The sequence below is a fragment of the Mauremys mutica genome, chromosome 2 (assembly GCF_020497125.1).
Source record: "Mauremys mutica isolate MM-2020 ecotype Southern chromosome 2, ASM2049712v1, whole genome shotgun sequence".
Lineage (NCBI taxonomy): Eukaryota > Metazoa > Chordata > Testudines > Geoemydidae > Mauremys > Mauremys mutica.
The window spans coordinates 40,533,390-40,648,913 of record NC_059073.1 but is presented as its reverse complement, the minus strand read 5'-3'; the positions used below and the strand labels follow the sequence as shown (position 1 = coordinate 40,648,913).

The window sequence follows — 115,524 nt, the reverse complement described above, 5'->3', positions numbered from 1 at the left end:
ACCACCTGTAAACATATCTGATCACTACCTCTAAAATGCTTTATTGTGCTTAATTTTTACTATTAACCTTAGCAGTTAATGTTAATTTTAAACATATAACAGGGCAAACAACAGTATTAATCCCTCTACATGTTAGGCCTGTAGATGCATTTGTCTGCAAACTATGCTTTCTAGACTTATTTTAAAGTATCTTATTTAATTTCTGGATAAATTACTGCCATCATTTGCACTTCTATAATGCCTTATGACCAATGATCTCAAAGCATCATTGACATTAACTAATTCACATACTGCACCACTGTAAGGTAAGCACTATTCCCAATTCGTATGTGGGGAAACAGCCAGAGAGAGGTTAACTGACTTGCCCCAGTACCAAACTTCAGTCAATAGCAGAGCCAGGAACAGTACCTAGATCTGAGTACCAGTACTTTAAGAACCAGACCATGCTCCCTCCCTCATATGCGCATCCCATGACAAAGCACCACAGAGTGCCAGATTACTTATAGTGCATCAGCTAGAAAATGTACGATACTGGACTACTGTATACTGCCCAGAAGCAGTAGACTCTAGAAAGTGAGACAACAATTGACTCTGTCCCACAAAACGCCACCATAAGCCACTGAAAGCCTCCAGAATCACAGAATGCCTTTCTGGTATGACACTGGGCAAATTGCGTCACCTCTGTGCCTGTGTTTCCCCTCCCACTTTTCCCTCTGTGTTGTCTATTTAGATTGGAAGCACTTCAAAGCAGGTACAGACTCTCACCGGGTATCTGTACAGCACTTAGCACAATGGGGCCCCAATATCAGCCAGATCCTCTTGGCACTACTGTAATACCAGTAAATAATAAATCTTAGTGACATATATAAAATCCAGAATGGACTTATGAAATGTCCAGATCCCTGGAACAACAGGTTCAAGTACAGCAGGTTATACTTAGCTCTCCATCCTTGCAAGGGCAAAGGTTGAGTTCCATGCAGTTTGCTGTGATGATGGTGGTGGTGGGGGGGGTCTGTTCTTTTGAATGGACCCCAGAAACTGAAGTCCTGCATGGCATGTGGACATAGTAAAGATACAACTGCCCTCTTCACTGAAGGGGTTTGCTCTCATGCACTTAGGCAAAACTTCTCCTCCCCACTCTCTGCACCCAGTGCTGTCCTGGCTGATTCCCTCTACCCCACAGATGGCTAAATTTCAGTGGTGTTCAGTATATACTGATGTTCAAGGAGTGCTTTGGATTCCTTTGGGATGGAAATGGCTATATTCAGCACTAGAGAAATAAACAACTGACCAAAACAACACCAGTAAGAGGGAAAAAAACACGGAAGCCCAAAAAATAATCATTCTCCAGCACTATATATGTTAAAGCTAGATTTTTCTCAAGTGGGAGGCCTCCAACCCTGCACCATCGCAAAACCCTCATGCCTCAACCCTTAAGAATGGAGAAACATCCTCTTTTTTAATACACATTGTTTCAGTGTGGTTAGTGCAAAATGGCAAAGAAATTAACACTGAATCACTAAAATGAAATAAAATATTTAGTTCTGTTCTAAAACAGTAATAAAATAAACTTGTCTACTTATACATCTTTATTTATGGCATTCATCCACATTCAAAATACATTTACAAATTATACAGAGAGTGCATAATGCAAAATTTCATTATTTAATATAAGACAGGGTGTTCTTAACAGAAATAGACATATATAAACTACATTTACTTGTACAGGTAATAGCTTATGTTTCTCTATTCATAAACAGATAAACGACAAATTAAACTGTTTGGAAGAGAAGCTCATTTTGTTGGTTTTTGGAGGCTTCCCTCTTTGCTACATTTGTACCATCTGGGAGAATTGCTTCTAAGAATTCTTCAGAAACAATTTAGAATGAACGCTTCAGTGAAGCCTGTCCCAACATCACAAAGACAAGATGCCTCCTCAGTCAATGACCACAAACTAGAGACAACAAATATATATTAACACAATAATAAGATGTATGTATATCCACCATCATTTACCATAATTTCTAACTTTGCAAGTGTTCAGTTTATTTTGCAATGATTTAGGATCATTTTAGTAAAACAAATCCTTTTGCTGTTTTAACAACGTTTGCTGAATTCACTTAGGTTGGGATTGTGAAAGCTACCTAAGGGAGTTAGGCACCTAACTGCCATGGAAATTGAGTGGAAGTTGGGCACCTTTGACAATCACAACCTTACTGCATATTTACCCAGTCTCCATAAAAGAGTATTAAATCATCAACGAACAAAGACCTCACATTGGGCCAGATTTCAATTTACATAATCTTCCCAAATATGAAGACACTCACTGCAACATTGCATTATGTTAACTCAGAAAGTGCCCCATCAGCTTTTGAGTGTCATTTGAAAACAGTTGAAACTGATAGCAATATTACCAAAAATATATCCCAATTAAACCCTTGCACAAAACTGCAAATGAAATGAACATATTGTTTACTGTAATTACTGTGAAAAACACTCAGTTATCCTGCATGACACGTTTCACAGCAACACAGAACAAAATGTTTAAATCGCTTTTCATCTACGTTACAAAGAAAATGTTTCCTTAAAGGTATTTCAAATGAAAAAGTTGCATTTTGAAGTCAAATGCTTAAAGATGTTTGCATCCAAAAGCACTACAGACAATTTCACTTCAAAGTATTTATTCTAACACAAATTTTAGTAACACCACACTAACTGGAAAAAAAACCCATGTTATATTAAGCTAATACATAAATACAAGACTGATCCAAGGATGTCAAAGGAAGTTTAACAAAGTTATAAAATTTGAAATGTTTCTCATTCTTTAAATGTATATGTAGTTTATAACCATACACATGAACATGGACTAAGAAAACTGCACATTTACAGTACTGTATGATGTAAATATCAGAATAGATTAAAATTATTCCAATTTAATCTAGGTATTTTTTTATAAGAATACTCCTCCTCAAAAGCTGAAGCATAGGAAAAGTAGTTTCTTTTTTTCCCCTTTTTTTAAAATGGAAAACAAGATGATTTGGTCCTGTACCAGGACACATTTTTACATACTCAAGGATTTGCTATTTATTTATGAAGGGCCTTTTATAATCACCACATTTGATCAATAAAGACTGCTATCTATAAGTTTTGATTAGAAGTCAAGACATGTCAGAGGTAGCCTAGGAAAGCTTTAGAATTTGGTGTTGTTAGCGGAAATTAATGCAGCTCTCTTCCAAAAGGGTTAGCAGTACATATAAAAGGCAAACAATATATACAGCTGCACCAAGAATTATAAGAAGCTCAGAACAACGATTAGAACTCAGGAAAAGAACGTTGTGCCTCTTTTAATTTGCTTTAATGCACCAATTCAGGCTGATTTTCCACAAAAGGAAGCACCCCACTAACGTAGTATGCGATTCCGAGGGAGAGAAGGGCAATGACAATGATCAGGAGTAGCACCCTCCAGAAGCCAAGGTCCTCCACAAACTCTTGCCATGTTGTGCGGAAGCTGGAAAGAACCCCTTCACCTTGCTGCAGGTTCGGATTAAGGAGGGAATGGCTTTCCATTGCACTGTGAAGGATTAAAGTTATAAACACACCTAGTAAAAGAATGCATCCTTAAGTATAAGAGTAAACCTGCTAATACAACTAAAATATTCAAAATTAAACATTTTCAGATTTACAGTACTTACTCATGATCTCAAGACAGCATATAAGAAAAGGACCCTCCCCTGACCCTACCAAATCAATGTACAGTAGTTGACAAGCAACCCTTTGAGACTTTACAATCTATCTTTTCAAAGAATCTTTAATTTGGGTACAGAGAAGTGTTTAAAAAAAATAAGCAAATGTATTTCCTTGGCTGATGTATGAAGGAACCAGGGCTTTGGAGCTGTGCTCCGGCTCTGCTCCAGCTCCAGGCAAAAACCTGCAGCCCCACTGCTCCAGAGCTGCTCCGCGCTCCAGCTCTGGGCTCCGTTCCAAAGCCCTGGAAGGAACCACACAAACAGCAAAAGAACTGACTAAAAGTCTTGATCACACACTTATGCATGTCTGTAATTTTACTCATTTGAGTAGTTCCACGACTTCCCAGATGAGCAAAGTTCCGTATGAGCATAAGCATTTGCAGAATCAGGTTCTTACTGTGTATCGAGAGAAATAGTGAAACTAACTATGTAGACAGTGATGTTAAGGCATAAAATATACAGAGTAAAAACAGATTCCCCCTCCCCCAATATCTCTTCAATTACAGTAATCGTAGGCGTATCCTGTAATAATAAATAGGAACAAAATATTTCAGATAAAAGTAAATTGGGAGTTAACACTATCCGTTTAAATGCTCTTGCTTCTGATATGACTAAAGATGCCAGTAACACATGGTGGGAGGGATAGCTCAGTGGTTTGAGCATTGGCCTACTAAACCCAGAGTTGTGAGTTCAATCCTTTAGGAGGCCACTTAGGGATCTGGGGCAAAAATTGGTCCTGCTAGTGAAGGCAGGGGGCTGGACTCAATGACCTTTCAAGGTCCCTTCCAGCTCTAGGAGATTGGTATATCTCTAATTATTACCTTTATTACATGCCTAGAAGGAAGATTCATTTGTAAACCTTTCTTCTAAAAATACACTCCTGATTAACATTAATGTTATTCATGTGACATTTTTCCTCATTATGAAGTACAACTACTGAATAATAATTAGACAAAACTCCAGTAATTTACTGAACTATTAGTGTCATGTGCAGAAATTTTCAGGCATTTCCAGTAAAGTGCCTTGTCTTTTTTGGTTTTTAAATATTTACTTGGCTGCGACGCTATGGTGGTTTGCCCAAAACTACAGGAGTTAGGAAATGATAAGCAGGGAAGATGACTAACAAAGTGAGAGGGTTTATTAAAAGATCTCTGTTGGCATAGAATAGATCTGCTCACTAATTAAGCACCAACTAGTCAATACATAATCACTCCAGGGGTTAAATAAAGGTATGCTGCAATCTTAAAAAAGTGGTCATACGTTCACTGTTAAGAAAACCACCACAACAAAACCAAAGGTCCTCACTCATCTCAAAGATGACCCCTGTGGCATTTTCTATTGCAACCAAATTAAAAGCAACATTAATAAAGCAGCAATTGCCTCTATAAAACTATTCTGGAAAAATCTGTAAGTGACAAATCCTTAAATGATCATTTTGCTTCTAACAATGTTGCTTCCTGATATAGTGACAGGTCACTAGGTCTATGCATACAAGTAAATTCTCTATGTGAAAACAGAGAGGGAGTGTTCTGCCCAGACACAGCACAATAATGATACCACACGGGGGTGGAGGGGAGAGGGGGGAGGAAAAGAGAAGAAATCGGATTTGGGAATCTAGTTTTGTTTTGTGCTTTGCTCGTGAGTCAGAAGCAAGTGAGTGTAATGAGGAGGCGGCAGCATTAAACTCAGCCAGGAAGGGAGTGAACACTTTTGCACTGATCTCTTGAAACTTCTCCTGTCAGTTCAAAAGTGAAGTTCAGGGTCTCCAGAGGGAACAGCAATTATCCTCACTTGGCTTCATGCAAAGTGGTAATGAGGGAGGGGAGAAACAAGTAGGGATTCTATTCCGAGAGTCTCTAGAATCAGGAAATAATACCAAGAGGTAGGAGTGAAACTAGAGGTCTGAAAAGCCAACCCCCAAATAGTGCTCTTACAAGGACACAAACTATTTAATTACAAAGCACATGTGCATTCATTGGCTTCTAATGCTGTCTGGATCTATTTTTATTATACAAAGTTATCTTACAAAAGGAGATACTTCAGATATTTTAAACTAGCTCACAAACAAACTGGGAGTAAACTGTAAGTCTGTAATTCCAAAAGACAAGTTATAGGTTTCCCTGCCAAATCAAACAAGAGAACATTAATGATAGTTACAAAAGGGAAAGGAAGTTACAGGTTTTAAAGGGACATTATCAGTTCAAATTCACAGCTAAATCCAAGCCCCATTAAAGTCAATGGTAAAACTCCCATAGGAAACATAGGACTTGCCACAGTGGATCAGATATGTGATCTGTCTAGTCCAGTGTCCTGTCTCTAACAGCAGCCAGCACTAGATGCTTCAGAGGAAGCTGCAAGGAACCCCAGAGCAGGCAGATGTGAGATAATCTTTCCTCCACATTAGGTCTCTCTCTAATTGTTGGAGATTAGTTTAACCCCTGATCCACAAGATTAACATTTCTTCCAAAATTTTTAGCAGTAATTGTTCTAACTCTGGATATTCATCTTATCCATATAAATGCCCAATCCCTTTTGGAATCTTGTAAAATTTTAATGATATAAAATGTAAAGTGAGTAGGCTTGTTTTTAACATATGGGGTAACATATGTTTGGGCTCAGGCTGGAGCTCAGACTCTGAGACCCTGTGAGGGAAAAAGTCCCAAAGCTCAGGCTCCAGTCCAAATGTCTACACTGCAGTTAAACAGCCTCTTAGCCCCAGCCCCGGGAGCCCGAGTCAGCTGGCATGGGCCAGTTGCAGGTGTCTAATTGCAGTGTAGACATACCCTTCCTTTCTAGAGCATAACACCGCAGGATATTCAGGGACTTGCTTATAACCAGTTTCTAGTGAATTTCATTTTCAGATTATCTTGCACCAGTAAAATGATACAATATTTGGGTTTTAAACCCTGTAGTGGAATACTTAGCTGTTATAAAAACGTCTTTCATTAGAAATTTAAAAAAACAACAACAAAAAACAAAAACAACACTTTTCTATTGAACTTAGTTTTTATAAATCTTTTGTTCCATTTTGAGGAACAAACATGTCAACTCATGTCTCTAGCAGAAAACAATATGGATTTACCAACAAAGATATACTTTACACACATGCTTTTATTTTTTTCTAGTAAACATCTGTCTTGTAATACCTTTCACTTTCTGCAGTCTGCATGGTTTCCATCTTAGAGGGAGCTCCTCTGTTAAATCCTTTCACCTCCTGCTCCTCCAAAGACTCCAGCAATCGAATTACTTCCTTATTTACTCCTCTTCGTTTTGCCAGAACAAGCGGTGTTGCACCTTGGTGATTGCTAAATAGTCCCCCCAAGAAAGTGGATGAGGGAAGATAAACTATAAAATGAGAATTCTAAGATAGGATGGATCTGCATAAGTATGCAATGTAAAATGTACTGACCAATAAATATTTAGGACCAGCCTCTAGCTACACAAAATAGCAAACTATTCTTAGTTATAAAAAGTCCAAGAATAAAACGCAACTGTATGAAAAATTCAGTAGTTTATTTTTAAAGCACACAACCCTACAATATTTTACTCTTGGTATAAAGTCAAAAAACATAGTACAATGGGGTCTTATCCTGATTGTAGCCTTTGGATGCTCCCGCAACAAAAATGAAGAAACTAACAACATATTTATAATCGGTGTATAAGGCTTTGTATGATTACTGTTCGAAGTCTAAGTTTCTTCATAGCTCCTTACTGTATAAGAGTCCCAGACTATTAAGCAATAAACGAAACACAGGATGGGTAAATCCTCCTACCGCTACCTTTGAAAAAACCAAACCACTTAGGAGTACATTTGTTACCTTCATATTAGAGGCTGCCAGCAAACAGGTGTTTGAGATAAAGGGAGGAAGGGAAAAACCACATAATGACCCTGGGCAGGCCAATAATTAATACTGCTGATATGAGGAGATCATGGGCAGCTCCAATAATCAAAGATGACCAGAAGGCCCAAGGGCCTAAACTTATTGCCTTATTTTCCTCTGCTGGGATGCATGTGCAGAAAGTTCTAAGAACAAGGTGACCTAATTGTACTCAATAAAATAGCTAGTTATTTGGTATTCTGAGTGCTTGTGTCTGGACACTAGCATCTGACAGCTGCTGGGAGCTAGGAAGAAAGAATATACAATATTTAAAAGAAGGATTGGCTTTGAGGAAGGGAGAGCATTGAAAGGCAGCACGGTCTCCCAAAGAGTACAGGAGAACTGATACACATTTACTGTATTTTCTCTATTTGTTACAGTAGTCAATTAAAGCATTAAGACTGTGGTACAGAAAATTCTAAAAAAAACCCCTGTCATTCTAAATTATTCTGTGATGCCATCCACCCCCTCTTGGCTGTCTGGCCAAACCAGGACAGCAGAGCCATCAGCTAGTGAGAGAGAGTGGCTATGCCAGCCCAGCCCCACAGCTCCTGCTTCTATTGCCTTTCATGATGTTCACGATCAGTTAGGAGTGGGCCCATGCATTTGATTTTCTTTTTTTTCATAACTGGCATTTAAAAAAATTGAATTTCACTGAATTTACCATTAAAGCATTTGTATCAGGCAACATATTTGTATCAGGCACAAAATACTTCTGAGAGAGAGACTAATATACTATAAAGTGGTAAAAAAAGAGACAAACTTACCAAATATCAATTTTGAGTCCATTAGAGACTAGGAACTGGATGGTATCCACGTGCCCACACAGGTGAAGGGCTGTATTACCTTGGTAATCAGTGGCCAGTAGATCAGCACCAAATTTGTGCAACAGCTGACAGATGTCTACGTTTCCTCTGGCTGCTGCAAGGTGGAGACCAGTTCGGCCACGACTGTCACGAATATTTGGGTCAAAGCCACTCTCCAGCAGCCGCTTGGAATAGTTAAAATCCCCATCAATGCACGCCTGCAACAGGGGCACATTTGTCTGGGAAGAATCATTTACAAAAACATAGGACATTGTTCCACTTCTGTCTGAAGTTTGTGGCAAACCTGCAGTTAAAAATAAGAGGATATGATGAAGTGAAGTAAATAAATACAGTGCAAACACCTCATAAATGCTTTCTCAAATAAAAATGCAAAGTAGTTTATGAATATAGTTCTGAAATCATTGTATATTACATATTATTTTAATATGCTGCAGTCTTTTCTGATACATAGAGAACACTGTTAATCCTGTTCACACCTGCTGGAACAGAAATGGATAGCCTTGTTACTTCAGAGGATTGCGTTAAAACACCACCATGAATGCAAGACACTAGGTAAACCCCACAGAGGGAGAGATCACACTCTGTAGATTTTATATTAAAAAGAAAACTTTGATAGAATTTGCTCACAGGCTGGACCTATTTAGAAAGAGGGGAGCGGGGAGAAGAGTCATATTTTATAACTCAGATTAAAGGACTGAACAAACGCACTGGGCTCTCAAAGTAATCAGAGTTTTTACGTACTATAAATAAAGTCACTAATGGGATTTCCTCTCTCATTTATCTGTTCCTTATTTACATCTGAACTTCAATACACAGTAGTGACAGCTGCTGAAAAATTCATTGTTACTATGAGCATTATCTCCTTCGCTCTCTGCGTAAAATTACAATTTTCAACCACCTCTGCCAAACATTTTTATACAGCACCATAGGTGGGCATAGCGTTTCACAAGCAACTATAAAGATAAGGTCCCTGCCTAGAGGAAGTTAACTTAAGACAAGTTAACTAGAACTGTTGTGGGTGCAATTTCCACACCAGGACCCCCATCCAGCAAAGCAAGGGAATAGTCCCAAAGGTTTTAAAGATAAACATGTACTTTGTTGTTTTGGCCTAAAAGTGCAAGGTAGAAATTGGTTGCACCACAGATTTCTTGCTAATTATTATTTGATTAAATATGATTCAACTGACTAACTAGAGATAATAGGTATTGTGAAAGAAGTGAGTTTTTTAAAGACAGATTTGGATGGGGAGAGATTGAATAAGTAAGGTTGTTCCATGCATAAGGGACAGTGAGGAAGGGGCATGAAGACAAAAATGAGAGAGGAGGAAGAGAATGGTTACTCAGGAGGATTCACTGGTGCAGAGTGCATGAGGGGGGAAGATAAGAAGTTATGGTGGCTGGGAGGGACTATACAGGGCCTTGCACGAGAGGACCAGGTGGCTGAACTTGATGGGGAAGACAATGAGGGGAGGGATAGCTCAGTGGTTTGAGCATTGGCCTGCTAAACCCAGGGTTGTGAGCTCAATCCTTGAGGGGGCCACTTAGGGATCTGGGGCAAAAGTTGGTCCTGCTAGTGAAGGCAGGGGGCTGGACTTGATGACCTTTCAAGGTCCCTTCCAGTTCTAGGAGACTGGTATATCTCCAATTATTTATTTATTATGAGTAGCCAGTGAAGAGCTTTGAACTTAGGAGGGACATAGTCCAGGTGGTGGGCAGGGAAAATGATTTTACCAGATGAATTCTGAATAGACTGGAGTGAGGAAAGAATCACGAAGTCAGACAGGAGGCAGTTAAAATAACAGGGCTGAAAGAGGACCTAGACTTGGATTAGAATTTTTTTGGTGGGAATGGGGAAGAAATTATGAATCCTGGATACTTAATACTCCACGCTCATGACAATTCTCTAGCAGATTATAACCAGGATTCTGATTAGCTAGCTGAATCTTTTTGATAGGATACTTAAGTACTTTAATTCTCTTGCCTATATAAGGCATCCTCCAATCCTAGTGCACTCATTTGGCTGGAAGAATGGAAATATGGCCAGCAGCCAAAGAATTAGATTTAAGACTTCCCTTGCTTTTGGGGAGTTTACACTGTTCATGCTTTATAACTCTTCCCTAGTGTTTCAGATTAATCATTTTCCAATACCTACCCTACAGACACCTTGGTTTTGAATGCTGTTCTGATTAAGAGACTATAATATTTTAGTCTATTCATATTATTTACACCTCACAAGTTGGCATTTCTCATTTGGACAAATTCTGCTATCAGAATGTATGTATCAACACTATTTAATTTGTCAGGGCAAGAGACAAAGCTGACTTTTCTTATCTCAGATTTGGAAGAGGAAGAGATGGGGAATAACTTTCTGGCCCTGAATAGCTACATAAAGAATGACTTAATAATTCAGCACCTATGCAGAATACATTCTTTTTAGTCTGCAAGTAAAATTATGTAGGGGATAATTTACTGCTTACTTGAAAGCATTCTCTTCCACAATCATCTCCAACAGCAGAAAGCCATAAGATAGTTCATACAATATTGTTTCCCTTTAGGGCACTAACTACTTCCATTTTATCCAAATATGGACAGAGCAACTGAAAGAACACAGAATCTATCTCGGGCGGGCAAACTTTTTGGCCTGAGGGCCACACTGGGTTTCCAAAATTGTATGGAGGGCCGGTTAGGGGAGGCTGTGCCTCCACAAACAACCAGGCGTGGCCCGGCCCCTGCGCCCTATCGAACCCCCCCCCACTTCTCACCCCCTGATGCCCCCCCGGGACTCTTGCCCCATCCGCCACTCCCTGTCCTCTGACCACCTTGAAACCCCCCACCCCTGACTGCCCCCTGCCGCCCCATCCAACCCCTCCTCTCATTCCTGACTGCCCCCCCTGGACCCCTACCCCCACTCAACACCCGTTCCCCGCCCTCTGACTGCCCTGACCCCATCCACACCCCCGCCCCCTGACCACCACCCCAAACTCCCCTGCCCTCTATCCAACCTCCCCTGCTCCCTGCCCTCTTACCGCACTGCCTGGAGCACCGGTGGCTGGCGGCGCTACAGCCGCACCACCCAGAGCACCAGGACAGGCAGCCGTGCCACCTGGCTGGAGCAAGCCATGCCACCGTGCAGAACAGAGCACCGGGTCAGGCTGGCTCTGCAGCTGCGCGGCCCAGCAAGAGCTCGCTGCCCAGAGCATTGCGCCAGCGGCGCAGTGAGCGGAGGCTGTGGGGGAGGGGCAAAGCAGGGGAGAGGTTGGGATCTAGCCTCACAGGCCAGGAGCTCAGAGGCCAGGCAGGAGGGTCCCATGGGCCCATAGCTTGCCCACCTCTGATCTATCCAGTACTTTCAACCGAAATGCTACAAGAATTCTGGTGGGTTGCAAGGCTAGGGCTCCACAGCAACAGGGTGGATTAAAAAAAAAAAAATCAATGATTTTTTTTATTTAAAATCGGATTTTATTTATTTATATTGGATTTTTTTGATAAAATGCTTTTTGAGGAAAAAACTATCTAAAGATAGTTTTAATTACGATACATTATAGCTCAACGATATCTCATCATGGAATAGGGATTATAAATTCTAATTCTACAGCATGAGACAATATATTCATGTAATGTTTAAGAAAAGTTTTGTAAATGAGTTCCAATAGTTCATGGATTTTTCAGACTGTGGATTTGCATCTCCAGAGATAACATGCTTGTTAACAGGAAAAAATGATTTTAAATAAATAAAATAAATAAATAAAAAGTGAGAAATAACAGACCTCAACCCTATTGTTCCTCTGCAAATTTGTGTACACAGAGTCAATCCCTTACCTCTCTCTAAAAGTGCAAAGTTTCAAAATATTTAATGAACAGAAGATTCTCAGGGGCAGAATAGATCTGGACAAGGAGAAGAAGTCTGGAGATAAATGTGAGAAGGGAGGGACAGGCAGTAGAAACAAAAGTGAAACCGAGCAGCATATTCCAGAAGTCTTGAGGTCTTTCTGAGTGTAGCCTTCATTGATTTGAGATCTACCATACCATTCTCTCACTAGAAGGGAAAACCTATAATGGCAGCAGGCTGTAAAAGAGACCAGTTTGGGAATAAGAACCATTCAAGAAATATATGTTTTCTGATGATGTTTTAAAGAAAGTCACAATAGTGAACTGGTGGAAGTCACGTAAGCACTTGGATTCAGAGACTGTTGAAGTGATAATCTCACTTCTAACAGCAGTAGCTCCTTCTGCTGGTGTAGAAAGAATATTTTCTTCCTTTGGACTAATTCATTCCAAATTGAGAAATCGTTTGGGACCTGAAAAAGCAGGAAAGCTTGTTTTTCTTTTCCAGATTATGAACAAACAGGAAAATGAAGGTGAAGACGACCGAGGTAGCTGCAGAAGTTTCTCATGTTGACCTGGCTGACGTAGTCAATTTAATGCATTTGTTTTTTAAAATTCATTTAACTATTTTAGTTAAAAAAAATTAACAAAACCAAACCTGAATTTTAAAAATCAGGAATGTTTAACTAAATTCAAAAATTCATATGCTTGTTTTGTTAAAATATTATATGTTTGCTGTTGAAGAAAAAAATCCAGAATATATAACCTTGTTGTTTTAGTTAAATAAAACAATTTAAATGTCTGTCTGGTGATGTTCTCCTCCTAATACATCATGGCAAGAAAATCCTCCAAATATTAATGATTAATCTGTTGAATTGGAGACAGTTCTTAGATGGGGTAAGATCTGGGTTACTATAGAGAATTCTTTCCTGGGTGTCTGGCTGGTGAATCTTGCCCACATGCTCAGGGTTTAGCTGATCGCCATATTTGGGGTCGGGAAGGAATTTTCCTCCAGGGCAGATCGACAGAAGCCCTGGGGGGGTGGGGGGGGGTTCGCCTTCCTCTGCAGCGTGGGGCCTGGGGCACGGGTCACTTACTGGAAGATTATCTGCACCCTGAAGTCTTTAAACCATGATTTGAGGACTTCAATGGCTCAGACACAGGTTTGATACAGGAGTGGGTGGGTGAGATTCTGTGGCCTGCATTGCGCAGGAGGTCAGATTAGATGATCGTAATGGTCCCTTCTGACCTTAAAGTCTATGATTCTATGATTCTTTGCCAATGACTTCATAAATATCTGCTTCAATTACCTTTGGTAAATGAAATAACCAAACAATCATTCATTTTCTGATATAGTTGTAAAACTAATCTGAAAAGTTTTCAAAATAAATCACTTTAAAAATGTATAGTGTGTACCTTCTAAAAAAGAAACCTACATCTATCTCTGAGTTGTGAAGAATATGTATTAAGGTTATAACAACCAACAAGAATGCACTTTTATGTAGAAATCCATGATTACATCATGTCTTCCTGACTAGTGATTTAAATCACGATTTAAATCAATTTGATTTAAATTGAATTGACCCCGTACAGCAATCTAAATTTTCTTGCCTATTTCCCTTCCAAAATTGAAGTGGCACAACTGTATCTTCTTCAAACCTAACCTTCCCCACAAGCTGACAGGCCCAATCTCCAAAAGATGCGATTTTTACATTAGCTCTCTGTACGAGATATACCTTAAAACATTTTAAAATCTTCAAGTAGCACAAACATACCAACAGTATAAAAGCTCACTTGTTCTTAAGAAAATAAGATTTTGCCTTCAGATGTTGCAGGACACTGGTGGGATCCTTAAGCTTGTTTAATAAAATGTCTTGTAGTGTAACAGCGCAAATCTGTAACAAATAGACTATTCCATTAGAAGAACAGTACAGAAATTCCTGAAAAAGAATTGTGTGTTCTGTTAAATGTGTATTTGTTTGTACATCTGGTAAATCCTCCTAGAGGTCTCCAGGTACTTCACATGCAAATCTTAATGAAACAACCAAATAACCAGAAAAAACTCACTGGACTAAGTATGCCAAGGTGGTTGTGGTGTGTAGGTGTGTGAAGAAGCAGCTGTTTATCATGGAGCACGATAGGAAGTATTCTGGTTTAGAACTAATACTAACTAGAACCTGCAGAAAGAGAGACACTGAAAGGCAGAGGAATTAGGATAAACCCTTAGTGCTCCACATTAAGTAAATAAAAACAAGCAAAAATAAAACCCACTTGCCATTGTTTGAGGATTAGGGACCATGCAACTGACATACTCCAGCCCACAAAACATATTTCCAGTATTCCAACATGCAGGCTACCAACCTCTGCCAGTGGTTTTACCTTAGTCACAAACTAGTAACAAAAGCAGAACAGTCTCTCTCAAAATTTCCAGTCCCCTAATGTCAGAAATGTTAAACAAAAAATACACTAATGTCTTGAACTGCATCTGGTTTAGTGACGTTTTCTGCCACCAAAATACAGCACAGTTATGATGGTTTATTTGTTCAGATACCTTTGATAACTTTGGATATATAAACTGTGGATTTAGTGCTCTGATCAGAAGTTGCAACCTTATGCAGGACATATGCCAAAAGGGTTATTTCTGCTACGACCAGTACTTGTTAAAAGGATTAGAAGAAATATTGAGGTACTCACCAATCTCCTTAAATGGTTTCAGAAAGGTGAATTTGATGGCAGCTCTAAATATAAACAAAACACAGCGTCATCTACCAGTCACCACAAATGTATGAGACAAACTAAAAAGAAAGGTAAGTACTATAGTGTTGAGCAGCAAACATACTGTAAAACAAGCATTCTGATATCTGTGAGAATTACTATTGTTGCACCTGGAACGAACACATGTAATTTGATTCAGTGAATTACTCGTTCCAAAAATGTGGCACTATTTATTGAAAAATGTATCATCTAATAGACAAGCAGTATACTTGTATAACAAAAGTACGGTTCTTGACATTTTGTTGCAGTAATATGAAATAACTATTTTTAAATAATCAATTAAAGATATCATTTCAAGTGAGAAAAGGTGTTAAGGGGACGTCAATTTATTCTAAGTTTATGCAATACATACAGATTGAACACAGTAGTGTGATCACAGAGTGTATTTGTACTATTAATGGGAATTATGCAATAAATTGCTTCTTCAGTGCCACAGGAGACTTAGTGCAGTGGGAATATCAATGTAACTATTCTGTTTTCAAGAGGAATCATAGGGGGAAATGATTAGATGTTCGTAAAAGTTATTTACATTTATTTATTAGAAGCCTGACGTCTGTAATTTTGCTTGTAATTCTGCTAATAAGTCAAGCTTTTTTCCTCTTAATTTTTTTGTGCCCATTTAGACAATACACTGCAGAAGCAGGGGAGGAATTCTCTTTAACAAGTAAAATCACACTACAAGCCACAATTTATCAAATCTTAAACAGCTTGTAAGTTTGGAATTTACCAACTCTGAGTCATTTTATTTTGCAGCAAGTGGATGTTTTCCTCTTTATATTTCTCAATATGTAACAATCAGAGCAGCTAAGTAAAACAGCTACCACTCAATACCATGAAGACACAAAGATATGGCTGGATCATTGATGAGACAGGATTACTCATGGGGACAGGTTCTCCCTCTCTCTCATATGCATCACGAAGATATTAGTTATGATCAGGGATCCTAGAAATCCATTTGCCACAGAAAAATGCAGAATTTGCATTTTTCGAGAATCTTTAGTTTTTACATTTTGTGAAAAAATAAAAACATATATTAACTATATTTTACTGAAAGTACCAGTGTCAGTTATTTAATGCGCACAACCTTCCCTTCTTGTTGTTGATTTTTGAATGCACTTTAAATTTTCATACAGTAGAACCCCGTTTATCCAAGCCTCCATTGTCCGGCTCTACCTGTTAACTGAACCACCAGCCGCCCGGGTCTGACAGCGGCAGGGCTCGGGTGATCAGCTCCAGGCAGCTGGTGGTTTGGTTAACATGGAGAGCTGGATAATGGAGGCTTGGATAAATGGTGTTCTAATGAATACCAATAAAACATTGTGTTCAACAGATAGCTATAAATACTGTGGCTAGGGAAACTAAAGTTCAGCATCCATTCTAATTGTGGAAAAACACAGATTTTTATGGTTTTTTAAAATCAGAGAATGTTGGGTTTTTTAATCACAAAAAACTAGGATCCCTAGTTATGATTGGCCAAAACCCTTTAGTCACCCAGTCAGTACCACCCATAATGTATCAGTAAAAAAACAACAACAACAAAAAACAAGGAACACTCATGCCATCTCTCAGAAAATGAATGAGAGTAACCATTACTACCTTTGCCCTATTTTAAAAAAAAAATCGATCAATAGGATGCAATGACATGTTACCAGTAAATGAGACTTCCCAACATTAATGACTATTTCTGACTCCCAGAGCCAAAATGCCCGTGAGTTACCACTGGTGATATTCTGACTAGCAGCAACGAGATATTTAGGATATGTCAACAAGTCAATGCACTGTGATGGAGAATATGAAGAGGTTAATGTAAGAGGTACACAGTTTACACATAAGCTCTACATTCATCAAATCCTTAATTGCATATAATCTTCCACTCTTTTGTCATACACTTTTAGAGTATTTAATTGACACTGGCTTGCATAGCCTCTCCTTTTTTTAAGGTAACAAAGCATCCATCTTAAGCAGTTTGCCCACATCCTCTGAAAGTGAGGTTTCCTGTTCAACTGGGATTGCACGTAAAAATACAGCGAGACAAGAATAAGCCCTATTTACATGTGCATGCAAGATAAAAACAAAACTAAAATGATGTAATTTTATTCATGAGAGAAAAACACACTCTCCAAGTACTTGTATGACTCCTCCTCCATCACTGCTATATATGAGTACCTCTCAAGAATTTAAAAATAGAAACAAATAGCTCCCTCTCCCCATTCCTTCCTAGCATGTAGGAGAAATTACTCGGTTAATTTACAGGATGTGTTTGTGTGTGGATTTCTTTGGTATGTGGAAATTGAGGGAAAGTTAAGTTGAATAAATAAGTTTTGCATTTAGTTCTGAAAATGATAAGGTCTATAGTCATTTTTGCTTAGGGAGAGAATTCCATAGTTTACATTCAGCTCCTTTGAAAGAGCTGTATCCTGCACTCACTTTCCCCCTCCCCCACTGGATTACAGTTTCACTGTTCCAGTGAAAGGGAGCTGTTGTGGAAGGCAACCTCTCAGGTAGCCAGAAGCAATCCCACGGAGGGCTCTGAAGACCTCTCAAATAGAGAGTTCACAATATACAGATCTCAGAGTAGCAGCCGTGTTAGTCTGTATCCGCAAAAAGAACAGGAGTACTTGTGGCACCTTAGAGACTATAAACAAATTTATACAGATCTACTAACCTACAGCACTTGGCATTTTCCCCTCCTCCTGCCTTTAGCTATTTTCCCCAAGCGTTTTGCTTTCCATGGTGTTGGCACATTGTATACAGGGGGCATAGAGATAACAATTTTTAATGGCCTGCTATCATTTTGTGTTTTCTCAGATGGGATGTATGAGTTGGTGAAGTGCAAAAGCAGCGCTACCTGTCATTTGCTGCACACTAAGGAGACTCAAGTGTTGAATCCTTTCCACTAACTGGGACCTGAAAATCCAGTTTTAGATCTGGAATCTTCCAGTCAGCAAGATACCAGTGTTGGAGGTAATAATTCCCATTTTCCTTCAACAATATTAAACAGGGGTGTGCGAGATTTATAGCTATACTATCCTGACGTTAATAATAACCATACCCTGAGAAAAACTTTGGCATATAATATTACCCAGCTCTCATATACACGGTGACCAGATAGCAACTGTGAAAAAACGGGATGGGGGTGGGGGGTAATAGGCACCTAAATAAGAAAAAGTCCCCAAAAACAGGACTGTTTTTAAAGCGACAGTCCCATCTGGTCACCCTACTCATAAAGCACTTTTCATCTATAGATTGCAAAGTGCTTTACAAAGGAGGCAAGTATAATTACCTCGTGTGGGTAAACAGAGGAACAGCAAGTGGATGTGTCTTAGCTAAGCTCACTCAGCATGTCAGTTAGTGGCAGAGCCAGGGACAGAACCAGATTTCTTATTTCTATCCGCTGCTCTATCCACTAGACAACACTGCCTCCCAGTACAGTATCATGAATGTGCTGTACCCCCACCCCAAAACGAAATTTTTAGATCTTGCTCTCTTGCAGAAAAGAATGTTACTTTACACCACAGCTTTACTGATGAGGGGATTCACAAACATTTCCCCTACCAACCACATATATGCAAATTAGTTGCACCAAAGTATTTTTACAGATAGAATTTGTTTCAGAATATTTCACTATTTAATAGATGCCTTAAAAAACCCTTTCTGAACCTGGCCCATTTTTATACTTTGGACAGGGAGCGTGCAGTGAGGAGCATAATTTACAGTGATGTTGAATGTGCCTATTCTAATTACTTGCAGACTTAATTCACTGCAATTGTCTCACCCAAAGTGGACACAATACCTGAAGGAAACTGAATATATATATTTAATCTCAATATGGAAGTTAAACAATATTTGCTGGCTAATGCCATAAGTTCTAATACTTCTGTCTTTATGGGAAGTTACTGAATCACACTCTTCATAAGTATAAATATCTTCCTGCTCAGAAACCTTCAAGCACATTCTCTTTCCACTGGTATACCGCAGGAATGCTAAACATGAAGGACTTCCAGTAGTTAGTTCAAGGTCAGTGCAACATTTTTTGTTTAAAAGCTACTGATGATTATTTTTAGCTCTTGATGATATATTTCAGTTTGAATTTGCTGCAGCTCCTAAAAGATTCTTATGCAATAGGAGACAAGTGCCAGTGAGCAACTGTCCGTCAGAAATCAATTCTTTAATAAGTGAATTATTCTCAAATTGCTGTTTGTATGTGGATGAATGGTGCCACCATGCGACCTGCTGAATTCACATTTGGCTGCAGCCAACAGCATATAACCCCTCACTATTTCTTATTGCTTGTTTCTGTGGCTGCTGTTTTCTTGAAAGAAAACTTGCAAGTAAGAGTTTAAATTATTAGGGGGACAAAAGGGGATCCTGAAATCCAAAATAACTTGAAAAAGCTAGAGATAAGTTTTGCAGCACAGTTACAAAACTCTGTCCCATCTAACTGTTAACCACTAAAAATAGAGTGTATGGTCCATGAACTTTGGTCCTAAAACATCTCTCATCACTTATGCTAAAGATGGTTATCCTGTCTGGTCTTTGATCCCTATTCTACTGATATTAGAGGCTTGGACTTGGGCCATGGGTCTCGAGATAAGATCGCTTTCCTTCAAACCACCAAGATTACTTCTGCCTGTTTACAGAAGAACAGTTCACATTCTGTCAACAGCTTCAATACCTCGAGGTTACTAAAATGGAGAGACTTACTGCCTTTCAGAGACATAGAATTGAATGTCATGGGTATGTCTGGCATAGTGTTGTTCAGCAAATTAAGATACACACATTACAAACCAGTCAGCCACATGAACTTTATATTACTATACTGCCTTTTTCTTCCCTTTTTTGTCTATCACTTGACATAATCTAGGGTTACGCCTTGCCTTGCACCTCTCTTTGAACATTTGTGCTTACGTTTTTCTAGGTTAAATCTCCTGCCCATACATTTAACCTCCGTGGGCTCCTTCATAAGGTTTCAGTAGGGTAACCATACGTTCTGTTTTGGTCAGGACAGTCCCTTTTTTAACCCCTGTCCTGGCTGTCCTGACTTTTTCAGAAAAAATGGGACAAATTCACACTTTTGTCAAAAAAAAGGGGATGCAGAGGAATATGTGGAGGAGTCGGGGGGGGGGGGGCAGAGATGCCAGGCCCATGCAGGGGGGGGCAGGGCTCAGTGAGCAGGCAGGGCTTGGGCGAGCAGTGATGCCAGCCCCATCCAGGGAGTTAGAAGCAGGGCTCGTGTGAGCCGCTCAGGCCAACCCCGCACGGGGAGGGCACAGATGAGTGGCTTGGGCTAGCTTCGTGCAGGGTCCCATTTTCTTTCTTTGGGAAATATGGTCACACATGGTTTCAGTGTTCCCACTGGCACTGACAACATTCAGTCCCATATAATGGCTAACAGAGAGAGTCAGGTCAGCTTCGAGGAACTCTAGGTTAGCAGAGCCGTCTTAATTTTGTGCACTATACGTCTACAGTGTATGCTATTCAGTAAAAACTTGTAAAATATTAAAAACACATTGCTATGCTTGTTCACAATCGGTCCTTATCGCTAATATGCTTATTTGCCAATACTGAAGATCGTGAAATTGACACCATCAGATTTATGGCTCTTACTATGCAACAGGACAGGCACACACATGATCTTTATTAGACTTCTGACAGTGGAATCCGTTTATCATAGCTAAATACGTGATGTATTGAAATAGAACATCTGTTAAGAGGTGGGTAAGTCTCTGTCAGTAAAATGTTATTTAAAATACTTTCAGCGCATCATGTTATGCAAGGACAGGACACATCATGTGGCATGAAACGATGCAATGGCACAACATTTTTAGGCTACATTTCTAACGAGTACATACCGATGCTAAGCACTGATCCTTCCTTGTGTCAAAATTTTAAAAATAGTAGCTAAACTCATAAAGCAATAATCTGGTATTTAAATTCCTTTTTCCTGATGTCAGTAATGATGGATGTTGAAGAAATATAAATGTCTTCTTCATTCAGTATTATTTTTGGTGTTTTTGTATTTTTCTAGAAAAATCAGTAAAGAAAAAAATTAAAAGCTAAAACAAAAAAAAAACAATTCCTGTTCTTCAGGCTAGAGGGACTCACCCATAACCTGTTCAACAGGATTATAAATACAGCTATTTGCCCAAGTTTCCCATCTTAACTGCTTCCAAACGAAAACACCCATCCAAGAAGTTGCTATGGAACACAAAACAAAAACAAAAGTTTCCAGTCATCAGGTTACAGCAGGAGCACTCTATATACACAGACCTTAACTACACTGTTCACTGTGTACTTTAATTTCTGCTAACTAAACTGCCTCCTCAAAAGCTGTGCAAACCATGGATCCCAAAATTTGAGACAATTGTTTCAATTACTTTTGTTTTCATCATTGAGTGGCTGTTGCCCTCAGTTCTCCTACCACCAGGATCATTCCTGCCTCTTCTGCCTAACACAGTGCTTGTATACACAGGGAAACTGACCAACACAGACACTGCTTTAGCAATGTCATTATAACTCCCCCCTGTGGACATTAGGCTAGAATAATTACTTGCTACAGCTAGGCTTGTCTTTTCCCCCATGTAAACAAGTAAACAGTTCCTACTGGAGTCTGCCAACATTGCTTCTAGAAGGATTAAGTTGTGGGGGAGGGAGAGTGAATCAGCAGATAGGAAGGATCAGGAGACACCTGAGCATACTTCCAGACTTGCTGGCCCAGGAATGAGAGGACTGAGTTGAAGGTCCACATCTCTGATGCCCACATAGTAGAGCACTGCATCACTTCTAGACTATTGTGCTATCCCATGCCTTTTTAAAATAAACTTAATTATTCTAAAGTTTAAATAAAACTGTAGGCAATTCATTTTTGTTTCCTTGTATTTATAGTTTATAACTCAGGAAAAGTGCCAAGCTGACTGAATTAAAACTAAAATCTACTTGTCCTAAAAACAGAAACAAGGCCAACTGCAGTAACAACTTCCCCACCCAACAGTGTGCCTCAACTCTGAGTCAGGAGAAACAACCTGCAGGGATGAACAGACATTCAATCCTTAAAAAGCGACAAAGAGTCCTTAGCTGCTCTGCTGAGATTGCCAGTTACACGCACTTATACACCATAGTATCAGTCACAACAAGTGTGCCAATTAGTAGGAGTTGTCATGATGGTTTTTTTGATGAGATACCCAGAACTCAAAAAGTTTACCAGACATCTAAGAGCCAAAGGTAAATCAAAAAGACAAAGGGGTGGCCTTACTAATAAAGTCAAAGGGCGGGGCTCTGGAAAGAAGCTCCAGATGCTAGTGAGGGTGCGGAGATTTCTAACAAGGTGTTCCATCTTTTATAATCACCTGCTGACTAGGAGGTATCGGATCAATCTGAAGCTCCACCCTCTATATGCTGGAAGTTTGAAGGAATTTTGTCTCCTTCCCCGAAGAACCTCTGGATCTATCAGAAGGATCTCGGCTACTCAACCCTTTCCCTAGTTTTTTTGAGGCAGGAGAAATAGGAATTTGACATGATTCTTGAGAGTTAACACTGCTGTTTACAAGATTTTGAATAGTAACAATGAAACTGACCAGAGTCTTTTAATTCTACTCTGCTGCTTGGTAAATTTGTGAAAATTCAGGAAAACAACACTGTGCATCAATCAACTTATATTCAATTCACAATTGGATGGTTATGTTCACAATTTATTTTTTTTAAATAAAGCTTAAATTCTGGAAAAACTGATACCTTTGGGCCCCACACTCACCAGCAAAAATGTCCCACTTGCCAGTGGATTGTGAATGCCCTGACTTTCAAATTTCTGTATTCATGATGGATTTTTTAAACACAAATGACACGATTGCATCCTAAGTCGCATCTATTACAAAGCTAAATAAAAATGTAAACAATTATTTTAACGTCAGAGCCTTTCTGGAATGGCCTCACCATTCTTTACTAAACTGAAATCATACTTTCTTCCATGGGAGTAAGAATATTTAATAAAAGAATTCAATTATACTTAAAAGTGAGCTGCAAGTTGTTTAATCAAAACTCACTCAACCAGTAATGAGCCCAATGGCCACATAATAGGGGCACTTACCATATTATTTTAAAGTTAACATTTTTCTCTCTAAAAAGTAAATTCTCCTGTGCATTCATTTGGCTAGCAGTTTTCATTATTTAGTCTTGTTTTTTTTCTATCTAGTTATTCAACACATTCAGTAAGTTACATAAAAAAAAATCAAAGGTTCAGAAAGGACAGCAAATCCTGGCAAAACAAAAACACTAATCAAACTGCAGTATCTGCAGATGTTCAGTGTCTGCTGCTATCAAAGCACTTCTGCCACAATACCAAAAAGGTCAGGCAATTAATGATGGTGAGACCAACAGGCAAATGGGGATAACATATTTTACCCGATCTTAAAAATAACTTTAAAAGCTAGCATTTGTAAAAAATGTATATATTTGATTGTGTCCTTCTCCCACCACATTTCATATGCAAACTGTCTTCTTAGGCCAGACCCTGCCAACAATTACACACGTTTAACTGTACACATGACTAGCCCTACTGACATAAAAACGTAAAGTTAAGCACTTACATAAATATATGCAGGATTGGGGTCTCGGACTGTAAGATTTTCAGGAGAGGAACTGACAAATAGCAGTTGCATCAGAAAAATGAAGCTTTAATTAGAGAGCACAAACTGTAATTTTCACATTTTGCAAAACTAAAGCCTTTCTTCAAATATCTTTTTTCTTTCAATTCCATTATAGCATTACTTGGTCTTTTTTTATGTAGATGTTTAATATCAAGTGACTCTTCTCCAAAGCTAATTATTATTTAGAAAACACTTTGTTTTTACAGTGAAGGCTAGTGCCCAAAAGAATGAACAGCCATACCCAGATTTCCTAAAAATGCCTTGAGAGGCAATTCACAACACCACGAGAAAGAGCAATCAGAAACTCTACAAAAAAAAAAAAAGGGTCACAGCACTTACAGCTATTGTGACCACATACAGTCACATTGCAATGTCATTAAGAATGTCGGTTGCTGCAATTTTTCCTTCAGGTTCTTTATTATACTTTTTAGAGCCTTCCCATAGTATCTCTTTTCCTTCCCGTTGTGTTAGCCTCTTTTCTGTCTTTCAGGCTAAAGAGCAGTCCTCATAGTAAGCATCACTTATAAACTTTTATTTGATCCTTCTTAGTGCTGCTGAACAAAAATATTAGACTTTCTCACAACTTGTTTTGATCTATCACTAGTCCCTCATAATCCACAAAAGATTTTAGAAAATGTTGGAAGACAAGCTGCCAAAATATTCTAGTGAATAAAAATAGCATTAAATGGTAGGAAAACAACCCAAAACAAAATACAGCCATGTTGTTTATTTTGGTATTAAAATAGTTAAAAGGTGGAAGGCAGCTTTCAAGGGAAGAAATGGAAAAAAAGACACTACAGTGAACTTCCACTGAGAGAGATTTCGGGCTTTTCTACATGGGGAAATTATTCCAGAATAAGACCGGGCGTGCATTTAAACCACAATAGCTATTCTGGAATAACTCTCCGTATGAACATTCTTATTCTGGAGTAAGTATCCATACAGGGTCCTATTGCAGAATAACTTATTCTGGCCCACTTTCCTGTACAGACAACTCCTTCATGATGTGAGGACAGTGCTCAAAGCTATTAAAATCAGTGGGGCAGAATCTCCATTGCTCTTGAGCTACAATTGCCAGAAGGTAGCTCTAAATTACGCTCAAATGCAACAGTCCTCTAGGAGCTGCTCCACAGCCAAGAACAGCCTTATAGTGTACTCTGGCCCCATCTGCTGCACCCCCTGGGGGCTGTGAGGAGGGAGCAGCATAGCTCTATTCTGGCAGTCCTGTGGCACCGAAGAAAAAACCTTATACCAGGAGTATTCTCTGGTGGCTGGGGCTGCCCTTTATGTTGCTCTGGCAGTGTAAAAGGGCTGCAGAATACAACAGAATTTAGCCCACTGAATTTACAAGTAAAAGACTTCTTCAGTCATCCAATTATTCCTCTGCCAGTGCAGGACTGTTCCCTACTGTATGTATTAGATTAAAAACGATTTTAAAATCTATGCCTGTATAGCTAGCTAATATCATTTTAGGCTATTACAAAAATTAAAATTTAAACCTTTCACCATTGGTGTGGTTGGTTTTCTCCCCAATACACCTCTCTCTTCAACTCACAAAGTGAGCATCCAGTCAGTGTCACTTTTTGATGCTCATGCCCTAGCACGATTCTGTAATATTTGAGTTGCAAACGCTGCACTACTTTCATAGCTTATTAAAAATATAGAACATACAGCCGTTTAATAAAACTTAAGAACACAAGATGGCCCTATTGGGTCAGACCAAAGGTCCATCTAGCCCAGTATCCTGTCTTCCGACAGTGGCCAATGCCAGGTGCCCCAGAGAGAATGAACGTAACAGGTAATCATCAAGTGATCTATCCCCTGTTACTCATTCCCAGCTTCTGGCAAACAGAGGCTAGGGACACCATTCCAAACTTACTGGTTTGTAATTTAAAAACAACAAAGCACAGAACTAAAACTATATTAGGTTTGGTCTACATCACAGATTTATGTCAGTATAAATACATCACTCAGGGGTGTGGAAAATCCGCATCTGCAGATATCTGCAGACCATCTTTGCTGATTGGATGTGGATACAAATTCTTTATCTGTGCAGGGCTCTAGTTATACCAACCGACCTCCTGGTGGAGACAGCCCTATGTCGATGGGAGGTCTCCTGTTGACATAGTTACTGCCACTTGAGGTGGAATACCTATGCCCACAGGGATGTAAGTAGCATCTTCATTAAGTGCTACTGCTGCGCTGCTACAGTGCTGTATGTGTAGACAAGCCCTTAGTATGTAGCACAAGTGAATCCCAATCTCGACTGGGGCTTCTGGGTGCTACCACAGTACAAATCATAAATGGCAGTACCTTTTAAAATGAGATGTCTACCATTTCTTTTCAAAGACTATTTCAGTCTAACAGATTATCTCACTGTTCGAAAGTTTTTCCTCATAGACCACATTTTCTTAATTCTACCCCATTATTCTTAGTTACAAATTGGCGGAACAAAAAGGGAACTCCTCTGCCTCCTTAGTGTTTTTTACACGGTTAATGTTCTTGTACATGTTTACATCTCTCACACTCCTTTTAGGTATTTAGTCAAGCTGTACATATTTATAAATTTGCTCCTCTTTCTTTGTAAATCAAAGTTGGACTGTAAGGTGGAGAATTTTTTTTCTCACTTTCCTTCTCTTACTTCTAGTCAGGGCCGGCTCTAGTTTTTTTGCCACCCCAAGCAAAAGAAAAAAAAAACCTGCCCCGTGGCCGGAACAGCAAAGGGGGAGGGGGGAGAGGCGGGAAACCAACCTGCCTCCCAGTTGGAGCAGCAAAGGGGCGGGGGGGGGCGGGAAACCAACCTGCCACCCGGTTGGAGCAGCAAAGGGGCGGGGGGGGGCAGGAAACCAACCTGCCGCCCGGCTGGAGCAGCAAAGGGGCGGGAAACCAACCTGCTGCCCGGCTGGAGCAGCAAAAGGGGGGGGCGTGAAACCAACCTGCTGCCCGGCTGGAGCAGCAAACGGCGGGGGGGTGGGGGGCGTGAAACCAACCTGCCGGCCGGAGCAGCAAACGGCGGGGGGGTGGGGGGCGTGAAACCAACCTACCTGCCGGCTGGAGCAGCAAACGGGGGGTGGGGGGGGAGGAATTCCAGGAAACCTGCCAGCCGGTCTGAGCAACGAAGGGGGGGAGGGGCGTGAAACAAACCGCCCGGCCGGCCGGAGCGGCAACAGGAAGAAAAAACAAAAAACCAAAAAGAAAAAAAAAATACCTGCAGGGCGACGGGAGCGCGGGTGCAGGGGGACTCCCAGCCCTGTAGACCCCGGGCAGCAGAGTGAGGGGGAGAGAGAGAAGGGCGCGGCCAGGGCTTCCTTAAGCGAGGCGCTTGCCATGCGGCCCCTCCTGCCGCGCCACCTGCTGGGAGGGCTCTGCGCCGCTCTGGGGGGCAGGCAGGGAGGGACGCGGGCTGCCGTGCTGGGCTTGCTGCAGAACTGGCACCGCTCCCAGCAGCTCCCCTCCTCTGCGCCGCCACCCCCTACAGGGCGGCAGGAGCAGCAAACCAAAAGAAAAAATCCTGCAGAGGCGGCGAAAGCGGTGAAGTGCAAAAAAAAAAAAAGGTTTGGGCGGACTGCCGCCCCTTGGAATCTGCCGCCCCAAGCACCAGCTTGCTCGGCTGCTGCCTGGAGCCGGCCCTGCTTCTAGTTTTCCCATCCCTTCATCATTTCAAAAGGCCCCTCCTGTGACTTCATAGTGACATTTCAAGTATTTGTAGACAGTTATATCACCCAGGCTGTGCAGAGTTAGCTATTTTTAGTCTTCTCACATCTTCATGACAATTTTGTGGATAGAGTCCAATTTATCAGGGAGGTGCTAAAAACTAGAGTCAGTTATACCCCTGTGTACGTGGCTCAATACAGCATTAATTCTGTGCCACCACATCACATTGGGAACCTACCTAGTTGCCTAGCCAATATCACAGCTGTTTTTCCACATTACTCGGAATGCACAACCCTCCTCCCCTGGACCTGGGATTAGGTCGGACTACGCTGTTTATACACTGTCGCTTGTCCTGGGCCAGGGCGGGCACGGGGCTTTCCACAAGCCATCGCTTAGCCAGGCTTTGCCACAAGGCCATTACCAGCCAAAGGGCAGGCACAACCCGAGCCCTGAACGCAGGCGGGTTTCTGGCCGGCCTCTCCTGTAACTCCGCTAGCCTGGCCCTGGCCCTGGCTGGGAATCGCTCAGAGCCCCGCTCCGCGGGCCTGTGCTACGCAGCGGGCGAGGCCCGGCATCCAGGACAGGCCCTGCCGTCTCCCGCCGCTGGGGTGGGGGTGGGGGTGGGGGTGGGGGTGGCAGCTCCCGCAGCAGCGGGCGGCGCCAGGGCCCAGTCTCGGCGCGCCGGGGTCGGGCTGCCCGCCCGGTGCCCAGCCAGGGGGCGGCGCCTGCCAGGCCCGGCTGCCCCGCGGCTGGGCACTCAGCAGAGATCGGGCCCCGCGCCAGATCCCCTCCCGCGGGCCTTGCCTGGCTCCGGCCCCCGCTGCCGGGCCCAGGTCCTGCCGCTGCCCGTCCCGGTACCTGAGTCCCGCCGCCCCGCGCTGGCCTGCTTCTCGGGACGCGCACGCAGCCGGGCCGGGCGGGAGGCCGCGCCGCCTGCTGGTCGGAGGCCGCCTGCACCGCTCACGGGGCTCCCGGCCTGCCCTGGGCGCGGTGCGAGGCGCCTCGGCCCGTCACGGGGCAGTCGGCGCCAGGGGCCCATGACTACAGCGGAGCGCTAGGGCAGCCGGCTGCGGCCCGGCCCTGCCCTGCCCTGCGTGGAGGCTGCAGCCCTGCGTGGGTGCAGGAGCTGGCGGTGCTGCCGCACCCCTTGGCTTGAAGTGGGGATTCCATTATACAGTTGCAGGGATTTCCCCCCCCTCCCCCCCCCCCCAGTTTTGTGAACTAGTCACATGCAGTGTTGCCAAATTAAAACATTACTACACACTTTAAAAGCATATACAGCATATGTTGCTGAAAAAAGTATACTAGATTTGAAAAGTATGAACATAGACTCGCTTCCTTATACAGCTGTTGTTTTTAATGACAATGTCCGTGCATTCATTTCCGTGATGTTGGCCAACCTAATAATTTCACATTATGATTTATAAGCACAGTCTAAATGGGCTCTCCCTGACAGCTAGTGATGCGCTGGGGGAAAGGCTTCAGGACCAGATTGTATTTACATTCACACCTAATCTACCTAGGTAGCCAGCAAATAGGTTGCCCAAGTGATAGATTTTGGCTGAGGTTGGGTTACAAATCACTTGAATGAGGGGGGCAGGGTACTGAAATGTTGTTATTCTTATTATATGAGTAAAGGGCAGTAGAACTGTACTTACTCTGTGCTGACTGAGGGCATCAAAAGAGGGTGGGGACAGGTGTTTTGCTTGATGGTCTGCCTCAGTCACAAGTACTAGTTGACCTGCCCCTTTCCATTGTTTAAAGACAGAGCTGATTCGGCTCCATAGAGACTGATTATCAGGTCCAAGTGTTTAGACCTGCTGTGGGACAGTGTTTCTGTGGAAGAGACAGCCCAGCCTGCACTAGCAGTGAGGTTCCCCCACTGAGAGCTCAGCTAAAATCACTGAGAGCTGGTGGAACCTTGAGAGACCAACTCACAGACGTCACAGTGGCAGGTGGCAACAGACGGTGACAGTGCAGGGCCATTGGGATGGAGCAATAGAGTGAATGGTGGCACGACAAACAACAGCAGCCAGAGCATTGGACTATGTTTAAGTGACTTTATTCCAGAATACTAGATTTGTGACTGGGAAACTTACATAAATATACATTTCCTAGTAGGCCAAGATTTTTAAAATGCATTTTTTGCCAAGGTCATTATCTCACATCATCGCTATCTCAAGAGGTCATTATCTTGGGGAGTTTCTGTACTAAACTTTTTGATTATTATAATTATTTTTTATGTAAGAATGGCCATAGTGGGTCAGACCAATGGTCCATCTATCCCAGTATCCTGTCTTCCAACAGCAACTATTCCAGGTGCTTCAGAGGGAATGAACAGAACAGGGAATCATCGAGTGATCCATCCCCTGTTGTCCACTCCCAGCTTCTGGCAAACAGAGGCTAGGGACACTCAGAGCATGGTGTTGCATACTGACTAATAGTCACTGATGGACCTAACCTTCATGAACTTACCTAGTTCTTTTTTTAACCTTGTTATAATTTTGGCCTTCACAACATCCCTTGCAAAAAGTTCCACAGGTGATTGTGCATTGTGTGAAGAAATACTTCCTTTTGTTTGTTTTAAACTTGCTGCCTATTAATTTCATTGGGTGACCCCTGGTTCTTGTGTTAAGTGAAGGGGTAAATAACACTTCCTTATTAATTTTCTCCACACCAGTCAAGCTGTTATAAGCTCTATCATATCCCCTCTAAGGGTTTGGCTACACTTGCACCTGTACAGTGCTGGGAGTTAAAGCTGTCTTTGTACAGCTGTGTAGGGAAAGCGCTGCAGTGTGGCCACACTGACAGCTACCAGCGCTGCAGTGTGGCCACATTTGCAGCATTTGCAGCAGTGTTGGGAGTGGTGCATTATGGGCAGCTATCCCAGCGTTCAAGTGGCTGCAACGTGCTTTTCAAAGAGGGGGAGTGGGGTGGAGTGTGACAGGGCGCGTGGGGGAGACAGAGAGAGTGGATTTTTGGAGCTGACACTGTGTCAGCTCCCTGCCTTGCAAGTTCTAAGGACTTGAAGATACACAGCACCAACTTTCAATCATTTTAAAAATTTCGACCCCTTCCCCCACCCCTCTCTCATTCACTAAATGCAAATAGCCTTCAGACCAGATAAGCAGCTGCTCCAAAATGGACCCCCACTCCCCGCCTCCGGGCTGCTTCTCTCCTCAAGCAAACACTAGCTGTGGACATTCATTGCCTTGCCTGCCTCTGCTGGAGCAAACAGTAGCTGTGTTTGCTTTTTAGATAAGCAGCTCCGGGAGCCCCGAGTTCACAACAAAACAAAGAGAGGCATCACAACAAAACAAAGAGTGTTATCTTTACTTAAAAAGCATTATGAGAAGGTTCTGGAGGTCAGTTACAGCATAGTAAGATTAATCACTGTTTACACTGGCACTCCAGCACTGCAAGAGCAGCGCTATAGTCGTTATTCCCCAGGCCGAGGTGGAGTACAGCCAGCACTGTAGCCAGGGAGATACAGAGCTGTATGTGCCTTGCCAGTGTGGACGGGGAGTGAGTTACAGCGCTGTAAAGCCACCACCAGCGCTGTAACTCTCAAGTGTAGCCAAGCCCTTAGTTGTCTCTTTTCCAAGATGAAAAGTCCCAGTCTTTTTAATCTCTCCTCATATGGAATTTGTTTCATACCCCTAATAATTTTTGTTGCCCTTCTCTGAACCTTTTCCAATTCCAATATATCTTTTTTGAGATGGGGTGACCATGAACATATCATGAAGTACTGGAAGTACCAGACACACAAGAAGACACCAAAGAGTGCAAAATTACAACAAGAAACCAAGAAGGCTGTAGATGTTGTGCTTCATGGTAGGCTTGAGTAGCCAACTTTAATTTTTGTGATAATTTTAAAATGTGAGTTAAATCTAATAAAATGGTCATGAAACATTTTTCAGTTTTTACTCTGGTGCCATACAGCCCAACTTTGCCCTCATGGTCTCAACCCTCATCAACCTTCACCCTCCCCCCCCCCGAATATTCCAACACCCCCCCTAATTTCAATTCCTGGGCAAAACACTGTTCAGCAGTGGTTCCCCCTTATTCTGTCAACCATCCCCTCCCTACCTCACGGAGCCAAGGTCAGGAGCTGGGTCGCAGGAACAGATCTCCAGGAACAGCTGGCAGCCCCTGGCGCTGGCTGGGAGTGGATCCCTGATTGGGGAGCCTGGGGCTGGGCCAGGAACGGAGCTGGGTGCCGCTCCCTCCCCACACCCTGTGGGGGCTAGCCTGGGCCCCAGCCGTGCCCCCCTAGTGGGGACACCCTACAGTTTGGGGATCTCTGATGTACAGGGTTTGCAGTTTGGTTCAATGGCTTTCAGCACCCCCACTATAAACATTGTTCTAGCACCCCTGCGGCCAACCCCAGCGAGCTTTGATCAAGCAGCAGAGCCTGGCTGCAGGAGCGGGGGAAGTGGGCACCACTCCAGCCTGGGACCAAGGCAGGGGGCTAGGCTAGCACATGCAGGACTGGCTCTACTGTTTTTGCTGCCCCAAGCAGCGCGCCGAATTGCTGCTGCGGACAGTGGGGGCAGTCCGTGTGCCGTTAGGGCGGCTCGTGCGTTTCCGCGGTGGCAGCAATTCAGCGGCAGCTTCTGTCTTCAGCTGTCCACAGGGGCGCAGCTTCTGTCTTCCGGCTGAAGACAGAAGCTGCCACCGAATTGCCGCCACCGCGGAAACGCGCGTGCCACCCTAACGGCACACAGACTGCCCCCGCTGTCTGCGGTGGCAATTCGGCGCACTGCTTGGGTGGGCAAAACCACACAGACTGCCACCGCTTGCAGATTGCTGCCCCAAGCACCTGCTTGGAATGCTGGTGCCTGGAGCCGGCCCTGAGCACATGCAGCCCCACGTGCCTTACTCCAACTCACAGCTAGCCCAGGTAGAGCTGTTTAGGGGTGCTGCAATCACACCTCCTGTCTGCAGTGTTCATGTACAACTTCAGGGGTTCAGGTACGAAGGCAATGCCTGCCTTAAAATACCAGAAATAGCTCATCAGTTTTGAAGTGATAGCAACTAGCCATAGCATAGGAACATAGAAACTGCCACACTGGATCAGACCAGAGCTCCATCCAATGCAGCAACCTGTCTCCAACAGTGGCCAGCACCCAATGCCTCAGAGGAAGGGGTAAGAACCCCACAGTCTGTGGATGTGGGATGGTGTGCATCCCCACATTAGGCTCCATCCTGATTTCTAATAGTTAGAAAAATGCCCCAGCATTTAACGTAAAGGTTTATTTCATCTCAGTAACACCTAAAGAAGTGGTTATATTATACACTTAAAACTCTTGCATCTAAAACAGCCTTTGCTATATTAGAAGAAATTATTTCCATGTGGGTAAGGTTTGTAAATTAACTCAGTAAGCTTGCTAATTAATGATCATGCAGCTCTTTAGCCCGCAGTTTTTTAAACTCTCCTAAAGGAAATGAAATAGCCTCTTTACAACATGGCTGTCTTAAAAGAAAATAAAAGTGGCACCAATACTGAACTTGCTTGTAAAAGCAGGCTAGTTTGCTCATGGCAGTATGCTGGAAATTAACATGAGGTGAAAAGTATTTCACCAGTATGCTGAAGGGTGACATTGGGACTGTCCAGGGCTGCTGTCAGAAGCTACAAACTAGTTTTATAAGAACATAAGAATGGCCATACTGGGTCAGACCAGTATCCTGTCTTCCGACAATGGCCAATGCCAGGTGCTTCAGAGGGAATGAACAGAACAGGTAATCATTAAGTGATCCATCTCCAGTCCCCCATTCCCAGCATTATGTCTCTTTAATAGTGCCTTATAATTAAGGCTAAGATTTTGTCATGGATATTTTTAGTAAAAGTCAGGGACAGATCATGGGCTTCCGTGAATTTTTATTTATTGCCCGTGACCTGTCCCTGACTTTTACTAAAAATATGCATGATAAAATGGGAAGGGACTGGGCAGCTGCAAGTGGCTGGGAGCGCTGGGAGCACTGGGGCCCCCACCACACTTGGGGGCTCAGAGCTCCAGGGTCCCTCTGCTGTTCCCCCCGCCCCACGGTGGAAAGCTGCAGTGTCACTCTGCCCCCTCCCCAGCAGTGGGGAGCTGCAGGAATCCCTGATGCCGCTGCAGTGGGGAGCTGCAGGGGTCCCTCCACATCCCCATGGCGGCCAGGGGCTCCAGGGGTCCCCTTGAAGCAGAGGGGAGCTGTGGGGATCCCCCTGACACTGCCACAGTGGGGAGCAGCAGGACTCCCCCTGTGACACTCTGTACCTCAGGGGAACACCCTGCACCCCCATGTTCATCCTTATAAAATGATTGTGTGGTATCCAATGCAAAGTTTGTCATGTTGTGTGTCTTTGGAACGCTCATAATGCACTGAGCATTGTTGTTATGGTAAGCTTATAGTAAAGTTATAGGTTGTAATTTCATGTATATAGCAGCAAAGAGTCCTGTGGCACCTTATAGATTAACAGATGTATTGGAGCATGAGCTTTCGTGGGTCAATACCCACTTCGTTGGACCCGACGAAGTGGGCATTCACCCACGAAAGCTCATGCTCCAATACATCTGTTAGCCTATAAGGTGCCACAGGACTCTTTGCTGCTTTTACAAATCCAGACTAACACGGCTACCCCTCTGATACTTGACTTCATGTATATAGTTATGAGGCTGAAAATGTGTCCTCATGGCTTAAAACAAGCCGAGGCAAATCTCTCCAGGAACAGTGGGGCAGTTCACACCTCATCAGGGCATGTATGGGACAAACCCATCCCAGCCTCACAGGAACAGAGGACACTGGCCTAGGCAGCAAAAAAGGATCTGTTGGACTCTCAAGTGAGTCACCTCCCTTCCCTTGGTCAGTCAGGGGCTACGATGAGGTAATGCTCACCTGACCCTGAAGTGGGGGCAAAGCCATGAGGGAAGAAAGAACATGATAAAACGGAGAGACGTTTGCCATGCTCGCTCTCTCTCTTCCACCTCCATCAACAGACACCACCACCAAGAGACTGAAGCGCTGATCAAAGGGGAGAGCCTGGTTAAGGGCAACCAGCCAGCCTGTAGTGAGAAGCATCTAAGTTTGTAAGGGCATTGAAAGTGTTAAGATCAGCTTAGAACGCATTTTGCTTTTGTTTCATTTGACCAAATCTGACTTATTCATAGATTCATAGACTCTAGGACTGGAAGGGACCTCGAGAGGTCATCAACTTGTTATGCTTTGACTTATAATCACTTAAAATCTATCTTTTGCAGTTAATAAATTGTTTGTTTTTTCTACCTGAAGCCGTGCATTTGGTTTGAAGTGTGTCAGAGACTCCCCTTGGGATAACAAGCCTGGTGCATATCAATTTCTTTGTTAAATTGATGAAGTCATATAAGCTTGCAGCATCCAGTGGGCATAACTGGACACTGCAAGACAGAGGTTCCTAAGGTTGTGTCTGGGACCAGAGATATTGGCCAGTGTCATTCAGTTGCACAATCCAAGGAGCAGCTTACATGCCAGAGGCTGTGCATGAACAGCTCAGGAGTGGGGGTTCTCACAGCAGAGTAGGGTAAGGCTGGCTCCCAGAATCGAGGATTGGAGTGACCTAGCAGCTCATCGGTCCCGATAACACCAGGGGAATGTCACAGCCTCTACCCCCTGTGGTGGCCAAAGGCTGTGGGGGGTCCCCCGCTGCATTATGACAGCCAGGGGCTGTGGGGATCCCCCACCACCATGGCTGGCAGGGAGCTGCGGGGGTCCCCCTGTCTGCCACAGTGGCTGGGAGCTGCAGGTTACCCGCCCTGCCTGCAGCAGCTGGGTATTTGGGGGCCCGCTGCCTCAGGTGATGGTGGCACGTCACAGCTCCCTGCTGCAGGTGCTGAAATCACGGAGGTCTTTGGAAGTCACAATTCCATGACTTCTGCGACCTCCATGACAAAATTGTAGCCTTACTTATAATTCATTATTTTTTGGCCCTTAATTTAGCATAAAATAGTGAGGTATGGGGGGGGGGGTGTTTTGCTTCTCCTTTTGGTAATTCTCACTTTCCATTCACATTTCTTAATAAGGCTTTCTACTGTTTTATTTTTAAAACAATGATCTTAAGAATGTGTAACCCCCAAAGAGATTACATAGATTCCTGGAGCTCTGTCTGCTGGCAGCTCAGGGAGGAGGAGCCAAGGCAAACTCAGAGTCAACCATTTAAAAAGAAGTTAGTCTCAGGCCACTTGAAAAAAAAATAGTTCTGGCGAAGGTGCCACACAGACAGCCCTGGAGCTATAAGTCTTCACTGTGTACAGAACAGGTACAGCATGTATAGGGGCTGTGCAAGCTTCCTGCACCCTAAGGAACACAAAGTCTATCCCAGATAAGTTTCATGCATAAGAATAATTGTCAGTGATGTTATTGTTTCTCTTTGCACAGTCACAGATTCTTTTCCGTCACAGAGAACTGGTTATATCTTACATATACTTAGTCTGATCTTCATTTTCTTTTGAATTACTTCTTTCACAGTGCATTTTTTTTATTCTCTTCATAAAACTTTCTGACCAGGTTCTTTACAATGGAATAACAATTTGTTCAGACCATTTCACAGGGACTTGTTACCCAATTCCCCTTACTGTCACAGATTTACTGGAGTCTTTGGCATTCATCTTATAGGCAGCTTTCCCATGATAAAAGTGTGCACCTACAGGTTAGACTGGTCTACAAATGCCGTGGTTGGAGCGTAAGAGCAAGTTGTGACACTTTTGAAATTCTTTCCTCTACATCATGTGGTGGTTAAAGTGTATTCTGCCCTTTTTGGAATTTATTACAGGCCTCCGCGATAAAACTAACATTTCTAAATGTTTACCGTCAGTCTACCATGGCTGGTCTTGCAATTTGACAGGAATCAAAGGGTATGTCTACACTACAGGATTATTCCGATTTTACAGAAACCAATTTTTGGAAACAGATTGTATAAAGTCGAGTGCACGTGGCCACACTAAGCACATTAATTTGGTGCTGTGTGTCCATGTACCAAGGCTAGCGTCGACTTCCGGAGCGTTGCACTGTGGGTAGCTATCCCATAGCTATCCCATAGTTCCTGCAGTCTCCCCCACCCATTGGAATTCTGGGTTGAGATCCCAATGCCTGATGGGGCCAAAATTTGTCACGGGTGGTTATGGGTAAATGTTGTCAGTCAATCCTCCCTCTGTGAAAGCAACGGCAGACAATCATTTTGCGCCCTTTTCCCTGGATTGTCCGGGCAGATGCCATAGCACGGCAACCATGGAGCCCGTTCAGCCTTTTTTCACTGTTACCGTATGTCTACTAGATGTTGCTAACAGATGCTGTACTGCAGCGCTACACAGCAGTATCCCTTTGCCTTTTGCAAGTTAGCAAAGACGGTTACCAGCTCCACTGTACCGTCTGGTGCTGTCATGGGTGCTCCTGGCCAGCCTCGGTGAGGTCGGCCGGAGGCTCATGGACAAAAATGGGAATGACTCCCCAGGTCATTCTCTTCTTTAAGTTTTGTCTAAAGGGAGAATCAGTCTTGCCTAGAATATCAGGCAAGCCTACTAAAGAACCAGAGAGGCAAACGGACGCTCCGGGTCAGAGCCCCAGACATCCCGCAGAAATGATGAGCTGCATGCCATTCTAGGGGGTGCCCCTGCAACAACTCCCCCCGCCCCCGTTGCTTCCCTCCTCCCACACCCCTCCTGGGCTACCGTGGCAGTTATTCCCCCATTTGTGTGATGAAGTAATAAAGAATGCATGAATAAGAAACAACACTGACTTTATTGCCTCTGCAAGCAGAGATCAAAGAGGGGAGGGGAGGGCAGCCTCCAGCTGCCATGATATTCCAGGCAGGAGTGAATCTCCATTAGACAAAGCTTAAAGAAGAGAATGACCTGGAGTCGTTCCCATTTTTGCCCAGGCGCCCCTGGCCGACCTCACCGAGGCCAGTCAGGAGCACTCACGGGACGACGATGATGGATATCAGTCATACTGTGCCGAAGGGAAGGGAAGGGAAGGGGATGCTGCTGTGTAGCACTGCAGCACCGCATCTGCCACCAGTATCCATTAGACATCCGATAACATTGAAAAAAGGCGAGAAAGGATTTTTTTCCCTTTGCTTTTATGGAGGGAGGGAGGTGCGGGGGCTGACGACATATACCCTGAACTACCCATGACAATGTTTTTGACCCTTCAGGCATTGGGAGCTCTGCCAAGAATGCAAATGGTTTTCGGAGACTGCGGGAACTGTGGGATAGCTACAGTCATCAGTCGCCCCTCCCTCCGTGAGCGTCCATTTGATTCTTTGGCTTTCTGGTACGCTTGTCTCAGCTCCTTAGTTTCACGCAGCACTATGTTGAGTCCCTGTTGTGGCCTCTGTCCATCATGGCCTTGGAGATTTTTTTCAAATGTTTTGGCATTTCGTCTATTGGAACGGAGTTCTGATAGAACAGATTCATCTCCCCATACAGAGATCAGATTTAGTAACTCCTGTACGGTCCATGCTAGAGCTCTTTTTTGATTCTGGAACTGCATGGTCACCTGTGCTGACCATGCTGGGCAAACAGGAAATGAAATTCAAAAGTTCGCGGGGCTTTTCCTGTCGACCTGGCCAGTGCATCCAAGTTCAGATGGCTGTCCAGAGCGGACACAATGGTGCACTGTGGGATAGCTCCTGGAGGCTAATACCGTCGAATTGCGGCCACACTAACCCTAATTCGAAATGGCAATACCAATTTGAGCGCTACTCCCTTCGTCAGGAAGTACAGATATCGATATTAAGATCCCTTTATATCAAAATAAAGGGCTTTGTTGTGTGGACGGGTGCAGGGTTAATTCGGTTTAACGCTGCTAAATTCGAGATAAACTCGTAGTGTAGACCAGGCCAAAGGAACATATGCATCAGACATAAGTGAAACACTTGGATCATTTTGAGAATGGCCAAAAGCATGGGCAGCAGGCAGGGGAAGGCTGTGCCTCCCCAAACAGCCTGGTGTGGCCCCGCTCACACTCTGCCCCCCCGACACTCTCCTGCCTGCTTCAGTTCCCTTCCCGCTCTTCTGTGGCCAAGAGGCTGGGGCAGGCAGGTTGGGGCAAAGGCATACAAGGCTGGGGCTGAGGCCATGCCACATCACCCATCCACCCAGTGCTGGGACCGGGCTGCGCCCCCCCTGCCCCCAGTGCTCTGGGGGAGCTCCACCTGCTTAGTGCTCTGGGCTGGGAGTGCTCCAGCCATGCCGCCTGCCCAGTGCTGGGGCTAGGGGCACTCCGGGGTTAACGGTGCTCCGGCCACACCGCCCGCCACTCCACTCAAGTGTGTATTTTTGTTCATACTGGAGGGTTGGTGCCAGTGGAAAGCAGTGCTCGGTCTATGAATGGTCCTTCCTGCTGGTTCCAGTTGCTGAGGGGCAGATGGAAGTTTGGGTTTGCTGAGGCAATAAAGACACTTTTTTCCTAGTTAACTCTTAGGTTCCAAGCAGTGGCTTGTGCTTAAGGTTGCCCCAGAAGGAACCTGAGGTATGAAGATAATAATTAGAGACTTTTACCAAACAACAGCAAAGGTTCTGATCTGATTCTTGATGTTTGTTAAAGCCTAATACCAACAATATTTCTTATTCATTGTTAACATTTTTTGGCATTCAAGTGATTTCCTATCACATGCTGCTAAAAATATTTGTACATTTTTAAAAGTTGCAGCTGTTACTATTAAGACAATAATGGACTACAGGTAATTTAAATTATGTTAAAGCAGCCATGATTTCATTCTTCAGAATGACAATATAAATGGGTATGATTGATCAAGATAACTGCTACCATCCACAGCTTAAGCAAAAGGTGGCTATTTTAGTTATTAGCATTATTCTACTGTTCATTGTAGGCCTGTGCCTTTAGTTTACTATTAGAGCCAGCTGAAAACTTTAAATCTTTAAAAGAACATTTCAAGTAGTTAATAGATGTTTAGTAATTGTTACTCATCATTTATATCACTGACAAATCTTTCCCTATTGAAATTTATCAGCCAATTTGTATCATATGTACTATAATTTTCTACTGTCCAGTTATTTGTTAAGCATTGAGCCATGTGAATTTACTAAAAACAGTGATGTTTATTTCTAAAAAAAAGCACAAGTTGTAGATAATTGAAACAGATTAGACTTCAAAGTTGAGAACATGAAAGTGTTGTAAAGCACTTCAAACTGTTAACCCATTTTTAAAAACTGACTAGATCAACATCCACATCATTTGTGAAGTACTGCCCTGTTCCTGAATCCCACTACCAAATTTTGTGATTTTACAGAGCCATTTTCCTAGTTTAAAGAATGAGGAGTACTTGTGGCACCTTAGAGATGAACACATTTATTTGAGCATAAGCTTTTGTAGGCTAAAACCCACGGATGCATGCAGTGGAAAATACAGTAGGAAGATATATATATACACACACGGAGAGGACATGAAAAAATGGGTGTTGCCATACTAACTATAATGAGAGTAATCAGTTAAGGTGGGCGATTATAAGCAGGAGAAAAAAAAACTTTTGTAGTGATAATCAGGATGGCCCTTCCAACAGTTGACAAGAAGGTGTGAGTAACAGTAGGGGGGAAATTAGCATAGGGAAATAGGTTTTACTTTGTGTAATGACCCATCCACTCCCAGTCTTTATTCCAACCTAATTTAATGGTGTCAAGTTTGCAAATTAATTCCAATTCTGTAGTTTCTCAGGATGAGGTAGTATCTTTTTATTGGACCAACTTCTGTTGGTGAGAGATTGAGACAAGCTTTTGAGCTTACACCAAGCTCCTCTTCAGGTTTGGGAAACTTACTTAGAGCATCACAGCTAAATGCAAAATATGACACAGGGAGCAAAGATAGAAGTTAGTGGGGAGAGGCTTTAGAAAAGGTCAGGCAGCAGTTTCTGGATTTCAGAAAGGAACTATGAAGCCTATTAGAGACTTGTTTTGAGCTGACACTGAGCAGTTTTGCTGAACAAAGAAAACCTTGAAGAAAGGGATAGAAATTCTGCTTGGACGGCAGCTTTATTTGATATACTGGCTAGGACACTGGCCCATTAGTTTACGTTGTGATAGTGGGTAAAAACTCAGATGAAAGTGTGATTTAAGTTGAGAGACTCTCTAATTAGTCCCCATCATACCTCTGTGAGATAGATAAGTATTTGCTTAAGTTTCTCCATCAGTAAAGTGGGCATAATTGGTCATGTGACTTGCCCAAGGCCACAGATGCAACAGAGATCAGAATTTAGACATTCTTGACTCCCAGCTCCTTTCTCAGATCACTCACAGATATGCCTGTCTTTTAAAGAGAGAAGGAGGTAGGTCAAATGATGGATCAACCACTTTCAGCCTGTCTCTCTAAACATTTTGCTATTCAGCTGAATACATAGTTCACATGAAAGACTCATTTACATATAGAGTAATTCAAGATACAGCCAGCCAGGTCACATATCTACTAAAAGTTTTAAGAGACACCTTGTCTTATTAACCTTGTCTCTAGCACCCCCCCTTCTGTAAATTCATTCAGTCCAGACACCTTCCTCCTATGATTGCTAGCTTCTGCCCAATGTGACATCAATGAAACATGCTTTCTGCTAGTCTGCCATACAAACCAAGGCTAGAGCTTGCAGGCTGCCTGTAGGGGAGAAGCAATTTGCATTTTTTTTTAAATGGCAGCTTTCTGTGTATAAAAGTATAACAAGACATTTTAAAACAATTGGATTTTCCTTACTGCATTAAGGAGATTGTATGCCAGTCTATGCTGAGTAAATTTAATTAACTAACATCCTGAAATGCCTCTTCTGCTCTTTGGAGCCAATCCTGTATGCCCTACCACTGAAATTGCAGTGCAGGAGAGGGCCTTTTTTGTGGCATTCAGCATCTTCCAGAAAGGTATTCTTTAAATTTTGCAGATCACCTATAAACTGCACAATGTGCTGTATTTTTGTCTATCATAAGGTATCTGCACACCATACTACAAAGCATGCACAAACACAACACATGGTCAGCAGAATTATCCAGCCCAACTTCACATTCAGTCAGAACCCTGCAAGCTGGCACAGAAGGATTCCTGACAGTCCTCATAGTATCCACCCCACCAGCTTATGCAAAATATGGGGATCAAAAACTGGTCAAGATTGGCCAGGTGAAATTTGCAGGGTTTGCAGTGTCCCCTAGAGGCTGCCAAGGAACCTCCCTCTCAGTAGTTCTTACAACCCAGGGTGCCTCGACTGAGAAAGTTCTCCCTGTAGCTTGGTCCTGGCTGAAATTAGGGACCAAGAAAAGCCTCAGCATAACTGCTGGGCATGGACTCATCATTTTAGAGATTACATTTTGAAGGACTTTATATATGAACACTTAAGGGCTTGTCTATACAGGGAAAGAGACCCAGAATAGCTAGTGACAAATCGCTATTGTGCTTTAAATTCACACTCTAACTGCACTAATTCACACCCTAATTGCACTAACTTCCCCATGAATTCCCTGTGTAGACAAGTCCTAAGACCTTTAAATATGTTCTTAGGTGTATCAGCAGTCAATGTAGATTCCACTGTGTGGGTTAATAGGCATAACTGACTCCCTTGCTCTTATGCCAGGAAGTACATTAACAGCTGCATTCAGCAACTGTTGCAGTCTCCAGATCAGCATCAAGTGAAGCTCAGTTAGAAGCATGGGGGCATTGTAGTAGGCTCACTGCCCTTGATAAGGAAGAGCATAAATGATCATGGCAAGGTATGTGTCCAAGGGAAATGGGTGGACTTCCCAGATAATCCAGATATGGCAACACTGAGCTGCACTCAACCACTGTCTCAATATTTAAACCAGCACTCAACTAATTAAAACTTTGTATTTTAATGCAAAATAAAATTCTCCAGCTCTAACATTTCAGTAGACTGTTTTCTATTTCAAAATTTTTTAATTTCAGTTATAAAAATACACATATATAAGAAATGTAAGATGTTTTTATGTTGCCCTGTCTTCACTTTTTCTTCAAATTTGTAGCAAGTTCTAACTCCAGGGAGTGGTTAACTGGATCTTTAAAACTACAAGATCAAGAATGTTATAATTGTCAAGGAATTAGAAAAATGTATAAGGTATTGTTAAATTGAAGACTGTTTTAATATAATTGATACTTTGCAACATATTTTTATAGGCAGTTCTAAATAATCTATCACAGATCTTCCTCTCTTATCTTCTCAAAAACACCATCCTCTTTATTTGGTCTAACCAAAATCCTTTTTCTTGGTATAAAACCAGAGTGAGCTATCTGCAGAGAAACAAATACACAGTTAAATACAGTAAGAGCACACAAATCACAGTAACCAAAAAAACCAATAGACATTCAGCGATAAGTATGAACATTAATGCAACTAAAAAAAAGTTTAGCAGACATTATCCTATTTTATTGATGCAATGGATGGCACTTCTAGGTCAGCATTTAGGAGACAGATAATTGCTTATTGGAGCAGGAAACTGTAATGTTTACAGTAATGTTTATTTCAATGCTCTAATGATGGGACAAATTGGGACATTTGGGGCTGCTTTTTAATTGGTGTTATGCCTGAATAATAATGTCCAAATCCAGCAAATACTTACAAGCATGTGCTTAACTTTAGTATGTGAGCAATTTTATTGAAGTCAGTGGCAATACTCACATGCTTTAAATTAGACATGTGGGTGTGACACTCTGTACCCCAAAGCAACACCCTGAAACCCCATATTTACCATGGTGATATAATTATGATGTGTTTTGTAAAAGTATGCTTTGTGAGGTATCTTTTAAAAGTCTTAATCTGTTGAACATTAATATCCTGTTACATTGTATGTGCTATCATTGTATGTGGAGTTATGAAGTTTTGCTATATGAATGTTACTGAAATATGTTGTGAGGTTGGAGACACGCACAACCAGTCTTTCGGGTACAACAATGGTTCAGCCAGAAACTGATGATGGCCAATTAAGAGGAATACACACACTCACAAGGATTACCCAGGAACTGTATAAAATGGAAACCTCTCAGAGATACCACGTACACAATGGACGTTGCTTGACTCACATCACAGCAAAGGATCTTTCCAGCAAGCTAGACGAAGCTATAAAAGGGGGAAGTGACATCATCATTTGGCCTCACTCCCCCCACAGCTCAACACCTGGCAGTACATCCGGAAAACAAAGACTGAACTGGGAAGGTGGTCCCAGGCTGAAGGGAGTTTCCAGCCTGTGTATGGAAGATCTGTGACCAGCTTGTATTGTGTATCAGGGTGAGACCCTGCTTGATTCAAATCCTGTCTAGTATATAGAACTCAGATTGTGATTTTACTTTTTATTTCTTATGTAACCAACTTTGATCTGAATTCTTACAATTTATAATCACTTAAAATCTATCTTTCTGTAGTTAATAAATCTGTTTTGTATGTTTTACCTAAAACAGTGTGTTACTTGAAGTACAAGGGAAAACTGCTCAGGAACAAGGGCTTATGCCATCCTCTCCACAATGAGGGAGGAATGGACTGGAGAATAAACTTACACTGGTCAGGCTTCTGACCAAGGCAAAATGGTACAGCTCTAGGTTCCTAGGCTGGGGAGAGTTGGCTAGAGCCTCTCTATTGTTAGTTCATGAGTGGCTGGGAGAAGCATTCATGTAACTCAGCTGGGTATGTCCCTGCCTGTGGATGGCTGCGTGAGTGCAGGATCTGGAGGGATTTGCAGCTTGTCACAGCATGACAGTGTGAGATGGAGCTCAGATTGGTAAGACAGACAGCTTGGCAGTACCCCAGTTCCAAGTTGCACCCTGGGGAATCCATCACAGTGGGCAAGTGTTTGCAGGACTGGGGCCTACATAAGGTAATTATTTACATCCAACCGCTGTGAATGCATTGCATTCTGCTCTTCTTCTGTCCTCAAAGAGCCATCATTGTTCTAAGCTTTTAGTTGGGAGAAGAGACCTCTTCCAACAGGTGGTAGATGCTACCCCAAAACTCTCCCACTACAATGTTACCCAATTTCTCTAGTGTCTAAGTTTGCATTTAACATGAGCCTGCCTCTACACTAATGTGATATGTATTTGTAGATTACTGTTTATATCTGGAGAATTTAGAGCATAGGTTTTTCTTTTGTGTGTCTTGCAAATAGCTGAAATCTTGAGTTACACATTAAATAAAATTGTTTAAAGCAATGTATAAAAATGTATGTTATATAAATTGTGGCAACCTTAATTTTCATTATCATCTGTACAAAATTCTGTTTATAACTTCACCTCGCAGTAACACATTAGTTATCTCAGTTCCCTTGTTCAGAGATTCCTCGAAGACTCAGGGCTAGTCTACACTACACAGTTAGGTCAACATTAAGGCAGCTTATGTCAACCTAATTATGTCAGTGTCCCCACTACAGCTTTCCTCCCACCGATTTTAGTGCCCTACTACACCAAAATAATTACTCCACCTCCACAGGAGGTGTAAGGCTTATGTCGGTGTAATCAGGCAATGCAGTGTCTACACAGACATTGCGTGCCTCCTATTGGTGGTCTTGTCGGTGGGGAACGGGGAGAAGGGGGGGGGACAGCCTGTTGGGAGCCCATGAGCCAGTGGGGTTGCCAGGCTCCTGGCAGAGAGCTGCCAACAGAGCTGAGGGACCGGGCTCTCAGCTCCCACACAGCCTCTCTTAGGTTGGTGGCAGTGCTCCTGGTGAGGAGACACCCCCAACCCAAGTGTGGACATGCACCACTGCAGTAATTACTGCGGTAGCTGTAAGTTGACCTAATATAGTTTGACTTAGGTTTGTAGCGTACACATACCTTCAGTCATTCTAAACTTGTCTAGATGTTGGAACATTCCATAACATGGCCTCACTGTACTTATGGACTGCCTATCTACTGCCTGTCAACCATTGTTTTTATTTCCATCCAGCGGATGATTCTTCAACTTCCTATTCATTTTTATAGCTGTACTGGATAACTACAAAACAGAGACTCTTTATGGGCTATCTTGGTGGCCTAATAGTAGCATCCATGAGACAGCAAGAAAAACGAAGACCAGATTTCTTGTTCCCATGAGTAGACAAAAAATACCCAGAAATAGTTCTCTAGAGATTCCTTTGGGAAAACTCTGGGAGAGTGGTTCATTAAACATCCATCCCTCCTGGGCAAAGGGGTTAAATTCAGCTGGAACTGTCTGGAGTGGAGCTCTGGTAAATATTTTCAAATCCACAGGTCAGAAGCCCCAAACCCTGGGGCCTCCAGAAAATGCTCTGAGAATTTAAACCCTGCCTGGGCTAGAAGGAAGATCAGCAAGGTGTTTGATCAAGATGGTAGTGGTGAGAGTAAATAGAGGCAGCCCAAGCAACTCTCTCTTTAACCTAAAAAACCTGTTAGGGAAAGAGTAATTTTTATGCAAGGTTTTTCAAGCATCTTACCAAGTGATATTAAGGCTTTAACAAGGGGGGTGGGGTAGGAAGGCCTCAAGAACCTTAACACTGAGATGTGTAGGAGGTTTTAAGAGGTTCAATTGAATAAGATTGAATCAAATGAAATCTTTATTATCTGCATTTTTTGATAATGTAACAGTGCATTCCACAGACAGGCGCTGTCCGTCCAACAATCAACTCCCTCCCTCCCTCAGGTTGTTAACATTACAGAATATTTACACTGCAAATTAAATCTGGTGTCTTAAAACCAGAAATAAAGACTGAAGACTTACCCCACTGGTGGTTTTATAGCTTAGAGAAAGGATTTTGAAGTCTAGACAGAAAGTATCAGCATCTCATGTAAAGATTCAATAAAAAGGCTAATATTGTAGATAAAAATCAGCTCAAGCAAGCACTTGGATCTAGCATAAGTGAACAGTTTCCTTTTTAGAATTCACTATGGGTGACATTCACTGCAGTACAGAGAGCCCTCGAGATCATATGCACCTCTTAAGCTTCATTTAAATCTTTTGTACAGGGTCTTGTGTGGACCTCTGTACTGGAGTAAATGTCACTATGTATGTTACCAATGCTAATAAAGTAGGCTGTATGAGAAGTATGTTAGAATCAGAAGAGATGTCTCTCAAATGGACCATTCCACACAACTGAGAAAAAGAAGTGCAAAAACTCTCACTTCTAATGATGCACCAGACGAGGCTATTGGCTCAAATTCTAGGGTTCTTTCTCAATCATTACAAGCATTAGGTGAACGATTGACAGTGAACAATCTATTCAGACAATTTAGTTCCCTTTCTCCATTGACAAGTTATCTGCAAACAGATGTGGATTTTTACATAGGAATTGCAATACTGGTCCTTCTAGTCCAGTAACCTGTCTCTAACAGTGCCCACTACCAGATACCTCAGAGGAAAGGGACAAGAAACCTCACAACAGACAATCATTGAATAATTTGCTCCTGTAGGAAAATTACTTCCTAATTTCAGCACATTTAGTGGTTGGTTTATAAGCCCTTATACATCAATTTTTCTCTTGGTCTTATTATCATGTGGCAATGGGTTCCATAGGTTAACTTTGCATTGTATAAAAAGGACTTTTTTTATTAGGTTTAGATTTGTTACCTTTCAATTTTTATATTTGGAACTTATTCAACTATTGGTTTAAGTGAACATATTTTAGCCAATAGGTACTCAAGAAGTATTAGCCATGAATGATGCTTTCAGCAATTGCTACTTGTAATTTGTTATATGCTCTATGTGACTTCTCTTGAATTCTCTTTACTTGATTGGGAGTTATCCAATCAGAGAACAGAAACAATACTATGTGAACAAATAATCCTAGTGAAATACTTGAGTATATAACTTGCACAAACATTTGCCAATGGATACACATATATAGGCAAGTGTGAACTTTTGCTTTCCACAAACATTCTTGCAAACAAAAAATTTCTACTCATGCAAATATTTGCAAAAAGCAAAAAACCAAAACCCAAACCCCTCGCCCCCCCACCCCAAAATACATGAGTGCGGTGTGGGGTGCCATTAAATCCATCAAAGCAAATTAGCATTTTTATTTAAACAAGATTCAATTCCCATATTTGTCTAGCTCTGACCCTTAGTCAATTAAATTTCCACTGAACTCAATGGGAGTCTGCCCAGGTAAGGAACCCAATGGTCTGCTCAAACAGCATTAACAAGCAAAGCTGTTTGTGTAAATGAAACATAATTGCAATTTCTCACTTCGATAGAATATACCTGTATTCACATCCTACATTATTGTTTGTACAAGGTATGCCTTGTGAAGTATCATTTAAAAACTCAATTTGCTGATCAATAATATGGCAAAATGCATGTAGCAGCGTTATATGTGACGCTACAAACATAAGTTGAGATCATGACTAAAAGTATGTTTTCCAGATAAGTCTGGGGTTTGGCCAAACCAGTTCCTCACAGACAAAGGGCAAGCTGATGCCTCAGCCTGGTGTAAACAAAGCTGATAGACCATTACCTACTAAGGGCTTGGCTACACTTGAGAGTTGCAGCGCTGGTGGAGGCTTTCCAGTGCTGCAACTTAGTAACTGTCCACACCTGCAAGGCACATCCAGCGCTGCAACTCCCTGGCTGCAGCGCTGGCTGAACACCTGGTCTGCTTGGGGTATAACTAGTGCAGCACTGGTGATGCAGCGCTGCTCGTCAGGTGTGGCCACACACCAGCGCTGTTATTGGCCTCCAGGGTATTAGGAGATATCCCAGAATGCTTTTAACTGATTACTCTCTTTGTTTTGTTATGCAGCCTCTCTTTGTTTTGTTGTGAACTCGGGGCTCCGGGAGCTGCTTATCTAAAAAACAAACACAGCTCCTGTTTGCTGTGATCAATCTGTAACTGACTGAACAATCAACTGAGATAACCCCCTACCTTGCTGTGAATGAGGCAGGCAGGGGGATGAGTGTTTTTGCTTGAGGAGAGAAACAGCGGGGGCGGGGCGGAGAAAGGGAGTCCGTTGGAGCAGCTGCTTATCTGGTCTGCAGGCTGTTTGCAGTTAAGAGTAAGGGGTCAGGAAAACTTTCTGATTTTGCAAGACAGGGAGCTGATACACAGTGTCGGCTCCAAAAATCCACTCTCTCTCCCCCGCTCCCTGTCACACTACACCCCACCCTCCTCTTTTGAGAAGCACATTGCTGCCACTTGAACGCTGGGATAGCTGCCCATAATGCATCACTTCCAACAGCGCTGCAAATGCTGCAAATGTGGCCACACTGCAGCGCTGGTAGCTGTGAGTATGGCCACACACCAGCGCTTTCCCTACACAGCTGTACGACCAGCGCTGTAACTCCCAGTGCTGCAACTCTCAAGTGTTGCCAAGCCCTAAGTGGTCATTCTCTGGCAGGAAAGGAGGGCGGGGGAGGGCAAAAATCTACATCTTAGCAAAGAAAGAGCACGGAGTTTCCTTCCACGCAGACTGCCTGTCACCTTGCTCCTAGCTTCAAACACTTCACAAAGTGGAGGACGGAGGGATAGCTCAGTGGTTTGAGCATTGGCCTGCTAAACCCAGGGTTGAGAGTTCAATTCTGAAGAGGGCCATGTAGGAATCTGGGGCAAAAATCTGTCTGGGGATTAGTCCCCCTTTGAGCAGGGGGTTGGACTAGATGACCTCCTGAGGTCCCTTCCAATCCTGATATTCTATGACTATAAAAAGAAGGGGCAAACACCTCTTCTCTCTCTGGTTACATGTAAGATAACAAAGGAAAACAGCCATTGGACTTGGGTGGGAAGGGAGGGTCCTGACCTGAGAGTTTGGCCAGTAATCTACTGGAGCATATGGTGACAAACTTTGCTTGAATCTAATATAATTTGTTAAATTAGGCACCAGTAAGCAGTTTCTCATTTTTCTTATAATCATTTCTGACTTTTATGCCTTATTACTTATACTCACTTAAAATTTCTTTGTAGTTAATAAGATTGTTTTATTTTATCTAATACAGTGTGTTTAAATTGAAGTGTTTGGATAACTATTTAAAATGATAAACTGGCATATTATTTCCTTAAGAGACTTAATTTATTTTTGCTATCCAGGAGAGGGCTGGGCAGTACAAGACATACATTTCGGAGGGACGATCTCGGACTGGGGATATGTTCAGGTCACCCTGCAGCATAACTATAGCTACTAAGAGCAAAGGTGTGGCTAGCTGGCTGCAGAACACACAGCCAGAGCTGGGAGTGACTTACATGCTGGAGGCTGTTTGTGAGTAGTTCAGGTTGGAGGCTACAGCAGCAAGGCACTATAATGGGCACGCCTAGGCAGGGATGACAACTACTCAGGCTTGTCTTCACATACAGCACTGCAGCTGTCCCGCTCACTGTAGCACTTTAGTGAAGATGCTCCTATGCCTACGCGAGAGCTTCTCTTATTGGCGTAGTTAATCCACCTCTCCAAGAGGTGGGAGCTATGTTGATGGGAGAAGCTCTCCTGTCACCATGCACTGTCTACACAGGTGGTTAGGTCGGTATAACTATGTCACTCAAGGGTGTGGCTTTTTCATACCGCTGAGCAACATAGTTATACCGATATAAATCTGTAGCGTAGACCTGGCCTCAGTGTGGATTGTACCTCGGTATGTCACACTCACTCACTGACCTGACTTTGTTGGACGCTGGATTTTTTACTCTTCAGGGATTCAGGCATCTCAATCTGCTACACAGAGTAATGAAATTTAAAACACAGTAAACTCAAAAAAAAACAAGTATACAGACAAACCACATTGGGCCTGGCCCAGTTTCCATTTATTTACAAGTCCTTAATTCGGTTCAGAATCACTATAGCTACTAAATAGTAGTAGCAGCAGCATCTGAAAATTAGCCATCACTGCCACATTTAAAATATTAGCATCGCTCTACTACAAATAACTTAGGGTTTAAAGATTAAATCAGTTTCAAATTGGTCTCCAGCTCCATTTACTCAATGTTCGTTTATTAATTGCTTAAAACGGAACATAGAAGTCATTTGTTGCCTTCCTGTTCACTTTAATGAGCATGGCGATATCATAATCCAAGTACTAACCCAGCAGCCCACACGCATTCTCTTCCTTTCACTTCTTAAAGAAAAAGAATTGAACATAACAGCTGTTCTACAATACTGTCAAATTTCAGGATGTTAGCAAAGGTATTGACATTTAGCACTCAGTCACTATAGCTAAGACCACCATAGAAACACCTATTGTGGGGTAAGTATAAAATTAAAGATTAATTTGGTCAAGGATATATATTATATATATATGCATGCTGTAAAGGCGGCCAGAATCAGCAAGAAAAAGAAGTTCATGAGAATAACTAGTATTAGTTGTAGTGTGGGAAGGATGTACGGTTCCAAAAGTAACTAATAAAATAAAGAGCTCCAGTAATAAGACAAACTGTCTTAAAAGAAACAAGCCTATACCTTCCCATTGTTCTGCGAGTAAGCAAGGAATGGGGGGACAAGATAAGAAAGGAAAGGCCTTGGGAAGAAAGAAGGCTGTAAATCTTATCTGGATTAAGACTGGAAATAAGGGTGAACTGTCTCAAATTTGTTTTTAGCAGGAGTCAGTAATTGGCAATAACATCTCTTGTTTGTTAGAGGGTATAAAAAGTAAACTCTTAAAGGGTTCATTGCTAATACAGTACCTACCTGACCACACTGAGCAAACCAATATGGGTCTAATCACTCCTGGGTTTAGCCCATTTGAAAGCATCTTAATCATATGCTTATAAATGTTTTGTTACTGTTTGGATGTAGTAATTTGCTTATTAGTTAGGCTTTTAGGCATCTTTATAGCATCTGCATAAACTACCATTTGGCCTTTAGATTTCATAAAAAGAATTTCTGGTTACATTGGTGTTTGGTGCTTTCCCATATTAATAATTTCAAATATTATGAATAAATCTAACACCTATAAAAGATGTTCCTGTTTAAATTTAAAAAAAACATTCAACAGCAACAGGGAACTTTGACTATTAGCCTTTTTACTTTTTAAGTTTACTAAACTTCTCTCTTTAAAAAACAAAAAAAAAAGGCCCTCTCTGTCTCCGTGTGAATTTTTCAAAATTTCAGACTGATCACTGCAAACGTGGTGAATAAAATGTCTTAGCAGAAAACAAAAATTCAGACAGGACCTGAATACAGCAAGTGAGGGAAGACATATAAGAGTTATAAGATAAGTGTGCTTTGTCATATGTGATACAAGCTAAAAGCTAGAGGGGAATAGAGAAAGACTAACATTAAACACCATTACGACAAAAGGTCATCTTTGAAATCCAGATCACAATATTTTTTGCGCCATTTCCACCACCTTGTCAATTCAATCTACAGTAAAAATACTGGAAGCTGCAAGAGCCTTTTCTACACTGCAGATGCCACTGATGCAGCTGAATTGATGGTAGCAGCAATGGAAATTTCATTCCCATAAAATTCCTTAGCATAGACAAGTGAGAGTTGCTGGTCAGCTGCCATATACTTGGGCACCAGGAGATGCAGATAGATCGCTTTGCTCACCATTTCTTTGTCTCCTTTGGTTGTCTTCATCAGCTGTTCTGATATTATCTTTTTTAAGCAGCTACTCAGTAGAAATGCCTAAATAGATAAACAGAATACATTCTAGTTTCTTTTGTTAAAGATTACTCAACCCTATTTCCCCTCCCACTTTTCCTGGTAACTACTGAACTATTACTTGCCTAATCTGGTTAATTTTACCATGTGTTTAAAATATTTGTGCTCACCAAATTAGTTGCAATCCAATCTCACTGTGACCTGACACCACCACTTAGAAAATTTAGGGTAGGTGTCTTTATTGTGGGCTCTGTACCGCAAGTTATTCTCTTATAATTACCCCCATTTTGTGCCTCTAAGGCAGCTGAACTACATTCAAGGCTGGCTTAGGCAAATTGCATTGGTATTGACAATACCAAATTAAGTACAGTATCTACCATACTTCTAACACACCTTAAACTCGAGTTTCTGAAGTGCTGAGAGCCCAAAACTTCAACGGAAATAAATGGGAGCAGCAAGTGCTCAGCACCTCTTAAATTCAGATCCCCTTGTGTCTACATGCAAAAGTTGTTGCAACAATGCAAATAGTATATATTTGATAGTATATTTGCAATTGCTTGGAGCCAATCTCACTGCTATTGTGCACTGCATGGTTACAGTGGTAGTGTGAACTGAAAGCAGTGGGCATGGCAGCACCACCAGTTCTACTGGGGCCGGATGCAAAGCCCATCAAAGTCTATAGGAGTCTTTCCATTGACTTCAGTGGGCTTTAGATTAAGCCCTGGAGTCCTCCCAGCACCTTTTCAGGCTATATTTTCTCTCACTTTTGAAGAAAGGGATGCTGTTTTCCTATTTCCTGGAGCCTAGGGGCAGCTCTAGTTAACAGATTCAGCCCAAAAATTAACAATGAGGGAATTTCAATTTGGCTGCTCTCTTCCCATAACAGTGACCAAAGTGGAAAGCTTGTGAATATAGGGGTGATTCATGTTCTTGTAAAACTGAGTAGCAGCAAAATAATGAGCTGCTACGTAAGTGGGTGGACAATACAGAGTCATACTGGAATGCAGAAATAATGCATGAAAAATTAAGCATTCTGATTTCACTTGTAAAGTCTTATCTGCTATTAATTTTGGCAGGTTTGGGGTGTGAGGAAGGAAAGGGAGGAGAGATGAGGGGAAAGAAGAGAAACAGCTTATTTGAAGAACACACCACATTCCCTTTGTTTGATTTTTTTTTTTTAAAAGCAAAGTACTAGGGGTGGGCCTGTACCAAGATCCCCAGATTCCACACACACCCCTCAAAAAAAACTGGGTTCCTTCATGTCCAGCTCTGAGTTTTGCAGCTCTGGCACATAACTATATATTGGCTACTTCTCTTTCTGAACACCTTTTTCTTTGAACAGCAGCCAGAGACCTGATGGGTGGGGTGCGACAGTACTGAAGGAGGAAAAAGGGATTTTTAAAAAAATTATTGTAAAAGCAGCAGAGTCCTGTGGCACCTTATAGACTAACAGACGTATTGGAGCATGAGCTTTCGTGGGTGAATACCCACTTTGTCGGCTGCATCACCCATGAAAGCTCATGCTCCAATACGTCTGTTAGTCTATAAGGTGCCAGAGGACTCTTTGCTGCTTTTACAGATCCAGACTAACATGGCTACCCCTCTGCTACTAAAAAATTATTATTATTTACAATATGCTGGTATAGATTTATATCTACCATGCACCTGTTTTTTATTTAACATGTACTTGAGTGGAATATTCATGTGCATCATCTACCACGTGGAAGATAGTGTCCAGTCATTAAGCATTTCCACCACATTAAAATTTGTGACTATCCACTGGACTAGTAAATAAAAAAAGAAAACTAACACCTCTGCATACCATTCCAGGCTTGCAGCCCAGTGCAGGGCAATTTCTCTTGCCAATCTCAACCCTCTCTCTGGGGAGAAGTATTTGAGCTCCCATGTAAGTCTGTCCTTAGACTGAACTGGCACAGACACAGCAGTTGTCTAGATATAGGAGCCACACATAAGCACTGAAGAGTAAATTCCAGCTCCAGTGGCTAGCAGCCTACTTTTCACCAAAGGCCTTTTTCTTTACTGCCCTGAAGCTAACCTGTTTTGTGTAAAAGACGATCCATCTCCATGAGTCCGAATCACTGTACTCAAACCTGAGCTCTAGGGTCTGCTCATGTCCTTGGTCTTTTGGCTGTGTAATAGCGCCCTGAAGAGAAAGAGAAGAAACTGCCGCAAAGAGGTATTAACTCAGAATCAGGGTTGTACTCTCCAGTCAGCCAGGTTCAGTTTGTGTGGCTAACAGGGCAAAAGTGAATTTGAAGCTGATGGAGATCTGTATTGGAAGAGTCCCCCCTGCGAAGGGTGAAATCTCCACTAACATAAAATTGACTAAGGTGGCTCTGCTACCTCATGTGCCAGTTCCGCTGTCCCACTCCACCTTCTAGCTTAAGGGAAAGCAGCTGAAGGTACGTACGCTGAGGGCAAGATATCTGAGAATTAGAGAGCTCCGACCGGCTCCCTGACAGCCTTGATCTCATACAAGAAAAAGGTCATTTTGAATTAAATGTGTTGAAATATTTGGGGAGCTGCAATGTCAACAAGGTACTTACTAGAAAAGTGACCTGCCAGCACCTCACCCTGTTGATCCTGAAGCTGACCTCTTTGGTCTGGTTACTAGGTAACTTTATGCAGCAGCTAATCTCATTATTTCCTACATGAACAGCAGCAGAACAGCCTACTTCTGGATAGTCACAGGTGCAGGGATCAAGCTGTATATATCCATAGTGCTGCACTTCCTGAACCAGCTCTAGAACCTGCATCAGAAACACAGAATTGGAAAGTGATGAAATATAGTGTCCTACATGATCTTCTGTACAGAGGCAGTTGTGATCTAGTAATTGAGCAAGGCACAAGGAACCAAGACCTGATTTCTAATCTTAGCTCTACCAATTCACTGTGGCCTTGAAGTCACCTCTGGACCTGGAAAAGTTTTTCCATCTGAATTTTTTTTTTTGGCTAAAAATACAGATTCAGTATCACCAAGCCATCTTGCAAATTGGTTTAAAATTCACCAATTGTTTCAGTCAAACCTCTCTCTCCGCCCCGCTGCCATCTGAAACAATGGAAATGTTTTAGTCTGACATTTTTAAAATTAAACTCATTTTTTTGCTTCAGAAAAACTTTGTTTAGAAATTTCCTTCACTTTTATTAAACATTAACAGTGTTTAATAATGCTCATAATTGAAATATTTTGTTTTGGAGTGAATTAAATGTTTAACCCAAAAAATTTTCTTCAATTTTTTTGGAATTGCAGTGAACCAAAAAAATCAACTATTCACCCAGCTCTAGTCATCTGGTGTCTGTATCTCAGTTTACCTGTAAACTGGGTCTGAAAGTCACAGAGGGAGGGGGTGAGGGAGAGGATAAATATGGAATGTTATGATGCCACTTTTACAGATTCACTTTTCAGAGAAAAAACACATTAATTATATGTGGCTGCAGCCTCAAGGGTCTTCATCCTGAAATATATTCTCTCAATAGGTTTATATCATTTTAAAAGAGCACTTTACCTTCATTTTGTTTGCCGCTTTTTGTAGCGATTCCAGTTTCTGCATCTGTCCATCTGTGGGTTTGACCCAATTCTTCTCAATTTCCTGCAGTGCCTTATTTAGAAGAGTTAGTAAATTTTAACTTAAAAATAAGGAGGGGGGGCAGGGGTATTTCCATCTGCCCTTTACTGTCGGGGTGGGGAAGATATCCCAACATCTTTTAAAACACGCGCTCAGATTTTTGGACAGCTGCACATAACTTTTAGTCTACTCAGCCCTTAGTCCCTGCACCAAAGTGGTTTCTAATTCAGCATTGCCCAACATACCTGCAAGCCCCTAACCTCTGGTTATGAAAAGCGGTATCTATTGTTACTCTGTCAACCTGCTCATTTGCTTGTGCAGAACATGATTCCAGTACACAGAGAAAATGTAACAACACATGGAATGATGGGGCACAACTACCAATTTTAAAAATAAGATGAGCAAGCAAAAATGGTAATTAATCATGACACTGAAGGACCTCCCAGCACAATATAGTGGTAAGGACACTGGAGCCCTGTCTACACTACAGCTTCCACCAATACGATCATGGGTGGAGCTGCACAGAGGGTGAATTACAACCATGAAATTTGCTAACAGAGATTGCTTAAGACAATGCACGTGCCAGGTTTGAAGCCTTTTGTGTTGAGTTCTCAATAGAGAAAGGAGGAGTGTAAAAGTTATTACGGATATTTTTTTTTCTACCTTCAGATAAAACAGAAGAAGCCTAGTGGAGTTTTGTGAAATCTTCCAAAAAAATTAACCTCTGGACAGAAACTACCAGGAGACATTTTAATCCTCAAACGACTTTTTTTTTGTTTTGAGAAAATGGTAAGTAGTGGAAGTGTTCAGTATGCTAGTGTGATCTCAGCCTTAACACCACTAGCACATAATAGCACTTACATATATTGTCATGAGAAGAAAACGGACTGAGGTCTAAATAAATCCCCTGTATGCATGGAATAATTACTTACACTAAACAGAATTTGCAAACTAGACAGTGTTATTTGTACATGAAAAATTCTCATAGAACAAGCTCATTCATAGTTATTTCTTTTGTTTTTAAATATAAAATAAAAATACAACAAGATAGAAATACTCGTCCATACTTAATATTCAGATAATTTGCACTATTTAAAACATAGCTTTTACATTATTAAAATGGGAGACACATTTTGGGAATTAGCTTTTAGAAGTATCAGGAGTTTTCTTCTTTTGTTACCTGCATATAGAGTAAATTCACTGAAGCGCCACAGTCCATTAACATTTTATCAAGAGAGGGATCCATATACCTGACAAATGGAAAAATATTAAACATTACATTTCTAAGTACAACAATTAGCATTTCCATTCAGCAATAAATATGCATTTGGATACAGAAAGACCCCACTACTCACAAAGTAATAAAAGACAGCAATATGTCACATCTTTGAAATTACACATCTGTGAAGTATGTAAAAAAATTACTCTTTACAGCATTGTAGCAAATAGACTGCGGTATGAAATAAATTAAATTGCTCATCTGCTTTTATCAAAGTAATATGGAAAACAATTATTTAGAATAAATAATGTTTAAAAAACAGCATTAAATATTTCTCTTGCATGTGTCTAAAACTTAGGGCTTACCTACATGGGGAAGTTTAGTGGCAGAACATACACATAAGCTAAACCACAAAAAAGCACTCAGCTTGAAATAAGTGTGTCCACACAGAAAGTTCTGCCACTAAATTTCCCTATGTAGGTAAGCCCTTATAAACTGGAGAATTTAACAGAAGGGCTTATATATGCCAAGCTTCAGTCCAGTTAAATTTTAAATTGACAAGTTACAAGTGTCTGAAAATATTTTTATATAGCTCAGTGACAGACACTTAAGCATAGTGGCACTGCTATAATTCAGGTATTTTGTGATCTAATATTTAGCAATGCGATCTTTAAAGAAAATTCCCCAAAAAACAATCTCCCCCATAGACACTGCAACTTGCAGCTCAGAACCCCCAGCTCTCCCATTTTTCTTGTAGGAGATATAATGCTGAATATAAAAAATAAACAAACACCATTAACTAAAGAAAAGAAAATAAGTATAGAAGGTTTCCTTTATTGGTGGCTTTGGCAAGAAAACAAACAAACAAAAATAAACAAAAACAACAACAAACCATCTGTATCTATAGATTTTGGAAGTGTTCAAGAGTAATTGCCTGATTGCAGAAGAGGACATTCCATCAACAACTGTTACAGGATCATATAAACGGATCAGTTCCAACATTACACTGAGAGGTCCAAAGACCAGCAGTTAGGAACCATTATATTCCTTTAACAAAACAAACAAAAAAAATCAGCTTTGTGTGTTATGCTCTCAGGCCAAACACAAAGAATTTAAGTTGTGAGGATTCTCTTCTCTAGTACATTTATAATTTTAATGCATCTTCCAAATTTCTCTTCAGCTTCCAGCTCACCATTTTCTGATCCCAATCTTACAGTCTGACTCTTTCATACTCTGAAGACTCACGTAGGGAAGTTCAAATTCTGCCACTTTTTTCACCACTGGGGGCAGGGCAGGTGGGAAAAAACAGAAGAGACAAATAAGCCTGATTGGTTGAAACCCCACTGAAGCAGAACAGCTATTTTAGTATTTCAGTAAGTGCTTCATGACAACATATGTTATGTAAAAGAAAGAGGACATCACAAAAACAAATGATAAAAAATGGTAGGTGACAATCATGTTCTTTAGACACTCCCCACCCCCACCCCTTTACCTAATTTTTTAAGGAGCAGTATATCAGTGTCTCCTTATTCTGCTTTATACTAATGCAAGGAGTGCAAGTAAGGAGCACTAAACTGAGAAGTCCAGGAAAGGAGATTTAAGTTAGTATAGATCTCAAATAACGCTGAGCAGTTCGGGGCAGCTGCAAATATGGGAGGCAAAAGAAATGTTGTGTGATTCGGATGTACGCTAATAGGGTTGGTTATTCATTGAATGAAACAGAAGACAAACACATTATCACTAAAGTACAGTAAGGAATAAAAGTCACACGAGAGGTGACTGCTGTCAGTAATAAGTTTTCCAAACATAAAATTAAGGGCCAGGGTTAGGGGGCAGTGCCTGTGGACAGGGCAGCACGCAGCAGAGCTGTGTAGGAGCCGGAGCAGGGACATGCTGCTGCTTCCAGGAGCCGCGTGGAGCAGCCCTTGACCCTGTTCCCCAACTAGAGCGCCAGAGTGGGGCAAGCCCCAGACCCCGCTCCCCAGCCGGAGCTCGAGGGCCGGATTAAAATGGCTGCCAGGCCGGATGTGGCCTGTGAGCCGTAGTTTGCCCATCCCTGCTTTAGGCCCTGCAGTAGCTCACTCAGTGTGCTCCCACCCTATTCTTAAAGGGGCAGCTCCTATTTCTCTAATTATAGATTTTTTTATCACCATTAACAACTATATACACAACAAATATTTTTATATTTAGTAATTTTGAATATGACTTTATAAAACATCATCCATTCCAGGGACCTCATATTGTGCCAAGAGTCCTAGACCATTGTAACATCAGAGGTAATTAGACAAATCACCACCCTAACTCTACATCTAATTTGCATGCAACAATTTCATTGGTTGTATGAGGGAGAATGCACTGATTGGTTACTTGGCCCAACTGCCACACATGCAATAGCACAGACTTTCAGCTACTACTCATGTAATAAAAGCTGAGGATTCCACACTCTCAGCATCACATTCATCCTTCCATATCCATAAAAGCAAGACCTAGTCAAGACAGAGAAATGATAAATAAAATAACCATATATAGTGAAGTTTTGCAGCGATAGTTGCACTACAAACCCAGCAAGGGATTGAACACCTGTCATGACCCTAACATCCAGAAGTCTTTCAGCCTTAATCTTATATACATTTAAAAAAAATCTAGATCACTTCTACAGCACTTTTTTTGTCTATGGACCTGAAAATACTTCCAGGAGAGTATCATCATCACTATTTTGCAGACTGGAAAACTGAGGCAGAGAGAGGTTAAGTGACTTGTCCAAGGCTACGCAGAATCAGTAACAGTCAGGTAGCAAATTCAAGGGTGAAATCCTGACCCCACTGAAGTCAACAAGAGTTTTGCCATTTACGTCAATGGGGCCAAGATTTCAACCCAGATCTGAGTCCCAGTCCTGGGTTCAGTCCACTAGATTACAGCTGCCCAAATGGAGGGAGGGGCGGAGGGCATATATGTATCACCAGCCCATATCAGACAAAAACACACAGTACTCCAAGAGACTTCTACATTTTGTGAGCACAGAGAATCACACCCTAGATTTAGGGCACATCCAGTTCCATCACTTATGACCTTTCTATGCTTATCAATTAAAAAGTGAAATAGTGGAATAAGAGGGCATAAATGAAAGCAAATTAGGGACTTCATTTTATAAGGGGATAGAGGGGGAAATCTTCCAGGTGTACAGATCTGAGTTTGAGATTATATAAACAGTTTTTACTTCAAAGTATAACCATTTGCAGAGAAGCCTGAAATAAAGCCAGCCTAGCTCAATATTTACCAAAACAACCCACACAACAGTGACCAAGTTACAATATACCTTTTAAATTAAATGCAATGAAAACTGTGCTTAGGCCTGGTCTACACTGGGGAGGGGGGTCGATCTAAGGTACGCAACTTCAGCTACGTGAATAGCGTAGCTGAAGTCGAAGTACCTTAGCTCGAATTACTTACCCGTCCTCACGGCGCGGGATCGACGTCCGCTGCTCCCCCGTCGACTCCGCTACCGCCACTCGCTCCGGTGGAGTTCCGGAGTCGACGGGAGCGCGTTCGGGGTTCAACATATCACGTCTAGATGAGACGCGATATATCGAACTCCGAGAAATCGATTGCTATCCGTCGATCCGACGGGTAGTGAAGACGTACCCTTATAGGCCAAGTCCACTATGCTATAGATAACCTCAACCCACCTGTGATCCTCTGTTCCTCCCTCGTGGTTGCTGGGCTACATATAGAGATTCAAAGGCTGGAAGTTCATCAGCTAACAGAGATGAGTCTTTTAGCTCAAGCAGGACAGATTAATGCTTTTAGATTCAGAGGTCCGATCCCCACTGGCAACGACCCACCCAGGGGTGCATTATGTGACACATACTGCACATGGCTTACCAGAGAGAACTCCATTGCTGTGATCTTGAATAAAAAATAAGCTAAAATATCCTATTAATTCTCTTGACAGCCCCATCTTGTATGAGACAACCTTAAAAACAAAAAATGAAAAAGGAGGTCACCTATGCATCTGAACATGAATTCATACGAGGTCTGGTCACCAGCCATTAATGCAGCTTCAAAATTGTTTTTTTTAAACTGTTCCTTTATCCCTCTAGGCAGAAGCAGCTGTTAAGACCTAAACTTCAACCCTCCATATTCTTGCTACTGGCATCGCATGAGAAAGACCTACCCAGCTTGACTCTCAGAAGCAGATTCTGTTTTGCTATGGCCCCTTTATGCCACCTGAAAGGTGTAAAGGAGGAATGGCCCCAGCCTCACTGGCAAAGAATGTAGGAACAGTCCTGCCCCCCAACCTCAAGTGCAGGACGTGTGATGAGGAAGGGGTGGGGCAGGGAGAGGAATGGAAAGTGTAGGGTGGAAGAGGATCTGAAAACACTCCACTCTGCCTATTTTCTGCTTCAGACATTGGAAATCAGAGCTTAATTTAAAGCAGCCAGAGCCTACCCTCACCATTCCCGCACTCGATGGGTACCACAGAACCTCCCGGGCTCACAGGTAAAAGAGTAAAAAAGGTGCCTCTTTCACTTATGAGCAGCCCATTTGATCAGGAAGTCACTGAGATACAACTATGGAGAGGCAAGGACATGGAGAAACTTTCACCAGGAAAATGATTTTTCCATAGTTTAGTTGCTGGGTGTGTGAGTTGGCATAAGAAGTACAGTGGGAGAAGCAGGACTTGTTTGGTCTGAACACAAGGTGGAAGTACAAGTTTTCAGAGTGCCTTTAGAAGGTACCAATTCCACAAACACTTCCAGTTGAGAGAGAGAGCTGGAGCATAATATCACTTCCCCCCCAACCCTCACTAGAGCACTAAAATAAATGTTCAGAGGCCCAGGCAAAAAAGACCCTGACCAGGACTAACTTTCACCCTATATGTTCTTGACCCAAAGTCCCCATTAACCTGTTACCTGAAATTGCAAGGTGGCACTACAGAGTGTCAGAAACTCATCACTTAGTTCAGCATCTCGCAGTGATCCAAATGAAGCACCTACTTCTATTCAACACGCTTCACAGAGCTACCCAATGTGAAACATTCAGTCAGTATTGAGCTTAATTTTCTAATTCTTGGATCAAGGCATACCCCAGTATACATCACTCCAACCCCCTGTAGACCCTACACTATTAATTGGGAAGCTACCAGGGGGAATGTGGTGAGACAAATATATAATGAGGAAAGCTCACACCTGCCCCTAAGCCTGTCCCACGCTAAAGGGAACCAAAGAACAAGCAGCATTTACTGTGCCAGTGAATTATCAGAATCATTGCTGTTTGCCTATAGTGCCATAAGTGAACATGGCACTTTATTGTGAAGTGTACCCAAAGTACTACTGCACAAAGAATGGCACCGGCTTGAAGAGGATCTGGCCCTTCAACAGGACAAACAAACAATATGCTTAGATAGCAAGATATTTTTATGGAGAGATGGGATTGAAGATGCCAGTGACGAAGGAAGCTACCGTCATGTTGATATAAATCTGAAGGGTACAGTAACTCCTTATGTAAAGTCGTCCTGGTTAACGCTGTTTTGTTATGTTGCTGATCAAGTAGGGAACATGCTTGTTTAAAGTTGTGCAATGCTCCCTTCTAACGTCGTTTAGCAGCCGCCTGCTTTGTTCACTGCTTGCAGGAGGAGCAGCCCATTGCAGCTAGCTGGTGGGGGCTTGTAACCAGGGTGGATCGACAGCCCCCATAAGCTCCCCCTATCAGCTCCCCTAAGTTCCCTGTGCTGCAGCCACCCAGCAGGCTATCAATTGGCAGTTCAGCTGTCCCTCCCCCCACTGCCATGTGCTGCTCCTGCCCTCTGCCTTGAAGCTGCTCCCAGAGACTCCTGCTTGCTGTGCAGGAGGAGAAGGTGGGGGCTAACGTCAGGGTGTCCCCCCTGCTCCTGCACCCCGCTTACCCCTTCTCCATATAGAGCAGGGAGGGAACACGGGTGGAGAGAGACAGAGAGAGCCTGGGGCAGCAGCTGCTGTCTCAACTTCCTGATCCACTTAAAAAGACAATGCACTTAAGAGTGGGTCAGCTTACTTAAAGGGGCAGTGTGCATCTCTCTCTCTCTCTCTCCCACACACAAGGTGTGTGTCTATCTGTGTCTGCTATGCTGTCTCCCCTCCCTCCTGTTCATGCTGCCTTGATGAGAGGCTACATTAACAACGCATTAACCCTTGAGGGCTCAGCCGAGTGCTAGTTCATCATTTAGCAGCAAGGCATTCCCTGGGAAATATCCTTCCCTCTTCCACTCTCTAACATCACCACCTCAACCAAGTTTCACAATCATCATAGCTGTGAACAGTATTAAATTGTTTGTTTAAAACATATACTGTGTGTATATATCTATATAATATATAGTTTTTTGTCTGGTGAAAAAAATTTCCCTGGAACCTAACCCCCCCCCATTTACATTAATTCTTATGGGGAAATTGGATTCGCTTAACATCGTTTCACTTAAAGTCGCATTTTTCAGGAACATAATGACGTTAAGTGAGGAGTTACTGTATGTGCTTTTAGGATTAACCAATTTTATTGTTTTGCGATTCCTTTTTTTTGGCAACTAAGCAGTGAAGAGCTCCAAAGGTAGACAGAGGCTCAACAAACTTGAACATGATGCTTTTCAAAGGGGTGGTGGAAATCATTGTAGGAAGGCGTGTGGAATTCATTTCACTTGCATGATGTAGAACTGCTAGAACGATGTTGTGTGGCCAGCCTGAACCACTGGGCAAAACTATCTGTTAATGAAAAGAAACCAAAGTGACAGAAATCTTTACACAAGGCAAAGCAGCTGCTCAGATGCAGTGCGCTTTACTTAAGCACCATGATCTGGCCAATATTTGGGCAGTTCTCTGTGCTATATCAGAGACTTCGCTTTGAGAAGAGATTTAGTGCTCTCTATTCTTGGACCCATGATGAACAGGGATATTAGAGGCAATGATAATGTGTATGGCGAAGACGTGGAGAGACTTCATTAGCCAGAGTAACATCTGAGGGCCAGGCTGCATAAATTCTTTACTTAGGATGGCGAGCAGTTACGTGCACAAATAATCCCACTGAGGTCAATGGGTGTACTGGTGTGTAATTGCTCACCAACCTCACGCAATCTGGCTCTCTGTGTCCCCTGCAGCAGCAGCAGTGGCTACTGGGGAAGTAGCATCCATATTGTTACACACTCGCCATCTCTGGCTAGAGGAACGTTGGAGGATGAAGCGCACAATGTGAAAGGGATGAGAAAATAGAAATCAGGCAGATGGCAATAGTTTGGCTTCTGTTACTAAGAAGAGAAGCAACTGAAGGCCAGCAACTCAATCCCCCCATCTATAAACAGGCCTATTGTCATCTTTGAATTAAAAAAAGATGTTACAACGCGGTTCAGACTCTCTCTGTTTAAATAAAGTTTGGCTGCTAGAGTGTCTAAGACAAAACTTGTAACAGATAGATACAAGACAGATAGAAAGAGGGAGCACCAGGAAAAAAAGATTGGGCATCGGTCAGCGAGATACATAGATTGTAGACTCCTTCTACTGTAGAGGCAGGAACCTCTGTTCCTTTTGTTCTGTGTCTATACAGCGCCAAGCACAAAGGAATCCAGAACCATAACTAGAGCTCCTGTGTGCTAGGATAGTAACAATAGATGTGTCAGCACCCCAACAGTCAAACTATATTTAAGACAAATGTAGAACAGTGTCTCTGGCCACACTGGCTGGCAACACAACGTTTATACCGATTTGGCCTGAACTATATTAAAACAAGCTTTTTAAAAAACAAAACCCCAGTTCTCTAATCATCTTAGATGGCCTCCTGCACACAGGGCCAAAACAGCCGCCTTTGGAGACAAAAAGAGCTGCAGGGGTGTTGAGTGAGTGAGGTTAGGGGAAGAGGAAAAAATGCTGATTAATATAAAAACTTTAAGAAACTTATCTACAGAATTAGTAAACAATGCCAAGTGTATGTTTTCTTCAGGTATTCCCTCAAATAAGCATGTCCTGCTAAAATATGCCCATGTCCTGCTAAAATATGAGGGAAGGCATCTCAACTCTTCACACGCTTTTCCTTAAATTTAGCAGTTTCAGCAGTATCCCATTTAGAAACCCATTACCTCTAGTACTCTTTCAGCAGTGTCCGATGTCTGGATATCAAGCCTAACATTCCTTCCGTCAGCCAGGTAAACATCCAGAGAGGCTCTCTGTGTCTGGATCTGAAATGTATCCTGTTAAAGTGAAATATGAAGGTGTTTTATTGCTGCCCTTCTTATTAGAGCCCTGCTGAAGGTGCTGGTGCTCCGCTTCCCTGTTTACCTTAGAGAAATGAACTGGATTACGGGGAGAGACACTACAGCATGATAGAGGCCTGGTCTACGCTTTAAATTTAGATTGACCCAGATACATCACTCAGGGGTGTGAAAAATTCACACCTTCAGCACCATAATTAAGCCAACCAAGCCCCTAGCATAGACGCAGTTAGGTGGCCAGAAGAATTCTTTTATCAACCCAGCTACTGCTGCTTAGCAAGGTGGATTTCTTACACAGAGACAGCAAAACTCCTTCCGTCAATGTAGGAAGCGTCTACACTGCAATGCTACAGCAGCATACATGCAGCACTATTGTTGTGCCATTCTAGACCCCATAGTGTTGACATGACCTGAGGGTCTGTAGGAGGGAAGGGGAAAGTACTGTATTGACTAGATTCCCACTCTTGTACTATAAAGCCGAAACCCAAGACAGGCCCTGTGTGTTTAAAATAATTATCCTTTCCCTGGGAAATTCCCAGGATTTAGTGTTACAATTCATTTTCCTTCCGAGGTGACACCGTTTCCAGTGTGATCTTGCAAGGAGGGGAAAGGCTCTTATGGCTTCCTCCAAGGTTGCAGCATCTCTCTGCAGTTTGGGGTCTTCAGCTGATCCTGGATAAGGGCAGACAGCAAGTTTTGGCTATGGCTACACTACAGCTTAAGTTGACATGAGTTATGTCACTCGGGGTGTGAATTAGCCACCCCCCAACGGACAAGTTACACCGACCTACATGCCGGTGTGGACATGTTGGCTGGAAAGCTTCTCCTGGAGATATGGCTGCCGCCACTTGTTGGGGGTGGATTATTTAAGTTGGTGAGAGAGCTCTCTGCATTGGTGCAGCTACGCTGCTGTAAGCTCTCTAGTTAGCCATACCCTTTCAGCCTTCTGTCTTCCTGCTTTGTTCTACATAGTTTGCCACTGTGACCAACAGGACAGGGGTTGACTTGGATTTAAATCTTTTCTAATGGAGACAAACGTAGCACCAAAGACATAGGCAATACAGTACTGCTCAGACTATACAATTGTAAACATATAAGATAATATGCGCGCTGAGGTATACAATAAAGAAAACCCATGAAAATACAGCCCAAATCTGCCTGAGGAAAAAAACTATGAGGTCACTTATCTTATCCGAATGAGGAGGATGTATAAGGACCTGTTAAATAGGACTATGGGCAGAACAATTTGTATAGTGGGGGTGCTGAGAGCCATTGACCCAAACTCATATAAACCCTGTATATGACGGAAACCACCTCAAGCCAGGAGGTGCGGCAGCACCCCAAGTTTCACTACCTATGGCTAGGAAAACAAGCTTATGCAATTTAGTGTTTATTTTAAAACATGGGCAGTTTAATATCCTGCCTACACTATGTAAAGCAAACTGTTAGCCTACACATATATGTTAGGTGTAGTATACACTACATTAATGGGTATTATGTGCATGGTATTAACATAATATACAAGTTTTGTGAGGTTATGTTAATTGAATGTATTACGCTCTTCCATCAGTTCTGTTCCCTTTTGCTAAATATCCCATAACACTTTGCAAAGCTGAAGTCAGTTTTGGCTCCAGCTGATATGAAGTCTGTCAAAAGTCAAGACACATTTGTTCTATGTCCTAGTACAGGGACCTTCACGGGTAACTGGTTTGAAATGTAATATCCAAAACAGAGATAAGAAAAGTACAGAACAAAATGGCAAGTTAAGGAACTGTTACAAACTGGAGGGTTGGATTTTAGTGACAAAGAGGATTTTATAACTTGTAAAACCACACTATAAATATACCTAGTTTAAATGCATATTTCCAAAGCACACCTACTATGTAAAGTGAGCATGCTGTGAGATAGGAATTGCTTCTTGTAAGGAGGGAATGTGTCTCCTTTTTGTACTGTATTATTTTGTCTTTAGACAATAATTGGTTGAGAGTGGTTATTTGGGTGGTCTCGAACATTTTTAATATCGAATCACAAGTGTCGTCAAAATCAACCAGCTACATATTAGCAACACAACCACATTGTGTGACCCAGTTACAAAACAGCAGCAGCTGATTTGATTAAAACACAGCGTGGTCCTGTAGTGTAGGCAGAACTGAACCAGGCTCCCAAGCAATGTTGAACACCTGGTGAGGTTCAGATCATGGAGTGTGGCTAAAACACTATTCAGTATTATCTACACCACAGGATTAAACTGGGTTTTAAGCACATTGAGATCTACTGTGTTGTACCACAATATGGTGGCTTTCCACAGCATAGACTGGATCCCTAAAGGACATGCTTGCACCGATGTACTTGCCTATGCAATTTTAAGGAAGCTCACACTGCAGCCATTTAATTTACGCAAGTAATTGGACAAGCGAAAATATGTGAGTAGCCAGCAAACTGGGCTGCAAAGGGAAACATCCCTACATACTTCATTCCTTCACTGGGTTTGCTTGAAACCCACTTGCTCAGACAAGAGCTAGCCAGGCACAGGGCAAGATTCACCCTTTGGAGAGCTCCCTAGTTTTAAGATACATATAACAGATTCCAGACCTATATCATTTTTTCTTCTGAAGCTCATATTTCATCTTGAAACACTGTCAATATGTCATACTAAAATACTTTTAAAACAGGAACTGTTGGAGGAGAATAACATCAAAATATAAGATAAATTAAAAACCCAGGATGCTCTCAGCATGCTAGGGCATAGGGATAAAACCAACAGTAGCTCAGAGTTCCAAAGCTGTCTTAGCCATTGACTTAGGAGACCAATAGAGTTCATTTGGAGAGCAGAAAATGTGCATGATCAAAACACCAGGTATGCTCATGCAGGTGGAAAGCAAGGAGGCCCCAGACTTAGTGAAGGGCAGAGGTAAACCAACAAAGAGCGACAAAACAGAGAGACTATTCAGCAGGGTTTCCTTATTCAGGAAGAATCCAGGAACACACTACTCCCATGTTTCTGTGCCCAATTTCAATCTTTGTACTCATGTATATTATAACCAGAGCCCTGCACCTACTGCAATTCCACAGCTGGAAAATAAATCCAGATCGGCATAGTTGACTTGCAAAAATAAGTGTAGATTAATCACAGTTAACTCATGCGATTAACTCAAAAAAATTAATCGTGGTTAAAAAAAATTGACCATGATTAATAGCACTATTAAACAATAGAATACCAATGGAAATGTATTAAAGATTTGATTGTTTTTCTACGTTTTCAAATATATTGATTTCTATTACAAAGTGTACAGTGCTCACTTTATATTATTTTTATTATAAATATTTGCACTGTAAGTGATAAACAAAAGAAACAGTATTTTTCAATTCACCTCATACAAGTACTGTAGTGCAATCTCTTTATCATGAAAGTGTAACTTATAAATGCAGATTTTTTTTGTTACATAACTGCACTCAAAAACAAAACAATGTAAAACTTTAGAGCCTACAAGTCCACTCAGTCCTACTTCTTGTTCAGCCAATTGCTAAGACAAACATGTTTGTTTACACTTACAGGAGATACTGCTGCCTGCTTCTTATTTACAATGTCACCTGACAGTGAGAACAGGCATTTGCATGGCACTTTTGTAGCCGGTGTTGCAAGGTATTTGTGTGTCAGATATCCTAAACATTCATATGCCTCGTCATGCTTGGGCCACCATTCCAGAGGACATGCTTCCATGCTGATTATGCTCGTTAAAAAAATAATGCGTTAGTTAAATTTGTGACTGAACTCCTTGGCGGAGAATTGTACGTTACCTGTTCTTTTTTACCCCCATTCTGCCATATATTTCATATTATAGCAATCTCGGATGAGGACTCAGCACATGTTCATTTTAAGAACACTTTCATGGCAGATTTGACACAACACAAAGAAGATACCAATGTGAGATTTCTAAAAATAGCTACAGCACTCGACCCAAGGTTTAAGAATCTGAAGTACCATCCAAAATCCGAGAGGGACGAGGTGTGAAGCATGCTTTCAGAAGTCTTAAAAGAGCAAAACTCAGATATGGAAACCACAGAACCCAAACCACCGAAAAAGAAAATCAACCTTCTGCTGGTGACATCTGACTCAGACGATGAAAATGAACATGTGTCAGTCCACACTGCTTTGAATTGTTATCAAGGAAAACCCGTCATCAGCATTGACGCATGTCCTCTAGAATGGTGGTTGAAACATGAAGGGACATATGAATCTTTAGCGCATCTGGCATGTAAATATCTTGTGATGTTCGCTACAACAGTGCCGTGCGAATGCCTGTTCTCACTTTCAGGTGACACTGTAAACACGAAGTGGGCAACATTATCTCCTGCAAATTGCAACCAAACTTGTCTGTCTGAGCAATTACCTGAAGTAGGACTGAGTGGACTTGTAGGCTCTAAAGTTTTACATTAACTGCATTCAAAAATAAAACATTTTTTGTACATAATTCTACATTTGTAAGTTCAACTTTATCATGAAACAGAGATTGCACTACAATACTTGTACTAAGTGAATCGAAAAATACTAGTTTTATTTTTACAGTACAAATATTTATAGTAAAAATATGAAGTGAGCATTGTACATTTTGTATTCTGTGTTGTAATTGAAATCATTATATTTGAAAATGTAGAAAACATCAAAAAATATTTAAATAAATGGTATTTTATTATTGTTTAATTGCATAATAACGATTTTTAATTGCTGGACAGCCCTAAAAATAAGCTACTTAATTAAAAAGATAATTCAAGCTTCTAGCCACATATTAGAGAAGAAAACTTCCACACTGTAAAACAAATGCAAACCCAGGCAGCGTTGTCTTTCAGAGTCTGCTAACAGACAGCCTTAAACACCTCAGAGGATGAACTGTCCCATTCATCTCAATGAAATGTTAAGTTGTTGCCATTATGATTCAGAGGGCTTGCCTACACTGACAAGTTTTGTCAATGAAACTAATGTCAACAAGGAAAAAAAACGACAAAAGCAAAGTCACCAAAGCGTGTCTACATTTGCTCCCTCTGTTGACAGATCATGTCCACATTCGGTGCACCTTTGTCGACAGCGAGAGCAATGGACAGTGGGTATGTATCCCACAGTGCCTGGCGACACCATCCATTGCTAAGTAGAGATGTGGAAACAGAGTGCGACGCATCCTGGGATGTGCAAAATGTACCGTCATCATGCACTGCTCGGTGTTCCACCCCTCCAAAAGTTTCTGGCTTCCTTTCGTGCCATTTTTCCAACTGTCATTCTTTTGTAGTGTGCGCCAGCATCTGCAGTGAGAGAGAGGTTGAATCTCTCACTTCTCTCCTATGCATTGTTAGCTGTCGTGAGGACATTGTGCATGGTAGCACACTTATTCGCAGAGTTACTCGCAAAGTTAGCAGAGGATGAATCACAGGCACCAGAGTGTGATATGGATGACAGCAACTCATCAGTCCTTTGTGCATTCACAGAGCAGCTGCATACGGTAGACCATCGCTTTTGCGCTAGGGAAATAAGCACTGATTGGTGGGATTGCATTGTCATGCAGGTGTTGGATGACGACCAGTGGGTACAGAACTTTAGACTGCGTAAAGCAACCTTCATGGAGCTATGTGCTGAGCTGTCCCCCGACCTGCGGCGCAAGGACACCAGATTGAGAGCTGCCCTTTCGGTAGAGAAGCGTGTTGCAATCGCTGTGTGGAAGCTGGCGAATCCAGATGGCTACCGGTCAGCTGCAAATCAATTTGGAGTAGGAAAGGGCACTGTTGGGGCTGTATTACTCCAGGTGTGCAGGGCAATAAATCGCATCTTGCTGCACAGGACCGTGTCTCTGGGAAATGTGCATGAAATAGCGGACGGCTTTGCAGAGATGGGTCTCCCTAACTGTGGCGGGGCGATTGATGGCACACACATTCCAATGTTAGCGCCTGACCACCTTGCCTCTGAATACATGAATAGGAAGGGATACTTCTCCATGGTGTTGCAGGCGCTTGTGGCTCACCGGGGGTGTTTCATGGACATCAATGCAGACTGGTTTGGAAAGGTGCATGACGCACGCATCTTCAGGAACAGTGACCCGTACAGAAAGCTGTGGCCAGGGATTTTTTCTTTCCAGACCACAGGTTCACAGTGGGGGATGTGGAAATGCCCATAGTAATCCTGGGAGACCTGTCTCACTCCTTACAGCCCTGGCTTGTGAAACCTTACACAAGGCACCTGGACAGCAGCAAGGAGCATTTTAACAACAGGCTGAGCAGGTGCCACATGGTAGTCGAATGTGCCTTTGGCCATTTGAAAGCTCACTGGAGGTGGCTCAATGGCAGGCTAGACTTTACCGAGGATAATATTCCCATGGTCATAGCTGCATGCTGTACTCTGCATAATCTGTGCGAATCTAAGGGTGAAATGTTTGCTCAGGTGTGGAGCACTGGGGCAGAGCGCTTGGCTGCACAGTTCGAACAGCCAGATGCTAAGGCTGTCAGAGGAGCCCAAAGGGCAGCTATTAACATCACAGAGGCTTTGAGGAACCACTTTGACAATAAGGGTCAGTAACACATGCCTGCTTTGGAGTTGCTTCCCTGGTGCATCCATGTACAATTTTGGGGCCCAAGATCCATGCAACACAATGCTTTAGAAGCCTGTTCCCGAGAGTGAATTGATTGCTATATGCTTCTGTAGAACACAGAATAAAAATGCTGTGCCATTAAATACCTTAGCCTTTATTTATTGTTAAAAAGGGTAAAACCTCACAACTGTGTGTAGCTACAGCTATCATTGTGCAAGCTGTGAGGGGAGGTGGAGTGATGGGAAAACTCTGGAGTGCTGTGAAGTGAAAAGGAATGTGTGGGCATAGAAGGGGGTGGGGTTGGCAAAGAATTGTGCATCTGCATGTGCTGCAGTGGAGGTTGACCACAGATCTGCTCAGTCTGCAGCTGTATCAAAGACTTGAACATCTCTGTCTGATCCTCCATAACTTATCATCCGCTCTGTCGCTTGCCTAGCGAAAGCGGCATTGTCTTTTCTGTCCTGCCTTTCAGCACTGTTTCCGTTCCCTGGTCTGTTTCTCACCGCGCTGCAGCACCACCCAGAACATGTCTTCTTTGCTGCGCCTAGGGTTTTTTCTTATCTGCCAAAGCCAGTCCATGGGGGTGCGTGGTGTGTTCTTCAAGGTCTGTGCTGAACAGAAGAGGGATTGTTACATGTCAGCAAATGATTGAAACATTTTAGTAAAAAAGGCATTTTGCTAGTAGAAATCACTTTCTCTCTGAGACTCTAGGAAGGCACACAGTTCTGCGAGCACCCCAATCCTAGTGAGTGGCAGGAAGGTGGTTGTGCGTATGGACAAAAGGTCATGACTTGCAGAGAAGCTTTGCAGGGATCTCATTCTAAAATTATCCCACACTTTTTCACAGGTGGCCAACCTGGTGGCTGACATCTCACTACTGCGGGTGACCAGAGAAACCAGGGCACAGCTGCTGAATGCTTGCGGCTTTCACCCCGGTCTATATGCAGCTCAGTTATGTGCTGCTTTGGTCCCAGCTCAAGTGATCGCTAAATGGCACAGTACAGTTTCCTACAATGGGGGAACTAACAAGGCTGCAATTCCTTGGAATCTGCAGCAGAGGCTTAACAAGTACCTCTTTGAAACTTTCCAGAGCCTCTCTGGAGGATTCCCTGCAGGTCTCACTGTCCATCGACACCCTGCTTGACCATGCAGATTATCTACACAGGGCAACGTCCAGCTCACAGAAAACACTATCTGCCTCCCACTTTTCGATTTCCTACTCAAATCACAGAAACTTACCCGGCATCTCATCTGCTTCTGGCTCCCCATCAAGCACTTCTGGAGTGAAGAAAAGTTTCTGGCTGCCTGCCCCACTGGGAGCACCACATCCTCTTCTAGCTTGACTTCTTCATCCAGAATTTCAGCCTGCAGGTTACCCCCTCTTTCTGCTGCCTGCAAAGTATCCACGGGGCTATTGGTGATGGAGGTGGGGTCATCACCGAGGATAGCATTCAGCTCCTTATAGATGCGGCACGTCTTAGGTGCACCACCAGAGCGATAGTTCGCCTCCCACGCCTTATGGTACACCTGCCTCAGCTCCTTTATCTTCGCTCTGCACTGCTGCATGTCCCGACCCTAGGCGCAGCAAAGAAGACATGTTCTGGGTGGTGCTGCAGCGCGATGAGAGACAGACCAAGGAACGGAAAGAGTGCTGAAAGGCAGGACAGAAAAGAGAATGCTGCTTTTGCTAGGCAAGAGACAGAGCGGATGAGAAAAGTTATGGAGGATCAGACAGAGACAGACCTTTTCACACAAGCCTTGAGAAATTTGCCCACATATGTCCTGATTCCAACGGGTCACTCGCAGCTGCAACTGAACAGACTCCTCTCCCCATATACTGATCAGATCCAACAACTCAGCAGTGGTCCAAGCGGGAGCGTGTTTGGTGAGATAGCCAGCCATGCTCACCTGGGAAGCTACCTGGGAAGCCAGCAAGCAGGAAATGAGATTTAAAATTCCCGGGTCTTGCATGGGGGAGGGGCGGGTTGGCTACAGGGCAGCGGAGTTCAAACCACTGACCAGAGCGGCAGCATGGGAATTATGGGATACTTTCTGGAGGCCAATAAAATCGAAAAAAAAACCCCAAAAACTGTAGTGTCTATACTGCATGTTTGTCAAGAATAAAGGGAGGGGAAAAGACAAAAGTCTCTCGCATGGGTGGAAGTTTTTTGTCGCCAAAACTAGGCGTTTTTTCGAAAAAAGTCACATTGCAGTGTGTATGCTATCACTGTTTTGTCGCCAAAAGCCAGTTTTGGGCGACAAAACTTGCCAGTGTAGACAAGCCCAGTGTAAAACATTGGCATTGTTAACTATTTTACTACCATGAGAGTGCAATCATTCAGCAAATACACACGGCTATTGTTGATGGATGAAGAGTGGATGTTTTGGATGCCGCCAGTTGCATCCAGTGTGGTTGAGCACTAAAGCCTAATCTACATTAGAAAACGTATCATTCCAACTTGAACCTGTGGGATTACACCTGAGCAAGTTACAATGGTGTAAAGCATTCATGCTAGGCATCCTGTTTTGGAGCCACAGTGAGCACTGCATCCACAGACAGAATACTCCCTGCAAGCTTTGCAAGACCTGTGAATTGCTGCAGAACTCCTAGCACAATTGCCAGCAGCAGGCACATGTCTATTTGCACCTGTACATTACTTTTTTTGCCCATAGTCTGTCTAGACTGGTTCTGAAGTGCATGAGCACTGCTTACACTGAAATGGTTCAGGACTGGGCCCTGCTACAATCTCATGCTACCAATACCAATGGCACAGGAGAAGCTCCAGCCCCTCCCCAAAAGCTGCTGCTGCATCATTATGCAGAGTTGCACCTCCACTGGGTGATGGTACTTGAGGAGATAGAGAAGATTTTTAGTTATTTTCATTTAATTTTTCAGTAGGTTTTTGTGAGATTTATTTTGCCTTTTTTGGGTTCTTCAGCTTCTTTTTGTTCTTTGTCACTGGACAAATGCTTTCCCTTTCTTTCTCTTGTGTTTCCCTCTGGGGGCCAATGATAGGAGTGATCCGGACTCCTCCAGGCAGTTCAGTCTCATGTCCCACAATGCAGCGGGGTTCTGGAAAGGAGGGGGAGAATCCTCAGGAGAAGGGGTAGGGTGATGAGTAGTTGCTGGAGCACCAGGTGGTGGCAAATGTGTTTACATAAGGGCAAAGATAACCTTGCTTGTATCATTTAATTAATGAGCCTACACTATTTAATATCTTTATTAATGACCTGGAAGAAATTAAAATCATCACTGATAAAGTTTGCAAGTTACACAAAGATTGTAGGAATGGTAAGTAAAGACGAGGACAGAGCGATATGACCAATCGGGGCTTGCAGCAGAGCCAGTCTGCAAGCAACCCAACACACACAGCTGGCCTGAGGTAGGCTGCCTGATTGGTTGGAAGAGTCAGCAGACTGGCTCTTAAGTCCAGCAGCAGCAGCAGCTCTGCAGTGGCTTCTCAAAGAATTTGCCCACACTTGTGATAGCTCCTGCCTTGGACCCAGCCTTGCCTCATTCCAGGTAACCCACCTCTGAGCCCCTGGCTCTGATTCCTGACTTTGGACTCCTGTTCCAACCACTAGGCCTGACTGCCCACATCCTGTAAATGGAGACAAATACCATCTTTTGTAGGGCCCTTTTAGAAAGCTTTTCTTCTGAACATCTTAAGGAGCTAGATGTTGCTGAATTAAACAAGAGCTAGAACTGAACGGCTGAATTAAAGTTTACCTGAATCTGCTGCAGAAATCACAGGGCCTTGGCACAACAGTTTCAGCTTGCTGCCGAGTCCCAATTATAACATTAGTATTTACTGGAGGACAAGCCACTAAGTTAGGTATTTACCTTGCCTGAATTTTTCTTGAGGACTAGATAATGCACCGGTGATCAGGTTAATTTGGGTATCTGCTGAAAGGTGGGAGGTAAGTGCAAAGAGAGAAAAATATGGAGAAAACCTACCCCGACTGGAATGACCACATTGAGTCACTCTGGAACTGCATAATACATAGTTTCCTTGTTTGCTATCTTAAGCCCACACCCATCTGTCTCCACTAAACTACAGGCAATTGTTTCATTTTACAGTATTGCTGTAACAAAATCTCCATTTCCTCATCTCCAACATTTGTCATAGTAACGTTAGGAAAATTTACTACAACAGAGTGGCAGCATTAGGAAAATTTACTACAACAGAGTGGCTGCTGCCCCCAGAAAGTTCACCTGTACATTAAAAGCTTTTGGGTGAAAACAACTCAGACCATCTTCACCCAAAAAAGATCTAAACCACAATTTCCATACATTAATTTAACATCTTACATGTTTGTCATATCCGTGTTCAGCTAACTACAGTCCAGACAAAAAAAAACTACTTATGTAAAAGCAAAAGAAGGAAATAGCACTGTGAAACATATATTCCCCCGGATAGCTGTAAAAGTACTAAGGGAATTTGGGGTTAATTTGTTCCTGACATATTGGGAACAGTTTTATCATAGATAGAAAGGGAATACAAAGTACCTTAATCTCCATAACACAGAAAAATAAATTTGTTATTTAAAAGTCCATAATTTTGGGACATAATTTTGGCCAGGCTACGGCAGTGATGCAATCACCTCAGTGATTAGTCATTTACTTCTTATTCTATGCTGTTTTAATTTTATTTGAGGAGAGGGACAAAGGCACTGCCCCATTTACTCAAAGCCCAAAAACTTTCTCCAGACTCCAACTTCATGTTTTTCTTTTTTGCCTTTTTTTTTTTTTTAAAGCTAATAATTTGGCAACCCCACCCTTCAGTATTTATGCCATTACCCCTCTCTATATTCCCTAGGTCTTCTTGCCTCTCAAATACATTCATATGTAGATTCCCAAGATCACATGAAACACCCACCACCACCCATCCAAATCCTTCTCCCTTAGAGTTGCTACTACTACCACCGATAGTAAAATCTTTTGAACTGCAAACAACATTTGCTGCCCCCTTTTCACTATACAGTCCAACAGGTTATTAACACAAGAATCCAGAACAATAACTAAGCTATTGAGTAGAGCTGGCCAGGAATTCTCCATCAAAATATGTTTTTGATGGAACAAAGCAGTTTCTGCACAATCAGCTTTCCCTGGAAAAGTTTTGATTTTACTGAATTTTTTATTTTATTTTCCATTGTTGAGTTAAAAATGAAATATTACATTTTGGTTAGTGTCAATATTAATAGGTCTCGCCTGAGCTGATGCAGTACCTCATTGGAACTGTAGGTCTGGTATCTCACACTCCCATTCCCCTCTATAGGCCAGTCTCCCTAGCTGAACCACCCATAGTGCATGCAGCGGCCTCCCCTCTGACTGAGCTGCTGCAGTGCATTATGGGAGTCCCAAACAGGGAGTCGAGCCCATACAGGAGAACGGCGGGACGGGGCATCCAAACTGCATTTCCCATGAGGCACTGCAGCAGCTTAGGGGGACACAGATTAAAGTCAAACCAAGCCAAAATGAAATGTTTTGACATCTCCAGATCGCAATTTTTCACAATGCTTGTATTTGAATATTTTAACTTTTCATCCTGATTCAGGATCAAAACAAATTCTGAAATATCAAAAGTTAGTGCAGGGTGGAAATTATGAGAATAGTATAGCAGGTCAGATCAACGTTTCATAGATTTTTAGGCTGGAAGGGACTGTTAGGGTACGTCTACAGTACGAACTTAATTTGAACTTATTTTACTTGAATTTTCGGAAGCAATTTTATACAATCAATGTTGTGTGTCCCCACTAAAGCGCGTGAATTCGGTGGAGTGCATCCACAGTACCGAGACAAGTATCAAATGCCGGAGCAGTGCACTGTGGGAAGCTATCCCACAGATCCCAACACCCATTGGAATTGTGGGTTAAGCTCCCAGTGCATGATGGGGCAAAAACATTCTCGCGGGTGTTTCTGGGTGTGTGCCGTCACTCGCTGCTCCCTCCGTGAAAGCTACGGCAGATACCATACTGCCAGCAGATGGTGCAGTGCAGTGCACTGCAGTGCACCGCCTGCCTCCTGGTACTATGAATCCACCTCGCATGTCCTCATGTCTATCTACTCTTTTATCTAACCATTTCCCGCCTTTATTCAGCTACCGTGAACTGTGCAGCACAGCTTCCGCCGCAAACTCTGTTCTCCCGCTCTTGCATCGCTAGCTAATTTTTCCATGTTATCTGTCCTGGGCTCCCATGGAAGCTACAGACAGCAACAATTCCCCGCCGTTTTTTGGCCATCATGACCTAAGCCGCACAGCTTCCGCCACAAACTCTGCTCACGCTTCTGCCGCAAACTGTGCTCTCCTGCTCTTGCAGCTCTAACGAGCTTCCCGACTCCGTGAAAGCTACAGAAGACAACCGTTGACCACCTTTTATCAGCCATCTTGAACCAAACAGGCCTCCTACCTTTCGCGCCCTTTTTCCAGGATTACCCATGCAGGGACCACAGCGCGGCAATCATGGAGCCCACTCAGATCTCCGCTGCAGTTTTGACCACTGTAAATACCTCACGCATTATCCAGCAGTATGTGCAGTACCTGCAAAACCGGGCGAGGAAGCGACGACAGTGCGATTACTATACTGATGAGGACATGGACACAGACGTTCCTAGATGCACGGCATGTGGCGATTGGGAGATCATGGTGGCATTGGGCCAGGTTCATGCCATAGAACACTGATTCTGGGCCCGGGGAAACAAGCACAGACTGGTGGGACCGCATAGTGTTGCGGATCTGGGATGATTCCCAGTGGCTGCAAAACTTTCGTATGCGTAAGGCCACTTTCATGGAACTTTGTGACTTGCTGTCCCCTGCCCTGAAGCGCAAAGACACCAAAATGAGAGCAGCCCTCACAGTTGAGAAGCGAGTGGCCATAGCACTGTGGAAGCTTGCAATGCCCAACAGCTACTGGTCAGTCGTGAATCAGTTGGGAGTGGGCAAATCTACTGTAGGGGCTGCTGTGCTGCAAGTAGCCAACGCAATCATTGACCAGCTGCTATCAAAAGTAGTGACTTTGGGAAATGTGCAGACCATTGTGGATGGCTTTAATGCGCTGGAGTTCCCTAACTGCGGCAGGGCGATAGATGGAACACATATCCCTATCTTGGCCCCGGCACACCAGGGCAGCCAGTACATAAACCACAAGGGGTACTTCTCCATGGTGCTGCAAGCACTGGTGGATCACAAGGGACGTTTCACCGACATCAGCGTGGGATGACCGGGAAAGGTGCAGGACGCTTGCATCTTCAGGAACTCTGGTCTGTTTGAACAGCTGCAGGAAGGGACTTACTTCCCAGACCAGAAAATTACTGTGGGGGATATTGAAATGCCTCTATAGTTATCCTCAGGGACCCAGCCTACCCCTTAATGCCATGGCTCATGAAGCCGTACACAGGCACCCTGGACAGTATTAAGGAGCAGTTCAACTATAGGCTGAGCAAGTGCAGAATGGTGGTAGAATGTGCTTTTGGACCTTTGAAAGCGCGCTGGTGCAGTTTACTGACTCGGTTAGATCTCAGCGCAACCAATATTCCAATTGTAATTGCTGCTTGTTGTGTGCTCCACAATCTCTGAGAGAGTAAGGGGGAGACATTTATGGTGGGGTGGGAGGTTGAGGTAACTCGCCTGGTGGCCAATTTCGCACAGCCAGACAACAGGGCGATTAGAAGAATGCAGCAGGGTGCGCTGCGCATCAGAGAAGCTTTGAAAGCCAGTTTCATGACTGGCCAGGGTACGATGTGACAGTTGTGTTTGTTTCTCTTGAGGTTACCTGCCCCCTATATATATGAAAGGAAATAAAGTCAAAATTGTTTAAAAACTGTTATTTATTATTTGTTGCACAACACATTGAGAGAAATCCAAAAGGTAGACTGGGGGAGGGGGGTGGGGGAGGTGTATTGGGTTGGGGGGGGTGGAGGGAGGAGGGAAGGACAAGTCCAGAAACCAAATCAAAAGTCTGCATATGCCAGCTTTCTGCTGCTTGGGCGATCCCCTGGGGTTGAGTGTGTGGGCCCCCGTAGCCTCCCACCTCGTGTTCTTGGGCATCTGAGTGAGGAGGCTATGGAACTTGGGGAGGAGGGAGGGTGGTTATACAGGGGCTGCAGCGGCAGTCTGTGATCTTGCTGCCTTTCCCGCTTAGATCCACCATACAGAGGAGCAGGTCAGTTTGCTCCCCCATGAGCTTGATCATAGCGTCCTGCCTGCTCTCATCGTGCGCCTCCCTCCTCTCTTCGTGTTCCTGTAATGCTTTACGGGACTCTGCAATTGTTTGCCTCCACGCATTCAGCTGGGCCCTATCAGTGCAGGAGGACTGAATGAGCTCAGCAAACATGTCGTCCTGAGTTTGTTTTTTTTGCCTTCTAATCTGGACCAGGTGGAACATTTGCACCTGTGGGAGGAGAAAAAGGGAAGGTAGTATTTTAAAAGATACATTTCAGAGAACAAAGGGGACACTTTGGTGTGAGTAAGCCATCACACATGGCCGGGCAACAGAATTCAGCTTGCAGGCAGCCTAGGGGCATGCGGGGTTCTGCTTCTTCTACATTCATTTCAATGCTTTCAAACTGCTGGGCCCCCTTTCCCATAGCAAGCAATGCCTGGTGGGTTTGCCATATAAAAGGAGGGCCTGTGGGCTCTCTTGGATGATCGCCTCACACAATAACCCCACTCACCCTCGCACGGCTCTGATGAGGCTCTGAGAAGAGATGAGCCCTTTAAACTAAACGTGAACAGCCCAGCGCGGCTGGGTTTCCCCGCCCCGTGGCTCTGATTAGGCTCTCACTCACCAGAAGTACCTTCTCCAGGGTCGTGGTCCGAGAGCCCGCCTTGGGAGTGGGGGGAGGCTATTGGCTCCAGCATTAAGAATTGTTCCTCGCTAGGGGGAGGAAACGGATTCCCCACTTGCCGCCTGTGCACTGTCCTCCTCCTCTTCTTCATCCTCCAATGACTCTTCCTCCTTGCTCCGTGCAACTGCCCCCTTGCAGGTGTCCACAGAAAGTGGTGGGGTAGCGGTGGCATCACTCCCCATAATTGCATGCAGCTCATGATAGAAGTGGAACGTATGGGGCTGTGACGCAGAGAGCCCCATTCGCCTCCCTGGCTTTTTGGTACGCTTGCCTGAGCTCCTTGATTTTTGTACGACACTGCTCTGTGTCCCTGGAGTAGCCTCTTTTGGTCACGGCCCTGGAGACTTTAGCGTACATATTTGCATTCAATTTTTTGGGAACGTAGTTCTGTCATAACAGACTCATCTCCCCAACATGCAATGAGATCCAGTACCTCCCATTCGGACCATGCTGGAGCTCATCTGCAAATCCAGGACTGCATGATCTCCTGTGATGGTGGACTCTGCATGGTCACCTGTGCTGATGGTGACCAAACAGGAAATGAAATTCAAAAGTTCCCAGGGCTTTTCCTGCCCACCTGGCTAGTGCATCAGAGTTGAGAGTTTTGTCCAGAGCGGTCACAAGGGAGCATACTGGGATAGCTCCCAGAGGCCAATAATGTCGAATTGCGTCCACAATACCTTTAACCTGGGATTGCGATCTTGATTTAAGTGCTACTCCACTTGCTGAGGTGGGAGTACAAAAATTGGATTAAAGAGCCCTTTAAATCGAAAAAAATGGTTTGGTTGTGTGGACAGAATCATTTTTTTTTCGAATTAACTCAGCTAATTCTGAAATAACAGACTAGTGTAGACCAGGCCTTAGATTGTCTATTCTGACCTCCTGTATATCACAGGGTGTTAAATTTCACCCAAATACTCCTCTATTAAGCTCAATGACTTTAGTTAAAGTTGAGCATTTCAGTCCTCAAGAGACTCAGCTGTTGTGTGTGCCACAAGCAGAGAAGAGAGACCAAGGTGCCACCTAGGCCTCAGCTATGGCAAGGAACTGATTAGGTGAAATATGCCCAGCAGGTCCTAGCAGGCAATCCACACTGAAAAGGAAGGCAATCCTCGCCCCAAGATCCCTGACAATCTAACCTGGGGGGGAAATTCCTTCTTAACTCCATATCTAATCATCAGTTTAATCCCAAGCACTGGGAGCAAGACATACCAGACAAGTATCTAAGAAAGAGGATTCTCTGTATCACTTCGGACCACTGGTCCACCCTGTCCAGTGTCTCATCTCCAGCTGTGGTTACTCTCTGATGCTTCAGAGGAAGGCAAAACAAAACCCAGAATATATCTGGCCAATTGTGCATCGGGGGGGAGTAAGAGGGGGAATCCTTCCTGACCCTGGAGATGACCCACAAACTCTGAAGCATGAGATTTGTTTATAGTCACTGTCTGAATGCAGAGCTACAAGTGTTATGAGCATGCTGAGGGTAATGCCTGCAATCCTGTCCTCCCCATGTCCATGAAGGAAAGGAAGGGGATGAACCAAGGAGATTCCAAGGCTGGAAGGGACCATCATGACCATCCCAAACACTCCCCCTCCTGTCATGGGCCATAAAATTTCTCCCAGAAACTGGATTAAAGCATAACTTTTAGAAAGATATCTAATCTCAACCCAACGACTAAGTTATGGTGCTTACGCCTCACATTGTAAGGCTTGTTTTCCAGCCCCTAGATCATGTTTGTGGACCTCCTTCAAACTCTCTCCAGTATTTCCACATCCATGTTGAAGAGTGGACACCAGAACTGGACATAGCATTCTAATAGTGGTCTTACAATGCTGTGTACAGAGGCATGATCACTTCAATCCTTCTACCTGATAGTCCCCCTTTTTATACATCCATGGATCACATTAGCTCATTTTGCCACTGCATCACTGAGCAGTCATGTTCAGGCAATTACCCACCACAACCCCTAAGTCCTTCTCTGAGTCATTGCTTTTCAAGACAGAAAAAATGCAACTGGAGGGTCCAGCTATGTCATGAACCAGGACCTGTTTGAGACTCCACTGCAGTTCAGTCAGTCCCAGCAGTTGAGAATGGGCAAGCCTGATGCAAGGAAAGGAACCTTGGGTAAGTGTGTAAATATATTTCCTGTTACAAAGATGTACTGGTGGCACCCCCAACTCAGCAGAACAGCTAACTGACTTTTCATTCATTTACTACACCCCTCATGGAGGTGATTTTTTTCCAGTGCTGGCAGAGCTCTCTCTCCCAGTGCTGCGCCATGACCACACAAGCCACGTTAAAGCGCTGCCGCAGCAGCGCTTTAGCATTGCCAGCGTAGACTAGCCCTTAGTGTCATGCAAGGCACAATAAGTGATGCCTGCAAGTCTTAAAGATATAGCAATGGAAATGAGGACTATACAGGGACATATGAAAGATCAAGTTTATTCACCTCTTTCAAAACTATTACAGAATTTCTTTACCATAGAACATTTTTTACAAAGACATTGATTGTGCTATTAAATATCTGGAGCATCTCAACCAAAGCCATGTTGTTAAGCAAGATTCTTTAATATCTAAGTGAATGTCTGTTAAGCTTTTATTTACACCAATTAAAGGCACTTAAGCACAGATGAGGACAGAGAATGAACTTGTGTCATTCACACAGCTTTCGGGTCTGTCCCAGAATCCAGCTCTTCCCCATAATGGAAGAACATACCCAGCACTATTGCTATGTGTATTAAGAAGAAATCACTTTGTGTAAGTCTAATAATTATAAGATGAAGTTGTAAACAAAAATGTTGTGGAACTAGTATCTTTGCCAGGCAGAAAACTTAAAAACACAGCACAAGAAACAAGACATTCCAAAGTGGAACAGAAAGTTCTCTTGATTTTGTGTTGCGAGGATACATTGACTTTGTATTAAAACTTATTTATTTCAACCTACCATGAAATGTAGGAAGCAATTGACTAATGTGGTGTTCAGTATCTCTCTACTTTAATAAATGCATGTGACTGTACAATCATAGTTTGAAACATTCCCCCCCATCAGATGTTCCCCAAAACAAAGAAATTTACATTCACCATGGAGACAGCCATTTTCAACACTTGCAATACACGTGTAGGAATAGGTCATTCCAAATCCAGTGCCCCACTCCCCCAGTTAAGAAAACATAGTGGCAAAGTTTTTTCCACCAGAGCTCTGATAGAAAAGGCTTACTATCAGAAATTAATAGTTGAGGGGGGAAAATGACAAGACAAGGGGACCTGTGAAGGATCTACTCTCTTTAGCCATCTTTATGGATCTGAGCCAGACCCCATGGGAATCAACAGGAGTCATTCTGTTAATTGTAAAGGCTTTGGATCAGAGCTTAACATGCTATGTCCTTCCCTAAATAAATCTCTAAGAGCTTGTCTATACTGGCACTTTACAGCTCGTGGGGGAGGCAGGGGGAAACATACCCGAGCACTGCAAGTTTCAGTACTGTAAAGTGCCAGTGTAGACAGTGCACCAGCGCTGGTAGCTATTCCCCTCATGGAGGTGGGTTTTTTACAGCGCTGTGCAGCGACTACACAGCCAGCAGCGCTTTAATATTGCTAGTGAAGACATGCCCTAACTCTCAAATACAGAGTGCTGCTTTGCTCACTGACTCAAGAACCTTTCCTGGTCTGGAAAAAAAGAGGTAGTAAATAAGCCACATTTTTATTGTGAAAAAATTTGTCTAAGCTTTGTGTGGAATGTTTCTTTACGCAATTACCTGTAATCTTGCTAGCCCTAAAATTCACAGCAAATATTAAACAAGAGCAGTAAAGTTACAAAGTTAAACATTAATTGTTACATTATGAAATTCTTTCAAGCATAACTTCCTCTCAGGAATTTCTAATAACTATTAGGATTATGGTCACATAACAGGTAGGTGCTTTCCATAACGAAAGACAAAGAGTCCCTTCAGAAAGACATGCTCACTGTGGTATTTAAGAGCCAAACTAAACATAAAATTAACATATTGCACACAGGGGCGGCTCTAAGAATCCCGCTGCCCCAAGCAGGGTGGCACACCACGGGGCGCGCTCTGGCGGTGCCGGTCCCGCGGCTCCGGGGGACCTCTGGCAGACGTGCCTGCGGAGGTTCCGCTGGTCCCGCGGTTCCGGTGGAGCTTCCGCAGGCACGCCTGCGGGAGGTCCACCCGAGCCACAGGACCAGCGAACCCTCCGCAGTCATGCCTGCGGGAGGTCCCCCGAAGCCGCGGCTCCGGTGGACCTCCCGCAGGCATGACTGCGGAAGATCCGCCGGAGCCGGCTGCCGCCCTGCCGGCAAAATGCCGCCCCAAGAGCGCGCTTGGCACGCTGGGGTCTGGAGCCGGCCCTGATTGCACATCCACAAAAACCATGGAATGGGGGCGGGGGGAGGGAGGGGGAGAGAAAGAGAGTTAGTTAGTTACTTTGGGAGTCATAACAGTTTCTGGATTGTGCATTTACTGCAATGTTATGGTTGACCTTTCAATGCAGTGGGGATTTTTGTGCTTATTATACTTAATATTCCCTTCCTTCACCCCCTGCCCCACTATGGAGCAGGTAAAAATGGATTTTGAAAGCAGTTCAGGTTGCAACACTCCATATACATGCCAAACTCTGTCACCGTTTGTTACAAGATAAGAGAAGCTGACATTCACAGCAGTCATCAATACACTTATTGCCCCAAAGTACTGACACAACCAAAGTATTGACACAACCAAAGTTATGCTTGCAAACTCAAGAATGTGTATAATCCTTTCAGTGAGCTCTCAACAAAAGACTTTTCTGGGCATTATTTAGGGGCAAAAGATTCATCAGATATCACACCAGGACATAAATAAAGCAAACAATTCTTTTTATGGTGAGGTTGTACCGAGAGAAACAATTTAGCATGTTGATAAGATAACAACTAGCTCTTACATAGCACTTTTCATCAGTAGATCTCAACGTGCTTTACAAAGGAGGTCAATATTATGAGCATATGAATACAAGGAAGCACACACAGAAAAGGCAGTCTTTGTGCAGAGGAGCTGAAGCACAAGTTCAATCATCCCAAGCAGCTAATTGTGTTGCTGAAAAATTCAAAACTTACCTGCTGTAATTTTCTAAAAAAACTGATGAAGACATCGCTGTTTGTAATACTTGGATCTACAGTTACTGAAAAACAAAGGTACAGAAATCAAAGTTAATTGAAGGGATGGGAGAAAAGGATCTGCATCTGAAAGTAATATTACCTGCAATGCCCCTCTAAGTTAACATTTAAGTATCAAAAGTCTTCTGGTTGAGCTGTCAATGAGTGCTTTACCCATCTTTTGATTTAAGCAAAGTTTGCTTTTTCTTGGATGGTGCTCAGATCACTCCCAAGTCCTGCCCAGCCAACGGCAGGTACTGCATTAGGTACACACCCCGGTGGTGAAACCTGGCTCTATTGAAGTCAATGGAAGTTTTACCATGGACTTCAACAAGGCAAGGATTTCATCCCAATATTTAATATATGTGCCTAGAGTTGTGGTTGTTTATTTAGGAGCTTATTTTCTGAAGTGCTGAGCACTCGGCAACTCCCACTAACATCATCAGGAGCTGCTGGGTGCTCAACAGTTTTGGAAGTGAGGTTATTTAAAAGATTAGCCTTATGGTTTTTTTAAAGTCTTGGCCAAAGCATATATTACATCAGAGGCCAAAAAATGTCTCTGAGCTTCCTATTTCTTGTAGTTGAAAGGGTTACATTTTAATTTATTGGCTTACGTGAAATTCATGCACGACATATTATACCTGCACTTCAGATATATAGTTTTCCTATAAACTTCATGTGTCTTGTAACAATTCTCAACTCCTTGCTTGGAAATCTGAGAAAAACAAATTTACTTATTTCTAGAAAAAACGGAGGCCAATTTAAAGGCCAGAGGAGGGGTGTGATATTTGAAAGGAACCTGCCCAAAGGCTCAGTTTTTCACTCTGAAGTCGGTGGAAGTATTTGGCATGCTAGGACTGCAGGATCAGGCCCCCAATGTAGTTTAATCCCAACATTCAGGGTATGCTCCCCCCAGACCCTACAAATCATGACTTGCAGAATCCATAAACATATTCAACTGTTCAATCCACATGAGTTGAAAACCCAACCATCTAGTGAAAGCAGAGACTCCGTACCACTTTGTAGATATTGCTCAAGCTGAGACCTCCTCTCATCAGCCATGGACTTGGTCATTGCAAGATAGAACTTTGGAGGGAAAGCAGGCACGGTACTCCCAAAGATCCGTCTTAGCTACAATGGCAGTCAAATAATGCTTAAGGTTAGTGAAGATCCGCTATGGGCTTCTGTGGACATCACCGTATTACCATATTCCCCGGGTTGGAGATGTCCATTCACTTTAGCCCCAAGGCTGCTGACAGCTCTCTCAACTTCTAAATGTATTCAAGACATACAACCCCTTCAGTGCCAAACAATGTAGTCAATAATGAAACTTTCTTCAGAGCCACTCAGAGGGGACTCTGTCACCAATGCAAAGCATGTTGCTTTTTGTTTTGTTTTTAGCTTTATACAATCTGAGTAGCAGCTTGGAAGCAGTTTTTAGTTCCAAGTCAGAAGGATCGCAGCATGTCTTCTTCATTAAGTCTTACGCATTCTATATAGACAAATGCTATGCTGTCTTTGTCAACACTCAGTATTTGCTTTCCAAACTATCTATACTAAGATTTATTTGTAATACTGTATGATCACATAAACCCTCTTTTTTGGGAACCAGACTTCCATCCTTGATTTTCATTCACAAATGCAAAGAAAGGAATCCTCTACATTGCCACAGGTCTCCCTTGCATCACTGTATTTCTTTAACATATTAAAGACTCTGTATAGAGTTGAGAAATATTTGGAGACACTTTACACTTCCAGTTGACTGTTACCATGTTTTACAGTCAGCTGTGGTTGAATGTGGACAGTAAGTTTTACAGACAGCATGTTGCTTCCTGAGCACTTTCAACTCAGTTGCAACCAAGCTCAGCAGAAAATTGAACTTTGTTCTGACAACAGTTTAGAACACTCGATTGGCTTGGCTTTTGTTTTTAAAAATACATCAGGCAGAGTCACTTCAGGACTCCGTTTCTTTGTTTGTCACCCAACACAATACAATTTTCTTGCAGTTTAGATTCCACCAGAAAGTGACGGAAGACACAGGAAATATGATCTTCTTAGTTCAGTTGAATTAAATGGAGATTTTCCAACTTGGCATTTGGACAATCCAATGGGAATCTTCCAGTACACAGGAGGGAGGGATCTCAAACTAAAGAAGGAGCAACTGTTTTTAAAGTTACAATTTACAATGTTGCCAATTCTTGTGATATTATCCAAAATCCTGTGATACTTGGCATTTTTTCTTGAAGCCCCAGCTCCTAGAGTCACATGAATGTGAAGTGCTCAGCTTTCACTTACAAATAAAAGAGTTTCTAATTCTTTGCTTGTGGAGGAAAGCTTGAAATCATGAACTGAGTGCACCCTAAGGCCTCAGAAACCCAGAAAAAAGATTCATTATTTTTAAAAACATGATTTTTCAGCTAGTCAATTTATTGATTGGGGGAGGGGGGCTGACTCAGGAATTTTGAGCCCATAGGGTTGGCAATATTGAAGTTAAAGAAATCTGAAATTAAGACTTCCTTTCTCTCCTACTCATGCTGCTTGATCATGTGATCCCCAAAACTGGAAGTGCTCCTGCTTTCAGGACCTCATGTGGTCAGTTAAAAAAACCAAAAACCACACATACTTAGACCTAGCTTTTGTGTAAACCCTTAAGGGGCTACCAGGCAACAAGCTGGCAAAAATGAAAAGCCAGCTGAAAGCATGTGCACCTCATAGACCCTCCTTGATTATAAGAGTCCGTTGTAGTAAGTAAATAATAATTTAAACTGTTTTTTTTTTTTTTTTTTTTTTTTAATAAACATTACCATATACTAAAGGTGCACATTGATACTATATGTTGGTTTTCCCACCTCCACAGCTCAAGGCCATACCTGACTAACATGAAAAGAGCATGAAAGGTGAACATTCTGCTTAAAATAACTTTTAATGGGCGGCGCAATCCCATTGTCACCAATGGCATGTGCTACAAGGAGCTTAAAGTATTTACGAAGGTGTTCAACTTCCATCCTAACCCAAGTGACTGACTAAAAGCTAGAGCTTGTTGTAAAATTTAAAAACTGTAAAAAGTTTCAAAGTTATTTCCATTTTTTAAAGCAGGGGTCCCCAACGCGGTGCCCACGGGCGCCATGGCACCCGTGGGGGCATCTAAATGCGCCCGCGTCCTGGCCGGTGGTGGAGCATCCGTCGAAATGCAGCCGAATTTCTGCGGTGTTTCGGCAGCGACGCCTCTCGATGACGTCACTTGCCGCCGACAAGCGACGTCATCAAGAGGCATCGCTGCAGAAATGCCGCAGAAATTCGGCGGCATTTCGGCAGGTGCTCCACCATCGCCACGGTCCTTCGTCTGGCACCCGCCAGACGAAAAGGTTGGGAACCACTGTTTTAAAGTGACTCTCCATATTTACAAGGATTTTGAAAAAAATGCCATAAAACTAACTTTTAATTTATTTTTAGGGCAAAAAAATAAAAAAACTTTTGTTTTCAAAGGGACATATTTTACCAGAAAAGCTTTGTTTGAAAAACTTCAGTCAACTCTAGTCAAAGCTATTTAATTTAGTGGAATTACAGACTGATTTCTACAACAAGACACCATTTGGCCACTATTGAGAAATGACGGTTCACGGTCAAGGTTTATTATACATTTAATGCCACTCTCTGGAAGCATGGGAAACAGAGGTAGAAAACATCATAGGCATTTTCAGGAAGGAAGAGGCATAACTCTGACAAACCTGGCCAAAAATCCCCCTCTCAGTAAAGCAGTTTCTGAATATATTAAGATTTGTGAGAGCTTTGCTTGTGGCACATGTAGCAGCTACTCCATTACCCCTATACTGACAACACATCACCAGTTTTCAATTTGTTTATTATTTACCTATTACAGTCGAACCCATTTATCTCGACCTCGGTTAACTTGCCAACCCTATTAAGTCGACGTTTTAGTAGTGGAACCGCCAAACTCCCTTTGTCTTACCGGTTTCTCATCGGTTATGTCGATTCTTTAATCTCGCCGAACCCTAATATCTGGAGCACAGAAGAGCTTTTGCCACTAACCGAGGTCGAGATAAATGGGTTCGACTGTAACTCCGGTGGCGGCCCTGCCCGGCTCCTGCCGCATCCCTCCCCGGCCACGCGACTCCTGCCCTAGCCCCGGCTCCCCAGCCCCGCGGTTCCCCGCGTACCAGTCCGCCCGGCCCCGCTTCCCCGGTCCCCGCTTCGCCGCCCGCCCGTCCGCCCGGCCCCGCTTCGCCGCTCCCCGCTTCGCCGCCCGCCCGTCCGCCCGGCCCCGCTTCGCCGATCCCCGCTTCGCCGCCGCCCGCCCGTCCGCCCGGCCCCGCTTCGCCGCTCCCCGCTTCGCCGACCTCCCGTCCGCCCGGCCCCGCTTCCCCGGTCCCCGCTTCGCCGCCCGCCCGTCCGCCCGGCCCCGCTTCGCCGATCCCCGCTTCGCCGCCCGCCCGTCCGCCCGGCCCCGCTTCGCCGATCCCCGCTTCGCCGCCCGCCCGTCCGCCCGGCCCCGCTTCGCCGATCCCCGCTTCGCCGCCCGCCCGGCCCCGCATACCCGCTCCCCGCTTCGCCGCCCGCCCGCCCGCCCCCGCATACCCGGTCCCCGCCCGCCCCCGCATACCCGGTCCCCGCTTCGCCGCCCGCCCGGTCCCGCTTCGCCGGTCCCCGCTTCGCCGCCCGCCCGTCCGCCCGGCCCCGCTTCGCCGGTCCCCGCTTCGCCGCCCGCCCGGCCCCGCATACCCGGTCCCCGCCCGCCCCCGCATACCCGGTCCCCGTTTCGCCGCCCACCCGTCCGCCCGGCCCCGCTTCGCCGGTCCCCGCTTCGCCGCCCGCCCATCCGCCCGGCCCCGCTTACCCGGTCCCCGCTTCGCCTGCCGCCCACCCGGCCCCGCTTACCCGGTCCCCGGCGCCCGCGCGCCCGGCCCCGCTTACCCGGTCCCCGCCCGCCCGCCCCCGCTTACCCGGTCCCCGCTTCGCCGCCCGCCCGCCCGTCCGGCCCCGCTTCGCCGATCCCCGCTTCGCCGCCCGCCCGTCCGCCGGGCCCCGCTACGCCGCCCGCCCGCCCGGCCCCCCCGCATACCCGGTCCCCGCTTCGCCGCCCGCCCGGCCCGCATACCCGGTCCCCCCTTCGCCGCCCGCCCGTCCGTCCCCGCTTCGCCGGTCCCCGCTTCGCGGTCCGTCCGTCCCCGCTTCGCCGGTCCCCGCTTCGCCGCCCGCCCGGCCCCGCATACCCGGTCCCCGCCCGCCCGCTCGGCCCCGCATACCCCGTCCCCGTTTCGCCGCCCGCCCATCCGCCCGGCCCCGCTTCGCCGGTCCCCGCTTTGCCTGCTGCCCGCCCGCCCGGCCCCGCATACCCGGTCCCCGCTTCGCCTGCCGCCAGCCCGCCCGGCCCCGCTTACCCAGTCCCCGCCCGCCCGGCCCCGCTTACCCGGTCCCGCTTCGCCTGCCGCCCGCCCACCCGGCTCCGCTTCGCCGGTCCCCGCTTCGCCCGCCCGTCCGCCCGGCCCGCTTTGCCGATCCCCGCTTCGCCGCCCGCCCGCCCGGCCCCGCATACCCGGTCCCCGCCCGCCCGGCCCGCATACCCGGTCCGCCCCGCCGGCCCGCATACCCGGTCCCCGCTTCGCCGCCCGCCCGGCCCCGCTTCGCCGGTCCCCGCTTCGCCGCCCGCCCGTCCGCCCGGCCCCGCTTCGCCGGGCCCCGCTTCGCCGCCCGCCCGGCCCCGCATACCCGGTCCCCGCCCCCCCGCACGGCCCCCCCTACCCCGGCCCCGGTTCGCCGCCCACCCGTCCGTCCGGCCCCGCTTCGCCGGTCCCCGCTTCGCCGCCCGCCCATCCGCCCGGCCCCGCTTACCCCGTCCCCGCTTCGCCGCCCGCCCGGCAGGCCGGCCCCGCATACCCGGTCCCCGCTTCGCCGCCCGCCCATCCGGCCGGCCCCGCTTCGCCGGTCCCCGGTTCGCCTGCCGCCCACCCGTCCCCGCTTCGCCGGTCCCCGCTTCGCCTGCCGCCCGCCCGTCCCCGCTTCACCGGTCCCCGCTTCGCCTGCCGCCCGCCTGCCCGCCCCGCTTCGCCGGTCCCCGCTTCGCCTGCCGCCCGCCTGCCCGCCCCGCTTCGCCTGCCGCCCGCCTGCCCGCCCCGCTTCGCCGGTCCCCGCTTCACCTGCCGCCCGCCTGCCCGCCCCGCTTACCCGGTCCCCGCTTCGCCTGCCGCCCGCCTGCCCGCCCCGCTTACCCGGTCCCCGCTTCGCCTGCCGCCCGCCCGCCCGGCCCCGCTTACCCGGTCCCCGCTTCGCCTGCCGCCCGGCCCCGCTTACCCGGTCCTGCTTCGCCTGCCGCCCGGCCTGCTTACCGGGTCCCGCTTCTTTGGCTGCCCGGCTCCGGGTCCCCGTCCACGGCCGCCCGGACCCGCTTCCCCGTCCCGCTTCGCCGGATCCAGCCACGTGCAGGCACCGCGGTAAGGGGGCAGGGAGGGGGTGTTGGAGAGAGGGCAGGGGAGTTCAGGGGTGGGGGGGTGGATAGGGGTTTATCTCGATCATCGGTTATCTGGACTATTTTTGGCAAACCCCTAGGCCGGCGACATAACAGGGTTCAACTGTATTAGGTATTTGTAAATTGCCTTGAGAGACACAGAGTATAAAAGGAGCTATATAAAACCAAATCATGTTTTCCATGTAGTGTTGCTGCATAAACATAACAAGAACAGCAGCTTTTATATAATGCTTTTCATCTTCAAAGTTCTTCACATACATACACTGATGCCTCCAAAGCCTCAGAGAAAGAGAAGCATTCTCTGTTTTACAGACAGGGAAACTGAGGCAAAGATATAAAGTTATTTTTCAGAGTTCAGAGATGGAGTCAGAGCTTGAATCAGAACCTCCTGCCTCCTCACCATGCCTATAACCCATGTAATACAGCACTACCCATCATCATCAGTAGTTCGTACAAATGGAGATATGGACTATTTAAAAATATCCAAATCAATGAGAGCAATTAATTCACCTTGGAACAGACTGATTGGTCAATTTTATTTTTCAAACTTAGGCTATGTTTGTCTGAAGGATTTGGGGGAGTGGGGGCGTGGGGTGGGGAGAGAAGTATCTCCCTTTTCGTACTTCTAAGAACTATAGAAATTTTCCATAATAGTTTACACACATACTTTGGAGGGTGGAGGTGGGGAGTTATTTTAAATCAGACAGAGCTATCAGTCTGCAGGCATTAAGTTTCAGTCCAACATGATTGGAAACTTGGTTGTTTCTAATACTCACCAGGCCAAAAGATGGACTTAAATTTTAAACACAAACAGAGGCTGTACCTGGCCAGAGCTATGTTCTGGGGGCCAAATTCACTTCCAGCACAACATAGGTTGCAGATCTCCAGATAGCAGTAAATCTGTCTAGAGAAGGAGCCAGAAGCACAAGCTGCTTGCAACCCTTGCTCTGCTGGGAACCTCAAAGCCTGGTAATACATCCCAAAGTAGGCAAGGCCAGGCTGACTGGGAGAAGAGCTGAATCAATGTCTCTCCAGGGCTTCTTCCACCAGTAGAGCTCCTATGAACGCCCAGACAGGTTTAAAGCTGTCTTATCTTGTGGAGAGACAAGCGGTTTCACCAACAGAAGTTGGTCTAATAAAAAGATATTACCTCACCCACCTTGTCTCACTGAGCTTTTCTTCGGGTCTGGGAAAAGTACTCAGTGTCACAGCTAAACACAAGATCGAACAGATTGTTTAGCACAGTCATACTCAGACCTCTGTGGCTCAGAAGCCAAACTAGCAATCAACATTACCCAAAAGAGCCAGGGTAGTGTGAATTAATTGTTTCTTTTTATATATACACACATATTAGTGCACTGGATGAGCACACCACATGTTGTGATAGGCATGTGTAGGACCGATGGATCTTGAAACCGTGTGTTGTTGGGAGTATTGATCATCATAGCAGTATTATGGCAGGGTCTGGTGCTGCTTTGAGTTGTTGGAACAGGACACCCACATACCCTGAGAGAACTTGCTTCAATGCAGAAAAAAAACCTGTCTAATTGCACACCCCTTGTCGTCATGTACTACCCCAGGCTGGAACTCATACGTGGTATCATTATATAAATTACAGCCCATACTTTATGAGGACCACGTCCTGAAAGAAATCTTCCCTGAACTCCCTCTTCTGACCTTCAAACAACCCCCCAAAATCATCAGTTCCCCACAGAACCTTTCAAAATCCATGGGACCTACCCATGCCTATCACAACATTTGGTGTACCTCATCCAGTGCACTAAATGCCCCAACAACTATGTGGGTGAAATGAGACAATCACTACATTCCTGAATTAACTCTCAGAAAGTTGATGAGACAAAAACACCTTATCAACCATGGATGAACACTTTTCCCAGCATGATCACTCCATTTCGGACTTCAGTCCACATCCTTAAAGGAAAATGGGACAAGACATTCAAAAAGATGAGCCTGGGAGCTTAAATTCATAACTTCCCATGATTTTTAGTGTCTAGCATTCTGTAAAGACATTATTGGGTTTATGGCTCATTACAATCTGTAACCCACTAATACATCTTCATCCTATGACCACAAAGGTGTTAATTGCCTACTTCACCTTGAATGCTCTCTTTTAACATGTTAAGTCCTTATGCTAAACAATCTGTTCCTCCCTGTATTTAGCTGCAACACTCTGGGTATGTGTACACTGCAATAAAAAAAAACAAAAAACCCACAACAAGGAGTCTCCAAACCCAGGTCAGCTGAGTTGAGCTAGTAGGGCTCAGGTTTCAGGGCTAACTAAAAACTGCAGTGTAGATGTTTGGGCTTGGGCTGGAGCCTGGGCTCTGAGATGCTGGGAGGGAAAGGGTCTCAGAGCCCAGGCTCCAGCCCAAACCCTAATGTCTACACTGCAATTTTACAGCTCTGCAGCTCAAGCTCCACTAACCCAAGTCAGCTGACCCAGGCCAGCTTTGGACATTCCACTCATCTTTTTTTGCAGTGTTGATATACCACCTGAGTATCTTTCCCAGACGTGAAGATGAGCTCTGTGTAGCTCAAAAGCTTGTGTCTTTCACCAACAGAATTTAGTCCAATAAAAAGATATTAACTCACTCACCTTGTCTCGCTAATATCCTGGGATTAACATAGCTACAACACTACCTTGTGGAATCCACCTAACGGTGAAACCCTCCATTCATCTGGCCCAAGACATACAAAGCAGAGAGTATTGTTTCTTTTCAATCCATCCATCCACAAAAATGCTCCTCCTCCACAGAAAACGGTTGCTTATTTCAAGAGTAAGGGTACGTCTACACTACGGGATTATTCCGATTTTACATAAACCGATTTAGTAAAACAGATTGTATAAAGTCGAGTGCACGCGGCCACACCAAGCACATTAATTCAGTGGTGTGCGTCCACGGTCCAAGGCTAGCATCGATTTCTGGAGCGTTGCACTGTGGGTAGCTATTCCGTAGCTATCCCATAGTTCCCGCAGTTTCCCCCACCCCTTGGAATTCTGGGTTGAGATCCCAGTGCCTGATGGGGCAAAAATCATTGTCGCGGGTGGTTCTGGGTAAATGTCGTCAGTCACTCCTTCCTCTGGGAAAGCAACGGCAGACAATCATTTCGCACCTTTTTTCCCTGGATTGCCCTGGCAGACGCCATAGCATGGCAACCATGGATCCTGTTTTGCCTTTTGTCACTGTCACCGTATGTGTACTAGATGCCGCTGACAGAGGCGATTCAGCAGCGCTACACAGCAGCATTCATTTGCTTTTGCATGATAGCAGAGACGGTTATCAGCCATTCTGTACCATCTGCTGCCATTGTAAATTGGCAATGAGATGACGGTTACCAGTCCTTCTGTACTGTACTGTCTGCTGCTGTCATGGGTGCCGCTGGCTGAGGTCGGACGGGGGCGCAAAAGACAAAAATGGGAATGACTCCCCGAGTCAATCCCTCCTTTATGGTATCTAAAAATAGAATCAGTCCTGCCTAGAATATGGGGCAAGTGTACTAGAGAACCAGTGTATCAGAGAACCAGAGAGCACAGCCGCTCCGTGTCAGATCCCGCAGAAATGATGAGCTGCAGGCCATTCGCAGGGGGTGCCCCTGCAACAACCCCACCTGTTGCTTCCCTCCTCCCCCAGCCTTCCTGGACTACCGTTGCAGTGTCCCCCCATTTGTGTGATGAAGTAATAAAGAATGCAGGAATAAGAAACAGTGACTTGTTAGTGAGATAAAATATGGGGAAGGCAGCCTCCAGCTGCTATGATAGTCCAGATAGGACATTAAGCAGTGTGGGGGAGAGGAGCCCAGCATCCCGCTGCTATGATAGTCCAGGCAGTACAGAATCTTTTCTTTACACATGAAGGGCGGGGGCTGATGGAGCTCAGCCCCCTGTTGCTATGATGAAGACGGTTACCAGCCGTTCCGTACCATCTATTGGGAATGACCAGGAGGCCAGCCAGGAGCACTCATGGGCTGATGATGAGGACGGATACCAGTCATATTGTACCATCAGCCACCAAGGAGGGGGGGCGAGGATGCTGCAGTTCACTGCCGCAGCATCACGTCTACCAGCAGCATTCGGTAGACATAGGGTGACATTTAAAAGAGTCAAGAGACGATTTTTCCCCCTTTTCCTTCTGGGGGTGGGGGGTAAATTGACGAGCTATGCCCTGAACCACTCTGGACAATGTGTTTGACCCTACAGGCATTGGGAACTCAGCCAAGAATGCAAATGCTTTTCGGAGACTGCAGGAACTGTGGGCTAGCTTGAGTCCTCAGTCCCCCTCCCTCTTTCCATGAGCGTCCATTTGATTCTTTGGCTTTCCGTTACGCTTGTCACGCAGCAGTGTGCTGAGTCCCTGCAGTGGCCTCTGTCTGGAGATTTTTTAAAAATGCTTTGGAATTTCGTCTTCTGTAACGGAGCTCTGATAGAACAGATTTGTCTGCCCATACAGCGATCACATCCGTACGGTCCATGCTGGAGCTCTTTTTGGATTGGGACTGCATCGCCACCCGTGCTGATCGGAGCTTTACGCTGGGCAAACAGGAAATGATATTCAAAAGTTTGCGGGGCTTTTCCTGTCTACCTGGCCACTGCATCCGAGTTCAGACTGCTGTCCAGAATGGTCACAGTGGTGCACTGTGGGATACCGCCCGGAGGCCAATACCATCGATTTGTGGCCACACTAACCCTAATCCAATATGGTAATACTGATATTAGCGCTACTCCTCTCGTTGGGGAGGAGTACAGAAACCGGTTTAAAGAGCCCTTTATATAGATATAAAGGGCCTCTTAGTGTGGATGGGTGCGGCGTTAAATCGGTTTAACGCTCCTAAAATCGGTTTAAACGCGTAGTGTAGACCAGGCCTAAGTGGGTGGAATTATCTAATCTTGTGGGGGTGTTTTTAAATGAAGTGTTTAGCCCCACCCACACTGTCTAAACCAACTATTTCAGCCACAGCCACGTTCTATTATATGGTAAAAGCCTAGGGCAGATGGGGCATTTGAGATGAGATTTCTACCTTGGAAATAATAGTCAGAGCAGCATTACTAAAAAGGAGTTAGAAAGGTGTCAAACTGTCCATAAAGAGGGATTAAAGGAGTTGTACTTTTAGATACAGTTTGGATGAAGTGTACAGAAAGGGGCTTCTAATTTTAAAGTGTATTTAAACATGTTTCATATGCTAATAAAAATATTTGTATATGTAGATGCCTAACAAACCCAAAATATAAAATTAGTCTGCTATATGAGTACACAACATTGAAAAACAAATTTATTTTAATCATTAAATCCTTTATGCCTAATTACTTTTGTGATTAATTGATTTTTAGAATAATTTTCCAAACAGCTGTTCATGAAAATCATGGCTGTTCCTAGACTGACTCAGTGAATGCTGGTACAGTGTTTAGAATCAATCAACATTATGCTTTTGTCTTCAGACTAATTGTTACCATTTCAGAAGTGACTCTTTGTCTGAATGTTCATTGTTGACTTATTTCCAGGCACTAAATGTACAATTATGACACCTAGCGGCTTTTTCTTCTTGGCTTTATAACTTCTTGTCAGGTTGTCATAAGTGTATTATTCTAATATTTGTCTAGAAAGGGACAAGCAGCATACTATTTTCATCTGCTGCTGAATAGTCACCCAAATCTAAAAAGTCATTTGTTAACACCACAGTTTTTCAAAGTTGGAAAGTAAGGAGAATTTAGCCACCACAACCCCCATCAAAATAGAAGTGTTTTGTAATAATGAAATCCAACCGCTATTTCAATCTTCCCAAATAGTTTGCAATAAAGCTCTCCTTTTCAAAACAAAAAAATATGTTCAGTCTCCCATACTTTTATAATAGAGTTTATTTTTCCTAAGACTCAAATATTTGAATGAAGGAGATAGCTGACATCTAATATAATACCATCAGCCTGAGTTCCTCAAATCAGACTTATTTGGGGTTAGTGTAGTTAGTGCTTTACATTAAAAGCACATCAATATTTACCTGGCACCCTCCCTTTAAAGATTTTGATAATGATTTGTGTGGAGAAATTCAGGGAACACTTTATACAGAATATAACAGCCCCTACAGATAGAAAGGAAAGGAAATTTAAAAATGGTAAAGATGCAAGTACATTACTTGCAATAATGGCGAATGGAAAGATGCACAAATGGGGGGGAAAAAAGTGAGGTTCAGTGTCATAGGCAAAAATGAACTAAAGAGTCAGTCAGACTGAGGAGAGGAGTTTCTAGAGATGGGGTAATAGTACTTAGGAATTGCTGCACTGGATCAGACCAGCAGTCCAACTAACCCAGTATCATGTCTCTGACAGTGGCCAGAACTAGATGCTTCAGAGAACTGTTCAAGGGAAGCTGTAGTGAACAATTATGCAATAGTATGCCTATAGAGGAAGTTTCTTTCTAACCCATGCAGGGGTGTGCGCAAAGCGGAGCCAGCAGGGGCTCAGCTATCGTTCGCCCCCCCTCCCAATAATCAGCAGGGGATGCAGAACTCCTCCTGCTCCTGGGCTGCTGCGAGGAGAGTAAGAGCTCCTCTCCCTGGGGCTGTGGCAGGGAAAGTGCTCTCCTCACTGCAGCCCTGGGGCTGAAGAAGGAGTTTTGCTCTCCCAACCACAGCCCAGGAGCAGGAGGAGTTCCCTCTCCCTGCCGCAGCCCCAGGGAGAGGAGCTGTCTCCCTCTCCCCACCGCAACCTAGGAGCAGGAGGAGCTCTGCACCCCTCACTGGGGCCAGAGGAGTTTGCTCACCCTCCCCCCGCCGGAGGAGTTCTGTGTCCCCCACCGGTGTCCCCCCCGAAAGCAGTAAAATTTAAATTTCTGCGCACTCCCCTGGACTCATGCCGTTCAGTGGTCCAATTATGACCAGAAGCATGAATATTTATTGTAGCAGATGTGGAGACATTATGCAATAAGTAGTATATTAATATTATGAATACTCTATGACCTGGTCAGTGAGGTGATGTTATTGTATGTTGGATTATAAGGCTTTCCTGTATGAATGTACTGATCTAACTTAATAGGGTAGGGAAAAGAACAAGCAGGGATGCAACACAGTAACAACCTCCCAGCAAACATTGGGGAAGCCGTTACAGGACAATGGCATACTTCCCAGCACCAGGCCAAAGTGACAGCTGTTCTACCAATTCTGGGAACAAAGATCTAAAGAAAAATGAACAGGATGGACTGATTTAAATTTAAATCATCGATTTTAATCATGATTTAAATCAGCAAGCACAAATCAGTTATTTAAATCCAGGCTTTCTACCTTGTTTTGAACTGGTACTCTCTCTCTCTCTTTTGGAAAATATTTTAAAAGAGTGATAATGGTGGATATAATTTGGTACTACTTTTTGCTAACTGGGAGGATTCACTATATATTACACACACACACTTATATGGCTTAATATACATTTTTCAGATTCTTATTTTTTATATTTTTATTATGTTAGAAAATGACAAATGAGGCATTTCTTGCTTACTAGATTAATCCTTTTTTTACTTGTGATACGTGTCAAGCTGCACTTGATGAAAATTTGGAATTCAATTAAAATGCACAAAACCGGACATTTGAAAACTGTTTTTGTTAATTAAATAAAAGCTACCTTAAATGCGCTGAATACATCATAAGAAAAAGTTTATCAACATATGATTTACATTTAAAAAGTAACTGGTTTATGAAACAAAGGAAATATTCTCTATAAGTAGCATATAGAACTGATTATTTCTGGTGACCATGTCTTTCAACATTTTGGAAATAGTAGATCTAATTCTCTCACCCATAGCATTTAGTCTCAGATTGAAACTGAAAACAAGTTTTCCTGCCTTTTCAACTCCCAATTGGTTTCTCAACTTAGAATGAACTAGTCATTGAACTGAACTAATTGAATAAACTGAAATAAAGAAAACAGGTTCTCTGCACCTGCTGTCAAAAGCCAGTTTATGCAGTGGTGTTATAGCTGTGTTAGTTCCAGGACAAGAGAAAGAAAAAGGTAGGTGAGGTAATATCTTTTATTGGACTAAATTCTGTTGGCAAGAGCTGTGTAGCTTGAAAGTTTCTCTCTCACTCACCAACAGTTGTTGGTCCAATAGAAGATATTACCTCACACACCTTGTCTCTCTAAAAGCTAGTTTAGCACTTCAACCAACTCTGCTTCCAGGTGATTAGCCAGTGACTTCTACCAGTTCAGTGGTTTGACTGTTTAAAACTTGGGTAGCAAACATATACTGCTTGAATTTTCTTTTATTTAATTTGCGTTATTTTAATATAGTATAATAAGTTGAGGCCTAAATATGATTGTCAATTTTAAACAGATTTTTTTAAATTAAATTGACTTTAAAGACCATTTTTAGAAGCAATTTTTTAATCCATCCTGCACTAAACAATTAAAAAGCCCTTCTCAGGCTTCTGAAAATTCAGAAGCTGTTGGGAAACAGGCTGATACTGAGAGACTTTACAGACGGAGTCTGAAGGAGTTGGACATTCACAGATCCCGGGAATGGTAAACCTTAGGGAAAGGCAGGCCTGTGTATAGACAGGTTTATTGTTTAAGACTGGTTTTCTCAGAAATGTTTTTGTTCTAAATAAATAACACTTGGCTCTAATCAGACTGTTTGGTTTTTGGACACCACTGTTATAGAACTGCAGGGCTGAGCCTAAGTCAGACCTAATGAGATAATCACAGCTGATCACAAGGGACTGCTACGAGGTACTAGCTTGAGAGTGGGAGAATCACATGATTACAACCTGAGACAGAAACTGCTAGAAGCCCAAGACTTGAGAGGGAGTGCCCTCAAAGAGACCCAGAAAGGTGAGAAATGCAGTTAACCTGGTGATGATGGCAGAGGATAGAGCCATGTGCTCCTGCTTACAAAACTAGAGGCAACTTAGACAGTAAATAAGATACACAACCCCCCAAAAAAGTAGTTCTGAAATAATCCAGTTGTTTTAGTGATACTGTTTATCTGTGTCACTGTAACTGTTCATTTGTCTACTTCAGTAGCACCACTGAGACTATGGATAAAGCTGCATCCTGCTCTCCTTGAGTCTGTGTACGCATGTGCGTTTTCTGAGGCCGAAAGGCAACGAGTGCCAGCCCTAGAAATTAAGTTTTCTGTTTAATATCTGAACAGATATAGCATAGTCCTCAGTTCTACAACCTTTTCCACACTATGATGTTAATATGGCTCCAAACTCTGTTCCAGGGATGCTAAGACATAATTCATTCTTCAGGCTCATTTTGGTCCTTGGCCTCTCTGCCAAGATGGCCAACAAAATACTTGGTTATGGTTTTTGTCATGGGTCAAGTGTCCTGTGGGACTAGGATTGAGATAACCAGACAGACAATAACTTTTGAGCATTACCACAAGAGCTGGATTTGAACTGGTGACCTAGATATAAAAGTTTCTATAGCCCACGACCAATCTTTGGAGTCATCCAGTTTCCCCAAGCCTGCTTTGTTTCAATGTGGCACTCAGGGAATAAAGAGCAAAACCAAGAATGAATCCAAGGAACAGAGGCATCAAAACTCATTTTACAGAGAGAAAAGGTATTTGACAAGCGTTCATATCACAAAAGCCTCTTCAAGTCATTGGAAAGTGGGGGAAAGTGAGCTAGAACTCATCAAATCCTCAATTTGGGCACTGGATAAGCCAGTGGTTCTCAACCTATTTACCATTGTGGGCCACATCCACACAATACACACACACACACTCTACTTGTATGGGACTAAGGATGTCACATGGGCCACAGCTGTGTGCTGATTGGGCTGTAGGTTGAGAACCACTGGAATAAATACTCACAAGTCTGAAAAAACAAACTGTTCTTCTGGCTATATAGCTTATTAGCATATCCCCTAGAAACAAAGGCTGACATTTTAAAGCTTAGGGCCTACATTTTCTAAGCTTGAGAAGCCTGGAGAAAAGTACTTAAATAAGTCCCTGATTGTGCAATTAAATCAACATATGCACATTCCTGCACCCACACAAAGCCCCACCGACTTCAACTGCTTGACAAACACGTTGCAGAATCAAGATCTATGTGGTCTGCTTTTCAGAAATATAAGTACCCTCAATTCCTACTGAAGTCTGAGTTACAAATGCTCACTAACTCTGAAAAAAAGAGGCCACTTATATAGGTGCCTAAATATAGATTTAGGAGCTTCAACTCAGGGCATCCAAGCTTGAAATTTTTGGACATGCAGAGAAAATCTATTCAAAATGCTGACATGATTGAAACATGGACTCATGGAATCCATATAAGACAGAAAACAAATAAAAGATTTTAAAAGTTTTGTGGAAACTGTATCCAGAACAAAATTCTGCCTTTTTGTTCTCAGAAATTACTACTTAAGTTGGACACTAAAGGAAGACTTAGTTGGACTAGCTAAAGAGAAGACATGTATTGGGTTACATCTACTTAAATAAAAATAAAGAAATTAAAACACAATTTTTTTTCAGTTCTGAGTTTCATAAACATCCATCCAATAAAAGTAACAATGATTTATGTTGTACATTTCAAAAATTCAGTTTCACATAAGACACAGAAGTGGAACTCAAGGGACACTTTCTGAATAAATGCCATTCTTGACATCCAAAACCAGATACAATTCCAGTGATAAATACAAAACTTCAATGTCAAGTAGTTCTGTTATCTACAAAAATGCTGGTTTTCAAATTAGTTACATTTTCAATCAAAGACACTGGCTTTTATGATGATTGCACTGTCAATGTGATCCCATGCTGTGATGTTCCATTCTACAGCATCAAGAAATTTACACATTAAGTGGGGAGAGTGAAAAAGTAATAGAAGACCACTGTTCTTAGCAGTGGGTCACTTGAGGCAGAGGTCTGCCAATGTAGAATGGCTTGCAAGTTCAGGGCTATAATATTTAGGGATGGAAGAGACCTCACAGACCAGGGGCTCTCGAACTTTTTCACAACATGAATCACTGTAGTATCAAAATGGACCACTTTAAACACAGAGATTGTCTCAGACACCACATCCCATTTACAATCATGAAGACCACCTCCCTGATCTTTCATAACCATGTAACATCCCTGTCTCAACTGAAATGATTACATACAATTAGGGCTTTCAATTAAATCACACAGTTAATTCACATGATTAACTCAAAAAAGTTGATTGCAATTTAAAATTTAATCATGATTAATTGCAATTTTAAATGCACTGTTAAGCAATAGAATATCAATTGAAATTTATTAAACATTTTGGATGTTTTTCTACATTTTCAAATATATTGGTTTCAGTTACAATACAGAATACAAAGTGTACAGTGGTCACTTTATATTATTTTTATTACAAATATTTGCACTGTAAAAATGATAAAATAGCATTTTTCAATTCACCTCATGCAAGTACCATAGTGCAATCTCTTTATTGTGATAGCGCAACTTACAAAGGTACATTTTTTTGTTACATAACTGCATTCAAAAACAAAACAATGTAAAACTTTAGAGCCTACAAGTCCACTCAGTCCTACTTCTTGTGCAGCCAATCACTAAGAGAAACAAGTTTGTTTACATTTACGGGAGATAATGCTGCCCGCTTATTTACAATATCATCTGAAAGCGAGAACAGACATTTGCATGGCACTTTTGTAGCCCGCATTGCAAGGTATTTACATGCCAGATATGCTAAACAGTCATATGCCCCTTCATGCTTGGGCCACCATTCCAGAGGACATGCTTCAGCATGGAAGCATGTCCTCTGGAATGGTGGCCAAAGACGCTCGTTAAAAAAATAATACATTAATTAAATTTGTGACTGAACTCTTTGGGGGAGAATTGTATGCCTCCTGCTCTGTGTTTTACCCACATTTTGCCATATATTTCATGTTATAGCAGTCTTGGGCAATGACTCAGCATGTTGTTCATTTTAAGAACACTTTCACTGCAGATTTGACAAAATGCAAAGAAGGTACCAATGTGAGATTTCTAAAGATAGCTATGGCACTCGACCCAAGGATTAAGACTCTGAAGTGCCTTCCAAAAATCTGAGAGGGATGGGGTGTGGAGCATGCTTTCAGAAGTCTTAAAAGAGCAACACTCTGATGCAGAAACTACAGAACCTGAACCCCGCAAAAAAGAAAATCAACCTTCTGCTGGTGACATCTCACTCAGATGATGAAAATGAACATGCGTTGGTCTGTACTGCTTTAGATCATTATTGAGCAGAAACCATCATCAGCATGAATGCATCTCCTCTGGAATGGTGGTTGAAGCATGAAGAGATATATGAATCTTTAGAGCATCTGGCAAGTAAATATCTTGCAACGCCAGCTACAACAGTGCCATGCAAACCCCTGTTATCACTTTCAGGTGATATTATAAACAAGAAGCGGGCAACATTATCTCCTGCAACTGTAAACAAACTTGTTTGTCTGAGCGATTGGCTGAACAAGAAGTAGGACTGGGTGGACTTGTAAAAATTTAGAGCCTACGTTGTTTTATTTGCATGCAGTTATTCTTTGTACATAACTCTACATTTGTAAGTTCAACTTTCATGATAAAGAGATTGCATTACAGTACTTGTATTAAGTGCACTGAAAAAATAATTTTTATTTTACAGTACAAATATTTATAATATAAATACATAAAGTGAGCACTGTACACTTTGTATTCTGTGTTGTAATTGAAATCAATATATTTGAAAATGTGGAAAATATCCAAAAATACTTATATAAACGGTATTCTATTATTATTTAACAGCACGATTAATCACGATTAATTTTTTTAATTGCTTGACAGCCCTACTTACAATACTTCCCTAGTGGCCTTTTTCTATGTATTTGCAGCTATCTTCATGCAATATAGCAGCTGGAGAGGAGGAGGGAACCAACATGATGTTAACGTGGATGTTTCCACAGACTACAGTTTGAGAACTTCTGGAATAGATTATCCAGTCCACCTATCACCAGTACTGGACTGACCTCTGCAGTACATTTTCTACTGCTATTTCCAGTCTGCTGTTAGAATTGTTAAGCAGAGTGGCTTCCCTAGGATGCTATTAAACATAAGTGATCTGGACACTTACTATTTCATATTTGTTACTGGATCAGAGAATGGGTGATCCAGAAGAATACACTAATGAAGAGCAACAGGTTGTACACTATACAAAAGAGCTTGTTATGTAATTATCTGTAACACTTATTGTTATCTGAAAATTATGTGATAAACCTCTCTAGGTATTTATAAAGCTCCCACTATCATTAATGGGGATTTTATCTTCACACCAACCTCGTGAGGCAGGGAAGTAATTATTCCCATGTTACAGATAAGTAACTGAGGAAGAGGGTAGATTAATTGATGTGTTCAAGATCACAGAGTGTCTGTAGTCAAGTTAGAAACTGAATCCAGGTCTCCTCAATCCCAGTCCAATGCCCTATTCACAAGATCATCTTTCCTATTACTCTGACTCACACAGTCCATAGGTGTGTTAACAGCAGGACCTTGGCCCCAGCATACATAGTTGGAGCCTACATACTTGAACTCAAAACAATGTTAGCACCTTCCAAGCAAGAAAAGTTTGAAAGAAAACAAAAACAAAAAAAACCTATGATTTGAACTCTAGCATAGACAGAACCTAAAAGAGGCTCTAGTGTTATTTATGACTCAGACAGGAATGCTGCAATAGTTTTGGATGTCCTAAAATCAGAGCAAACTTCTTGCAGTCAATGATACTAAAAATAACTGTGTGAAACCTGTTCCCCTGAATACTGAGTACATGACCATTACTCAATTCCCCTTTCATAGCTTTCAGATGTTGTCAGGTCTCAATAAGAAAACACCTTAAACCTTCACTGAGGAGTATTATGGGGAAAATGGAAAATATTTTGCAAAGAAAAGGGTGGGGGGGAAAGAGACCTCATCTCTTGCATATAGCTCAGACCAGCATGCGTGGGGTATGCACAATAAAAGCCAAAGAACTGCCATGAAAATAATTGGAAAAGTAGGAGAAAAAATGAAATCAGACTGCTTACAAAGGGTGAAGAGTTTACCAAAGAAGCATTAGATTTGTAATCACCTCCAATTCATACTTCATATTACCTGTTTAAGTGCAAAGGAAATGGGGGACAGCCAAAAAATTCCATCTCCATTACCCAAAATTAAAAAATAGATCTTATTTGACACTAATATAAATTCCCAGCATATTGCATTTCCCAACACCCCTCCTCTCAATATTTCTCTGATTTGCTTCAGAGTTTGCCACTCCCTATGGTGCTGGGCACCTTAAAAATGTGTGTAACAACAAACATGACAACACATTCACTCCACAGCATCCAGACCTTTATGTATCTCCCTTCCACTTCAGGTACTACACAAGAAAAGCTCATTACCGTCCACAGGCAACATTACAGGATATCCTGCGTTCATTTCAATGAGGTGAAGAAGAGCTCTGTGCAGCTCAAAAGCTCGTCTCTTTCACCCACAGAAGTTGGTCCAGTAAAAGATAGGCTCTCACCCACCTTGTCTGTCCTCATTTCAATGGGGCATTTGTTGGCCATTTGATGGAAGTTCCCCTAGCTAAAGCTGGCAGGGAAGAGTGAGAAGGGGGTTGAGCTGGAGTCTCTCACCTGATCATTCCAGTGGTGTAGCTGGCTGTAGCGCACCTTGCAGAAGAGGAAGCCTTCCAGGTACACAGAGTACACCTGAAAATACACCCAAGGGGCATCAGCTCCCCTGCCTACACAGACACCTCCCTACCTACGCAGCACCCCCATCCTCCTCCTCCACACCCCTCCCTCCCTCCCTCTATTCCCCTGCCTCCACACACAGCTCCCCTCCCTGCACACACATCACACACAGCTCCCCTACCTACACAGCACCCCCATCCTCCTCCTCCACACCCCTCCCTCCCTCTATTCCCCTGCCTCCACACACAGCTCCCCTCCCTGCACACACATCACACATAGCTCCCCTACCTACACAGCACCCCCATCCTCCTCCTCCTCCACACCCCTCCCCCCATTCCCCTGCCTTCCCACACAGCTCAGTTCCCCTTCCCGCTCAGACGCTCCCGTCCGCCCCGAGCCATAACAGCGCTGCCCGGGAGCCGGGATCCCGCGGCAGCGCGGCCCCCCCAGCCCTGGCGCCCGGGGCCGGGCAGCCGAGATACTCAACCACGTAGCGGCCCCCGAACTTCTCCAGCAGCTGCTCCGAGACGGGGATGCTGAAATGCATCTTCATGGTGCCGCTCTGCCTCGCCGGGCCCCAGGGGCAGGGCAGCGGCCGCAGCATTTGTTTTCCCACGTGATAGAGGAGAGGGCGGGGAGGGCTCCTCCCTCCTGAGGGCGGGGGGCAGGTGATGCCGCCTTCGTGCCGCTGGCTAGGAGCTGCTCCTGGCCTAGCCCCCGCTCCCAGGGCAGCAACAGCATCCAGCTGCGGCTACAACTTCCCCCCGCCCAGTAGTTGGCCGGGTCCCTTCCATGGGTTTTATTTAACCAGGCTGGGAATCACCACGAGAGCGTTTCCCAGCCTACCGGTATCATTGGTCTGATTTTCTGTGCTCTCCTCCTCGCTGCCCCAAATGTGAGCAAGGCCCCTTGTGTGACCACGGATATAACAGTAGGGACATACGCATGTAAAGGGTCGCTGGAGGCTGCCTTCCTTCTGTATGAGTTTTGGTCCCACCCTTCTTCTAGGTCAGGGGTCTGCAACCTTTCAGAAGTGCTGTGCCGAGTCTTCATTTATTCACTCTGATTCAAGGTTTCATGTGCCAGTAATACATTTTAACGTTTTTAGGTCTCGTTCTATAAGTCTAGAGCAGGGGTAGGCAACCTATGGCCCCATGCCAAAGGCGGAACGCGAGCGGATTTTCAGTGGCACTCACACTCGCCGGGTTGTGGCCACCGGTCCAGGGGGCTCTGCATTTTAATTTACTTTTAAATGAAGCTTCATAAACATTTTAAAAACCTTATTTACTTTACATACAACAATAGTTTAGTTATATATTACAGACTTATAGAAAGAGACCTTCTAAAAACGTTAAAATGTATTACTGGCATGCGAAACATTAAATTAGAGTGAATAAATGAAGACTCGGCACACCACTTCTGAAAGGTTGCTGACCCATGGTCTAGAATATATAACTAAACTATTGTTGTATGTAAAGTAAATAAGGTTTTTAAAACGTTTTAGAACTTCATTTAAAATGAAATTAAAATGCAGAGTCCCCCCGGACCGGTGACCAGGATCCGGGCATTGTGAGTGCCACTGAAAATCAGCTCACGTGCCGCCTTCGGCACGCGTGCCATAGGTTGCCTACCCCTGCTCTAGGGGTTGGGCAGCTCCTAGCCCCAGCCTCAGCCTTGTGGCTTTTCAGAGCTTCCTGGAACAAGGCTCGTGATAATGAAACAATCATGGAAACAGGTACTTACCATCCAAGGAAACAAGTTTTCAGACTCCCCCATGTAGTGAATTGCTTGTTATTTAGGCTTTTTAGGGCTGTTTAGAGCAATTGTATAAATATCATTCAGCCTTTGGATTTAATAAAGGAATTTATGGTTAAATGAGTGCCATGGTAATACCCTGCACAAACAATAATAATTCCAACAGGTGGTCTGTCAGACCATGACTCCTCTCTGGCAGACTACAGGAATTCTACCAGAGGGAGAAGCTGTGGCACTTTTAGCTGCAAAATCTCTCCCTCCTTTCCTGGTTGCCCCTTTTTATGGTGGAAGGAGACAGGGTTGGGGGAGACTTACAGGTGAAGGTGTGACAGCATGGAATACGTCTGGGCCAAATAGTGAGATCCATTTTATATTGTAACCTCCATTTTGGATTAGGACACTCATTTGTGTTATGTGCTGAACTCGTGTCTGAGGCCTTGTCTACACTACAGAGTTTTGTCGATAAAAGTCAGCTTTTGTTGACAAAACTCTGGAGGTGTACACATTACAATACTACTTCCGCCAACAAAATAAAGCCACCTCGACGAGGAACATAGAGCTTTTTGCGGCAAAGTTAGATTGACAAAGTGTAAGTGTTGACACTGTGCTTGGTTATGTCACTTTAAATGGCCTCCAGGAGATATCCCACAATGCCCATCCTGACCACTCTGGTCAGCAGTTCGAACTCTGCTGCCCTTCATCCAGTTATACAGGCATCTGTCCCTGCCCCTTTAAATGCCTGGGAATTTTTGAAATTCCACTTGCTCAGCATGGAGAGCTCTCATCGCATTTTCCCAGCTGACCATGGCAGCTCCATGCAGCAAACGCTCTCTCACTTGGAGCACACCTGAGTTGTTGGATCTGCTGGCACTGTGGGGAGAAGAGGATGTGCAGTCCCAGCTCCGCTCCAGCATAGGAACTTTGATACACATGGTCAGATTTCTTGTGGCCCGTTGGAGAAGGGCTACTAACAGGACACGCATCAATGCTGTACAAAGATAAAGGAGCTGAGGCAGGCATACCAGAAGGCAAGGGAGTCAAACCATTGCTCTGGTGCTGCACCAAAGACCTGCTGCTTCTACAAGGAGCGGGATGCCATCCTTGACAGCGATTCCACTGCCAACAGCCCCATGGATACTTTGGAGGGACTGGAGACAGCGGACTCAATCCTGAGGACAAAGTGGTGGATGAGGAAATCAAGTTGGAGGACAAGATGGGACAGGTGACAGGGTCATCCGGTACTGTGGCGAGCCAGGACCTCTTCTCAACCCAGGAGGGTTTGAGTCAGTCCCAGCACTCCATCTCTGGCACACATGATGCAGGAGAGGGGAGCTCTGGTAAGTGATGTTTTTGAGTTAATGCTGCTCGGTTATATGAGGTAGAGCTGTCCTTTGCTTTGTTATATGCTAGAAGTGGTTGAAGGGATAGAACTGTACATGACTAGTTGTGTTTGAGTGTGCTTCACGTTCCCCTGTGCAGCTACAGAGTGGGGCAGAACTAACTGTGTGTTGATGCACACTGAGATTTCACGGGAATCCTCCAGAGAGATCTCTAGGAAACTTTTCTGGAGGTACTCATCAATCCTCTACCCAAGTTTCCTTGGCAGAGATGCTTTGTTTCTTCCCACATGGTAGGAAACTTTCTCACACCAATTGGCAACCACTTGTGCCAGGACCAAAGCGGCACATAGGTGAGCAGCATAGGGAGCAGGTCTGAAGCCCACGCATGCAGGAGATGCACCCTTGCATCTCTGCATACCCTCAAGAATGAGATATTGGCTTCAATGACCCCCGCCTTTGGAAAATGTTGGCAGCATTTACAATTTTGTCCCTGGTCACTTGCAGTGATCACCTTAAAAAAACACCTACACCCTATGCCCCATCATGAGCGCCCTCCTCCGGGCCAAACTCACTATGTTTAGGATGTTTGCCAAGCTGTGTGCTTGTCAAGGGACAATGAGAAACTGATTTGTATGTTAAAAGAGGTGTATTTTACTATGATTCAATGCTGTGAGTGCACTAACCATCATGCTTCTGTTTATTGTTTCTTGTGCTTCTGCAGATGTGGCCTTCAGGGGAACCCCATACACATGGCGGAGCACCTCCACCAGATAAGGAAGTGACTGAGCAGGAGCTGTTTTGAGAGGTGCTCCAATCCTCAGATGCTGAAAAACAAGAACACAGGGCATGGAGAGAGACTGTAAATGAACATCATAAAACAGACAGGCAGGACAGGAAGGAGATCCAGGAGCGAATTTTAATGGGTCAGGGGCAGATGATAAAAGTGATGGAAAAACAAATGGAGATGTTGAAGTCTGCAGGCAGAATATATGTGGGCACCCCACCTCCTGCAGCTGATACAGAACTGCTTGCCATGGCAGGGCGGAGGTGGAGCAGAGGCAGGAAGAGGCAAAGGGGGTTGGGCCTTGGGGGAAGGGGTGGAACGGGGAGCGAAGAGGCGGGGTGAGGGTGGGACCTAGGGGGAAGGGATGGAGTGGGGGCAGGGCCTGGTGCAGAGCCGGGGGGGGGGGGTCGAGCACCCCCCAGCTCTTTGGAAAGTCGGGGCCTGTGCTTCCACATAGTGTGCAAATTGCGACAAGTCATTTAACCTCTGTGTGCTTCATTTTCCCCATCTCTACAATGGAAAAATTATGTTCTCCAAAGTGTTTTGAGATCTATGAACAAGTGCTGTATAAATGCTCAGGGAGAGTAATATATGTGCCAGCACTGAACAAAGCAACAAATGTGTGCAGGGATGAGAGGGAATTCTGCTGTCAGCTGGAGTTCTCCCATTTGTTGAGACCTCAATGAGAGCAGGATCAACCACACTTAATTTCTGTGATTCCACTACCCAACAGACACCTATGATTTGTTTTACCTTCTAAAATATTTGTTTCAGTATTTTAAATTATTTTAGAGCTAACAGAATTATTTATTTTTACTGCTTACTACAAGATGATATTTTTAAAGTGTATTGTTAACATTTCTGCTACAACCCCCACTCAGAAATGTCAGTTTACTCAGTAGGTAGGGCACTGTTTCCTCAGGCTATTAGCCAGCTTAATCAGCAACTTCCTTCTATCTCACATTCCCTCAGGGCATTCTGTGTGTCAGAGGCTTACATTAGCTCAACTGATCTAGAGCAGAAAACAGGGAAACATTGATTCTCTACAGTACCACTAACCACTCAGCCCTAAGCCGATTTTGCTGAATCCTCTAGCATTTCATTCCCTCAGCCCTCCCTCATCTTCCATTTTAGCCACAGCAAACATTTCAGAATTGGGATGAGAGAGAGTCAAAAGCCATTGCCCCTAGCCTGAAATGTAGGGTTACTAGAATTAATTGATGGAATCATGTAAACCCCTGAGCAGCGGCGGCTCTAGGAACCAGTGCCTGGGGCGGCAAGCCGCGGGGTGCGCACTACAAGGGCAAGGGCAGCAGTCAGGCAGCCTTCCGCGGCTTGCCTGTGGGAGGTCTGCCAGTCCCACAGATTCAGCAGCAATTTGGTGGCACGTATGCCGAATCCATGGGACAGGGGACCTCCTGCAGGCAAGCCTGACTTCCGTGGTTGGGGTGGCAAAAAAGCTAGAGCTGCCCCTGCCCCTGAGGTTCTTAAGCAGAGAATACTTTAGTGTAGTTACCCACAAACGATTATACAGAAATTACCTGGGTTTGCAAGTATTCTCTTTGGGTTTCTGCAGAGGGCCTGGAGATCTGGATTAGATTTTGGAGGCGAAAATCTAATCAGTATCCCTGGTTCACGCAGCATAATCACAGATGCCCTCTCTTACCTCAGATAGGCTGTGTGACTACCACATCAAAACACAATCTGCATTTCAAAAAGTAAACAATGCCCTTCAGGCTAATTATGTTCCCTTACAGGGAATCAGCAACTTGTCAGTGACTGTCATGGATAACTGGATATTGGAAGAGACCCACTATCATTTTCCTAGACTAAGAACCTTGGCAAATAGGCTTTTGCCTTCTGTTCTAGTAACCAAGATTTTGCATGGAATATCAAGAAAATCTTCAAAACAAGGGTTTTATTTATCTTTAGAGATAATCCAAGTTATGATCCATAATTCTGACACACATTGCCAGAGTCTCATGTCCCACTGTTTCATGTGATTAGGACTTATAAGAGACACTTGTTCTGCCAGGGTCTTCCATCTCCAGCAGTTCTGACAAACCTGCCTCTGCAGCTCAGAATACTTCAGATGAGGTAAGAAATTCTCCCATTTCTATGATTAATCTTTCTGTTAGGTTTGTCCCCCTGACATTGGGAGGGGTTCTCCTACCGTGGCCCTCCATACCCTACTGCAGCAATGTACAAGAGCTGTAAAAACTCATTAGCCAGCCATGGGAGAACTCCTCCAGCACAGGCATTGTTGGCTGCAAGCACCAGCCTAGCAAGCATGAATGGGGCCATCTCTGAGGCTGGAGGGGGTGAGGTCATAATAGTGAACTGGAGTTTGGGGCAGCTCTGGGTTGTGTGGAGTACAACCCTGTAAGTCCTGCTAAAATTTAGAGCAGCTTCTTGGGCTGCCTGTGACAGCAGGGACTATTTTGGCCCCTGTCTGGTTAGAATGGGAGAGTACAAAGATGGCTTTAGGTGACCTTTGGCCTCCTGGAGACAAAGCACACAATCTCAACCTTTTTTTCCTGTTCTCTCAGAATCATACCAAAAACTTTTGTTGAGATGAAAATTCAGGCTAGTCTTCAAATTTACTAAACCTGAAAAGTGCCGTTCATCAGAGTATCTAGGCACAAGATGTTCAGGCTGCCCTGACAAAAAAAGTCTCTTATCTCTTCTCAACCAATAGCTGCAACTTGTTCGTTTCTGATCGCGGCTGGATTATGACATTCTGAGGCCCTAAGTTATGTCAAGGGTAAGAGGCCTCATATAATAAAAAAATGAATATAAACACTAAAGCTTTATATTTGCATATATACAAAGGCAAAGTTGTAAAATTAGAATAATAATCTTCATTTTCAGCAGCCCTCTCTGTAACGATGACATCATGACAGAAATACATTTTAGACAAATTCTTTGAACTAATTGTGTATGTAAGTAAAGTAGAAGTAAACAATACAATATAAAAATACAGTAAATAATACAATTTACTAGAAGAGTTCTCATAAAAATTTTCTTCTCTGTTGGGGCATCTAAATTGCAGAATTCCTTGTCTGAATACGCAAAGACACTCTTAGAGGAGATAAGATGGCAGTAGAGGATACCGGATGTGGATAAGCCACAGTCTTAAAGTTCAACTGTTAGTTATATTTATATGAATTACATCCAGGTAATAAGGAAACCATCAAAAAATTGCATGTGGGTTGTATTTTTTCAATAAATTGATTTTTGTTTTTATAGAAGGTTATGCTGAATTACCTAATATTGGTACTAAAATTAGTAGCAGAAAGTTTTTATTGAAAAAAAACAAACAGTTACTCACCTTCTTGTAACGGTTGTTCTTTGAGATGTGTTGTTCATGTCCATTCCAATTGGGTGTATGCGTGCCATGTGCACAGTCGTCAGAAAGTTTTCCCTTAGCAGCTCCTGTCAGGTCGGCTGCGGAGCCCCCTGGAGTGGTGCCTTCATGGTGCTCAGTATATGACCCTGCCGACCCAGCCCCATCTCAGTTCCTTCTTGCCAGCTAATCCGACAGAGGGGTAGGAGGGTGGGTATTGGAATGGATATGAACAACACATCTCGAAGAACAACAGTTACGAGAAGGTGAGTAACCATTTTTTCCCTCTTCGAGTGCTTGTTCATGTCAGTTTCAATCAGGTGACTCCCAAGTTAAGGAAATGCTGATTGGAGCACTGCTCTGCTGAAAGCTGCATCATCTCTAGGGGGCTGTGTGATGGCATAGTGAGAGGTGAACGTATGCACTGAGGACCAAGTAGCTGCCCTGCAGATTTCCTGTGTCGGGACCTGGGCCAGGAACGCTGCTGACAAGGCCTGTGCCCTCATGGAATGTGCTGTAAGTACCAGGGCTGGAACCTTGGCCAGCTCGTAGCATGTGCGGATACACACCGTGATCTAGGAAGATATTCTTTGAGATGAGAACAGGAGTCCTTTCATCTGGCCTGCTACTGCTACAAACAGCTGTTTTAACTTCTTATCTCATAGAGCTGGAAGGGACCCTGAAAGGTCATCGAGTCCAGTCCCCTGCCTTCACTAGCAGGACCAAGTACTGATTTTGCCCCAGATTCCCTAAGCGGCCCCCTCAAGGATTAAACTCACAACCCTGGGTTTTGTAGGCCAATGCTCAAACCACTGAGCTATCCCTCCTAAACGGCTTAGTGTGCTCGATGTAGAATGCTAGTGCTCGCTGAACATCCAATGAGTGTAGTCTCTGCTCTTGACTACTGGCATGAGGCTTAGGATACAAGACAGGTAGAAAAATGTCTTGGCTAGTATGAAAGAGTGACACTACCTTGGAAAGAAAGTCTGGGTGAGGCCTGAGTTGCACCTTATCCTTGTGGAAGATCATGTAGGGTGGATCGGAGGTAAGGGCCTTTAGCTCTGACACCCTCCTAGCTGATGTGATGGCCACCAGGAAGGCTACCTTCCATGATAGATAGAGAAGGGAGCAAGTCGCTATTGGCTTAAAAGGGGCCCCCATTAATTTGGAGAGGACAAGATTGAGGTCCCACGCTGGGACAGGCTGTCTTGTCTGAGGATGTAGGTGTTCCAGACCCTTGAGGAAATGACCATGGGGTTAGCAAATATGGATTGGCCGGACGCTCCTGGGTGAAAGGCTGAAATAGCAGCGAGATGTACTTTGATGGATGACACTGCCAGTCCTTGTTGTTTCAGGTACAGAAGATACTCTAGAATGAGTGGTATAGACACCTATAGTGGAGGTGTACGGAGGTTGGGATTGGGGAAATCCTGCTCCCAAAGCTCACTATATACAATATATTCGCTAACAACTAAGACTAACTACAACTAAACTAGGCTAAGCTAACTATATGAAAGAACGCTAAGGGACGCACTTGCTAAGCAAGGGACTGCAGTTCTAACGACCATCACTGGCAGTAAGAAGGAACTGAGGAGGGGCCAGGTTGGCAGGGTCGTATATTGAGCACCATGAAGGCACCACTCCAGGGGGCTCCACAGCCAACCCGACGGAAGCTGCTAAGGGAGAACTTTCTGACAACTGTGCACGCAGTG

At 43.8% G+C, this 115,524-nt stretch overlaps 2 protein-coding genes across 10 annotated transcripts; both read right to left on the bottom strand.

Annotated features, from left to right (window-relative positions):
- Window positions 1–1,574: 1,574 nt before the first annotated feature.
- Window positions 1,575–28,298, bottom strand: ANKRD46 (ankyrin repeat domain 46). Of its 7 annotated transcripts, none has more exons than XM_045005863.1 (8): window positions 23,633–23,746; window positions 22,397–22,527; window positions 20,903–21,074; window positions 14,970–15,013; window positions 14,070–14,170; window positions 8,392–8,734; window positions 6,893–7,051; window positions 1,575–3,571 (listed from the first exon to the last, which is right to left on the bottom strand). In XM_045005863.1, exons 6-8 carry the CDS (start codon window positions 8,700–8,702, stop codon window positions 3,355–3,357), a joined length of 687 nt encoding a protein of 228 aa, XP_044861798.1. In that variant the 5' UTR covers window positions 8,703–8,734; window positions 14,070–14,170; window positions 14,970–15,013; window positions 20,903–21,074; window positions 22,397–22,527; window positions 23,633–23,746; the 3' UTR covers window positions 1,575–3,354. The 7 variants fall into 7 exon arrangements, with proteins under 7 accessions (XP_044861798.1, XP_044861796.1, XP_044861800.1 ...); XM_045005861.1 differs by having other exon boundaries at window positions 14,051–14,170; window positions 23,633–23,745; XM_045005865.1 differs by lacking the exon at window positions 14,070–14,170.
- Window positions 28,299–42,177: 13,879 nt separating this feature from the next.
- Window positions 42,178–107,343, bottom strand: SNX31 (sorting nexin 31). Of its 3 annotated transcripts, none has more exons than XM_045006948.1 (14): window positions 107,075–107,343; window positions 106,528–106,602; window positions 86,443–86,557; window positions 85,388–85,452; window positions 64,731–64,841; window positions 60,518–60,608; window positions 57,828–57,915; window positions 56,597–56,666; window positions 55,357–55,449; window positions 54,424–54,600; window positions 53,886–53,993; window positions 51,776–51,853; window positions 49,886–49,942; window positions 42,178–42,595 (listed from the first exon to the last, which is right to left on the bottom strand). In XM_045006948.1, the coding sequence occupies exons 1-14, from the start codon at window positions 107,189–107,191 to the stop codon at window positions 42,500–42,502; spliced, it is 1,341 nt and encodes a 446-aa protein (XP_044862883.1). In that variant the 5' UTR covers window positions 107,192–107,343; the 3' UTR covers window positions 42,178–42,499. The 3 variants fall into 3 exon arrangements, with proteins under 3 accessions (XP_044862883.1, XP_044862882.1, XP_044862881.1); XM_045006947.1 differs by having other exon boundaries at window positions 49,886–49,939; window positions 54,397–54,600; window positions 107,075–107,342; XM_045006946.1 differs by having other exon boundaries at window positions 42,180–42,595; window positions 54,397–54,600; window positions 107,075–107,340.
- Window positions 107,344–115,524: the final 8,181 nt, after the last annotated feature.

Coding starts and splice junctions, on each gene's coding strand:
- ANKRD46 (XM_045005862.1), bottom strand. CDS start 8,702: ATGTCCTATGTTTTTGTAAATGATTCTTCCCAGACAAATGTGCCCCTG. Junction 7,052..8,391: donor GGACTCAAAATTGATATTTG/GTAAGTTTGTCT, acceptor GGGACTATTTAG/CAATCACCAAGGTGCAACAC. Junction 3,572..6,892: donor CAGACTGCAGAAAGTGAAAG/GTATTACAAGAC, acceptor AATCCTTCACAG/TGCAATGGAAAGCCATTCCC.
- SNX31 (XM_045006946.1), bottom strand. CDS start 107,191: ATGCTGCGGCCGCTGCCCTGCCCCTGGGGCCCGGCGAGGCAGAGCGGC. Junction 64,842..85,387: donor TTTTTAGAAAATTACAGCAG/GTAAGTTTTGAA, acceptor TCACTTTAACAG/GATACATTTCAGATCCAGAC. Junction 53,994..54,396: donor GCTGGCAGGTCACTTTTCTA/GTAAGTACCTTG, acceptor CTTTCTCTTCAG/GGCGCTATTACACAGCCAAA.